The sequence below is a fragment of the Pempheris klunzingeri genome, chromosome 14, assembly GCF_042242105.1.
Source record: "Pempheris klunzingeri isolate RE-2024b chromosome 14, fPemKlu1.hap1, whole genome shotgun sequence".
In the NCBI taxonomy this organism is placed as follows: domain Eukaryota; kingdom Metazoa; phylum Chordata; class Actinopteri; order Acropomatiformes; family Pempheridae; genus Pempheris; species Pempheris klunzingeri.
In genome coordinates this window covers 19104810-19248055 of record NC_092025.1, presented here as the reverse complement: position 1 = coordinate 19248055, position 143246 = coordinate 19104810, and the positions used below count along the sequence as shown (strand labels likewise).

The 143246-nt window shown below is 41.2% G+C and overlaps 9 protein-coding genes across 10 annotated transcripts; 3 read left to right on the top strand and 6 right to left on the bottom strand.

Moving 5' to 3' along the window:
- The first annotated feature begins 36937 nt into the window (after positions 1-36937).
- On the top strand, positions 36938-49379 carry pitx1 (paired-like homeodomain 1). Of its 2 annotated transcripts, XM_070843485.1 has the most exons (4): positions 36938-37035; positions 38083-38137; positions 44441-44643; positions 48465-49379. In XM_070843485.1, exons 2-4 carry the CDS (start codon positions 38092-38094, stop codon positions 49011-49013), a joined length of 798 nt encoding a protein of 265 aa, XP_070699586.1. In that variant the 5' UTR covers positions 36938-37035; positions 38083-38091; the 3' UTR covers positions 49014-49379. The 2 variants fall into 2 exon arrangements, with proteins under 2 accessions (XP_070699586.1, XP_070699585.1); XM_070843484.1 differs by lacking the exons at positions 36938-37035; positions 38083-38137 and adding an exon at positions 42803-43208.
- Positions 49380-63556: 14177 nt separating this feature from the next.
- LOC139213276 (pterin-4-alpha-carbinolamine dehydratase 2-like) lies at positions 63557-77154 on the bottom strand. The gene is made up of 4 exons (XM_070843936.1): positions 76965-77154; positions 75505-75636; positions 65456-65536; positions 63557-63753 (listed from the first exon to the last, which is right to left on the bottom strand). Exons 1-4 carry the CDS (start codon positions 77076-77078, stop codon positions 63658-63660), a joined length of 423 nt encoding a protein of 140 aa, XP_070700037.1. The 5' UTR covers positions 77079-77154; the 3' UTR covers positions 63557-63657.
- A 444-nt stretch (positions 77155-77598) lies between these two features.
- On the bottom strand, positions 77599-82423 carry txndc15 (thioredoxin domain containing 15). The gene is made up of 6 exons (XM_070843720.1): positions 82239-82423; positions 81309-81628; positions 80339-80485; positions 79533-79696; positions 78861-78991; positions 77599-77948 (listed from the first exon to the last, which is right to left on the bottom strand). The coding sequence occupies exons 1-6, from the start codon at positions 82324-82326 to the stop codon at positions 77752-77754; spliced, it is 1047 nt and encodes a 348-aa protein (XP_070699821.1). The 5' UTR covers positions 82327-82423; the 3' UTR covers positions 77599-77751.
- A 936-nt stretch (positions 82424-83359) lies between these two features.
- LOC139212870 (E3 ubiquitin/ISG15 ligase TRIM25-like) lies at positions 83360-85321 on the top strand. The gene has a single exon (XM_070843429.1). It carries the CDS (start codon positions 83361-83363, stop codon positions 84606-84608), a length of 1248 nt encoding a protein of 415 aa, XP_070699530.1. The 5' UTR covers position 83360; the 3' UTR covers positions 84609-85321.
- Positions 85322-89941: 4620 nt separating this feature from the next.
- Positions 89942-92269, bottom strand: c14h5orf24 (chromosome 14 C5orf24 homolog). Its single transcript, XM_070844232.1, has 2 exons — positions 92222-92269; positions 89942-90565 (listed from the first exon to the last, which is right to left on the bottom strand). Exon 2 carries the CDS (start codon positions 90560-90562, stop codon positions 89942-89944), a length of 621 nt encoding a protein of 206 aa, XP_070700333.1. The 5' UTR covers positions 90563-90565; positions 92222-92269.
- Positions 92270-92851: 582 nt separating this feature from the next.
- Positions 92852-104899, bottom strand: ddx46 (DEAD (Asp-Glu-Ala-Asp) box polypeptide 46). Its single transcript, XM_070843358.1, has 23 exons — positions 104796-104899; positions 104372-104542; positions 103757-103879; positions 103542-103629; positions 103290-103458; positions 102913-103145; positions 102698-102808; positions 102363-102528; positions 101918-102038; positions 101566-101741; positions 101107-101228; positions 99842-99920; positions 98658-98740; positions 97970-98134; positions 97591-97753; positions 97040-97233; positions 96749-96886; positions 96394-96543; positions 95980-96207; positions 95429-95647; positions 95061-95205; positions 93540-93613; positions 92852-93338 (listed from the first exon to the last, which is right to left on the bottom strand). Exons 1-23 carry the CDS (start codon positions 104810-104812, stop codon positions 93291-93293), a joined length of 3183 nt encoding a protein of 1060 aa, XP_070699459.1. The 5' UTR covers positions 104813-104899; the 3' UTR covers positions 92852-93290.
- A 3313-nt stretch (positions 104900-108212) lies between these two features.
- Positions 108213-111741, bottom strand: camlg (calcium modulating ligand). The gene is made up of 4 exons (XM_070843950.1): positions 111478-111741; positions 109632-110095; positions 109331-109396; positions 108213-108803 (listed from the first exon to the last, which is right to left on the bottom strand). The coding sequence occupies exons 1-4, from the start codon at positions 111626-111628 to the stop codon at positions 108612-108614; spliced, it is 873 nt and encodes a 290-aa protein (XP_070700051.1). The 5' UTR covers positions 111629-111741; the 3' UTR covers positions 108213-108611.
- Positions 111742-113006: 1265 nt separating this feature from the next.
- Positions 113007-131407, bottom strand: sec24a (SEC24 homolog A, COPII coat complex component). Its single transcript, XM_070843370.1, has 23 exons — positions 131056-131407; positions 127744-128352; positions 125879-126043; positions 124627-124689; positions 123733-123899; positions 122967-123154; positions 122505-122607; positions 121525-121651; positions 120651-120760; positions 120369-120481; positions 119854-119972; positions 119447-119502; positions 118929-119135; positions 118637-118760; positions 117783-117941; positions 117468-117641; positions 117270-117380; positions 115767-115942; positions 115465-115602; positions 115142-115246; positions 114781-114873; positions 114499-114602; positions 113007-114324 (listed from the first exon to the last, which is right to left on the bottom strand). The coding sequence occupies exons 1-23, from the start codon at positions 131114-131116 to the stop codon at positions 114210-114212; spliced, it is 3387 nt and encodes a 1128-aa protein (XP_070699471.1). The 5' UTR covers positions 131117-131407; the 3' UTR covers positions 113007-114209.
- A 547-nt stretch (positions 131408-131954) lies between these two features.
- On the top strand, positions 131955-142476 carry sar1b (secretion associated, Ras related GTPase 1B). The gene is made up of 7 exons (XM_070843741.1): positions 131955-132115; positions 135943-136018; positions 137840-137959; positions 138232-138297; positions 138595-138698; positions 139315-139446; positions 140730-142476. Exons 2-7 carry the CDS (start codon positions 135961-135963, stop codon positions 140844-140846), a joined length of 597 nt encoding a protein of 198 aa, XP_070699842.1. The 5' UTR covers positions 131955-132115; positions 135943-135960; the 3' UTR covers positions 140847-142476.
- The last annotated feature ends 770 nt before the right edge of the window (positions 142477-143246 follow it).

Sequence of the window (143246 nt, the reverse complement as noted above, 5' to 3'; positions counted from 1 at the left end):
TGTAATCTCCTCTCCTGAACCTGTCTGCCTCTGTTTGGTTACACTCGCAAACAAACGGTGCGTAGAGGGAAAAAAAAAAACTCAGGCCCTCGGGAGGGGAAGACAACCCAGACAATGATTGGCAACAGCTTAACAAAGCACCTGTCTGACAAAGATAGATAGACAACACACACGCAAACATGCAAACAAACACCACAACTGTTCTATGTCTCCACAAATGAGGCAGAAAGAGAAAAAGTCTTTAACTCACTGCTGCCCTTCCAAATTGGTGTGTAAAAGGCGAGAAAGCAGCATAAAGGCGTAACGAAATGAATGTGGGAAATTATGCAGAGGCAAACATTGAGCGTTGCTGGAAGAGGAGGAGGAGGAGGAGGAGAAGATGTGGTGACATCAGACTTAAAGCCCAGAGATGGGGCTTGTTAGCAGGAAGCTCTATTAGGTTCGCCTGCTGCCCTCTTCTCCGTTCTCCTTTGTCCTCCTCACCTCTCCCACCAGGCCTAAATTGGCCTCCAGAACTCCACCTGACTCCCCTCCCAGCCTGCAGCGCTCATGTATATGCATCTCAAATCCCCCCTGGACACGGGCAGACAGGCAGACCAGGCGTAGCGCTGGTTCACCTAACAAAAGCAATTTGGTACGATACACCGTTTGGGTCAAGTACCCCGCGTGTTCCCCCTCAATTGTTTTAATCAGGCCAAGGTAGCAGGAAAGAGAGGGCTTGGAGGCACCTAAAGGCACCTTTCCTCCTGGCCATTATCCTCCGGAGGGTGAATTGTGGATGCGGTTGTTAAGAGAGACAGACGTGACAGCCCATCTTGTAGACGAGTCAATTAAAGGAAGCTGGAACTTTTTTAAGGGTGAAAGATGCATATAGACATATATGTTTTGAAGGAAATTACAGGACAAGTTTGATACTAGAAATGGAAAATTGAATGTCACGAGGGAAAAACACTTGTTAAATGGAGACCTCGGCAGATGGTTATTGGAGTGCTCTCAACCAGAGAAACTATCACACTGTGGAGAAAAGTTTTCACCTTTCATCCTTTGTCCCCTTTGAAGAACTATTGTAACTTGAATTCTCACCATTTGCCATTGCATACCATTTTGACTATCATTTGGCAGACTGGCACGTTGACAAACTGTTAACGCGGGTGGCTCCATTTCCCATCAAAGTCATTTCCTGTGGCAAATGTGGCTGAATTTAGTCCCCATGAATTGCAACCACTGCAATATATTCAACAGGTGTGGACCACTGCTGGATTGCGCTTGTGCCTCGGTGAATGCCATACATTTCCTTAACCCTTCAGAGTCTGGGGTAAAACGGCCTTTTTTACTACTTTTCATTTTACCTTTGTGTTTCCCATTAAAACTGCTTAGCTTGCCTTTCTTTGTGTCTTTCTTTTCAGCACAACCTCACCTATGTGATTCTACAAGTATTTATTTATTTTGACATAATATATGGACACACTGTATGTAAAAGTGCAAAAGAAACACAAAATCTGAGTAGGAACTAGTTGGATCTTTGGAGGAGCGGGGGTCTGCGCGGACACCTCCTCTCGTTGTTCGTCTTCACGTGCAGCATCCACTTCATCCTCTCCACTGGAGTCACTTTCTTCCTCAGGATCAGAACTTTCTTCCCCAGATTCAGTATCTTCTAACTCGTAGAAGAGCAGCTGTAGTGCGCGACTTCGGCTCTTCATAAATTTAGTCTTAATAGGCCGATCGACAAAATTCAAACACCTGTGAAAAGTTTGGAGTGTCCGCTTTCCAACAGTCTTTGAATTGAGCACCTGCATGCTTGTGTCACAGCTTTACGTTTTCAAACGTGCGACATGTGACTTTGACGCCGTGTGGCGGTCCTAGACTCTGAAGGGTTAAATTACTCATACATGCCACTTAACAAAAAAACTGGTCCAACAAGTGGTTCTTGCATGAGGCCCAATGATCATGAGTCACCATCAGTGACAAACTGATTATTGATAAATGACAATGCTTTACTGACAAGCAAATTGTTACGATTTAATCAGTTCGTCACAAAAATATACATCATAAAATATCTAAATACAAGCAGATACTCGGTAAAAACATTGTCCATTTGAATAATTTAATAAAAAGATAATCTCAAACAGTACCAGGCTCTAACAAGGTCAGTATACTTGTGTTTAAATTCTCACAACTTATCAGGTTAGATGACAGAGTGGCCAGCAGTGTAAAAGCATGCTTCATTCTTTTAAAAGTGACTGTTGACTTGTTGGCATTGTCCTTTTCAAATGAAGAGGCACAGGCAGCTACTGCAAAACAATGCTGGGGTGAGAAAAGCGATAAAAAAAAAAACTGGGGAAAAAAACGGAAGCATAGTCACCACAACATTTGGTTGAGCTCAAACCACCACCAACACTTAGTTTGTCAAACTGCAAGCTGCAGTTGTAAGATGAATGCCGAAGTGTTAGCGCGAGCGGTGATGTGTATTTCCATCCGATGTGATATGTGTCATTTGCTTGGCTCTTGTCCTGTTTCAGGTCAACAGAGAATAAACAACAGCTGGGGAGACAAAAGAGGAAAAAATGCAGACAGATTCCACTGATCAAAAACAAAAACAAACTATCATGTCCTCAGGCAGCTGTGACCGAGATTCACCTGTAAAAAGACTAAATGTTTTCATATCTGAAAATCTACAAGTCACGATTCGACTTGATGTAAGTTGTTACAGGTTGATGTGTATAAGATCTCTTTGGCCTCCAGCTGCTTTACTCCAAATATTGACTGACAACCTCCATGGGTGTAGATTACAGAACTATATTCTGACAATGACAGTGAGGTTTGACAGCAACAAAATCTGTTCATTCATACCTGACCTCACCTGAGATTTCTGGAGCGCTTCTACACCAGAAGTACAAAAGCCACAAAGGACACTTCATGCTCTCAGAATTAGTAGCCTGTATTAGCGTGATATCTATATACAACTATCATTGTCATATTATCCTTATACTCACAAACAGAGTAGTAAAAAAAAGCCACAAACACAACTCAAATGTATCTCCAGTGTATGTATAGTCAAATTGATCTGAATCCATGTCAGACTAACATTTATCTCTCTTGTCACGAACATTCACACGCGGAAGGCCAAAGCCGATGAAGCTAGAATACGATGTGAGTTCAGTTTTGGGTAGCATACGGATCCAAACAATGATAATCAAAATAATAGGGGAGGAATTATGAGAAAGAAAAATCATCCTTCACTGGAAACTTCAAAAGTCATCATGAAAAGCAGCAAGTCACGACACACACCTGATACACCTATAGCATGGGAAGTCATGCGCTGACCTTTATAACATACCTGCCAGCAGTTGTTGACACGCTACAGTTGTGTAGCTCTGACAGTTTGTATTGACAGACTTATGACTCATAAAGAGGAGAGAAGTGTGAGAGGCATGACGTGAACCATGCACATGCAGCAGAGCAGAACGCAACTCACGGAACTGGCGTGAACCATTTTATATGACAACGTGGGAGGGTTTGTTTGATGCTAATAGACTGTATCAACACTGCACCCATATCTTAGTGTATTGTATTTAAACCAATAGCTCTCTAATCCATCACTTATTTAATTTGTCCATCAGCAGTTTACACCATCAAATTAATCTTACACATTTGGATGGCGTTGTTGGTTTTTTAGATGATCTTGATTTTTCCTCCCACGCCACCATGAGGCTGATGTTTGGGGTTTTCAGTGAAATGTCTCAACAACTTCAAGATGGATTGCCTTGAAATTTGGGACAAACTATTAATGCCCTCCTCGGGGTGAAATGTAATAAACCGGTTGTACCCCTGACCTTTCATCTAGCGCCTTCATTGGGTCAAAATTTGAACCAATGCAAACTATGATGCATTCAGTTCACCTACCTATAAACAGCTTCACAGAGCTGCTAGCAGGCTGTAGACTCTATATGTCTTGTTTTATACTGAAAAGGGAGTGAATCAAACCTTATAAAGACAGTTTGATGTCACCTGGTTTGCTCTGAATCCCACAGTGTTGTGCACAGACGTTATTATCCACTTTTCTCAACAAAAAAAAACCCAGAGTTCACGAGACACAAAAATATGCAGGACATATCATAGAAATAAAGGGGTGGCTGCTTTTTTGAATTGTCAAAATTAAAATTAAAATCAGGTAATCTCAGATAAATGAAACAAAACTTTGGTTAGAAAACAAATTACAAAAAATTCAAAAGATGTACAAATAGGTGAAGCTTGAAAATTGACTCCGCATACTGTCATTGAAGTCTTTTCTTTTTCCTTATGTAGTTAAACACAAACACTGAAAACTGCTCTTGCTTGTGGTTCAGCTGTGTAGTAGCAGCATGGTGTTATGTAAAATAGGAGGATGATATTTGAGAGGGGTTATTACAAGAATCTGTCTGAAGAAGTGCAGATGGCGTCTCTGTGAATAGCTGACAGGCTACTTACTGTCCATGTCACAGGCAGAGAAAAGAGGCAGGTTAAACCTGTAGAGAACCCACAGGGCAGAGCATACATGGAGTATGTGTGTGTGTGTGTGTGCACATTTTGGGAAATAGTTCCCAAAGGAGCATACTGGTACTATTTACAGCTACACACTGTTTAAAGCATATCTTAATATATAAAGTAGGTCTATGTCTGTCCAGGTAGTCATTGCTTTAAGTTTATGCCAGAATGACTTGGTCTTCAAAACATTTGACTTGCATGACAGTCCATACAACTTTGATCAGTGATTAAATAATGTAGTCAGGTGTTTTTTAGTTGTCAAAGTGTCAGTAACGGCAGTTTTGTAATTCAGTGTCACTACATACAAGAAAATAGTTAAATATCCAAGGAGTAGAAATTCCTGGAAAACAAAGCACCTTCAAAGGTGACCTGGGGTTGCAGCTTGAACAGTCCCACCCTCATGCTCCTCCCGTCTAATCACACAACCTCAGTCAGTCCAGCTCGTGTCTTATTGGTTTAAACTTTCAGTATGTTATGTCCCGCCCCAACATTACACCACTCGACTCCCACATTTTTCATTTGTTTTGATTATTTGTGTAATTTACATAGTACATAGGTGGAGCATGGCAGACCTCCGGAGACCGTTGAACTGCACTTCAGCCTCGCAAGCTTCCCACTCCTTCTAAGAAACTTTAATTTCCTGCTATAGAGGCAATCCCTTCGGGCAGCAGCCAGCTGACAGAAGATCATTTACAGTTTTCCTTAATGGCCATGCCATGATGACTCACTCGGGTGTGTTGTTATTTTCGTTGCTTCACAGAAAAATAAGTTCAAAGTCAAATGCTGTGCTTAATGTGTGCACATGCATGTCTTTCCACATTTACATTTGAATGTGTGTATATCCTATATTGAATATGAATGTGCTTATTTGTGCACGCGTAACAGGTCGCTACTATCTGCACAGTGTGATCTTAACTGGTCTTCTCACTTCTTTTCATGTCCTTACAACACTTCTACTCACATGTGCACATTCGTACCAAATGCCTCTCTTTCTTGTGTGTGTTTGTGTGCGTGCTACAGTGACAACAGTGATTGGCAGGTCCCGCTGCAGGGCATTCTGTCATGCTGAGAAAGGAAACACTGACAGTGAGAGAGACAGTGAGGAGGACTGCAGGGAAAACCTGCGTTGTGATAATTACACCATCCTTCACCTCCTCCACTTAACCTTAACAAGATGTAGATCAAAATCATTCCTGTCGCTCTACAGGAAGCATTTTCTGAGAGGTAATGATGGTTAACAGCTAAATTATCACAGGAGCCTGACTAATAGTTTGGAAGGAACACCAGCATTGACCATGATAATGTCTTAAACTGATTTATCTATTTGCTTTATTCTCTACACTGTAAAACATATTTTTATCCATCTTTTATCATGAACTTATGTAGATAATAAACTCATTCATTCAAGTCAGCTTTGACTTATATAAATCATCAAAGTGAGAAAATGTTGTACGCTGGGTCTGTTTAGTAGCTGTTCTGACTGAAAGCTCCAGAGCAGCTACTAAATGGACCTTGTAATTTGTGTTTTCTTCACTGCTGTTTCCAAAAGCTTTTAAGCCATCATGGACAAGAAGTCCTTAAAGTACTCAAAAAAAAAATGAAAAACTGAGCATATGCATTTCTGTAACTATTGCCAAGATCATGCAATATGCTCAAAAGCTCCAGAACTGCCACTAAATGGACTTTGTGGTAAGGTTAATTTCTCTAGTCCTGTTTCCAAGGTCAGGAATGAACCTTAACTTATTCAAATTTAGTTCATTTGTCTCACATTTTTAAGGGTGGCAAGACATTTGAACTAGCTTCAAATGATTCACTGTGGACTGCACAAATTAAAAGTCCACTTATAACTATATGACAGCAGCAAACCATGTAAAACCATCACAGGCATATTTCAACAGTTATATTCAGAGGTTTTGACTTTGAAGCCATTCCAGCATCAATTTCATTCTGAAGCATTTCATAGGTGCACGTCAATCTTAAGTTTTCCCAACTCAGCCAGCACTAATTACTCTCTCCTGACTTGTACGGGCTATCATCGGCCCTCATTACATCCTTGCAGCGTGTAGTTTACCACGTGCAGCTCAGCAAAGGGATAGAGATTCATAAAACATTCAGCAGTGTGCTACATTTACACCTACTTTTCTAATGTAATCATAATGAGGGTGTAAAATATCCCTATGAATCTTTCAGAGTGGAAATTATACAGGCTGCCTATGAGGCAGATTTCTGCTAAAAGGTATTTTTTTAAATGGTGTGGGGCTGGTTCAGTCCTGACTTGTCATGGGTGGGAAACAAGATGGTGGCTGATTGAGGTAAACCACAAGCAAGAGACGTTACAACAATTACAGGTCATAAATCTTTGTAGTCACAGCAGTGGTTGAATCTCTCCATTGCTTAACAGCAGAGCAGATTAATGGGAGGCCTGTACATTTCACAACAGCTTTATTCTGTGTGAATCTATGTTTTCTGACTGGCAGCCAGAAATAGTGGAGATTTATTAGGGATAATTAACCCTGATCTTACACCATGACACTTTATCTAGCGTTCTGTACACTCAGAGAGAAACTAAAATGCTTTGGCTATGTCATACAGCCAATATTTTGTTGCATCAGTTCCTCAGGATTGATTCAGAAAGCTTATTTTAATCTCTCCTTGACTCACCTCTGGGTCTCGGCCCAGAGCTTGAAAAATGCTGCTGTACTGAACTTGTGAATTTACACACCGATAGGACCATTTTTCCAATATTGAATTGCAGCCTCTTCGTAGTCCCCTTCCAAATCTTCTTAGGGCTGGAAAAATCCTTTTGTAAACTTTATTTTTTGTCTCCGTCCTTTCATGCTGGAAGTGGAATTAACAGGTGAAATCAATAGGAAGTAAGGGCTTTCACCTGGATTCAGGGGTCTTTTGATTTCATGAGAACAGCATGTTGTTTTTACGCTCCCTGTGTGGATACAACAAATAAGCATTGTGTGTAGAGGAGGAGAGCTTTTGGGGAAGTGCAGTGTGTGAACAGTGCACTTGTTTTGACTGGTGCCATGAGAGAATTGTTGCTCTGCCACAGAGGCTGTTCATGTGTGTTGATGGAGGCAGGTTAAGAGTGTCAGTGTTGCGTCTCACTGATGGCCCTGCCTTAACTGTTATTACTGCAGCTTTTCAAATGCTCCTCTGACACTTTGACACTCCAATTGTGCCGAGACAAGAGAGGGAAAAAAAAAGGGGGAGTGTGTGTTAGAGTATGTGTCTGTGTGTGTGTGTATTCTGGGTCTATTTCTTTGTATGCGCACGCCTACGTACCTATATGATTGTGTATGTGTGTGTGTGTGTGTAAGACCTGTCCTTGTCAGTGTGACAAGCAGGCGAAATATTTGACTCGAGGCGGTGATGTCACTAAGTGAAGTCTCCATTGTTTTTGTGTTGCTCGGATTTGGCCTCTATTTGAAGGCACTGAACTGGTAGTAAATAGCTTGGGAAGTTATTACTGACCTGACCTGTGTTGTAGTTTTTGGACTGCGAATGAGTTCTGCTAATACAAGCACGAGTCAACAGGATTTTGTTTGTTGTTGCTGTTACTTTGATTAAATTTGTCTTGTCCATTCATTAATGCTGGCAAAGCAAAAGTGACCAGGTGACCCACTTGTCAGGCCCCGCTAGAAGAATCAGAATGACATCAGTGTTGATCTTTAATAAATCCACCCTTGAGTCAACTTATTCTCTATAAGCCTGAAAGTGTGTAACTACATCTGCGGCCTTATGGCTCTAATAGTCATTATACTCCAGACAATAGAAAGCAATGATGTTGGTAGGATGAAAAATGAAGCGACAACTTTGTTGTTCAGATCGCAGTGATGTACTGTAAACATGATGACGTTATGCAAGTAGTGTGGTGACCAGCATAAAAGGCATGGGTGTTACTGTATCAAGATATAGTTTGAGGAAAATGAGTATCCAGTAAAATCAAGTGTGATTTCTTTAAGCATGTTTTAATTAACCACATCATCTCTGAAAGGATTGCTCTTGCGATTTGAGGCAGCACTGCATATGCTCTGACATCAGTGATGGTATTAATCACCTTGTTGCAACCTGTATTTTGAAAAGACATGGGACATGCTGCACGGGTATTTAAGTGCAACACTGGCATCATTATTGTACTTTTAAGTATGTAGATTGTGCAGAACAGAATTATTTTAATGAAACTGCATGACAAAAATGAATCAAGACAATTTTGGCTAAACACTAATTATTCTTTAAACTGTTCAAATCTGGACAAAGAAGCCTAATCACAGCTTAGTTCCCACTGGCAATTGATCTGAAAATCCATCATCTAATTACAAACTAAAAAGCAGCTCAGTGTTGGTACAGTTGCAGTCAGGGAAACAGTGTTAATATATCATCTCAGGGACTTCTAAGGGTGGGCCATATTTAGTGTAATACCCTATCATCAATTCCCTTTGTACTGGCGGATTGTGGAGGCTCACAGGATTACAACAGGTAGTTTCAGTGAGGCACATTTACAGGTGTAAGCTCAGGCTTTTGTCTGCACTCTGTGCGAGTACCCTGAGTGAAGGCTGCTAAGACAGTGAAGCTGTGTGTTCACTGCCGCTGCTGTTTGGGACACACAGCCGGGACCTCGAGATGAGCAGTGAAGAAACCAAAATCTCCCCAGAGGGAGATGGAAGGATTCAACAGGGACACAGACGTAAACTCTCTCTTCCGCAACACACCACGTCTCTGGCCTGTACCAAATTGGCAGAACAGTTTCTTGAAACAAATTCAAAGATGCAGCATCTCCAGGTTTGGGAACAAATCTCAGCATAGGTTCGTAAACAGGGGTTGAATCTCAAGCAGCGGAGAGACCGGATTACATTTGCGCTGCACTAAATCCAGCCAATCCCCACTTTAACCTCCACATCCCCTCCTCTCCTGTATTTGCTTCCATCTCACTCACACGTGCTGACCAGGGTGGCTCCTAACAGACTAATGAGGGCCACTTAGGTGTCGGCATTAGGCTTAGATAGCAGAGTGACAGGGTGAGGACTTACAGTAAGTCCACTGTAAGTCCTTGCTCTCTCGCCGTCTCTCTCTCTCTCGGAGTCTTTCCAACTCTTTCTACTTTTCTTTTTTCTCATTTTTCCAGCTGTTCTACACCCTCTATCCCTTTCTGTCTTGAATTTATTTCTCATGTATTCTTCCTTGAATTCTTTGTTTCTCGTTGTCTTTTTTCCTCTCTCCAACCACGGCTTATAAAGGGCTCATATGGGGTCTGTGTCCAATGACTTCAGTGGCTCCGTCTGAATAATTCAGGTGGGACTTAACCTCACAATACTGTCAAAGCAATGGTATCGCTGTCACACCTGCAACCCCCCCGCCCCCCGGGTTTATTATTCCACAATCATTTTGTCACAACATTTCTGAATTAGTTAAAAGATAGTAGAAAAAGAAAGTTCTTTAGGTTCAGGTCCCAATAATAAAAACTGTTGAATAAGTAGTAATAAGTAAAGCCCCGTGGGAAGAGTGAGTGAGGTAGAGTGATGTACTGTAACTTTAAGTAATTTAACATAAATTCATAATCATCCTGAAAACTAAAAACATGTTCTCATTAACCATTTACTTCAGTAAAACCTCCAATACCACACTGTAAAAAGACTATTATGAGTAAAATTCTTGCTATTTTACTGAAGTAAACACATAGAAGTATCAGTATAATGTACAAAAGTAAATGCAGTCATCATGCCAAATGGCCCCCAGTGTTAATTTAATCGTTGAATCATTATTGCATTAATGAATTGCACACACTGCTGCACCAACATGTAAGCACTACATAGATGGTATTATATAACATTTTGGTTCGTTTTGTGTGTAAAATCTTGATCTGAAAAGTAACTGTGAACAAATGTAGTAGAGCAAAAAAGTACATTTGCCTTTAAAATGTTGGAAGATAGAAGTATAAAATAACAAAATGGAAATACTTAAGTACAAGTACTTCAAAATAGCATTTAAGTACAGTACTTATGTAAATCTATGCAGTAAATGTATTCTCTTGGGATTGCAGAATCTCACTTAGAAATCGTGTCAGACGTTATTGTAGCTGCTTTCCGATATCATTTCGGTTCTAATGTCAGTGGTAGAGCGATTGTTTTAGATCATAACTTCCGTTTTTATTAAGTTTATAACTGTAAAATATCCAAGATGCAGCCCAAGGTTACCAGTTGGCAGTGAATGTTGACATTTCTATTTAATCACATGCAATTTTCTCTTCAGGGGAGAAAAGCAAGATAAGCAAGATCAAGTCATGGCTCTCAAAACCTTGCAGAACACAACATCAAAGGAAAACAAGAAGTCAGAGGGAAAGGTCGAGCTAATGATACAGGTATATAATCGGTTTTAATTATATGTGTGGTGGTGAATAAGTGTCTCACGGCAACCATCTCCTACAGCCTGAAAATTGCCAGTGTTGACACAGGAAGTCAAAGTATAACCTCATCATGAAGTTCAGGTTGGGCGAGCAGGTTTAAGGTTATCGTTCTTTAATGACACATGAATACAGCGTGATTGAAAAGAACCAGATCGCACCAATTTTCTGACAAAGGTAATTTGAGGTGTCATGAGGGACAGAAGACCTCCTAATTTTTCTGAGCCACGAACAAAACAAAGCGGTTATTCACCTGCACACACACAACGTCAACCCTCAAACTTCCAATATGATTAAGCTTTCCCTCTCATTTTATTTTTCTTACCTAACACAGCCTGTCACAAACCGCATGTTGGCTCTTTTGGGGTTTTGACAAGTGCACTCTTACACATGCTATACGTCTCTCCCAGGCATGTGGTTTACACTCATTTAAACCAAATGGCTCAACAGAAATCCTGCAGAATGGGTACAAATTTGCTCTTGCGTCTGGACTTCTGGCCTGTAGATAGAGGAAACACTGTTTTCCCCCCCTCTGGAGAATTTGTTTCATGAAAAATTAAGCTTTCAAATTCACTTCAGGCATGCAGACATATTTCACATGTCACTGTCATCTCAAGTTGTGGGTCATTAATCTTAATACCTGGAGAGCCATTTATCTAACCCACAAACTGTAGCCTGAAAACCATCCACAAGAACCTATATGCAGAGATGGAAGTATTCAAATACTTTACACCAGCAGAAGTACTTAGTAATTAATCAAAGTTATAATACTTGTTATCTTAACTAAAATTACTATCGGCATAATGCACTCAAACTACCTGAAAAACATGTATTCAAAATTCTTACGTTATCATTAACATTAAACCTGAGTTAGTTGATTTTTTGGCTACTTGAGGCGGCACAACAAGCTTTTAACATAGTATCAACATATTATCACGCTAAAAAGCTAATATGGTCAGTGGGTTGTATTTACACATCCAGCAGTTACAGAGCTACCTGTCATTTTCCTTTTAATTCTCTTAATGAGATTTATCTAAAATTGAAACATAAGTATCCCAAGATTGCACTCAAGGACTCTCTCTCTCTTTTTCTCTCACACACTCACTCATATACAAATTGAGCTTTTTCTCGTACAGTTTAACATGCACACAAAACATATAAACACCTTCAAATTGTTTATACGTTTTTCACATTCTGTCTTTGCCTGACATCTGATGATATGCATGTACCAATGGTCAGGCCACAAACACACCATTGAACAAAGAGCAGATTTCTCGTGCCCTCTTCCACCTCTGAGTTGGGGTGGATTTTTCTGATTCTGTCGAGGTTTCGTAGGGTGCAAAGAACAGCTTTGATGTCACCATATATCTTCCTGATCTCTCTGGCTCCACTCTGGCCTCTGCTACCTTCAGGTTTTACTTAAAGCACCACCAAACGTCTAATTTAGGGCCAGGCTTATGGAAATTGGACTTAATATACTGCTTACCCCTTTTCCTTCCCAACACCCCCACACCCCAACCCGAGTGCCTAAACGGCCCCTGTGAGCTGGGGAACGTAACTCACCACTAAAGGCGTTTGGGTGAAACCAGGGCTGAAAAATGCATGTGTGATGTGATGTCTGGCTTCAGAGCAAATTAGGATGCATTTGAAAATGTAAAAATGAAATGATGCCAGGATGTTTCCTGCAGGTTGTGCATTTTCAACACTGCTAAGATCTTTCTGACCCCTTATTTAGCTTTTAAAACACTACATCTACTGTACATTTAAAACATGTAACACATTTTAACAAATAATTATTAATAATTAGCTGGTGTAATTAACGTAGTTTTAAGGAGACATGAGGAGATCACTCCTCGTTTATAACTTCTCCCACAGTCCACCTGATACTGGTTACAATTGATAAGTAATGAATGCTTGATAACATAATTTAGCAGTTTCAATAATGTATAATAAAATGTCCTGATGAGTTTCAAACATTTTAATCCCATCCGAATGATTTGCACAGATGTATAAACAGTTACTAAATGTTTGATACGACACTGTGAACACACAGACTGTCACACTGACAGATGCAGTTGTCAGTATTGGTGATCTGCCTGTCCGTCTCATTTGACTGTTATCAGCCAGTTATGCATCAGATGAGTCTACTGCACCTAACAGTTGGGCAGATGGTCCATATCATCGATTACCATCAACACTCCCAAAACAATATATACTCTGCTGGAAAGTACCAGCGACAGATGTACTGGATTTTCCTTGTCGTAGTAACATCTTTAGCGTTGTGAAATGGCTGTATTTTGATTAGATTTCGGAACCTAACTATGGTTAGGTTTAGGAAAAGATACAGTTCTACCATACATGTCATCACTTAAGTTACATTACATATGTGATGTAAGGTACATTAAAAGTTACGCTAAATATGTGACATTTTTCCTAAACCTAAGCACCAAAAAAAAAAATTAACTCAACCCTGACAGAACACAAACAGTGGTCTCCTGGGTGAAAGTCCTCTGTTCGACCCATACAACAACCAATGCAGATTATCATGCTCTTTTTACTACATCGCCTGACATCATCTTTTGGTGATAACAGCCCCCAGAAATGACTAATAGGTTTAGTTAGCCCCTATGAGTCAATCTCATTATTGAAGACAAATGTGAGCTAATAAAGTATTATTTAAGCCTCCCTTAGAATAAAAATCTATTGAAAGACACTTAAAACTTGCTTGAATGCGAACAGTCTGCATTTGTCTATTCAAAGTTACATAGTTGTTATGAGGTAATGCCATGCAGACTTTTAAAATCATTCTGCACTACCATAATACAAGAAAATGATATGCCCCCCCCCCCTTTCCTGGAGGCCCACTGCCCTGCATGCTTTATATGTTTCCCTCCTTGCCTGCTCCGCACTTCATCAGCAAATGATCAGCTCATCATCCTTTGCAGAAGCCTGCAAATGGCCCATTCATTTGAATCAGGTGTGTTGAAGCAGGGAAACACCATAATACGTAATATTCCCTGTAACAGATTGCACCACTCAAAGCCAGTGACTCTCTGGCACACCAGGAAAAAATAAATCCAAAAACCTTAAGCTGTATGGTATGCGTTTGAAAATAGTCTTAAATAGAAATGTATAGGTTATATAAGGTTGTAGATGAAATCCTAAAACAGGGTGTGGTCCTTTACATAAAATACAGATGATCTTCAGACATCAGAGCTCAAATTTGTGTGTTTAAATGTTGCCATCAGTCAACTAATTCCTCAAACACATCATATTTTATCTCCTGCGTTAAGAGTGTGGGTCTGGGACTGATAGTTCACCAGTCTTTACAGACAGAGAAAGCATCTGATTCTGAAATGGAAAGGAAGAAAGGAAACTGAGCTTTAGTAAGTGTACTCCACATACCTCTGTACAGTTCATTTCTGCATTAAATTACAATTTGTGGTTCACCATGGAGCTATAAAAACCCTATTTTAATTGATTCTGTTTCCTTTGTGTATGTCTATTCTGCGCCACACCACAGCCCGGTTACATGCAGAGGGCAATCTTTTGTACAACCAATGCACGCAAATGCTTTGCATTAAATCACCTTAACAAAACATGTGCACGAGGCCAACGGTCTCTCTCATCCTCTGTCTGCATTTGAATAAAAATTCACCTTGACACTGAAAGAAAGAGCAAAAATAAAAAAAAAAGAGAAGCCCTGAAATGTAAGCTCGCCAGTTCTTGATATCCCCGCCAATTTATTCCGCCTGTCTGTCAGCACTACCATCCATCTGTAACATGAAGACAATGATGAAGCTGTCTCTCATTTGGCAGCTGTGGCCTCTTGTCAGGAGCCAGCCAACTCCTTTGCATGCAATGCGGACGTCCCAGCCTACCTTGCAACAGGCCAGTCTTCATATTAAGCAGGTAGAGCTGGTTGGAGACGATCAGTAATGAAGGCGTAAAGCTAGTTGTAGCGGTAGGAAGGGGAGAGGTGAGCATGAATTATTCCAACTGTGCCTCTGAACAGTGTTGACATCTGCATATGACAATGCAATCAGACGAGCTCTGAGCAGCTGCCAAGACAGGCAGGTAGCAATGCAAGAATGCAGATCTGAAAAATGCCACCGACAGTACCAAGACAAAGCAACAACAAAAAAACAGAGGTGACACATCCTGTGCACTGAAAAAAAAAAAACTAAGGGTTTGGAAAGCAGACAAAAGAGCAGCAGGTTATTAAAACTAATGATGAATACACCCACGGAAGAAACACCTAAATCTCTGAGAACAATAACCACATCCGCATGTGCTTAAGTCAATTAGACAGCACCGGTAATATTTTTTCAGGTGACATCTACCAGTAAAAAGTGTGAACTATTGTTGATCTATATATTAAGAGGTTTGTTACCTCTGCACCACCCTGTTTCAACATTTATCTACTGAAGCCCCTTGTTTTTTTATTATTCTGTGCAGATATTTGATTATACAAATCTATTTTGTTATTCATATCAATAAAACCACAATTGAGAGCTGATGATCACTGAGCAGCTGGGCACACAGGCTTTGTTCAAGGGCACCTTCGCACTGTTTACAAAGGGAGGAGAGAGATTTACACTTTCCCTTCTCCTGTAACAATTTTCCCAGTCAGGATGAGGAGTCACACCCAGCCTCCGGTCACAACTGCACTTCTCAAACCTTCTGGTTCTCCAATTGGCCCGTTGAAATAGCGCAAACATACTGGAGTAACACCTCGTCTCAGCTGCCCGACTGAGGCTTGTCCCAGATATTTGTGGATGTACAACCAACTCTCTGGCGCTTAAAGGGGGCAGCGGTGATGGATGGAGTCCGAGCAACTGACAAAACTGAGGAAGACACTTTCTGGTGTAATTGTGGAGACACTTTCATCAATCAGAGGAGGTGTCTGACTGGATGATGGAAGAGGATACCAGAAGGGATAACTGGACTCTCCTCCACAAACTCCACTAGAGCTGAAGCACTCTCTAGCGTGTAGCTTGGATGAAACAGACACTCAGACATGCACACAAACAAATATACAAGTAAATGTCATGCACACATACACACTGGGATACTTAGACACATATAAATCTTGTGCATTACCATCATAATCTTCTCGACTGAAGAGGGAACCTTCAAAATCTACTTCTACCTTCTTGTACTTCTACTACTGTACACTACAAAACCAGTCTGAGAGCTGAACTTACGAACAAAGATTTGTTGGAAACGGAGTAGGTATTTAAGATCCATTTTAGGGTGGTAGTGTGTGTTTGGTTAGAAGTGGAAATGGTGCCAGAGTAACCTTGGCTTAAGGGTTAAAGAGCAGCCAACAAAATGGTGCCTCATTTTGGTTGTTTGGTTGTTGTTTTGCCCATTTCTGAGACAGACAGACAGACAGACCAGTCTGTTGGTCTTGAGCTAGAAAGGCATTTTTGATTTTAGGCTGATTTTCACGGTTTGAGGACGTGAACACAATTGGTGAAAGGTCCTCTCCTATTTCAACATGACAGTGTCCCCATGACGTGGATGTATTAAGCGAACTGGATACTGTGTTTCACGATGACGCCCCTGTCATTCCAGTGTGTAGAGGGCACATACACTGAAAGGTGTCTGGCACACACATAAATGTTGTTGAAATCATTGATCACTGGTATGGCTTGTTCAGACAAATGTTAGTGGACTTAACTGCTCAAATTTTGATATTGGGCGAATAAATATATCTGTCACGTTAAAGCCATTTCTTATGTAATTATGTATGGGAATTTATTTTTTGAGATTGGATTGTATTTTTTTGAAACAAAGAAGGTAGATATTATGCACATCCAACCTCAGCTGGGTACAGATGCAGGATAAAAAATGTATACTAAGAAAAAGCAGAGGTCATCAGTGTGCATCCTCTGCACACTGATGCAGCTCCATAAATACATCCATCATACTAAACAATTGATAATACCCATCAAACTGTGCATAATCTGTTCACATATGTTTAAATATATGCCTGTCGAAATGATACATCATTACAGTTTTCTGCAGATTCAGATGTGGTCACCGTGCCAAAATCACTGAAATGTCTATTAAAAATGGTTTCCCCATTTTGGTTAAGGAACAACTTGACTGGCCTGTACAAAGTCCTGACCTCAAACTCATTCAGCACCTTTGGGAAGAACTGGAGCACCAACTGAGAGTCAGGCGTCATCATCCAATACCAGTGCCCGACCTCACTAATGCAGTCGTAATTGAATAAGACCAAAAAGTCCCTGGAGCCAGGTTCAAAAAATCTTCAGGAAGACTCCCCAGAAGAGTGATGGCAGTTATAGCAGGATACTAATATACATGTATTTCGAACGAGATGTCCAGCGATCATGAGTGTGAAGCTTGAGTGTCCACATACTTATAATCATATATGTGTAGGTAGAAAGTTATAGATGAAAAGGCAGAGCTGAAACACAAACTGAAAGAGACGGACTAGGTTGATTTATTGACAGCAATGTGGAGAAGTGATGTATCTGGGCATCGAGGGAACATTCCTCCCCGAACAGACGTGATGGGGAGACAGAGAGTGAAACAGAGATGTGGCAAAGAGCAGAATAAAAAAGGAAAAAGAGAGAGAGTCAGGCAGGAAAACCAGAGCAAATGTTTCAAAGTAAAACAATGAATGGAGGGACAACCTGCAAGACTATAATGAGAGAAAACTGAAATTGATGATAGATTAGATAAAGGGCCAAGAAAACAGAGAGAAAAGTGACAAAAAGGAAGAGAAAAAGGAGTAAAAAGTTGGGTGCAGAGAGCGATGACTGAGGAAAGAGAGATAGGATTAGGGAGGGAAAGAGGGAGACGGGCAGGAGAAGTTGCAAAAGCAAAAGAAAGAAGAGACATAAGGAGAAAAAGATCACAAGGGAGACAGAAGTGAGACAAAATAGGACTGACACAGATAGACGAGGGAGGGGGAGATAAAGAAAGAGGGAGTGGGGAGGAGAAAAAAGGAGAAAACAGCTTTTCTAAGCCAGCCAGGAGGAGAGTGCCAGCTGTGTTTATCTGACCTTTGACTTCAAGGCCACTCCAATCTCTACAAGACCTCAGTCTGACAAGCAGACACACAAACACACACACGCACACACACACTCCTGTACCTCGCCACAGCACAGCTGCAAACAGTGGATTACTGAAGCACTACTCTACCTGATTAAAACAGAGCAGAGGTTAGACCCACTGACCAGGCAGGAAACACAGACATGCGCTTGAGTGGAGAACACACCTGAAGGAAAACTAAACTGTCCCAGTAACAGTACAGGCCAGCAGTCTGCTTTTTAATCTAGTCATTCACACTTTGATTTACGGAGAAGAGTAGAGACATTAGTAGGTCCATAGTTTACCCACATGAACACAGTGATGGCGTCAGTATTTTCTTGGATAAGTTGGGGGACTCAGAAGAGACAGGTTTTTAAAAGGAATGGTCAAAAATTAGTGCCGCAGAGATCAAGATTTCTTAACGTTAAGTCCCCAATGATCCTACATTTCCCACAGCGCAACCAATATCATCTTTGTGTTAAACCTGCTAAACCTCCCTGTCAGACTCAAGCGTCGCTCTCCAATTTGTAACGCAGGCTTTCATGACATCAGGATTATTTTCTCAGACTTGACAGAGATCCTGCGGAGCCACGAAAGACATCTAACAACAGTTTCCCTTCACAGACTGAAAAGTATTAATCAGGTTGAGTAAACTAACTAACTTCTATGTGGAATAATCACTTGAGTGCTCCTTTAATGTTTGTGTAAAATGGTGTAACAGGCTTGTTTACATCAGTACAGTTTGTAAAAGAGCTGTAAGATTTCAGGAACCATAGGCTATAGGGTTAAATCTTAAATGATGTGCTCAGCTAAATTATTGGGCCTTTAATTAGATAATGGATTAAAGTAAGGATTAAGCATGTTAAAAGGCATTCAGTTTCATTATCTTAATATTTTGTACATCTTCCCAAAGAAACAAACAAGTGTGAAGTGGAGGAAAACCAAAGAAGGGGAAGTTTTTCGGCTTTTTGTGCCAGAGGAGGAGAGCTGCTCCCTAATCCTGCAGCCCTGGCCTCTGGCAATCAGCTCCTTTCGCAGGTCATACACACACAAACACACACTTACACACACACTTACACACAATGTGTAAGCCAGATCAAAGCCTGACAGCCTCCACAGACCCCCACTACAGCCTGAAATATGTCTCTGGGCCTCCATGCCTCACTTCTTTTTCTCATATTCCCCATTTCTCTTCATCTTTCGATTTCTTCCTCATTTCTTGCCCTCTCATCCTTTATATCCTCTGTCCCCAGATCTCAATTTAGTTCTCTCCCCTCCTTTCGTCCTCTCTCAGCTCTGGATCTCTTTCTCTGCCCCTGTGAAATATGTCCAGCTGGATTTATCTTCTTCCTCCTCAGCACCGTGCTCACCAACCCAAGAGAGAGAGGGAGAAGCAGCTGGTTTTACACAACAAGAGGAAGGGATGGATGGATGACTGGATGGACGGGGGGATTGGGGGTTAAGGAGGTGGATGGGAAAAGAGATATAGGGAGTGAGAGATAGAGAAATATGGGAGAAGGTGACAGGGGAAGAGTGGGAGATGGAGGGAGACAATGGACGTAGTAGGGAAAAGTAGAGCAAGACCTAACAGAAGAGATGCATTATTGTGGGATATCTTGAAGATAGAGTTCAACCCAGTGACCTACTGTAAGATCATGTTCATATTGGATGAATCCACGTACATCCAATCCTAACATTCAGAGCCAATCCAGGATGTGCCCTTTACTGTAGATAGTGAAGCAGGTAATAAGAGCGTGGAGGGCAGGATGGTGCAACCTGCAATTTATTTTTGCTATTTCATTAACAATAATTTTGCTGTAGCTGTCATATGCAGATACATTCAAAAACATTAAAAATAGGACGTTGTTGTTGCTGGACATAATCTGGCATTTTGCAGAATTGTCCAATATTGACAATTTAATTATGTTTCCTCCAAATTTTATCTGCTGTTAGCAACAGCATTAGCAACTATTAGTAGTTTCTAACAGTAATGTCTGGAGCCGTGGTGCATATCAAATGGCACAATTTCATGTTTATATTAGCATCTGTTTAGCTAATGTATTTTCAATGTACCTGTTTCCAAGCCTCACAGAAAATTACATATTTTATCAGATTGTCTCTGATTTGAGCTTCCAAAAGACCCCGAGTGAAACTGGAAATATGCGTTAAAACTCCTAATGGACAGACAGTAAAACACACACAGAGCAAAAGAATAGAAAATAAACGACTAATGAAATACAGAACAGTGTTAAAAAGCTCCGTGCTCCTTGTCAGGCAGCAGAACAAACTGTTTAGACTAAGCAGAGGACAAACTACATTGTTAGCATTGCCAACAACAACTATCAGACCTGACAAGAAAGGAGCACCTCCTCTCATCAAGATAAAATCCACCAAAAAAGAGATACCGCAGCATCGCCCACGCAGCCCTGAATGAAAGACGAAGCAGAAATCTTTGGGATCACCACATTAAACTCACCCTCACTCACCACACATGGGAACACTGACTAAACATTTGGAGTCTACAGGCATTTTTCACATCGTTTAATCACACCTATACTTAACATATTAATTTGGCATTTGAGGATTAGTTTGGTAAATTACAGTGGCGACTGTTGCTTTCTATGATAGATGGAGTGCTTTGGGTTTTAGCACACCCGTTCTAGGAATGAGTCACAGCATTATATGTCTCAGACTGAGACAAACAGAGATTACAGGGCTTACCTGCTGCCACACAGGTAGACACTCTGTCAAACACACATGCATGACACACAAGGACACACACAGCAGCAGTAGCAGACAGCAGCTAAAGCTTTAAGATACACACAATTGAACACGAACACCAAAAGGCATGAAAATGGATCCAGTGCTGTTGCAATCAGTTTAAACTAATTCTGGTCAGTAAAACAGCAGAATTGCAGTCACCAGTTTTTTTTTTTTTTAAGGTGTTGTTTGAGTTTCCTTCGGCCTGTTAAAAGAAGGTTTGTATCACTTCCAAGGATGCATTAGTGAAAAATGTAGCTTTGTCTTTTACGGTAATGAAAATAATTTTGCAACTGTACGGTTTTCCAAGCATGGGCAGATTAAACAAGAGGTGTTTATTTCAAAATGTTAATTTCTAAGCCACTGGATTCTGTTGAACTGTTTCGAGGACGTTGTTACATTCAGTATAGACAAACCAACGTACCCTTAGTGGACACACTTTGTTTTAATGTTAAGGGTCACACGTGTTAGACATTGTGTGGCATTCCTGCCCAACAGCTTTATTGTGGTAGAAGCACATTTGATTCATTCTCTTCATTGTTAAGTAAGTTAATTCTTTATTTGAAAGCAGTACTGCGTCCCAGAGTTTGTCTTGTTGAACAGGTGGGGTCACCCTGCCTTACCGACGTGACTTTTATTAGTCTGGGCTTAAAAGGAGAGTTTTTGTGTCCTGAAATGATCACACTGTTGTTTCAGAGCCTTTCCTGCCTTGAGGACAATAAAGACCTGAAGGAAACAATTGGCATGAAAATGGTCAAAGTTAAGACACTGATGATAAAATTTTTTTTTTAAAAAAACATTGTGGGGAGCTGTAACTGTACATTACATTAAATCAAATTAAGGTTAGGTTTAATTAAATTGTTTTACTTATTATTAAATTACATCTATTTTAATTAAACTGTCATCATGCTTCCATATAACGAAACACTTTGTCATTACAGGATAGTGCAACCTGAAATAATTAAAGTACAGCATAAAACTTTTAGGGTGGATGTTCCTGAAGTTCTGTCATCCTTCTAGTGTGTGTTAAACTGTTGTATTTATGTACTGTATATTTAATAATTCCAATATATCCACTATACTTTTCTCTGTTTGTGTCCTATTTATTATATCATGTGTTAACTGTAGTCAGAGCAAAAACATTATATGATTTAATCAATAATAAATAAATATCCGAAATTTTGATGTTTTTAAAATGTGAAGATGAATTTCAGACTTTTTTCAAGACCACCTGTAATCTGTTACATAAAATGTAAATAAAAGCTTTGGAAATGGTAAATATATATGTACGTGCATTGAGATTCGTTTTCCAGTTGACTTTACCGTCAGACTGTTATGTCCATTATGTTTGCATGACACTGTATACTGTTGGCAACGGTAAGTCAATGGGAAGACTCCATAATAAATGTGCTTGTTTGAATGACAGTCCTCAAATTACAACACACACATACCCGAACATATATAGACTGACACAGAAACACACACGCCCATAGACACATACACACACACACCTCACTCCCTAAACAATTCTACAGCAGTCTACTGCGTACATTGTCTGCTCCCGAAAACGAATTAGTCACACATGTTTGCATTTGTACACAAACCCACCCAGAAACAAACACAACACGGTCAGGGTCATACACGCATGTGCAAACACACACACACACACGCATGTGTATATGAACACTATAGACACACATTTAAACACACACACAAGACAAACATGGCAACATGAGCGCACTCCTCTGCAACATGAACACACACACACACACACTTCACTGGTGGTCCTGCTTGGAGAAGGGCTAAAGCTCAGTCTCTTTTGTCTCTCATGGGAGGCCCAGACAAAAGCTACAACCTGACAGGTAAACAAGCCGTCATGTTTGGGCAGACCTACCTGAGAAAAGGCTCTCACCCTTCTCAGCCTCACCCGACACACCCTCCTCCCACCTTTCTCCCACCGTCACCGGCTCCAGTCTGTGGCTTTTCTTGGCCTTCCTGCCGGCGTCTCTCCCCCAGTCTTTACCCTCATTCAGCACTCAACTTGGCTTCGCAGACCTGAACAGAAGTGAGCTGGGGTGCAGATTAGCAGCCTGACAGGTGATACAACCAACCATGTGTCAGCCATGTTGGCAGTTTATAGCTCCAAGGCAACAACACATTGTATTTATGAACAGGCAACATAATTCCACAGATGTGATTAAATATGTGCTATTTCTGAGTTTAATGCAGAAATCTGCTCACTGATAATTATTACTTGCTTAAGGTATTAGCTGGCTAGAATGAAAGCTAAAGGTCTTGTATGTCTGATTTGCACACTAGTTATTCTACAGCTACGATGTGTTAGAAGTGTTAAGTATGTATATTTACTCGAGCACTGCGCTGTAGTGTAAATTTGAGGTTTTTGTACCTTGATTTTTTGCAACTTTGTTCTTCATTTCCACCACACGTCAGAGGGAAATCTTATGCCTTTCATTCCACGGCATTCATTTGACACCTGCAGGAGTTACCTTACAGATTAAAGGGATACTTTCAATTTGCATTGTGTCATTACAATCTGGGTTGTATATGCAAATGAACAATGTTTCACTTTCCTCCATGCTGCCTGCAGCCAGAGCTCTCCGCTCGTCATCCAGCTCGCTGTCTGTGGCATTTACTGGATCTAGGGTGATTATTCAACTGAATAACTGACTTAACAGTAAAATAACAGTAATCGTTTTATTGTTAAGTCAGTTATTCAGCTGAACAACACCCTTAGAGCCAGTATGAGCTGGAAGATGTGTGGGGAGCTCTCAATACCACAAAGGCAAGTTAAACATCGTTTATTTACATATATTACCCAAATACATATAAAGCTGTATCCCTTTATGATTTCACATGAAAACAAATCGACTAGAATAAGACTATAAACTGCATTATTAATGATTTAACCAGTAATTCCGACTTACCACTTGTTTCAAAAAGAAAAGGAATGTGAATCTACCTGAATATCCCAAAGACTCACCTGTAATGTCAAATTAATAACTGAAACTTCAGCTAAATCACAATTTGTTTTTGATCTTTTAAACAATAATTGCTCCGTTAGTGATCAGGTGTCCTCACGATGATTTCTACAAGATTAATGATGCAATGGCTGTAATGTGTACTCACCACAGTAGGGCAAAGAAATTCACTCCAACAGGTTGCGTGATATAAAACAGCCAATGAAGACATGTTTCACAAGACAAACAAAGAGAAAAAGATCTGACCAGGCTTGTACAGTTAGCCTAGTGCCTGACATAATACAAAGTGACCTGACATTTAATTGCGGTTGGTAATAGATGCTAATAAATGTCATAAATGATTAAATGGTCCCTTTAAATATCAGAGTATATTTGTTATATCTAAGGCTTTAATGCACCATAATGTACCTCCAGACCACAGGGTATAGTATTTAAATACTATTCAAAGGTTTTTCTCTCCAAAAATAACATTTCTACTGCAATGCTGAAGATGTGATGGTGTTTTTTTTACCAACAGCTTTAGTCCAAAAATAGCAGCATCACATTTCCATATTGGTCAAATCTTCATTATTTTTGTTACAATGGGTTTCAAGATTCTTGGGAAGCACTGAATGTTTGTCAGTTTTGACATTAAAACTGAAATATATCATCCTAACTAACAAATACTGGTCAAACCCAAATTAGAGCATCAGGCCAATGACATTTGGTTTGATATGTGTATAACTCTCGCAGCTATCTAAGTGCACAGAGATGCACACACATATACACACATGCACACACACACACTGGAGCTGCAAATCCTTGCCAACTTCAGGCTTTCCAAACAATTCAAAACATTTGGGAATAAAGTCCTGCAGCGTAAGACAAGAGTCTAACAAAAGCCACCCACACCTGCTTTATCACTGGAGTGCATTTCTAGCGATTCCCTCCAACTAAACATTGGGAACCAGTTTGTTCATTCTGCACAACAGATGTCAGATGGTGGAGGATCACGACCACAGGGACAGCGAGGGGGGAGGGAAAAGAGCAAAACATAAAAAAAAGAAACAAATGAGGTGTGGAAAGAAAAAGGAAACTCAAGAAGAGAAACTGGTGAAAGTTTTAGTTCAAACTTTAGTGACCTTTTTATTTATAGTGATATTGTTTACTGGATTTTTATGTGTATGATAGAGCTTTGAGGCCCTTTTATTTGGGCATGTTTAGGCAATTTATTTAAAACTTGTGTATTACAAAGAGACACATTCTCTCTCTTACAAATTAAAAGGTTAATTCATAAGCAGTAAAACATCCCTGCTAAATTACTGCTACAACTTCACTAGTTCATGGTGTCCAGTATTGTTGGCTCCTCTACTTGTGCTTCTCTTATGCTACTTTTTCACATTTACAATCATACTGTCATAACAAATCCTGCAAACTGAACATCAAAATATGTCATTTGTCAATTATTTTAAAGCATGACCACAATACTTCCATAACCTTAACCACATGTTTGCTATTGTAACCATGCCAACAAAGGTCCCCTAATCTTAACAAAGCAGTAAAAGCCTGTAAATTTCCCTGTCATAGGACTAATAAAGGAATATCTTAGGAATAACTTATCTTAACCCCATCCCAAAGCTTGATCTTCCACTGAACCCAACCAAATTATTTTCATGCCTTAATGTAACCAAACTTTAACCATGTATTATGTTGCTCTACAGTAGAGCGCATGGATAACCAACATACTGTATTTTGTCACTATCTGATTGCCTGTTGAATTGTAGTGTGGGAGCAGGTCAGATAAGTGCTGTGGAGCCAAACCATCACTATTAGTCTCTTTTAAAGACTATTAGTCAAATTTTGAAGTTGACCCTGTATTGCACCAGCAGCCAATGAAGTGATTTCAGTATTTAAGTATGCTTACCTTGCATGCACGTCTTTTTATTACTTTTCTGAGATTTTCAGCTCTACAGTGCTTGGACAGTGATTGTGTTTTATGATGATCAGTGAGAGGTCACGGGCCACCCTTCTTACTGAAAATTACAACATCAGATAAGACTGACAGAGGAGGAGCAGTGAAGACAGTGGAGTTGAGAGTTGGACGCCGTGTTACATGTGCGTGTGCTGCTGTGGGAAAACACTCTTTCCTGACTGAAGATAACCAGAGTCCCAGCAGTTCATCCTCCTCCTCCTCCTCCCCAACTCCTCTTTAACCTGTCCCACTCTGCCAGGCTACTGTGTGTGTATATACCTGTGTTAAGCCATACCTGTACACAGCATGGGAAAGAATGAAGAGGAGAAAATACAGAGGAGGGGGAAACAAGTTGCTCCATCCAGCTGTAACAGCTAAAAGTTACTGGAGCTTCCTATAAACAACGTTTGGGTTTAAGAGCAAATCTTAGCCAAAGCTTGTGTGTGTTTTAAAATAAGATCTTCGTGCCAAAATCAACATATTTCTGATATCTTATTGTGTATCAACACTCATTTAAAAATCTGAAAACAGCAGCATCCAGTGTGCGCAAGAAATGTTGATGGTAACAGAAACTACTGTAACAGAAAGCATCATTTTCATTTTGACATCTTTTTATTGGGACAAAAATAAGCATCTGGGGAAAACGCAGTCATAGATCAAACCTTTGTGTTGACTAGTTTGTAAATCATAGTTGTTATCAGGATAGCCTGAAATCTTTGATTTTATCCCTACTCTCACATAAGGATGCAGTGCATTTAATCAAAACACTTTTCAAAGAGAGATGCCTAACTGATATCCCTTTTACAGAGCAGAGGCTCAGTATTTACGAGATTTTGATTGATGAACTTGAAAGAAAGGAGTAATATATCTCCACAAGTATGTTGCTGCTTTAAAAAGGAGTCTTCAGAAGAAGCTCCAGGCCTCTGTGCACTTTTATTGGCCTTGCTAATGACAGAGTGTTTGTGCGATTTTTTTTTATCAGAAGCCAGAATGTGAGAAGGAGCTAAAGTGCTTCTTGCTAAAGACTCTCATGTACAGCTTTAGAGGAGCAGATACCATTTTATCTGGCAATCAAGATAAAACTGCCAGGGTGAGTTCACTGCTCCAGCCTTTCCCACTCTCCATTCCCATACCTGGATCATGTGGAATTCCCAGAGAAGGGCAGTAAATTGTCCAGCGGGGCGACGTTGTCCTCTCCCTCCTGAATACCTTTCACTCTGAGAAAAAGAGACAAGAAAGGAGGCATGTTGAGTTTCACCGAAATGTCCTTTTTGAAAAACACATACATCACTTTTTTTTAAAGGGAGGACAAGAGTCTGAGGTGCAGCATGCATGTGTGTGTGTGTGCATGTAAATATGTGCTTGAATGTGTTTAGTCCATGACTTTCTCAGGTCCAACAACTTTCCACATGAAGTGAATAGCGAGCGCGGTGCTTTGTGAGAAATGAAATATATGGTTGACCTTTTGTTGATGGACAAACACGACTGAGGTTCCTGAACAAATATGTAGAGGAGGCTCGTTCAACCTGTGGTTTCCCTTGATCAATATATGATTCTTACTTGACGCAGAGAGAAACCTCGCCAAGAACATGTCACTTCTGTTGGCTAACGTGCAGGATGCAGTTTTGAAGAATTAACCTCTCAGAACGGAATGAAATCCACAGGTGGTTTTATAAAGCAATGCTGTGGTCAATTCAGGGCGTGTTGTCAGCTCTCTGAAAGCTGAAGTGTAAGTCAATGCACCATATGCATCCATTATTGGATGTGAGACCCACATTGAGTCAATAAAAGTCTGTAAGTTTAACCAGAAAGTGTTTCAGGTTTTTCCATCTTCATAACTCAAGTAATAATGCAGCAAACCTGTAAAAACTGAGACTTCTAACAGGAGGCACATTTTGTCTATTAATCAAAACAGCAACAATCCTCTCTTTCAAGCCCCCCACCCCCACGGTTAAAGAAATAGTTCAGTATTTTTGGAAATATGCATATTCACTGTGATGACAAGACTCCATGAAGTCACAGCACCCAGTCAAGAAATAGTCCAGCTCATTACATTATTTACCTGGTGGTAAATAAGGTGTCAATGGTGTCACATTTTCACAGTTTTGATTAAGCACATTGCACAATTTACAATAATGTGGCTATAAGCACATATACTTCAACTTTGCCCACTAGCTGGCAAAGTCCTCTGCAACACTGTGTGGTGGGGTGGTTGATTCATTCACTGAGCAAAGAGTTTCTCTCCGTCTCACAGTTTGTAAATTTCACCTCAGCTTCACCTCATTTTCACAAGCTTGATGTGACCACAGGACCACAGACTGACAATACACTGGAGAGATTATATATCCCATCTGGCCTGGAAACACCTCAGGATCCCCCAGGAGGAGCAGTAGGACGTGGCAGGGGAGAAGAACACCTGAGTTAACACACTTATCCTCTTGTCACTGCAACTAAACTCAAATAAGTAGCCGGAAATAGAAGGATGGACAGAAACACAATGGTTCGCCATTAATTGTAACACAGTGTTGATAGTGCAAATGATGTCCTACAAGTGCTTTTCTTTCTGTCGACCTCAGTCAACAACTAGTTCTTCCTATTTTGAAACATCTGACGGGATTTCGCTCTGTCACTTTGTGGTGTGACTTTAGAGGAAGTAAAGGGTAGCATGGAGCAGTAGAGGCAGGCCAATCAAAATGTTCCTGGTGTCTGCACACCTTGAATAACTTTTTTTTCCTCTCTTTTGAAAAGGTAGATCACACTTACTCACTATACCTGCAGAGCCACCACAGGTACCTGTGGAACAGGTACCACAATAATCCAGCTCTGAAGCATAAATCAGCATAAAGCGCGTGGTCAGCATGAAGCCTCGCCACTGAACGCCCTCAAAAACTGCAGTGATACATTCATGTGTGTGAGCACATGTGCTTTGAGGACATACAGCTGTACGAGCGTGTGAGTATGTGTGTGAGTTCATGCACATGTACATGGGAGTGTGTTTATAACTGTTTACACTCTCCGGGTTCAATCCTTTGCTCGGCCTGGTTCCACTGAGCAGGCAGGTACACTGACAGGCAGGGAGGCCGTGGCAGCTTCTTAATCATGTCTCCCTCCTTTTTGTTTCTCTTTTGACAGTCCTTCTCTCTTGTGTGACGGCCCACATCGCCGCCCCGGCCTGCTTACCTTTTCAAGGCTCCTGAAGCGAGACTACTAATGCACTTGCTGCTCTCCGTGCTGCTTCGCCGCCTCACCCTGAGCTCCAAACTCCCGTGACAGCGCAGGACACTCACTTTGTCTCCCGTGTTTGTCCAAAAATTGTTTCAATATGTATTTTTGGGAACGGTAATGTTTGCATAATAAATCTTTGTGTCAGGGGAATACAAAGAGAGCTATAGGTCGAAACCTGGGCGGGTCGGATTGGACACTCTCTCTCCCTCTCTCTCTCCCTTTTCCTCATTTACTCTTTACTCTACTTTCCATTCTCTCTCTCTGCCAGGTTGTTTTTCCATCCTGCTGTCAGTAGGTTTATATACACATGTATCAGACCACTGCAGAGACTGGAGCTGCCTTCCTCTGAGTAACCTTTAGCAGTTCTCATGCCCTAAGTTTACTGCCTTCACATGCCCACTTAGAGCAAGGTGCTGAGAGTCTACCGAGATGTACAACATGCTACAGAGAGCATCATCACGCTATTAACACTTTGTTGTCAAACACATTTCTGACGTGATCCAAGGCCTGTCAATCAATGCATCAATAAAAATTCAATAACCAAGCTATACGCTGAGTAAGCTTCAGGCTCTCGGCCCTCACGCCAAGAACAACTTATCCAGAAATCACTCCTCCTGTACAACTTGATTATATTTAAACTGATCTCTTATTATGGGAACGCTTTACAAAAGGCCAAAAGGATTTTTACAGACACTCTGAGCAGCCCTGGTTAAGCTGAGCCGAGTAACAAAGAGGGGAGGGGAAGTAATGCACCTCAAATAATGGAAAATTGGACATGCTCCCTTCTCTTAGTCCAAAAATGAGGAAGTGGAGCAGCAACAACTGACACAGGCCAGAAAACAGAGAGCAAGATCCTCACTGACAGTGATGTTGAAAAGGTCACTATGACCTCTGGCACCAATGTAAACATAACTTATTCGAGATAAGCTTAAATGCTAACTTGAACTTTTTTGGAGAACAATTATCATCACATAGGTTTATTTGATGCTACTTACGTGAAACTTTGAAACACTTTAACAAGAATCCATAGACGTGAGGTCAAAGTCTCCCCAATATGAAAAAGTCGACATCAAGAGGCATCTGTTCAAAAGGAATTACCAACAAATCCTCTAATACAAATGACAATAGTTAAATTGTAATTGCCTTCCAAAACTGATCTGGTGCCCCTTCTGGCAGGATGATAGTAGTTTGTTGATGCCTTCCAAATCTGTTACAAATGACCATTACAATATCTACTCTACAGTTAAGGTTTAGTTTCAGCAATTTAAACGACTTGATTGGCAGTCTAGTGGAGAGTTAGATGAGAAGATTGATTGACCACTGTGGCCATTAAAGTAAAGCCAGCAGCCAGTTATTTTAGCTTAGCTCAGAGAATACAAACTGGAGCAAACAGCTAGCTCTATCCAAAGCTAACAAAATCCACCTGTTGCACATCAAAAGCTCACCAATTCACATATTGTGTGTAATTTATTTAATCCCCCCCAAAAATCTCAGAAAATCCCCCAAAAATGTAAGTGCTAAAACCCACAATTCTCCATTTTGCAGGGGTTCAGGCACAAAACTAGTTTTCACTCAAAGAAGCAGTTTCCTTGAATCTCAGCTGGCTGCTTGGCAACTGCTCTGCAACAGTCCGAATTGTCATTATTACACTTTGGGTTTCCCACAAGTTTAACAAACAAAACATAACGTGTTAATTAGTCCGCTTTAGCTGGTTAGCAGAATTTGTAACCTTTGGACATAAGACAGTAATTTCCCCGTTCCCCTTTTCCAGTTTCCAGTCTTTAGGCTAAGCTAAACTATCTGACTGATGGCAGCAGCCTTATATTTAACAGACAGACATGAGTAGTATTGACAGTGACTAAATGATAGCAATGTCATGCTACTTCCACCTTTTGCTCATCATATACAACAGTTATTACTTGAAAAGAAAATTTAAAATGCAATTAGTTGCACGTAGACCTCGGGGAAGGTGTATTATATGGTATTAATCTGTCAAAAAATAATCAATAGTTCAGGTAAGGTGAATAAAATGCATCTATTCCACTTCTTGTATTGCTTAAACCGCCCAAATATGAAGCAACCTCCTTGAGCCCCTTTGCTGCAAACCAAACAGTCGACATTCTCTTGTAATCAGAGCAGCCCAATGACCGTGTGGTTTTTATTGTCCCTCGCCGGTGACAGAGGCAGACAGAGGGGAAGAAGGGGGCGGACAGTTTTCCTCGATGAGCCAGACGCTGGATTGAAAGCCGGGAAGCAGGGGAGGAGAGAGTATAGTGATCTTAGTGGGACAGCGCAGGGCAACACTATCCCAAACACAGCAGAGTGCTATAAGCCTCCTCCATAAATCTCTGAGCTCGCCGAGCCACAGCCAAGCTTGTTCAGTGCTGTGTGCCGCTCCAGAGGCCAGAATCCAGATGTTGGAGAGAGACAGTAAATAAAACAATTTATCAAAACTGATGAAAAAAAAAAAAGAGAGCAAGGGAACTTTTTTTAAAGAGTTAGTTTTGTGCAACTGATATTGGAAATCTGTTTTAAGTGATTATCAATGAGTTTGTGTGGGGTAAACAGCACCAACCACACACGCTTCATGTCTGATACGAACTCCTTCAGCGCGTGAAATCGGTACTTTGATCCCATTTGGGACAGCACAGATATAATAGCACCATGAGCTCCATGTAGCTCAAGGTGTTTCAGAATACAAAACAGGCCCATTGCTCTAGATTAGTTTTTATCATTTATAGATGCAGGTGGATTGGAGGGATAAACAGATATGGAAACCTCATTGTGGAATAAATATCCACAGCTTAAAATCTTACTGTGCTTAGCATAGTGATGCTTTATTGTTTAAGACTCTGCCTCTGGACATGAACTCCTGCTGGCTGGGGACTAAATCCTGGAGGACCTGCGGTATTTGTATTCTGTGTCCCTGCTGCCGTTGTGCCTTTCTAAGACTCCAGGTGTCTTAATCAACCAAACATGACAAACGGAGCAGACTAGTCAGATTCCAACAAAACATTTTAGGTTTTAGATTTTGCTGTGCCACAGAGGAAGCAGACTATTGGGGGATATACAGCTACTGTAGGAACATGAAATAAACATATACACTTGTCTTAGTCTTAACATCCTCTCAATAGATTCACTTAATCTGCCCAAATTAACGTCCAGTGTCAGGTTTGATCGGATAAAGGATCACAGGAAGCGGATGGCTGATTCATAGAAATGCTGGTATGCTCTCTGCTTTGGTCCAACCTGATGTCAGACACACAGGGTTCATAAATACTAGAGCACTGTGTGCAGTTTGAAGAGGTCACACGACAGGATTTCAAGGATTTCTGGGTATTGAGGTTCACAGTTTTCAAACAGTTACCTGTTGCTGCCATGTGGAGCCGCCACCGTGCACAATCTGCACAACAGCCTTGTGCAGCTTTGGTTTTCACTTCCAGATACAGTATTAAATTCTTGTGCAAGAAAAGCTTAATTTTTCCTGTGGAGGATTCCCCACAAAAAACAGGAAAAGAGTAAATCACTACTTAGATTTTATTTGTTCTTGCATTCAGCTTATATTAGCCAGATAACTAGTGGCTAAACTACAAACTACATGTGATTTTTGTCACATGTTGTGATATGTTAAGTCTTGAATATAAGTGGATCCTTTATTTCTCTTGAACACTGTTTTTCTCATCAATTCTGTCAATTGTTAGTATCATTTCATTGACATTTGCCCCCAAGTTCACCTTCATATAATTTGGTATCTGTGGGAATTTAGTTTCTCCACTACAATTTCACATAAAGTCTAAAACTCAGGTTTGATAAATGGAGCCAGTGATGGCTCTGCAGTGTTGAATGGAGACGAATAAAAAATAATGAGAATCTATCATCTAGCAATGAAATTTTTTTGGATCAGAGGACCTCAACTCCAACCCAGGATGTGCTGAATGTCCACACCAGCAGTCAATAAGTGAGTCAAGTGATGATTGACTTTGGAAGATCATTTTAGGAATAGATACCTTTAATGCTCAGTTTGGGAGTGTTCAGCCTCCAAAATCAGCATCCAAGGACAAGAGGAAGAGCTTCTTGTGAGATGTTAAAATCGGCATTGAAAGATGACGACATGATATTTATTACCATTTATTCATTATTTTTAGACAAAGCTCTGTTCAAGTGTGGTGCTACAGCAGCCATATTTGGTGGTCAGCCATTCAAATGATCAACCAAAAGGAAATATCACTTTTAGCCAGCGTAACGTTGACGCTCAGATGAAAAACTGGAAGCTGGATGTCCGCTTCTCATCAGCACTAAGCCAAAGAGGCCCGCTGAGTTTGGCTAAAGTGGAAAAAAGGGATGATGCCTCGTCTTGAAATGATGATCTATGCACCAGACCTGTTTACGTTGGTAATCTCCGAGCTCTGCGCAATCAAAACATCACTAATTTCACTGCCGATTGGAAACTGTGACATCTGTGTTTTCAACACACTTCAAGGGGGACTGCTTCAAAGAAGGAAAAAAAGGAAACTGGGAAGCATCCATTCCTCATAATACACCCAGTGATGAGAGGGTGACTTCATCCTCATCTGCTCACATGTTTTGAAGTAGATAAATATCCATAGTAGTGGAAACTTTATGCAGTAAATATCATGGATTGTCTGTCTACCAGACTGCTGTTTGTCTGTCTGAGCGCCTGTCCAGGCTGCCTGGCTGGTTGGGTGTTTGGCTTGTTGACATGCAGGCGGACTCTCCGGCTCTGCTCAGAGTTAGAAAAATGGCTGGGACGTCACAAAAGGCTTTCCATTCTGTCAAACTGCCCAGCGTCAAGCTCTCAAACCCCCTCTGATTGATTCTACAGAGTCTGGATGACAAAGTTGAAAAGCACTTCTCTGCTCCTCGCTCAGCGGAAACAGACCTTAACATACTAATGCCACCAGATCTGCTTTATTACGATTGTCCAGGATGGGGAGCTCGCTGGGAGACGCTGGTTGAAGAGCAAGTCCTCTTTTCTGTGGGTTAGACCACATGAAAACATCCAATTCAGAAACACACACACATACTGCTGCTACGAGGTGTGCATGAAGCTTGGAGGTTGAGTGTGTCAGCGTGTGTGTGTTTAATGTAGACTTATCCTGAACACACACATTTACACATCCAGCCTCCTCCAAGCACCTCTCCTGACGGGGTGTGTGAGCTTGTTTTCCACCTTTCCAGCGTGTATCAGCCATTCTGTTATTCAGGAATAACTATTTACGCTGCGGGGGTGACCATCAGACAGGTCCTGGCCACAGACACACACCTCCTCCCCCTTCACACACACTCCGAACGGGCTAAATAATCCCTTCACCTATTTGCACAGGGGAGATGAGGCCACGGCCTCACCTTCAGGGCACTACTTAACTCCTCGAGTCACTCGTTGAGTAATCACAGCATTCTCCTACCTGCCTTCCTACTGCCTAATTATAGTGTGTGTGTGTGTGTGTGTAAGACTCATTATTTAGCAATGCAGGCCTCACAGGTAGACGATTACGCAGGCTGCTGTTGTCGATTCTTACTATTTTGTGGAGCAGGGGTCAGTATTGAGGCCTAATGGGAGGAACAGGAACACACTTGTATTGTGGTTCCAACCAAGCAGGATTACATGCACGTTGGACGCATGAGGTGCATATTTTGTGTTTCAGCAATGGACTCATTTTAAATAATTTGGTCAAATTCAACTGTTTTCCACTGGTGTTTTATAGCTCATTACTGTCTTTTGGTATAATTTAGGTAAATTAATATCAATTTTAACTTTATTTCACACAAAAATCAAGCAAGTGTTGCTCCTGACAAAGTTTAAGCACCTGGCACGAAAAACAAAAGGTGACCAAAACTGGATCCAAACTGTCTGGATTTTTCTGCACCGATTCAGGCCTTATTGTTACATCACTGTGTCTCACCTGTATGTGAAGTACAAATATTGACATGTCCATTTTGACAAAGAGGTAACCTGGTGTGCCCCTGGAAAAAAAAAGAAAAAAAAGGGAAAAACGGCTGACTTGAGGATAGGTGAGAGCCCTCGGCATCTTCGAGAGGCACCTTGGGAAGGAGGTCTGTCCGCGTCCTGGAGGGAGGCCCGGAGCTCCCCTTTAATCCCTCCAGGATCCCTCTCTCAGAGCCGGGCTTTGCTTCGTGCGCAGCTCTTGGCCGAGTTAAAAAGGAAAGTGTAAGGGTGGGACAAATTTCACACTTTCTCCCATGTCTCAGGCCAAAAGAAGGAGCTTGTAAACCAAGTATGTGGAGCTTGGAAATATTCTTCGCCACACAGACTCTGTGGTGGTTCAGCGGTGGGGCTGCTGTGCGTGGGCTGCACATCTCGGCTGTGGACGTTTAAAATCCAGCCCCAAAGTGTTTTGTCTCCTTTCAGAGATCAACTCTGCAGCAAAGGATGTTAATAAGGACGCAACATGGAAACGAAAACACTTGTGACATTTCAGATGTTGTAAATTAAGTTCTTCTTGGTTTTATTTATGACAAGTCTTGATCAGTGATCCAGCCCGTCCGCTGCTCACAGTCCAAATCTACTTTAATCTCGGTCTCGGCTACTTGTGGCCTACTGGTTTACTTTAACTTTTCGTGCCTTTTTGTGCATTAATGCAACCTTCCTGCAGCGTTTCAGATCTGACCCCAATCATCAGTTTATTTGCTTTAGATAAAAGGTTTATTTAAAGGATTTTGTCTCGGCGTTTTCGTTGTTTTGGGTCTGCGTTTCCGTCTGTGCCGCTGCGCTGCAGCAGCTCAGAGACACACAAAGGCCTCAATGTTCCCATCTGAGCATCTTCACAAAACTATGACGATCGTTTTATCGAAAAGAAAAAATGAAATGAAAAAAAAATGGAATTCAGTCCGATTTCCCGCATTTAAGCCACAGGACAAATAAAACATTGGAACAATCAAAATGTTTTTATTAACGTGAACCCCACAGCAGAACAAATCATCTCCTAAATCTGCGTGCAAATATTAGGACATGAACAATTAACAGCATAAATAATCGTCCGGGAACAAATGAGTTTTAGACTGTATCGTTCAGACGGCTTATTGTTGGCCCAGTCATTTTATTATCTAGAGGACAAACAGGATTAGTGCCCGCAGACTTGACTGTCTGCTGTAAATTAGGCCATTAATGGAAATGAGCTGCTGCCACTTCTCAGTTAAATATTGTGATTTTTCAATCGTGTGTGAAAAACAAAAGCAATATGTTAAATTTAAAAAAAAGAAAAGACAAGAAAGGAAAAAAGAAAAAGCAACAGAACCTGGTAGCCCGTGCAATTTAGTTTAAAACTATCATGAATAAATAAATAAATAATAGAAAATGTCAGACTTGTTTTATTCCTCTGTAGCATATGACTGAAAACAAACTATTAATTTTCAAGCCTCCTCGCAGTTCTACCGATCACTGCACAAACTGTACCAAATGATATCACAACACTTTTACGTCTCAGTTTTTCACGCAGAAAATGTTTTTCTTCACAGCCGCTGTCACATACAAATAAAAGAGGGAAACATGAGCAGGTTTGCGCGAGTGAAAATATTCATAAACTGAAATAATAATTTATTTGATTTATCATCATAATTTCTAAGTATTATTATACTTTGATTTCTTTCTTTTTATTATACTTTGAAGATCAGAAAGAGAGACTCAGGGTACGTTTTGGGGATGGAGATGAGGGTGACGCCACGCGAGGATGATAAAGTTGTGGAAATCGACGATGATTAAAAAAAATGGTGACGATGGAGAGGAACATGGCACTGTGATGAAGAGGAGCTTGAAGGAGCAGAAGGATAAAGATGATGACAACGGGGGATGGAGGGGGGGGGGGGGGGGGTGATGGTGTCCACGGCTGAGGTGTGGGGGGGGGTGCGGTGAAGTGACGTCACCACGAGGCGTGCTGGAGATCGCTGGCGAAGAAAACCAAGGCAGCGCCGCAGAGGTGCAACCAAAGCGCTGAATACCGCGGACGCAGCGTTTACGCGCAGCCGACGCATAAAGTGGATTTACTGAACACGTGCATGGGGAAACTCTGAGGCTTTATTCCTTTTTTTTTCTGTCGTCTGCCCCTGCTGGGACCCAACTGGTGAGTAAAACACACACACACACGCGCGCCTCGTCTGTCAGGTGGCTGAATTTTAGCTCAGGGACTCTGTCAGAGGTTTGGCTTGCATCCCGCTTGTGGCCGTTTTACGCTTCAGATGTTGCAAATATCACATGAGTCACACGTGAGTCCCTGTTAAGCGTGATGGAGAAAATTAAATGTTGACAAGTGCAGATTCCACTGAGCAGAGATGTGCTGTGGGACAGTTGGGGTCAGAGAGGCTGCAGTGGATGGAGCTTTAAGCACAGCGACGGTTTCTGAAGTTTAACAGCAGCAGAGTCTGTAGAAAATGTCGTTAGTTGGCAGCTAGAATTGAGTCAGTGCTATTCAGAGTGTGTGAGCATCATTGTCAGGACAGATCAAGCCTACAGCCTACTGTGATATACCCAGTATACTCCAGAGAAATTCTGCATTAATCTCTGACTGACGCCTTAAATGAAGCAAGTGAGTTTAAAGTGCAGGCGGCTGCACCACCGAAGCGTGAAGGGACAGAAGGGAGCTGAGGGAAGATTTACTGAGGACATGAAGCAGCAAAGGGATTCCTGTAGATAAGAGGGGCTGTGTGTGTGTGTGTGTGTGATCATGACATATGTTAACTGTGCCATGTTGGCTCAGGGGTGTAACTGAGGGCCCAAAATGTGAAAATCAGCGTGGAAACGTTTCATATTAAAATAGAGTGACAGTTTAAATGCGTGACGGTATTGGTGACAAGTTTAGGTTTGCTGCTTAGTAAAAGTTATTTTTATAGTTTTGTTGTAGCTGCATTGCCTCGGATTTTTCTTCATATTTTATTGAGAATTCAGAGAGGGACTCAAGAATAATTCAACATGAATAAGACGTTTACAGGATTATTGGTCGCTGGTTTTGAACAAACTTTAATTTATTGTCGAGGACCAACTTTTATTTATTGTGTACGAGCAGAAATCATAGATTATAATTCTAACACTACTCGGTTAAAATGAGGGTAAATATGTATTTGATGTGCAGGAAAAGTTTCCTCTGATACAACTTTCTTGTTTTGTTTTTCAGGCAACTGGAATGGAACTGAATCTGTCGAAGAATGGGGTGTCCTGTGGAGACCCAGGTAGGACTTGGTTACATCACATCGCCTTTGAGAAATGTACAGTTTGATGTTGTTTGTTGTTTGTTTTTTTTAAAAAAAATCAAACTAGAAACTATCATGCAAATGCTAAAATGATGCTGTACTGAAGTGCGGACCCACTGTGGAGGGAGAGTCGGAGCTTGTTATTGCCAGAACATGTTACTGTTAAATCTCACCGCACACCGGCCGTGTGTGTTCACGGGCATCTGCTATTAAGCTTTTCGACCAAACATGTTTGCAATGTGATGAATTAAATCGCGGGGCATTTACGACACGCTGATGTGGGGAAGTATCAGATAATGAGATGCAAATGGGAGCCTGCGGAAATCAGCTGAGCGCAGACTGACACATCTTCAACAAAGGTGTCGAGTTTTACTTCCACAGTGATCTGTTTTATTTGGTGTGTCTGGTTCCTGATGATAATAGTTTCCTGGTGCGTTGTTTTGCATTGGATAAAGAAAAAAAGGGGGAGAATATCAGCGAGCCATAAAATAGCTCCATTAAGGAGGACATTTTTTTTCGAAAAGCAGTTTACCTGTAATATTTACTCATAACCAAATAAGAGTTTTCTGTGAACATGGATTTAACCAGACCAAAAAAAAAAAAAAGAGTAAAATGGAGACATGAGAACTTTGGAGAATATATGGGATTTTTTAAAACACATTTTGGCCGGAGAGTAGTTGTGTACAAGGAACATGATCATTTGTTATAATAAAGCAGCTTCTACTTAAAAAGGTCAGATGCTTTAGCAGCACGGCATAAAGTGAAAACATAATTATCACCAAGACAAACTGGCTGAAAGAGGTTCGGACTGCTGAAAAGGTGGTTTGTATTTGTACTTGGAGGGAAATTCGGGCTAAACGCACTCATTAAAGTTCTAGTGGAGTCCATGTGGCTAGACATGAATCAGACTCCTTCTAAAAACCAATAAAAAATGCATACATGTCAATTAAGAAACGCATTTTTGTGTGTGTGACAAATATGGATTTTTTTTTAGGACTAATTCGAATTTTTCAACTCAAGTGATCAAACTTTTTATTTTTCCCAAATAACCACAGTGCACTGCTGCTGGGATGAGTCAACAAAGTGTACAGTGTGTGTGTGTGTAAGTCGAACTGGCTTACAGTCAACGAGGGAGTCATTTGTGGAAAAATCCCCCCCAAAAAAAAAAAAAATTGACGTTTTCTGGCAGCTTTTGGATGTTTTATTGCTGAGCCTCTCTCTGTGATGGTTGTTTTGTTTACACCTGCATCCCCTCTGTCAGGTTCTTTGTTGGTTGTCAGGCTGCAGGTCAAACAGGCCTTGGACCAAGCAGGGAAACCATCACCAAGGAAATAATCAGCTCTGTTCTTCTCCAGTTACCCACCGTGTCCGGTTACATCTCCACTGCTGCTCTGCCTTTGAATGCGCTCGCAAGCTTTAATTTTCTGTGTGCTTTGTTATTTTGGCCCCGTGGTTAGCCTCACTTTGTCGGGTTGCTTTACAGTCCAGAGAAAGAAATACACAACGGCAGTATTTTTTTTTTATGTGTGCTTCGTGTGTGATTAACGGCGCTCACAGAGTTTGTTTTCACTTCTTGGAGGAAAAATATGAGTGTTTGCATTGCCACTGGCCTTTAACCTGTCCTGCCGGATGGAAAGGCTTTTTAAGTCATCTATCACACGCAAGTGCCCTCCAGAGCATGAGGAGGAGCAGGGCGCAGGCGGGGATGTAGGCAGAGGAGGCTGGGTATTTAGATTACCCCCATCTATCTATCAGCCTGTAATATCTGCTGGAGGACAGGGGAAGGTAGAATCACGGGAACTCCTCCATGGAAAGTCTCCATGTGCTGTAAATCCTATAATATTCCACTGGGGACTTCAGGGGTCAGAGGGTTTATTGTGATTCTTATCTACTGTTGTGCTGCTGGAATATTTATATAATATCGGGGAAGGGCATTTTAAGGATACAACTCTACCACTGCTCTTAAAAATATCACCGTATAACGAACCCCCACTTCACACAAACCCAACTCACAAGCACCTATTTTTGAATTTGCCGACCTGCATAGTAAATACCACTTCCTGGCACAAAGGGATAACCAGGTACTAGGTCTAATGATTACATGATTAGGCTTTTTAAAAAACACAGGGTTGGTTATTTCAATTTCTAGATTCTCGGATTTCATAAGTAAATTGAGTTGATACGGCGGATAGAAACACACTGCAGGTCCCTGTGAGCCCCCACTCTCTTTGGAACACACTCTGTGCAGAGAGGCTGAACAAATAGATGGAAAAAGGCAAGTGAGTGATTGTTGAGAGCTTCCACAATTGTCTTTTGAAAGGGGCCTTCGGGGGAGTTTTCCGGTCGGACGGGGATCTCATGTCAGAAGTCACTGTCATACAAAGGCCCAAAATGCTTGAGACTGGCGCCGGTGACAGTCCGCGTCCCAGACGGGGAGGCCTGAGCCGGTGCGCATTTACCTGCCACATGTAGGCTGCAGGCCGAGCGGCAGCAGCGCGGCAGGTCAGCTACTCTCATATTTGCTTCAGAGACCTGAAAATAAACTGATGGTAATCAGGGAAATATGTAAACTGACTAAATGTACTTGGCTTTTGGTCTGGGAGCCAAACAGAATGTGGCCTGATTGGCCATGTAGTCACTCAAAGCTGATTTTCCTCAAAAGAGTTCGTCTGTCTTTGGGTTTGGACAGTTTGACTTGTTTGACAGTTTGTCCGGCAGAAATGTTCTTAATTAAAAAAAAAAAAACATTTCAATGGAAACAAGTTTCTGTGTGTTGGCAAATATTTCTCCTTATTTGAGTTTAAGAAATGCGATTTAAATACTGCGTAAGTCTACTACAGTAAACGATTCAGAGCTGAAACTCTGCAGTAGGTTTGCAAATGCGCAATCACACAAAGCAGATTAGGACGGAAAAGGTCTCTTGTGCGTACAAACTGAAGGCCTGAAACTTTGGTGCGTCCGAAGAGAGTCTAATTATTAAAACAGTAAAATACAAACAAAGTGACTGTTCTCATTGGTGGAGAAATCCCGTCCCTGCTTAAACCTTAAAGTATAACACTCAGGCCTCACCTGGCGCCATAAGGACCTCTTACTAATTGAAAGAAAGAGGTTGACCTCCGTGTTCTGTGACCAGCAGGCGCCGCTGCGTTTTCTAACAGAGAAAAAAAAAAGTTTGTAAAAATCGTGCCATTTCTACTGCAAATGTTTCAGTCCAGTGCGGCAGGCTGAGATCAGCAAGTCGACATCTGGACGCAGCTCAGCTGTTCTCCACACAGGCGCATGAATGTTCAGAGGGCCACAGTGCACTTAAACTATCAGTGTCAGCAGTGTGCATGTCAGGGATAATCTGACCCGAAGCGCACAGAAATGAAAACATCTGATTTGAAGTTTTGGTTTTTCAAATTCACTTACAGCCCTTTTCCACCTTTATCTAAACTGCACCACAGATCTTGGTTGGGTTTTGGAATCCTAATTGCCTGGATATTTTCAGTGGAGAAAAACAGATGCAACGCTGCCTGTTCAGGGACGACTGCAACTGGCCACCACTGGCTGCTGTTTGTGCGTCAGCGCCAACAAAACTGACTGAAAGGCAAATCCGTCACGGTCAGTTGCCCAAATCAGGTTATCTTTGAATCATATCATAGTAGCGGAGCGTCAGTCGTGATTGGAGCTGTGCTGAGAGGTTGGGATCCGGCAGTGTGGTCTGATCATTGAGTTTTAATTTGTATTTGATAGGTTTGGTCATAAACCGGTGGCTGTTTGGGGGAAATGTCAGTATTATTCATTTACCTGTTGGGTAGAAGACAGCCTGGTGTTGGCCCTGCAGGCCAGCTGCAGCGTCTGTGCAGGCATTAGTCCTGATTGTTTATTTGTGGTGAAACAATGAGCCGATACAGCGACACATGTCAGTTTGAAGTGCGCGTCATTCAGACACACAATCTTCATATCAACGCGCACCTTTTCACACCGAGGAAAAACTAACAGGGCAGGCCCGTGATAGATGGCAAATGTTTATTCAGCTCAGTACATATCTGAGATACACATTATGTGGAGTGTGTGTGTGTGTGTGTGTGTGTGTGTGTGTGTGTGTGTGTGTGTGTGTGTGTGTGTGTGTGTAAACGCACCCAGCTGCGTTGCGCTGGACAAATTTCAAACATGCCTGCACGAATAAAAGGCACATTTTACTCCTAAAGAGCAAAGCCTTGATTTGCGCGCTCCCGACAAGCGAGAAAGAGGCAAATAAACGCTGCAAAAAGTGTCTACGTTAAGCATGCGGTCTAAAACTGAGCTCTGGGAGTCTATCAACGAGTAAACTCACAAATTCAATAAGTGCGAATCGGCCGTTTTGGTCAGATTCGGCTGCTCTGTGATCTCACCCCACCGGAACCTTATTGAAGACATTTGCTCATTTGTACTCGGCAAAACCACCAAACGTCTAATTAATTATTTGCACTTTTTTTTTTTTTCATTTGTTGTAGCTTGACATCAGCGTAAGTATCTTGTTTGGGTGGATATTTTCTTGCAGCGGGCAGGCTCAGTGGGTGGGACTCGCTCGTTTTGGGGAGGTTAAACGCAGCAGATGGGTGGGTCTCTTGTGTGGGTTGGAGAGCCGGAGCTTCCTCTCGCTCACAGCGGCCAGAAGCTTTTCCCTGCAGCGGAGAGAAGGAGAGCGCACTGGGCCGTCACCGCTGTAGAGGAGGAAAAGAGGGTCGTGACTTTTCTTTTTTTCTCTCTCTCGTGGAGGAACAAAACTCTGGTGGAAATTCTCCTTGTGTGCTTCATCCTCTCATGTCGCGGTGTGTGTCTGGCAGCGGGTGGATTTTTTAGCTGCTGAGGAAGTCTTTGTGCACTCCAAGATTCACCCCCCGTTTCCTCTTTGTACGCATCCTTCTCTTCAAAGGTGGGATGAATTTGGACAGAATCGCAGAGGCTGTGAGAGCACCGCCGCCCCGCGACGTGGCCCCCGCGTTTCATTTACCCAGAACGTCAAACAGCAGTCGGGAAACTTTAGAGAACTCGAGCAGCGAGTCTTCAGACACAGAGTTGGCAGGTACACAGTCAGAGTGCTTTTAGCAACTCGATTCCTTCTTCTGAGTGCAATAACAGTTTATTTTACGTCTCATTTAGCACGTTTACGGTGGGCTGTCAAAGAGGCATCCCTCCACTTTAAAGGTGTCTGCCTTTTAGTTAACCTTTCTGCCCTAGTGTTTGCTTATTCTCACTGCAATGGAGATTTATGTCCTTGTGTTACGATGCAGCATGCACATGGATAACTTTAATCAAACACCGCTTGCATTACATGCCAGTTCAGTCGATTTCTGCCGCCTCCCCCAGTTAAATGCACATAAATGCGACAGAATAGTCTAATTTTGGTGCAGTTACACCCCGTTTTGTGTTTATTGCGCTGGCTGATCCAAACGCTTGGCAGGATCCAGAGATCTGTCAGGGAAAAATGTGCAGAACAGCCTGGCCTGCTGTCAGTAAATGCATTAAAACAAACTATAAATATTGGGCCCATCCACCAATCTAAACTGAAAGCCAGAAGGTCTGTATTAACAATTCTTGGAGAGGGGCTTTGTTCTTAAACATTTTTAGAGAAAAAAAACGTGTCTCTTTCTTCTCTTAAGTCCACATAAGGAAGAAATAACAAATATCAGTCAGTGTCATTTATTTCTCATTTCCTTTTTTGAAATTATTCTTTGGGCTTAAATCAAACATTATGGAGTGGCTTAAGTCTTTTTTTTTTATTTTTGGCAAACATTCAAGAGCTTTTCCCGTTTTGTGATTAACCTTTGCACGTGTTGACCTTTCAGTTTAATGAGGCAATCTTGTTAGGACACGAATACAAGATAGCAGTTGAGAGATAAGAGTGGGCAAACCTCGTCGTAAAGAAAGTAATATGGATCTATCAACGTAAACCGAGGCAGAAGCTAGTGTGTTTGAAAGAATCGAGACAAAACTCCCAGACATGTTTGTAAATATTTGGCTTTAATCTGTCACTTCTCTTTTGAGGCTTATTTTTTATGAAAAACTTTGTATATAATTTCTCTGGAGTTGTGGCTTTGCTTATTTCATATTGACGGGCCTTTTCTGGCCTAGTTGACCTTAAGCTTTAGTTTTTTTTTTTTGCACGTTGGTGCACCTAATTTCAGTCTAAAATGCTGAACTGTTAATGTGCAAATACTAACTTTTTAAATGCAAAAAAGGTTCTTCTTTGCATGCCATCCAAAGTACCCTATTGCTGTACCTGAGTGGTATTTAACTCCGACTTATGATCCACAGAAAAAGAGAGGAGCGCTGAACACAGGAGCGATGACGGGAACGCGGACGATCCCAAGAAGAAGAAGCAGCGGCGACAGCGGACTCACTTCACCAGCCAGCAGTTGCAGGAGCTGGAAGCCACTTTCCAGAGGAACCGCTACCCGGACATGAGCACCAGGGAGGAAATCGCCGTATGGACCAACCTGACCGAGGCCAGAGTCCGGGTAAGAGGCCAGGCCGCCGGCTGTGCGTAAAGTGTGCGTAATGCGTGCGTAAAAACGATTTGACAAATAAATTAGAGCATTCTTGGGTGGTTCTTTTGGCTGAGATAAATGAATAATGTCAACATACATGAACCAAATAAATAAATGAGACGTTCAGCAAAATACCCAGAAATAAGCAAATAAAAATTCTAACATTTCAAAATTAATTGCAAAAAACTTTCAAGTCAGCGGCTTCATATCTTGGTCACATTGTGTCTGATGCGTGCGCTGAATTAATAGTTTCTCGTTCCTGCTAACATCTTGACGCAAAATCCACTGATTTCTCTAATCTCATTTTAATTACACGCTGTGGAAAAATCTCTTCCTCTGAGGACCCGCTTTACCAGCATTTTTCTTATTTATAACATCACCCAGTGTTATATTATATGTGGCATTGAGGTCTATACAATGTCGATTTTTCCCTGAATCACTTTGTCCTGTTACTGTCTTCTTACTGGATGAAAGAGTGACAATCCAGTCTGAACAAGTACATTACTGCAGTGACTTTAAAACAATCCAGGAACAAAATGTGTGACATAATTCAGAGACACGCAACTGGGGGATTTTCAAAACTCCAGCATTAACAGACGTTAAGTTGCAGTCATCCCTGACTGTCAGCCTCGGTGTATCCAAAAAGTAAGTCCTCCATTATTAAAACACGTGCGTAATTCTCAACAACCGGAGCGAAGTTCTGACACAAGCAGGACGAAAACTGCACGTTTTACAACACGTTAATGTTGAAAGTTTAGCAGAAAGCCAAGCTGTCTTTGACCATATGGCTCTGTTGGAAATGACGGAGCCAATGGGGAGGATTTGTCATTTGATGACATCACCACCAGTCTGGACCCTTATTTGTCCCCGTAAAGGAGCCCCTTCATGCAGCCAATATTACCTGGAGCTCTGCACTGTGAACAGAATAGGCTTTATTCTCTTTACACTAAGGTGAAAGTGCATTTTGAATGGCATCTCTCCAAAAAAAAAAAAAAAAGTATGCTGCTATTACCGCTGTTTTCCGGTGCTGCTTTTACGCGTTCTGTTTTGAAAGACTAGTTAAATTAGAAATGCAAATTTACACATTTAAAAAAAATACAATGGTAGAACGAATTTACAAAAGTTTGAGTGTTGCAGGAAAGGCATGTTATATTTATTCAGGGTGGATGTTTAAACATGCAGGTAGTAGCATAGTTCAACACATTTGAACTATATCTGATTAACCAACGTAAACTATAAGAGATTTGAATTCTTCTAATAAGACAACCTTTAAAGTAGAAAATAGCTGACAATAAGTTTTCTTATGACTGGCATTTTTTAGTCAGCCAGAGTAAACACTACAGTTTTTTCACAGGTATTCATGCTGGCTGCGCTTTTCTCTGAAGATGTGGATGTAAAAATCGTGCGTTAAACACAGAACAATTGCAGTTGGTTTTCATTTACAGCAACTGGCGCCTGGCGGCGCGTCCTTGCAAAATCCACCGTCTCGGATTGCATAAATATGCATACAGCTATTTAAAGAGCAGGAGGCAAACGTAAAAAGTCTCAGAACAAGTTATAGAGTGCTGGATGTTCATTTCTGGGGCCAAGAGGGTGATTTAGTAACAGTGCAGCCTTTTATTTTGGCGGAATAAAAAGAAAACATTGGGAGGAGCGACGACACAGCGCATGACTGAATATTTCAGTATCCGAGCGTTTGATAACATGTTTTGACATTTTTAAGTGTTTGGACTTGACCTTTCAGGCTCATCGGTGTTTAATCGAGCTTGACAGATAATAGATTGAAACTGAAGATATTTGTGGGCTCAGCTATTTTGAGTATTGCGGGGTTTTGCTTGTTAACGTGACATTTAAACCCATGGTACTACTGCCTTTTTTTGTGGTTGCTCGGTAGGAAACTCACATGAGCAGAGGCGGTGCAGCGAGACGCAGCCTGTCCGTTTCCTCCGCTACTCTGTCAAATCGCTCATGTCTTTGTGGACAATTTGTCCGCAGCACCCTGCTCTCTGCGCCACTATTAATAGCCTCCACGTCCCGTCTGGCCATACAGTTTGTAAACTGTTTCTACTGCGAATTAAAAATGACTTGCAGAGTGCCGACTAACGGATATTTTGTCAGGTTTCGATAGTGCGTGAGGATTTCCAGAGGCACGTTTTCTGATTCATTTACACTCCGTTTGATTCATGCTGTAAACTTGCTTTTATTTGGGGCAGTTTAACCTACATCCTCATATATATGCACACACACGTAGGCGTCAATTCAACCCGCACGCAGCACAGAAATACGTGTATTTTCATTGCTAAACACAAGGTAATAAGATTTTAAATAAATGCTATGGCTGAATATTTATTTCCCACACATCTTTGGCTCTGGCTTAAGTCCAAACATATTTGTCCGATTTCTACTATTTTATATTTGAATTATGTACTTTATTAAACAACATTCTTTTATTGGCTTACATTTTCTATCCCTGTGTATTTTTATTTTTTTTTTTAATTCGGTCATAATATGAATTACATTTTAAGTTTTTATATAGTCAAAATCTTTAAAATTTTAGGAATTTTTATTTGTGACAGCTGTGGACAAAAATGGGTTATTTAACCATGTTTCTGTCCTTCCACACTCACCAGAGCTGCTTCAACACTTCCTGCGTAAATAACTGAACTCAGAATACATGTGGTTTCTAAAAAACAAGGCTTTAGTAAATAGCCACTTTTTAAACAAACAAAGCAACAGTTTGGATTTAAGATGCTGTCGCTGGTCGCCTTCCAGATTTTGTGATTTTGAGCAAATTAAAAGGGAAATTTCACCGGGTTAATTCGACGTTTATGTCTGTACAGTACAGGACTCTGCAGCTGCTCCTTAAACCTAAATTTGGGTTCTGGTGCAGCGAAGCGGACTGATTGTGAGGATTTAAGCTGGAAAAGACAATTAGGGCGTTTGGTCAGTTTGATGTGCTCACTGGGGAAAAAGAAATGAGCCAAACAGCTCTAATAGAAATCCCCCAGTCAAGACTTGGGCACTAAAAACAGATTTTTATGACCGTGTATAAATGTATAGAGTCGACCAAGAGATGAATAAGCATGTGGGTGTGTTTTTCTCAAATCATAACTGAAAATACAGTCTAGGCCTTTTTCTGTGTTTACAGACTGCTGCACAGAAATCTTTAGGTTTGAGGACATTAAGACAGATGTATTAAAGGTCTCTAAATGTCAGACTGCAGCTTTAGTGCCTCTAAAATATTTAACAAAGAACTTACAAGATGCACGTTAATTGAAACAAATACCATTAATTAAGAGTTTCTTTTTTAAAAATATCCCCCACATTGTATTTGTGCGCGTTTTCTGTGGCTTAAACAACAGACCACCCTGCAGGCGCGCCAAAAATCGGTTTGATACCCTCTGCACTAAAAGTGCGTGGATTTATTTCCACTTTATTTCATTTTATAGGGACGGTGCAATTTAACAAAGTTCCAGTACAAAGCTTGGCACTGATGGGATGCACAAAGAGTTTATAGCTATAAAAAATATATATACACAGATGTCTGTAAATGACAATTTCATATTATTCCAGCAGTACCAACTACAATTTATGTCATTTAAAGAAAAACGTGCACAGCGTCATTATTGATAGAAAGTTGGATTTGGACGCAGCTCGTCTGTTTGAGATTTGATGCTGTGAGACAAAAAGGAACCCAAATAAAATCCTCGTGGTGACATCTGTGCTCCACTACTGTTGGTGCCCACAGTGCTAACCGTGTGTGTGTGTGTGTGTGTGTGTGTGTCCGCCAGGTGTGGTTCAAAAACCGCCGGGCTAAGTGGAGGAAGCGCGAGAGGAACCAGCAGATGGACCTGTGCAAGAACAGCTACCTGCCGCAGTTCAGCGGCCTCATGCAGCCTTACGACGACATGTACCCGGCGTACACCTACAACAACTGGACCAACAAGGGCCTCACCCCGGCGCCGCTGTCTACCAAGAACTTCACCTTCTTCAACTCCATGAGCCCCCTCACCTCACAGTCCATGTTCTCGGCGCCCAACTCCATCTCCTCCATGACCATGGCCTCCGGGATGGGCCACTCCGCCGTGCCGGGCATGCCCACGCCGGGCCTGAACAACATCAGCAACCTGAACGGGATCGGCACGTCCGGGATCAACTCGGCCATGTCGTCGTCCGCGTGTCCGTATGGGCCTCCCGGCTCTCCGTACAGCGTTTACCGGGACACTTGTAACTCCAGCCTGGCCACCCTCAGACTCAAATCCAAGCAGCACCCAACTTTTGGATACAGCGGCCTGCAGAGCCCCGGGTCGAGCCTGAACGCCTGTCAGTACAACAGCTGACGGGACTAAAGCGGGTCTGAATTTTACAAACCTATAAATAAATATATATGTGATAAACGGACACGGTGTCAGAGCTTGTAGGCTACCTGCGGATGGGAAAAAAAAAAAAATCAAAGACAACTAAACTGGATTAGTTGCAATCATTTTTCAAAAAAAAAAAAAAAAAGAAAAAATGGATTATGCGGGTTATATGTGTTTACCAATGAACTTGCACAGCAATTGAAATGTCCAGGTTTTTTGGATTTTTTTTTTTTTTTTAAATGAAGACGTGTTACATTGCTGCATTGTATATATATAAATGTAAATATATACAGGCCTAACATATGAAAACAGACGATGGGATTTCTCTTTTTTTTTTGGTTTTGCTTGCTTGCTTTTAAAGACTGCCTGAGTGGGGGAGGGGAGGGGGGGGGTTCTCGACCAAAAGACTGATTTGCAAGAAAAAAAAATAAAGTGTCGAGCATATCATGAATCCAGACTCAAAAAAATAATAATAATCTAGCCTATATTGTACATATTTTATACTGCTTCTGTGTGCTTTATTTCCTGTCTATGCAGGGTGCCACCGGCCCGTTTGACTCCATGACGCCTCCCGTTCAGTGACTTTACTTTGAAATGTTTTTCCATTTTTGTTTGCTGAAATAGAAAAAAAAAAAAAAACCCGCATGTTTAACTTGAGTGCAACGTGTTTTGTACGATAATGTAAGACTTTGCAGAAGTTCATTAGCCTAAACTGTATACAAAAAGGTGATTCAAAGTCCTCATGTGTTTATGGTAACATGTTTGTTTGAATAAACTCCAGGAAACGAGAGGTTTATTTCAAGTATGTTGTAGAGGAGTCTTTGTTTAACGAGACCAGCCGCAGTGGTCTGATTTTTCCCCAAATAGGCGCAAAATGAATAACTTGGCTGAATATCGGCAGCCTATTGATCCACTCCTTTCTAGAAGGATTATCTCAGGAATTTAAGATTTTTAGGGATTAAAAGGGACAAGCCAGTAGTTATCAGGGCTTCAGCCATATTCCCTTTTTTCTTTTCTTAATTTTGAAGTTTATCCCTACATTATTGCCTTTCCCCCTTTATTGCGCATCAAATTACACTTTCTGTGGAGGGAAATAAATCCACCGGAGTTTACACGCATCTTGCAAACATCCAGACCCTAATATCTAGATTTCAAGGAATTAATAGGGTCATTGTCTAAAGCCTTTGGTAATATAATGGGTATTGTTATTCAGGGGTGAAAATCACCACATTTCACCCCTCACTGCAGAAAATAGTCCCGCATGCGCCTGTGGTGTCTTTTACTATATAACATACATGTCTGAATAGATTGATGATTATTTTTACTTGATCTTTGCTCTCGTCACACTATAATAAACACATAAGATTATATTTGGAGTCGCTCAGGATGAGGTTTGGCAGGCGCCCACACCTTTCTAAAGGACCTTTAAGGAACAGACTGTACTGAGCCTCGGATGATTATATCCAAATTGCATATTTGACACTAATTACAGGATGAAAGAAGCAGGTCATGAGTTCATAAGACATTTCTTTTGAGCTTTGAGTGTCTCAAAAGTGTCTCAAACCCCTCGAAAACTGTTTTAGTTTGGCGACAGCCCCGCGCACGGTTTATCCAAGTGCTATCAAAATGAACTGGATCAATACCATATCTTGTTTCCTGACACCTGCAGAAATCCCCATATCTATATTACTCTGTCAGACTGATATTAGCGCGCAGCACACATGTAGCGGTCATTATTGTGTGCTTTAACTGATAGCGAGGGGAGGATGCTGGGATTAGAGGCAAAGGTTTAATAAACCATCAAATGCAAAACAGGCTTGTCATGACTAATAAAATAGAACATGATTTATTATACTGATTTAGACACAACAAATCAAACTCTCTAATGTAAACAAGCTGCTGTTTTAACTTTTTTTTTTATTTTACTGAAATTCTTGAATGGTGACATATGACATATTGCTCCAATAGTTTTACAGCCCACATTATTCCAGAGTTTATAATTCCTTAGTTACGTTTTTCCATTTTACTTTTAAGGCGAGATAACTATTTATAGTGCACCATTCAATTCAAAGTGCTTTACAGGGACATAAAACACAACAAAACAAGACACAGAAACATTAAAATTGCATGTAAAAGATAATAAAAGCACAGGAATATAAATGGTTAAAGCTGCATTCTACATGAATAGTCCTCTATTCTGCCCATTATTCTTCTATATAGGCTACTTAAAAGCTGAGTTTGTGGACTTCCTTATAGTACAGTAAATATTTTATCATAACCTGAAGTGCCTCTGTGACACTCAAAAGTGTATTTAATTTGACCTTATGGTGGGTTTTGGTACTTATTCTCCTGTAGCAGCTTTAATATTCTAACTATCAAAAGTGAGTGAGTTGACCTGAAGGTGAATTGTTAAATGTATTTTCTGTAGTGGCTGTATAATATTGTAACATGTCAAAAAGACACTAAAATGTGTTTCCTTGATCTTATAGTGGCTTTTTGGTAATTGCCCAGTTCCCCTATCCCATTCAAGTAATATATCCTAACTTAATTTGTAGTGTGTCTGTACTCAAAAGCCAGTTAATGTTGATCTTACATGCCTGTTTGGAAAAGTTCCTATTAGTCAATAATTCCTGTATTATTTCACCATATCATTTTGTGTGTTTGAAACTCACAACTGAGGTTATATTGACCCCTGGATGCTGTTTTGGTGAATCTATCTCCTATAGTGGCTCTATGTGTGTGTGTGGCACTCAAAAGTGACTTTTCTTGACCTCAGGGTTGCTGTTTATGGCAGCTATCCTCCAAAAGGTCTATACTATTTTATCTTGACACGTCGTGTGTGTGTTTGATTACAAAAAGTTTACAAAATGTGAGTTTCTTAAACTCCTACAGTGGTTCTAATATATCTTTTAGATCATCTAAAATAGTGTTTGACATCCACGTTAGTTTCTTGACATTTGGATGCTTTGTTAGTGAAGGTTGCTCCTATTATGGCTCTATAACATTCCTCTAATATTTCACCTGAACAGGTAGAGAGCTGTGAAACCTAAGCAGAGTTGAGGCGCACTTGGTGACTGGATCACACACATTCTACTTTCCTTTAGACAAACTGTTTCTCTCTCCAACTGTGTCACAGGTTTGCTGAAGCTCTCTTGTCGTTGAGGTTCACCATTCATAACAAGTCACAACAGTAACATCAGCAGCGCGCGTGGGTTCAAATTCTTTCCTTGGGCGCGCCCGCGTGCACGCAGGGGCAGAGCGTTTACTCAGGGCGGGCATGCGCACTGCTTGTAATTGCACCTATCCGCTTTGATTTGGAAATGTTTGACGAGAGGAAAAAAGCGTACCCGAGGCCCATAGCGATTGGTAACAAAAACAAAGCACGCACGCGGTCATAAATGTTACCCATAATTCTTGTTTCTAGTTATAAATAAGGCCGCGCGGCATCGTGAACGCGCCTGAACCTGGAGGGCAAAGTTCAACACGCCGCTTTATAGCCGGTAAATATTTGAACTAGTGTCTCTTTGGTAAGGAAGTCCCCACTTCCCTTTAATCATTAGATATACTCAGAAGGAATAGAATAGAATAGAAGACTTGTGCCCATGTGCTGTGTTGGTAAGTGTGTTAACCCCTAATTGTTGTGAGTAATTTAAGGAAAAGAATGCCAAACATTCACTTGCTCCTGCTTCTCAAATTCGGCTTTTCTGAATTTAGAAATCATGATGGATTATTTTAATGGTTTTCTAACACTCAGCTGATCAATAACTGATAATTGACAGATTAATCATGAATGAAAATAACCGATTGTGGCTCTCTCTCAACTGAAGCTCACAGCATCAAAAGGAGGGACAGCAGCCAAACTACACTTCACATATTAACTTCAATCACTGCTAATTAACTGCAATGTAAAAATCCAGACAACATGGAGAAGAAATTATTTAGGACTTTAAAATGTCATCACAGACCTGATGAGTTGTATAACTCAAGAACTCAACAGCACTCATGTCGATTCATTTTGTACGTTTAGCTTGGCTTCCTCAGAGGCACCTTTAGACTTAAACTGGGCACAACAGTGTCCCGAGTCAAGTCTGAATTATCATCTGGACAAAGCAGGTGCAAGTAATTTGATCGGAACCTGATTAGCTGCAAGTCTGTTTAAGAATTTGCACCACTGAGTATCAAGTAAAGCAGGTGTTGCCTTATCATGATGTGGCTGCATCATTCGTCTGGTGCCTTGTCATCAAAATTCTGTCTTGAAACTTTAATCAAAAACAACTAATACAATATATTAATCAAATCACAGCAATTCAACAGACTAAAGCTGCCATGAGAGGTCAACAGGGGCCCAGCAGCATATTTTTACCCCTTGGGCCCCCTGAGAGGTAAACACGGCCATGCCTGAGGTTATACTGTGGGAAACGGAGTAAAGAAACCAAAGATCAGAGTCAAATTTGCTGCCTCGTGCCTTCTTTAGGGTGGCACTTTGATGAAATATGTAATTGTGGTTAATTGCCAAGTGCTTGGCAGATACCATCTAGGAATAATCAAAAGGCAGAAACCTGTACGCAAAGCTATTATTTAAGTGTCACCACACTTTGGTGACTGATATGTGAACAGTCTCTACAACCCCGCCCATCTGGTGTGGCCTACCCTAATTAACAAAACAAGCTCTGCTAAACCTAGGCCTTCCGTCAGCTATGAGCACAAAGCTGCCCAGCTTCTGTTGGTTTTCAGCTGCTTCTCCTGCCGCCGTGTCCCTGCAGCAGCTCATCTGATCCCGAAACCTGCACTGCAGCTGCTGCATCCCGTAAACACACCAAGTCCCTGTTTAGATCCAAACCTGCAGTTTGTACAGAAGCACGAGCTGAACTCTATAATATAACAATACTGACCCTGTAATCAAACAATAGCAGCAGGGGTCTATTAGGCCCTGGCAGCACCAGCAGCAGCCTTCATCTCTCTTAATGAGACAGACATTTATCTCTCTGGGTGGAAAGCAGCGTCTGCACCAAAAAAAGCTACTTTACATTACTGCTGACCATTGTCTACAACATATAGGTTTTTCAGTCTTCTCGCAAGCCATTAGTTTGCATTCATTTCCATAACTATCACAATCCGATTACAAAAACCTGAAACGTGCGTGAGATGGATAATCTGTTAGTGATTAGTGATAGTGTCTGCTTTTAATATTCAATAAGGTATTGTGTTGTAATGCACCGCAGATATTCCAATTAAACCAATAACAGCACACACTCAATGATAGGACTTTTTTTTTTTTTTTTATAGACCCATTTCAAGGGAGTCCCTGCAGATCGATTTTGATACCATTCAAAACCATACAAAAGTAATGCCTGCTTGGAGGAAAAATGCATTCAGTGACAGTGACGTAAAATGTTAACGATTTGAATCAAATGTTGTTTAACGTGCTGGATGGTCTTTAACAGCTACACAATGCAACGCGGAGGTTTTTCAGATCTGAGAATAAAACACCTTAAAAAAAAAAAAACAGCCACCACCAACAGGTAAAATGCTGAACTGCTCTTCACATTTGATTGCTTTTGGATTACTGTTGCCATGAAACTCACAAACATCACAAACAGTGACTCAAGATATTGCATGTTTTGCTTTTGCTTATTTGCAGTTTCCAAGCATCTGACTTGATCATAAAATGTCCAAAAGTATGTGGACACGTCTCTCCATTCGTTTTCTCTGGGGCAGTAACTTATTTTGGGCTAAGCCAGATAATTCCAAAGGGCGTTTCACAGTGAACGTAGCCTGGGGCTAACAGCTTGCATTAGTCCCTGAAAACTGACTAAACACGGGGCCAAAGGGTTCCAGTATGAAATGGGGCTAAGGTAAACAACGGAATTTATGTCATGATTTGTTGTCCAGTCACTTGACTTTTCATCATCACATCATAATGCACATGCTTGTTTACATTGTAAACATAGGTTGCAACTACTAACGTTACTAACTGGAAGCGGCAACACTCAAATAGTTTGCTTAAACAATAACAAAATGTCTGGAAAAGTAAAAAAAAAAAAAAACAAACAGCAAAGCAGAGCAAGAGTAATGACATCGTGCATCTCTCTAAAATGTGAACATTACATTTTTAACCCAGGGCCAGAGTGACTCATATAGACTTGGGTTTAGGTTAACCCTGGGTTTAACAATGCGTGTGTGAAAAAGGGCTCAGAATATGCAGTGTGAGAAGTACACAGTTGTAGAAATCTTTATGCTACAGCACACAACATATGGAAGGAGACTTTTCCCCATTTCAACAGGACAATACCCAGCTGCACAAAGCCTGGTGTAAAAAGGGGTTAAGAAGCCATCACCTGAATAGCTTAACTCGTATAAACCCATATGCACACAAGGGACGCATTGCAATGAAGAGATACCATTTTCTTTACCACACTATTCTGGCTGAGTAACATTAACAATAAAATCATCTGTTTGAGCATCATAAGCAAATATGGTCTTATATTATCACTTAGTTGTACTTAGTTGCTAAAAAAAGATGTTGATTCAACAGTCGTCTTGCAAAGCTTATATATACACATGCAACGTTTTGAAAATATCTCTTAAATAAATAAAATATCACTCCAAATGCTGCAACAGAGGATTCATTTTACCTGTCTAGCTGCAGCAACTGAACATCCCATTTCCACCTTGATGAATTTCAGCAGACCAGGCGTCATGTCTTCCATCACTCTGAGTGGCGTGCACAGGATCCACACCAGTTGGACATTCTCAGTCAACCTCAAATCTTGTACTCCATCCTGTGAACACAGATAAATTTTTATCTTTGAGAGCTGACTGCTTTGATTCCCGTATTTGTAACCTCTGGTCTCAAGTCACAGCTAGGTGAATGTGACCATACACTGAAGTGACTGCAGCACTGAAATAGTTTTCCGTCTTGTATGCAATAATCACACCAAGCTCCATTTAAATATTTGGCCATTTCACAGTGGCCAAGTTTACTGGAAGACACATCCCCTGTAGCACAAGACTTCAAGCAGTCATCAATTTAAAAAGGAGCCATTTTGTCAATTCGGCATTGATCCAATCCACAAACCAGTTCTCATTTCCATGGCATCTCCACTTTTAGTTGAAGTATGTTATGATGCACTTAGACGAGAGAACGGACCACATAAGGGCTAATTAGTCCACATTGCACGTGAAGGCAAAACAGCCTCACCCTCACAACCCTTAAATGTTGAGATCATTTTCCACAACCTTCTTGATGACAGTACAGTGTTTCAGCATCGCTATCACTTGATATCACATGATGGGCACTAGTTGTGCAGGTATCAACCTTGCTGAGGTGAGCATTTTGCTACAATAGCACACTTGACACAAAAAGAAAAAAAACACATGATATACAACAACACATACTACTTTCAAACTGGTACGCTATCAAGTACTTTCAGTTTTATTTTGGTACATTTCTGTGATGATTTAAGCAATTGTCTCTAAAACATTTCTAGGTTGTGGGTTGAGAAAACCTGTGATTGTTTTACTGTAGAGGGGTGATATGGAGACTCTCCTCCATTTCATGGTGATGAATTGAATGCTATGTGTGTATTAATGTTTGGATTCATGAGTCTGCAGTTCATGGCAGCCATGGAAGTTAAGGCTTCACAAAGTAGTAAAAAAGAAGTAGGCCGGTAGCACAACCAGATAGTAATCTGAGTGCTGCTAGCATACTTGCAATTTCAACTTACCTCTCTTGCTAATCCTCTTCCTGGTCTACGGGCAAAAGGATCAGTGAGGGAGCCGGTGTCTATTTATACTTCCTGGTTCTACCATGTTTGAGGAACAGGTGAGGGTAATTTATGTGTGTTTTTGATTAAACATATTTTTCTGAAGCTAATGATTACACATTTGTTTGGCATTGTAAATTATTGGTAATTTGTGAGCAAAGCTGTATATATTGTAAATATCTATGTTGCCAAAATGTGGACTGTGTATGTGTGTTTATGGTGAGCTCCCCTGCTATTGGTCTAGTCCAATTAGTTACTGGAGGGTATATAAGGGGTGGTTGACACTCCAGCCCAGCGGGTGGTGGTAATGCACCAATACGCTGGTTTACAAACTGTCAATACGATCCAAAGAAGAAAATATAAATTTATGTTGGAATTAGCATTAAAAGTAGGTACACCCTGTAATCAGTAAGAGTCAATGGGCTTAGACAGGGTAGGGAGGTCAGTTGAGGGAAGGACTAACACATCATTGGTTTTGGTCGTTTTATGTAACTTATTGACAATACTAGAATATAAAAGTATGATAAGATGTGATGCTTTTAGGTGTCGTTTGTGTTGGACCTGCCATGGTGAGTTGAATATTCCTCAACTGAACTACAGTCAAATGAGGCACATGTTAACATAAAAAACAAAATTATTATGTGGATTTAATTCCTAAAGCACAAACATAAAATCTTTAAAAAGCAGGCTGGGTGAAGAGGCTCACAGAAATAATTTGTATAATTTTGACTGTTTCCAACAAAAAGTCCTTGAGCAAGACACTAACGCTGCTCACAATCCTGGAGAGGAGCATCATCCAAATTTCTCTGTATTTGACTTTAGTCAGCTTAAAGTCAAAATGATGATTCTGACATCATTTGCTATAATAAACCAGTGTTTATGCTGTACTGCAAAGAGTTTACTTTGATTTATGGAGCTGAAGATTTATCATAAAATACTGGATCACACAGTCAGAAGAGCATTTGGCTAATAACTGCATGCTGTTGCAAGCCAAAGTACAACAGCATGAATTACTATAATTACATGTGCACTGAGAAAATGATGTAATTACCACCAACTCTGTCTCAGTACCGCAGTAATTCTGACAAAGCGGACACATGACAGTCATTTTAGGATTAGTGATCGTGCTGAGTCGAACTGTAGTGACTTCACAGCCAAGTTTTTTTTTATGTGTGTGTCTGTGTTTAAGGCACTAAGAGAGATGTGGGTGGCTAAGTAAAGAATGAAACCCACTGCATGAAGGATCTGGTTCAACATACATTTATTTTGAAAGAAGCCAATTATATGACCTCTTAACTCATCAGAACTCCTCAGCAGCAGTTGTGTGCACAGTCAGGGTACTTTCATAGGGAGGGATATAAAAAAAATAAAAAAATCCTTAGCTTAGCCGTTGCTGTCTTTGAAACACCCACTTAGAGACACAGGGAATTCTGGGAGATGTAGGAAATCGGTAGATAAAACGCAACTGGGCATGAGAGAAAGTGGCTATGCTAAAAAGTATTACAACCTTATGGAAAACACATGTATATCAAATACTGAAAATACAGTGCATGTGTTCAAAAGAAGCAGTGGACGGATGAACGTTACATCCGTATGTGTTTTTGATGTCAGTCAAAACCATCAGTATTAATATGCTGTTATGATAACCTCTACTGGGAAGGGTTTCAACAAGAGTTTGGAACCTGACTGCTGGGACTTGCTCTCATTCAACCACAAGAGAATTAGTTAGCTCGGCGGCTGATGTTGGAAGGTGAGGCCTGGCTCATTCCAGTTCATCCCAAAGGTGTTGGGTCGGGCTGAGGTCAGGGCCCTGTGCAGGCCAGTCAACTTCTTCCACACCAAACTGAGAAAAAACATTTCTTTATGGACCTGGCTTTGTGCACAGGGACATGGCCATGTTTAAAACCGAAAAGGGCCTTCCCCAAACTGTTGCCGCAAAGCTGGAAGCACAGCACTTTATGGGTAGTAAACCATAAAGGAAAATCACTTCATTTTACTTAAAGTTCCAGTAGATTACACATTGTTGCTTTCCAGTCAAATACACATACATCCAAATGTGGTGATTTTACTTCTTTTTTTTGATAAACTGGATAATTCTACCTCTTATGTTGCATGAATTATTTAAAATCCCAATGGACTATCTTAAAAATGCTTTGTCACAAAGCTAATAATAGAGGTTTTTCTATCCCCTGAAAAGTTGACACTTGTAATGGATGTCTGTATTAAGGAGCCTCTCTGCTGATGATATTTTACTTCACTCTGGAATCAGCATGACAACCATTACTGTGATCCCTCGTATCCCAGAGAAAATGTGTTTTCCTTTTCACAAAAAAGGGCTCTTGATAACTTGTCTTTTAAATGGAAGAAGACAGCGTGAAACTGCCATTTATCAGTCAAACAGACAACAATATGTTTCTGTTCACACAGATGAAAACAGCCAGCAATCGTCCAGTAACTACTGCTGCACCACATGTACAAATGGGGTGCATTTGATCAAAAAACAAATGCCATACAAATGTCTCACCAAATATAAAGCTCCTGGTTGCTTTTTGGCATCAAGCACACACTGTGATTACTATCAGCACTGTGTCTGCAGCGAATCCCACAACAGACGAGCCCACATGCTAAACACTGGCCTGTGAACTCCCCCTGGAGACTCCAAAAGCAGACTTAAGTCAAGATTGACTTTCTCTGACCTTGTTATCTTTATTTGGCAGCATCAGATTGCAACTACCGGTTGGCCAACCCATCTTCATATGGCCAAGGAGTGAAACCGTGATTCACACACTAGAGGAGGAGAAATATGGGCTGCTATCACGCACAGCAGCTACTTGGAAAAAGCCCAGAAAGCCTCTCTCCTGTTAGTGGTTTCTTCACTCACTCACTGATGAAACCCCCACTCCATCTCTCTCTTTCCCCTTCTGTCGCTCTCAGGGGAACCAGACATTTATACTGCGGAGAATTATTATTTTTCCATCTCAGGGTCTGCACAAAAAAAGGAAAAAAGGCATCCCCCACCTGGGCCGTCTCACTCATCTATTCTCGAGTCTGTTCCTTTCCACTCTTCTCTCTGCAATCTCTTACCCCCCCCCCAGCTGCCCCCAGCTGCCCCCCCCCCCCACACACACACACACACACATACACACTTTCTCTGACTCTTCTCTCTTCCTCATTCCTTCCCCTGCCTGTCTGTCTCCCTCTGGTTCTCGTGGGTGTGAGTGTGAGTGTGAGTGTGTGTGGAAGCTGGACTGCTGGCGGTGCAGAATTAGTAGGTGGAGCTGAAAACGGATTAAGGAGCCAGAATCCAGGGAGTTCACTAATGGGAAGGCTGGCTTGGCTGCCTGCTGCTTCTGTCCATCAGCTGAGGCCAATTATCTGAAGGGGCCACATCTGGCCTGGTCTGGCCCGGCCTGGCCTTGTAGGACTGTCTGATCGCTTAAAAGTCCGCCTCCTGCTCCTCCTCCTCAGAGGACACATGATGGTGGCCCAGCACTAAGAGAGGCTGAAAAAATTAGCCAATTAATTTATTAGTTGGGTGACAGAAATGAATCAACCACACAACCACTCTGATGATCATTTAATTCATGTATCAAGGAATATTTCCAAACACTCACTAGTTCCAGCTTCTCAGATGTGAGGATTTGATCGGTTTTAGATTGAGACAAGGAGGAAAGACAAGGAATCTGAAGAGCCTTGGTCTCTGCCAAACTATGGTGGGCATTCTTTTAGTAATTCCTCACGTCTTGCAAAATAAACAATAAATCTGAAACAAAATTGTATATTATACATATAGAAATGAAAGCTGGAAATGAAAAGTCAGTCAGACTCTTAACTGCTAAATCATTTATTAAAGCTGCATTTGATGAGATCTTTACATATATAAAACACCCGACTTCTCACTTGAAGATTTAGTAAATTCAATTGTTCTGCCTCAATAAAAGTCTCGAGGCATGCATCACATAGCATAATTTCTGATAATTCTATTTTTTTGTTATGTTTTTTGGTCTTACGGGAATATTTTGACATTTTGGGAAATACCCATATCTGCTTTCTACCAAGGGGTCATATGAGAAGATTGAGAACATAAGACTACAGCCAGCAGCCAAGTTCAAGATGAGCTGTTATCAGTTCCACCAAAGACAGATTTCCCCTCTAATCACATCAACATCACTCTTAATGTTTTTTCTTCATTCCTGCCCTATTAGTCACCTTATGACCCCTCAGATGTATCTGGCGATGGATTGGAAACCAATGGAATAAACTACCTAACTGCGTCAGTTAAATCCAGCTCCATTTTGACCAGTTAATAAACTGGCCAAAGGAGGAGATAGAGGAAACTGATATCAAGAGAAGGAAGCTCCTCACAATGCATGGAGGGATTCATCCCAAGTCCAGCACCCTGAGACTGTACACTAAGCAGAGCGAGGGAGGCTGAGGACTGGTGAGCGTGAGAGCCACTGTCCAGGACGAAACAGCCAAGATCCAGAAATACATCAGGTGCCCCCACGAAGATGAGCTGCCAAATGAAAACCTCAGGCAGTAGAAACCTGATAATGCAGAAGAGGAGGATGACGCTTCCAGGAGGGACAAGCCCCTACACGGCATGTACCACAAACAGATAGAGGAGTTGGCTGGTATCAAGAAATCCTACTAGTGACTGGAAAGGGCTGGGTTAAAAGATAGCACAGAGGCACTCCGGGTGCAGGCTCCAGGAGCAGGCTGTGCAGAGATGCTCCTGAAACAATCCAACACATAATAGCAGGGTGTAAGATGCAGGCAGGAACAGCGTACAGGAGACGCCATAACTGTGGCCAGCATAGCATCTGCCTTGAGTATGGGCTGGAAGTCCCAAGGTCACAATGCAACATTGGGAAGAAGGAACACCAGAAGCTCCAAAACTACCAGGGGCTGAAAGAGGAGCTAGAAAAGATGTGGGTAGTGAAGGCAACAGTGGTGCCAGTGGTGACAGGAGCACTGGAGGCCGTGACCCACAAACTGAGAGGGTGGTCCCAGCAGATTCCAGGTACAACATCTGAGGTCTCTGTCCAGAATCATCGCTCAAACTCTACCTCTGGTAGAGGACCCTGAGCTTGAGGAAGACACACCACCATCCCCAAGGGGAGATAGCGAGAAGGGGAATTTTTTTATATATCCTTGTCATTTTTTACTTTTATTTAAGCAGGCCTAGATACTCCTGGCCGTTAGCGCAGTGGATAATTGCGCATGCCATTGGCCTGGGGAACCCGGGTTCAACTCCCTCCCAGTCCCGGCTACCAAAAATGCGCGAGGGTTGCGTCAGGAAGGGCAGCCGGTGTAAAAAACTAACGCCAAAATCTACAAGCGGATCATCTGCTGTGGCGACCCTGGAAGGGAGCAGCCAGAAAACGGACAACATTTAAGCAGGCCTAGATCAGATGCACTAGTTTTCTAATTCTGGTCAGGACTTGACTTTACAGATGACTGAACAGAGGGTTAAGTGCTCCCAAATCATTTTTGTAATATGATATACAGTATATCTAACTTTGAGCATGTGCTTTAGCCTCACTGACATGTGTGGGCCTGGACGGCCTTGACTGTAAAAAGGCAAAACTATATGAAAAGCTGACAAATTATTTAATCTAATGTAAATGCAATTGTCTATCGTCCATGAGGTTCATGTTACCATGTTAGTCAAAGCCTAAACATTATGGGAAATGGAACTTAAGCAGGAACATCCATCTGAAAAAAAACATACTACGCACCAGCTTTTCAACTTGACCTGCCTAAATGAGAGGTCATTTGAAAAGCAGAGAACACACTCACCCAACCAAGTATATAGTCAAAAAGTGAGCTTAAGAAGTGTTGGAAGGCAGATTTTCTAACCCTTGGACAGAGCCAGGCCAGCTGTTTGCCCCCACATCCAGTCTTTGTGCTCTGCTAAGCTAACTGGCTGCTGGTTGTAGTTTCATGTTTACCATATGGACACTAGAGTGGTGTCAATCTTCTCAGCCAAAACTCTGCGGAGTTGTCCCAGAGTTGTTCGACTGTGCAAATGCAGCTTCCCTCTTTCGTTCTTTCAGCTACTTTTTTGAAAAAATTGCCGTGCAGAAAACCATATCGTCATGTCCCATGTTGTAAGTGCAAGATGCTACAATCGAAATGAGGCCTAATTCAGATTATCCAAATGGAATATACTGACATGCTGACGACTTGAACATAGTCCTACTGATTTGGCTTTTATTACACTTCTTTCTCTTCGCTGAGCTTCTCCTGATGGTGTTCCAGTCAGGAAAACACAGCAGACCAATCTGACTCGTCCCTTACCAAACCGTAAATCAACTAAATGCCCTTCCTACTGACTTTGACCCTCATTTTGCTCCAGTCTCCAGAGCCAAAATGAGAACATGTGGTCTGGTGGAGGACTGACAAAGCATCCTCTGGATCATTGGCAAGTACAGGACAGAGTGCTGCAGAGCAATTACACTCTTTTGTGTGTGAAAATAAATCCTGCTGAAAATAAGAAACCCACACAGCCACACACACAATGAACTCAAATCTGCCAGAATCCGTCAGTGGTGGAATCCTGAACCTAAATCACAGAGCTGTTTTCTTCAAAAACTGAGAAATCTTATTTCATTAAAGAGTCAGTGCAGGGCTACATATAATAAATACATTACAAGGACAACACTGTTTTACAAAATCAAAGTTTTATTCTTACAAGTCTTATCAAAATGGAATATTTTTCTCTGTCAATTTTATCTGAAACAAACCCAGATATCTATGGATCAACTGGAGACAGAAAATCTATTTTCTCTGGGACTAAAAGAGCAGAGTTTAGACTGAAAGCAAGCAAAATAAACTGATTAAAGACAAAAACATTACATTGAAAGTGCAATTTTGTCAATAAACTTGGCCATTTTGATGTCCCGTTTTGACAGTCCCCCACAGTCATGTGTAGTCAGTGTAATCTGGACCTGTGAGGACACAAACACATTATTTGCAATATTCAATGCATATTATTTATTTCACATCACATTTAGACAGCAAAGAAGCATATCTGGTCAAAATCATTACATTTAAAAGGTGAACCGCATGTGAATCAATATAGGAGAAGAAGATTATGCTGAAGAAGTTTTTTTTTTGGACGTCACTTGTAACTTCTGACTACAGTTGCTGTTCACCAAAAAGATACAAACTTTTCAGAGTCACTACAGGAGCTCAGTATTACGGGGGGGTTGGGTGTTGGAGGTATTTTTTGACCACTAACAGTTTATCTCCAGCGTCTCCAGGTATGGTGCGGGTTGCCAGTTTAAGCCGGCGAACACAGGTTATGGTTTGGCCTCTGTGTGACTTCACTGCGATGACAAGACTTGAGGAAACTGCTTGCAGGCACTATGTCCGGCTGTTGTTGCCAAAAAATAGTTAGTTTCTGTTTATTGAGCTTTAGAGCTGTTGGGTTTTTAACTTTGGACAGAAAGTTTGTCAGATTATTTATTGTCAAATGTAGACAGCAAAGAAAGATATCGGATATAGGTAAAAAAAGAGGTGAAGCTGATTATAATGAAGAAGTGGTTTCTAGGTACTTTTCTGTATTCTTTTTTGCCAAAAAGTGGTTTTGACACACTGCTCCCCATAAAGCCATAAATTGTTGTTATTAGGTCTCTGTTTAGTGAGCTTTAGATTACTTTTTGTAAACTATGCACAGACATTTTTGGAAGGAAAGAGATATTTTCCTGTTGTTTGGGAGGAACTGTGTTAAATTCAGGGAACATCCAACTCTACGTCCAGCAGGATGCATTCAAGTGTACTTGAACTTCATATTCTGGGCTCCACCCACTGAGGTTTGACTCAGCCAATGAGGTTACTCCCTGGCGTGCTGCTCTGGGCAGGAAAAACTTTTTGCAACTCACAATTTATCATAGCGAGCCAAAAAAACAGAATAGAGCATGAACGAATATTAACAGAATATTACCAGTAGCTCAGTATACATCATCTATTTGTCGAAGCTGAACCTCAGTTAGAGTGGGATTTATGTGTAAGTGTCTGGTGGAAAGTGCTGTGGGGGCCCAGAGACCTGTAGCACCATTCTACAGCCACTTTAATAAAGAGTGGATTAGGAGCAGCATTCCTGTCAGAGCGGCCCTGGTCTGCCACACAGTAACTCAGTGGCTACAGCTTAATGCCGAGAGATTTTCAGGGACTGGGTTTGTCATATCAACCACTACTTTATTTCTGAGGCAGAGAAAGTGAGAGTGTGCGTGAGCGTTGGGGCTGTGGGGGTTTCGTGGAGGGGAGCTGGAGATATTTGCAGAGCTTTTCACAAGAAAAACGATGGGATTACAGTGTGAAGCTACTGCGTTTTTTTTGTCATTCTAACTAGCGGAGTGTGTTTCAGGCTTTCAGTGGAGAGCACTCCAGAACCAGCGAGGATTGTTTGACATGAAAAAATCTGACTTTATCCAGGGTTGATTGATCTCGGTGTCTCTGCAATTTGTTATAAACCAACCGTGGCCTTGTAAATATGGCACTAACTCAAACACATAGCCATGATAACAGTGTTTGATTCTACAAGCCGCGATTTCTGTAATGGATACGGAACAAATGCTGCACTGAAAGTGACTCCTCAATCACTATTACAAATTGTGATTTGGGCCATAATGTAGAGAAAGTTATTACCTTATTATAAACATTGAACCATTCTGGGTGATGGTTCATCTTCTCTGCCTGCAGAGCCACCCGTGACATGAAGCCAAAAGCCTGTTTGGAAAGAAAAAAAATCAACGTCAATCAAAACCAATTCAGGAAGTGAATTTCTCTAGAAAAACTACACAGCTATTACAATAAAAAAAAGTTTCTTAATGTAATTCTTTGTGTCACTTTTTGGCATAAATGGGTTGGTAAAAACAAAAAAAAAACTTTTATATAATAGTTTAGACAAAAACTAGATGTTATAACCCCCCATAAAGGTAGGATTTATTATAGGGATGTTGCTTTAGGTTGCATTACTTTGGGCCCTAATATACTGGCAACATGTTGCCTGCAAACTATTCTTCATTTTTTCACATTTCATACACTTTAATATTGTAGAGTAGAAAAAAAAGAACATTTTTTAGCTATACTGCAAAATCTTGTAGCACAAAAACATCCATCTCTAAACCTGACCTGACCCTATTTGGCATTTTTATCTATCTTTATGGGTTGATTCATTACAGTGTGAGCAGGCTGTGAGATTATGTCAAACATAATCAGTTTATACTGCAGCTGCCACTTAAGCATGCCAGCAGGAAGAGTAATAGTTGTGGACAAGTACATTAATGAACACTGAATATTTCAATCGGAGAAATCGTTCAATTTAAAGAATAATTGCACTTGTGTCAATGCTGGGCGGTAAGAGGGAAAGGAGAGACGAGTTGCTCAGCTCCAGAGCGTATATAGTTCATATGTATCATCACATTTAAAAAAATGACTCCAGATTTTTTTTTTTATCAAAACAGCTGCCGATTAATCCTCTGGATCAATTATTGAAGATGTAAGGAGAAAAAAAAAGTGAAACATGTAGCAGCACACACATAAAGCCAAAGGAGCAATGCTGCCATCCGAGGCACAGAGAGGCAGAGGCCTGTAGAAACCCCTTATGAAGGCATGTATGTGCATACTTCCACACCCACAGCAGACAGCGTGCAGGCACACACTCAGAAACATGCACACTCTTCATATTTCAAGTTGGGCATGTGGCTCTCTCCAATCACAGGCCATCCAGGGAGTGATTACGGTTATTCTAATTATCTACAAAGAGGAGAGTGAAATCCCTCGTCATGCTCACTGTGAGGAGAGGAAAAAAAAAAAAATCAGGTAGACCTATTTCAGAGCAATTTCCCACTGCAATCTCAATTAAGCCTCTAAATACTTCCTCCCTGCCTAATTAAATCAACTGAAACGCCATTGTTTACAGGCCATGGCTGCGGCCCCATCCACCACCTGACATGACGAAACAGAATTACTCTCGCAGAAGAAATTGCGTTAAGCCTTTTTAGTGCGTTGTTACCAATTTCTGAGACGTCCTGTTCATTCCCCGTGCAGCGCGACGGGTGTAACACGATCGGCAGCTTGATCAAATTGGTTATCAAGGAAACCGTCTCCTGATCAATTTAAGTAATTGGCATATTCCTGCAACTTGACCCCACTGGCACCAATTTGGAGAGCGAGGCGGTCTGCTTTTTCTCAGTTCTCATTGGCTCTAATGGAGATGGTTAAGCAGCCTGTCATGTCAGGTGTTGTCCAAACATGTCCACTCTCTCTGAGGGCCGAGCTCCGGCTAATCTGCTGAGGAACATTGAGTGACAGCTAAAAGGATTCTGTGTGAACACTTAAGGGTTCCTGCACATTGTCCCATTTCAAAACACCATGTTCCTTAAAAAAAAAAAAAACTCACTTTCCAGCCTGGACTCTGTTATGGAACAAAAACACATCCCTTGGCATTTCAAGGCAGTCCTCATTGGCCAAACATATATGTTGGCTGATAAGTAACAACTGTAAATCTGACTGAAACAAACTGTTTTCAGGCTCCTGGCCTTGATCGGCATGCATGAATAATGGATATACTTCCCTCTTTAATGCAGGGAGGATACTTTTTAACACTAAATGTCGGCCAAGTGGGTCACACCATTTCACAGCTACATTATCACAATAACCCCCATGATATTACAACAGGTCTGCAACTGCAAACATCTGCAGTCACATCTGTATGATAACATTTCCACAGATTTCCAGACTTGGCAGAGGAAGGAACCTGCAGTCTTGACCAATAATCGGTCACTTCAATTCAGTTTTAATTCATGAAGTATATTTTTCTTCCAAAGCAAGCTCATGGCGTGATGAAATTGATGATTAAGAACAAATGCTGTATTAGTATCCATATAAGTGTGTTTTTTTTTTGCGCTTTGAATCAATAGAATTGACAGTGAAGCAACCCCAACCAGAGCTTACACTCATTATCCAAACTTCAAAGTGCTGTACAATATGCCACACTGCTTTTACTGAAAAATTACATGTCCCCATTTGGACCTCATTGATGTGCATAGGAACCACATAGCAAAATGGATGGAGGAAAGCGGAATGTGAAACAGAAGATGACAAGTTCAGCCTATATGCAACATGAACCCTCTTCACGTCCCAGGAAAAGTGGGGAGAGAAAAAGCAAGTAAAAGCGGTAATCTCTCACTACAAATGAATGGGGTCAAATGTCCAAAAAATCCTGAAATCCTGAAAAGGCCTGAAAAGTCATGCCCTACATCGGCCTTCTTCTCTCTCGGGTGGTGGTCCCTCGGGGGCAGTAAGGAGAGTAGCAGGACACAATACTGAAGAAGTGGCAGTCCTGTGCTTGTCTGTCACCTGCAGGTCAACTCAACGCTCTCCACTTGGGCAAAACAAGAAAATAAAACCAACCCTCAACTCCCAGCTGAGGTCTTAAGTCAACAGAGGTCAAGGACTCTCCCTCTCAAAGTGCTTTGTTTACCCCATTTGTATTGTGCGGGCCACACTTCTCGAGCCGACAGGTCAGCCAGCCAGTCGGCTATCCGCCCATTCAGCCAGCCAGCCAGCCGTTCTCTCCAACTGGCCAAACAAGCTGTAGCTGTCAGAGTCAGATAATTTGACATGACATTACACAGGCCCCCATCTCAAATAATCAGAAACACCCGACGGCAGACCCCCGCTATGCCCCTTTCCCCATGTACTCGCTTTTGAGGAGCCGATTGGGTGCTATTACGGCATGATTGTCATACAACACTGGATGAGACAATTTGACGTGGAGCGGAGTGGTGTTCTCTGTCTCATTGCGGCCGTGGGCTGGAATACAGGACTCAGTTTCAAACACATGTGTCTGTTATTTACAGATCGGTTTTCCACCGCCGCGCGGTCCAGGGGCTTAGAAACGCCTGCTCTGTCTTGCCAGGACTAAGTGCATGCAGATTGTGCCTACCCTTACTAGTCTCTGACAGACACACACATGTACACTGATGCATGTACGAATGCACATATGCAAACCTCCTCAGCATACACACAAGTATGTGCCGACACACACATGAAGACAAGCCGCTCTCCTCCATTACACACCACCATGACTACCCGATGATTACCCTGCGAGCCCCATCATCACCCGCGTCAGCGTCAGTCCCCTGGAAAACCTTTGCTCGTCCGCAGTGAAAGGCAAGAACGCTGTGAATTGCACGGTGGTGGTGATGATGATGATGATGATGACGACCACACCTCTTATGTCTCATTTCAGCTCTTCACAAGCTTCCAGCTGGCTGGACAAGGCTGCCTGCTAAGTTGACATGTAACTTAAAGCAAAACATTGAATAATTATGAAGCAAAGGTGCCAAGCCCTGGAATTCTTTCATGTAGTGGAGAGAGCTCTGCTGGGCATGTCTAACATCTCACATTAACGCGCTTAAAGCTGAGAAACGCATAGAAAAACTTCAATTTGATACTCTGACAAAAGGTGATGCCGGCTGCGAACACCCATTAAGTGACTAATATCCTGTGTAACAAATGTTCATGCAGGTCGACTCCTGTCTATGTAAAGAGTATCATGTAATGCTCAATGATGGCGTTAAGGCCATATTATGCAAACCCCCTCATTAACTGCAGGGTTACCAGCAAGGGCTTAAAAAGACATTGGGCTCGTCAAAAGACGGCAGACGTCAGGGCCATCTTATCTTACCCAAGGACTGATAGCCAGATTATCTAACCACCTCCGCTTGGGCGCCACACCTCACGGTTTCCCCTGAGCCATTTTCACAAGATGAGATGAATGCGCGACGCCTCCAGTTCCCAGGGAAAGTTCCATTTTGGAGCAGAGGTGGGAACTGAACACCGCTGAGCCGATTAACCAGCCTCTCACGCTGAGTAAGGGATACGGTGTGAGCGCTTGTGTAGGGTGATTATGTATACATGGGAGTGTCAATACTAGGGTTTAGATATGGAGATTTAAAGGCTGATGGACTTATTTTTGAAAGTACCTTAAACATTTTAGACAATTTTGCACATTCTCATGCCAGAAAATGACCACTTTTCTGTGTTTCCAGAACTGTATTTTTGTCAGAGTGGAAGAGCTGCTGAGACAGTTTATTTACAAACCATAACTGTCCACTGACAAAATTCTTTGAGGGTTAGCGGCTCTTTAAAAACAAGTTCACCCACCGCATCCATTCCATATTAAGAAACTCTGGGACACACCGGGAACCAAATGTACATATTTAATTAAATGAATTACGGCTAATTATTTCCAATACTGGCAAATGTATCCATTCATTTATGAATTAGTAATGGAACCGTATTTAAAAGTATTCATAAAAAAAATACAAATAAAGCCATGCTGCAACCAACAAATGCAAATAATTTTTACTTGATAACTGATTAATGTGATAAATGTGAACAACAGTGCAAAGAAAACACAGATGAATTATTAATTTGGTATATTGTTTGTATGTCAGAGGAGAACTTCATAGGTTGGGAGCACAACGAGCTGATATCAAGACCGTGGCATAATCATTCATCAGTGTAATCCCTTGTGCATGCATACTGTGAGAGACGGGGTTATGTGTGTGTGTGTGTGTGTGTGTGTGTGAAGCAGGAGGGGGATGGCTCAGAGTTTGGTTTACCCAGGGGCTCAGTTTTAGTTGTAGGACAACTTATTCAACACGAGCAGAGCAAGGCCCGCAACGAGAGGCAGAGGCTTGAAGGAGATTTGGTGGAGAGGGAGCCCCTGACTGAATATAAAAAGGGGGGATCAGCCTCAGAGAGCGGAGCGGAGGGAGCGGAGGGAGCTGTCGGGAACACAGCGGCGCTCTCCTCAGTCTCAAAATTGGAACTTAAGTCCAGAAGCCGTGTGGACGCTGCAGCTTTTTCCTGTGCTTGTAATGCGGTTTTAGTCTGTGGTGAACCTCAACTTTGGTGTGTTGTTTGTCTCAACTTTGTGTCATATTCTTTTACGTTTTTGTTGCATTCTTTTTTTGGACAAATATGACTGTAAATGCTGTGAATTGTAAAAGTATCACTTGCTGTTTCATTTATTTATTTCAGAAAGCATTTTGACACAGAAAAGCTTCCTAATAGGACCTCAAATCAGCTTCTAAAGCAGCTCTGTGGAGTTTTACTGCATCAGTCTGTGACATTTATGAGCTCATTTTGAGGCTGGATGTGGCCAACTAACTCACTTCCCGCTCCATGAATTATTTGGATGCCTGACTGCTGACCCTTTCAAACTGATCTGTTGATATACATCTTTGCATCTTATGTATGGACATGTACAGAAGTCACTGGCAGGTCAGGTGAACATTATGCAGCAATATAGCCCCCACTAGGAAGATACCACTGAGTGAGTGATCCAAATATTTACTAAGGATGTAGTCTATTGTATCATATTGGTTAATACAGCAACGTATCCTGTGAGTCCTTACACCCCCTCCACTCCAAATACCTCTAATGAATGCTGATTTGACTTGAAGTCACCATTGCTCATTACTAACGCTTTGGTAGCCATTATAACTGCATAGTAGCTGTAGCTGCTGCACATTTAAACTCAACCATTCGGCTGATGATTCGCTCTGTTATTCCTAAATTAGCACCCTAGATAAAGCTAAAGCTATAGTTTTATTATCTGCAGGATAATGTTATTTAATTGGTCAATTAATCAATAATTTAGTCTTCAAAATGTCGAGATTTCCCATAATCCAAAGTGATTGTTGAATAACACTCAAATATTCAAAGCCTGCACTCCACACACAGACATTTACCTGACTAAACACTTCTCTCTTAAGTAAGGAGGGGCTTGTTCACTTCGCAGGAGAGACTCGAGACAATAACCAGCCATGTATTCCATCCTAAATGCAGCTTGTGAGTGATTTTTTTTCTCATCACTGCAAGACTGAATATTTGTGGGGAAAGATGGATGCCATCGTTGTCAACTTCAGCTAACACAACACAACAGTTGAGCATGCACAGCTCACCCCCCCTACACACACACACACACACACACTAACTGCATCTTATGGTTACCCTTTTCACTTTTCACCCATTTCAGTGTCGCATGAATGTTTCCACTTCATCCACTGAAATGTGAAGCAGATGGTCAGCTGTAAACATACATAACATAAAGCTTGATGCGTAAACAATATCAGTGACCGCAACTTAAAAACAAGCACAATTCTAACCAAAATGTACAATATTAAAGACACACACACAAACAGATATTTCCACATATGATTGCAGGGATTCTCACTGACCAAAGCGACTCCAGAAGGAGGATTTTACCCCTCAAACCTGATTAAATATCACCGGACTTAATGAGGAAAATAACTCTCATACTACTGCCATTCACAACGCACAGTTTACCCGCATGCCGCAGATAAATTCCTGAGCTGCTCACAACAGCATCATAACACTTTCCACTTGCTGTAATCAAACAAAAATAAACTTGGAGAAGCAAATCCAGCTGTCATCCTCTTTTTTTTTTAAGTTAATTTGCATGAGTGGCTCTGTGCCTCATGTATTCAGCTCCACTCCAACAAACTGCCACTGTGGACACACAGTCATTGACACACCTCTACCGCCCCCTACAGACAACAAGAGGAAGCGTTTCAACTCACAGGGAGGGGATTTGTTATTCTCATTATAAACTCTCGGGGATCTGATTTCCTCAAGCCCATCACTCGGAGATAAGTGGCGAATGGAGATCGGCCAGCATGTCGCTCCTCATCTTCATTCCTCTCTTTAAGAACCCCTTTAAGAACAGCCATGAAAAACTAGAGCTGGAGTTTTTGTGAAAATGCATCAGAGAAGTGGGGAGGGTTGGCTGAGAGAGAATAAAAGAGTGAAAGAAAGAAAGAAAGACAGAGAGAGTTGCCAGCATGTGAAATTGGAACAACATGAGCTCCTTCGACCAATAACATGGGGCACAGAGTGGGAATGAGAGACAGACAAAGACAGAGAGACAGAGACGGGAAAGGAGGGTGGCAACGAGTGCTGCACATCTACCAGAAAGAATGATGGGGTTGTTAGTGGTTTGTGAACCAGATGAAACATTTTAACCAATTTGATTGTTTGTGAAAGAAATCATTCTGATCGAAACCCCAATTGCTGCCAACTGGCTGCCTGGCGTGTCTCAGCGTAATGCATCCTGACGCGTCGGGGTAAGAGGAGAGGCTTTAGAGCCGGGAGGAGCAGATGGGGGAGGTCAGCGCCCGCCCCTCGACTTCAAACACGGGGAAGTGTAAAAACAGACTATTTTAGGGGCTAAAACAACTAACGACAGGATTAGAGGAAGTCCGCTAAGTGGCCTTGAGATGTTGCAGTTTACTTCGCCAAATGCTGAGGCAAAGCAGCAGACTGGCGACCAAACACTGTGCCAAAACACATTTACATATACATTTTAGTGTTTCTTTTACCTCCAGAGGTAACAGAGCTGGTGTTAGCTGGCATGTAGGTCAATGTAAGTGTGATGTTGTTGAGACAGTCCATTTTTTTCTATCTGACCTACAGTGATGTGATAAACCGCACCTGTCTGGTACAACAAGCACATTAAATGTTAGATCATATAACACTCCAATGTACTCCGAAAAGAAATCCTTTTCACAATAAAAACACAGTACAAATACACGTCATGTGTGATATGTTCATTTACTAGCTTTTTTTTCTGGGGCTTTCAGTCACATCCCATGGCTTTAACTACAGGCCAAATGTGAAGGGACCAAATTAGGGTCACAATAATGGGACAGATGACCATAGAATACAGCTGAAAGCACCAGAAAAAGCTAGTAAGTGGATCTTGAGCTTAGAATATTCACCAGAAATACAATTTATACTGCATTTCCATGATTTGACAAGCTTTGGTGAATTTTACGCAAGTGCAGAATGTCGTAAAAAGAGACCAACTAAACACACACTGTGTCAGTTCTACTTTACTGCTATTTTACTCCTGTTTGTATCTGTTTTCACTTTTTCTGTTTTAAACAATCCACGTGCAGCGTCCTTGGGTGGCTTAGAAAGCGCTTCGAGCTAATTATTGTGTTAATAACAATATGCAAAGGATGCACACAGATATTATGTCAAAAGCTCTGATATGAACCCACAACTTGCTGAGAACTGACCAACACGTGTTTGTAGGATAAAGCAACAAAAGCTGTAGAGTTTCAAAATTTGGCACTGAATGCTTGTTTAGCTTCAGCGTCTGGTTTAGTTAGCCTCTGATCAAATATTTCCTGATATGAATCATAACTTTGTTTGGTTTGGACTGTATTTTATTTGGGAAAAGTTGTTGCTCAGCTGCTCATTTTGAGACAACGTTAAACACTGAAGTACTGAGGAGTCGGGCATGTTTCGCAAACATGAAAAAGCAGAGATGAGTTTCATGTCGTTGTCTGAGGAAAGAGAGTAATTCAGTTGAATTAAAACAGATTGGTAATGAAAAGACTATGAGAACACAATTTTACTAAGTCAGATTATTTAGTCAGTGAAGGGACACAAAGAATAAATCTGTCTTTCATGTATATTATTTACCACATATAGATAAATCATCAAAATCACTTTGGTATTATCAACCTAACATCACATGACTTTATGTCCTCTTTCACTTCCTCCATTTTCCAGCATGCACTGCTGCATCAGAGCCCCACTGATGGCTTCTATCATAAACCGCCTTTTAATAGTCAGCAGTACTTTTCTTTGCATATAGGAAGAAAAAAAAAACTCACAGACCAATTGAAACCATTGAAAGCAGAGAGGAACCTGCGCCCTGCTCCACCTGCAACCAATCAGCGTATAAACACGGATGAATTTGTGTGTTTCCGATGGTTAGCGAGACGGCCGTGAGTCTGGGGTCTGCACCCTGATCCCCATCAAACAAACCTCCAGCAAGCGAACAACAGCCCCCCGAAGACCACAGATTTCTACAAAAACTAAAAAAAAAAGGTTCATCCCAGACTCTACCAGATGTCTGGAATGAAAAAACTAAAAAGACAGAGGCAGATGTCAACTGCCTGTGTCTGTATTTGTGTGTGTGTGTGTGTGTGTTTCAATAATTTGAGGAGCAAAATTATTTTACTGAAACTTTTAGCTACGTGTTTGTATAACAGGAAACAGGAAATCATACTGACTTGACTGTTCCTGATCATTCAGTACAGACCTGACAGTGTTGATTTTACAGCAGAAACGATTAGTCGATTCATCGATCAACAGAATGAATCAGCAGCTATTTTGAAAATCAAATCATTGAATGATTTATTTTTCAAGCAGAAATGCCAAAAAGCATTTGGTTCCAGTTCCTTAAATGTGAGGATTTGCTGTTTTAAATCATTGTAAGTTGAATGTCTTTGGGTTTTAGACGGCTGATGTTACCTTGAGCGTTTGGAAACTGAGATAGACATTTTATTGACCAACCAAATAACAAAGTAATTCAGAAAATACTCAATAATGAAACAAATCATTATTTGTGGCACTAATTGATTTAACGGTCAGTCTTTTCTAAATTTAATCTTAGCCTTAAACCTGACTCTGAACCCGAAACTAAAGCAAAACAAGTGCTAAAATTTTACACTTTTACTAATTTTACAAAAATCTTCTAACATCATAAAGCGACACACACACACACACACACACACACACACACACACACACACACACACACACACACACACACACACACACACACACACACACACACACACCTGATTAAAGGTTTTAAAGTGAAGCTCTTTGAAGATGGCATCGCGGTTGTCCACCTCCACCCAGCCTGTGGCCCTGAGCTCCATCACCATCTGATCCCGGTCGGTAGAGGAGAGCCAGTGGGAGTCTGACGACTGGAGACAAACACACACAAAGCTCAAAATGCGTATATCATCTTTTTGTTGTTTTTGTCCCCATTATACATCAGAAAGAGACATTATTCTGTGTTTATTCTCTTTTCTCAGTCTGCTGTGCTGAGCTGTATAAGGCGCACTAAATATGAACACACTGTTGTTTTTGTGGAAATAATCTTTGTTTAATATCACATCTCTACAAATGACATTTTAACTGACAAATCAAATCAGAATCAACTTTATTTGGCCAAGTTTGTACAAGCAAACAAGGAATTTGACTCAGGTGAAACTTGTCTCTCTATATACAGTAAAAAAGTAAGAAATAAACTACAACAATAAGAATAAGAACAGGAACAATATACGTACTCATAACAACAAATTATATCATATATTATAGGGGTTTTTTTTGGAAGGGGTGGATTCTTCTAACACAGCCTGCAAGCTCAGTTCAAGCGTGCTGATTCAGCCTTTTCCTTCCACTGTGGAAGAACAGACTTTAAGTAAAGTTTGAGATCCGCTTCATTACAAATTCAGGTGTCACTTTCAGTGCTGCGTCCGCACGGTGGCAGCACAGCACCAATAATGAGTACTAAAGGTGTCCTAAACAGTAACCAAACTGGCAGTGGCCACACAGACATTAAAGTTATATGCATGTTACTGTGATATTCATATTTACCTGTATAATTACTGAGCGGGAATTCTCCATTATGCATTCAAAAATCACACCAAACTTCATTATTAATCCTGCATTGATTTAATATTTGTAAAACTCACACTCACAGTAATAAAAATAGAACAATTTTCTGACTTTTTACAACTCAATGTTCAATTCGGCAGCTTAATAATGCACACATTCAAACTCAATCTCGAAATCTTTAACTTTATAGCATCGCAAATGCTCACAGAATTGAAGTCCCAAATAACGAAATACACAAGGAGAGAAGAGGGCACGGGTGAACTCTTAAAGTCGAAATTTCAAGCTAATATTGTCTGGAGGCTTATATACAACAAAGTCTTTACGCCGAATTATAGCATTGCTCTGAAGAAATCCAAGGGTATATTCATATTCTGCTTCATACATAGGTCAATCTACAGTAATGCGTGTAGACATTAAATTCAGAGTATTTTGAATTGAGTTTGGCGTCCGTGCTTTTCATGCTACGCAGGGGAGATATCGCCGCTTGCCATTTCGCAGCCAACAAGTTTGTGCAGTTCTCGTGTGTCCCATGAGATTACACTGACATGCACATAACCCCAGCCTCGCATGGAGTGGATAAGATGCTTATGAATGCTAATGCTAAAACACCGACTGTCACTGCAGCACTCACCATTTTAGACGACTCGTTCCTGGAGAGCGGCGGCGGCAGCAGACTGCCCAGCCTCAGCAGGCGGCGGCAGGGCCATGAGCTGCTCGGCCTCAGGCTAAACATTAACCCTGACATAACCGGCGATTCGTCGGCTGTCCTCCTCCTCAACAACCACCTCTTCTGCTCCGTGCCTGTCCTCTCTCACTCTACCAGAGCTGTTCAGTTCAGTGCCTGAATAAAATCCCATATTTCCCACAGGAGTCTGGCTTGTGCCAAAATGACACCACCAGGTCTTGGTCAAACCAGCCCATCCTCTCAGTGATCATGACTAAATTAATACAAAATCATTTATTCTTAAAGGTGCATATTACTGCATATATCATACCGAAGACAACCTCTGATTATGTGTTTATATGAAATGACTTGTTTGAAGTGCACCATTCATGTAGGTTTAAAAAGGTGGGTAAACACTCCGCTGCAGCTTGTGCTTTATGCGAGCTGCCTCCTCCCTCACTTCAGAAACCTTTAAGTTACTGTTTTGTACTTTGAACCTCAGGATTATGGCTGCAAGGGGATATCTGACACAAAGACCTGAAAAAGAAACACACGCCTCTAGCCTTATATAGCCAAAAGTCCTGAAATGTTAACAGCAACAAAACATTACTTTCTTTATTATAAATCACCACAGCTCACATTAATTTATTCAGTTCATCAAACACTTGAAGCAAATTATCAATTGTTAATTCCATCAACAAACGAAATGAAATAATTGTTTACATCCAATGACTTTCAGCCTGTGTGCCATTTTTCAGTCCTGATGCTCGTGCTCCTGTCCCGGTATGAGCCATCGGATGCTGTCAGTGCGAAGGATGGCGTACGTGGTGAAGCCCGTGATGAAGAGGACGGAGAAGACCAGCAGCCAGTCGATGCTCCTCACTGGGACGCTGGGGAGGGGGCCCAGACGGTCCGCATCCATCACGCTCCTGTCCGGGCTGACTTCAAACCCTGAGACACATAAACAGTTTATCAGAGAGCACATTAGGCCTGGTGAGCAGTGTTGGAATCCACTGAAACCTAAGATCAGATCAGTTCAGATATTCCTTTATTAGTCATGACAGGGAAATTTACAACGTCACAGCAGACAGGAGGAGATATAAGAAAAAATACGTACAGTTTAGACAGAGGAAGTGTAAAAATAGAAACAATAAACATAGGGGGAATATAAAAAAAGATGGGGGAGATTTTAAAGCCTCAGGGGTCAGATATTCAGATGTTGCAGTGAAATGGTGGTATCGCTTAAGTCAATGTCGGCAAACATAAAAAATTAAATGGAGACGTGGTATTCAGTGTTGTGCATGAACGTGCTAAAAGAGCGCGTTCATGTGAAGGTTTGAGCTGAAGTGATCTGTTTTTTACGGCACGCTGGTGTCGCTGATTCACTGTGGCAGCACAGAGGCTGCTCCTGAAGCCAGTCCATATGGAATGGAAACACAATTTTATATTTTGATGTAAATTGTGCCCACCAGGTCTGAAAAAAAACCCTCTGAGCAAACGCAACAAATTTTAGTTGAGGCATATGAACAGTCTTGGGAAAAATCTGCCACAACAAGAAATCAGTAACAAAGGGTGTGAACAGCCGCAGAGTTCCTCCACCCAAGTCAAACTATCAGCATTTTGTAAAGGACCAGTTAACTTAATTTCCCAACAATCAGACAGATTTGTAGTTGATTACATTATGGAAGATCTGCAGCCTTAAGCAAGAAAAAAAAGGAGGAAATTAAAGTGAACTAGTGTATTTAAGTGTTAGTGTAACCCTTGTGAACTGAACCTTGACCAAGATCTTGTTAAGTGTGAACCTGCACAACGCTGCTGGTGAAACTATATGATCATTTCAGACTGTTTCTGCTTGATTTGTACCTGTCTGGTTAGCAATGAAGGAGGTGAGCATCTCCAGCGTTCTGTCGGTGTGGTTGAAGCGAGCCATGGGTTTAGCCCCCTGGAACAGAAGGATGTTGGGCACTGCCACGGTCCCAAACCTCGTGGAGAGGCTGGTGAAATATGGAGACAGACGAGACAAGGAAAAGAGAAATGACGATTCAGTTAGAGACTTGCTGATGTGGCCCGATATACAAATCATGCTCATTTTTGGCTGAGACTCTTTCAGGCTTTGTTTTGAGGCTGGTTCGTAGTGATGATGTTGTTCTACATTATACTCAAGAGTGTCTCTAATGTTTTTCACATGCATTTGCATACATGAGGGCAAACATTGCTTCATTTCAGGGGCTCACAAGCAAGAAGGTTGGAAACGACTAATCTAAGGGTACAAAAAGTTTCTGATTAGAATAAGGTTGTTTTAAGTATCGTTGTTTTTCCTCACATGCACACATGCATACTTTCAACTTAACACTGGAGGACCTTGTTGATGGATCCCTAATCTAATTAGCTAGTTTATTAGTTGCATGCTGATGTTATCCGAGCCACAGGCCACAAAGGGTAGTAAAAATCAGAAATCCCTTAATCCCACTTTAATGTCGGCTTTCACACAGGCAGGGATGATACATATTTATACCAGAAAACATGACCATTCACCTGCTGTGCTGCGAGGCATCCAGTGCCAGGAAGTGCATGCTGGGAAAGACCCGGGGCAGGGCGTTGAAGTGAGGCGCCAGGTTGGCTGAGAACTGGCACCAGGCGGTGAAGAAGAGCACCACAGAGCACTCTGTGCTGTTAGCATTCAGGAACTCCATCAGGTCCTGAGAGGAATGAGGAAGCACACAGACTGAGGGATGATACATCTCCTCTGCAAGTTTATTAGAGGAATTAAAAACAGACTGAAGATCCTCTGTGGGGATTATCAGCACAGTCACATCAAATCAGTGGCCTAGGCTTAAAATTCTGCTGATATGATACAGTATTATCTATTAAGTATTACACTAAATTGACCACGATGCAGGTGAGTGCACCCTCAGTTGTGATGGGCTCTGGCCAAAAATCCCAACGTGACCCTTCAGGGGATCCGTAGTTAATAATATGTGTTTATACTAAATGTAAAAACAGCATGTAATTCAAATGAAGCCTCTACTTTGAATAATTTACAGGTGATAGTGTTTATCATAAGAACCAAACTGAACACTAAAAGCTAAGGCAGTAAAGAGCAGTGCTCATTGTACAAACACTGATAGGAGGTGGCCGTCAGTGGCACACTGTGCTTTTTGTTACACCAGGTCTATTTTTACTTGGGTTTGGATGCAATGTACAACTGGATATTTTGATGATTAGGAAAATGTAAGAAATGTGTTAAGCACAACACATAACACACAACAGTGGACATAAATGAAAGAAATTCAGGAAATAGCATTAAGATATTAACCGACTGAGTCTGACGGGATGAATACCTGTGAAGCGTTGAGGACCTGCACAGAGAAACTGTCCATTCCTGTGATGTTCCTCTTATCACAGTTCACCTTGTAAGTCTTGGCGGTCTCTGTGGCGTTCTGCTCCTCTGTTGGCGTCATGTCTGCATGCACGATGTCAAGAGTGACCTGGAAGTAAACATCCAAAGAGAAGTCAAGTTCTGCTCTGCTGCTACTAGCATTTATTTTAACTGATCTTAGCTGAACCGTGCCTCTAGAAAATCAGACTTCAAAATATAAAAATCTATGTTCACAACTAACATATGTTCATTATTTATTAATGTACCAATTATTGTTTCAACTCATTCATTAGTAGTTAGGTTTGTAATGTTTGAAATGCTTTTTTTGCTTCACAATAACAATAATAATTAAATGATTAATCGATCAGTCAATAATCAATGTTGTTTTCCGTCGATCAACTGATCAATTAATTGTTTCAGCTCTAAACCCAGACAGAGCTTAAAGCAAGCGATTTAGCATGATTTTAGCTTCTGACAGTTTTTCTTTTTGCGGCAGGTTAACCGATTTAAGTGATTATCAGAGGATGTCGAGAGGTTTAGAACGAAGAATTAAAAAAATATAAAGAAGTAAAAATCATGAAAACAAAAACAGCAATGATATTTCATTTATACAATTAATATTGCAGAGTGGAGACACATGCTTTTCCTATCCTGAAATCACCTTTTAACCCAAAATGAAAAGCCTAAAGGCCCCTTGAACTCACAATTACAGCAACTGATCTCAGTCACTTGCATATAACTGGACTATGTATTTACCAAATATTTGCCAATTCACAATCATCTCATGATTTTTCTTTTATCAGTCTGTCCAGTTTGTTATCTGCTTGTCTTTTACCAAGGTTTCCCTGGAAGCAGGTGTTCATACCGTACCCTACCCCAGGCTGCAATTTACAACAAGTCCGATTTGTGCTATAGTGTTTCTAACGAATGACCTGCTGTGATGATTCGGTGCTCTTCTCCTCCAGTGACGCTCCTTTAGCAGACAGACCATGTGAACCGCACTGAGCACTGTTCTCATCACAGGGCGGGGAGAAGCCTGACTGGAAGTCTTTCACATTTTTGGGGAAGAGAGACTCAATGTCAGATGGGTCAATGGGGGTTTCAGTCCCCATCACAGCATCTGCGATCTCAGCAGTCTTGAACTGCCTCCTTGGCAGAGTCTCCAGGTCCTCTGACTCCACAAACTTGGGGCTGTTCTCTGAGTCGGACACTGCATTCCCCGGCAGTATGAGCTCCAGGGACTCATCATTCTCTAGAAAAAAGTAAATTATAGACCTTTTTTTATATATAAAACATATAAATAGATAGATAGATAGATAACTCAGTGCATAAGACATTTCTGTCACTGCTGTTATTGCTGTTATTGTTTCCCTTTTGATAATGTAAGGCCTTTGTAAGGCCTTTTGATATAATCCAGATGCCACTTGATAAGGCACACAGGCACAACCAGCCAAAGCTAATGTCTAATACATCCTACCTTCATGATGGTTATAGTGTTGAGTTTTTGTAGCCCAATAAAATTTCCTTGACTAACTTATTACCCTTCCTTATAAATATTTAGTAGCTTAATTCATGTCATGTGCCGTGATTGCATCACTAGGTTTTCAACTAAAATCCCACAACCTATCGTATCTAACTTTAGTATATAACTATATAACGCTAATGTGTTTCTAAACATTTGATTTGCAGCGTAACGTTACATCTGTACTCATTTACAGTAACGGACACATTGAAACAGCTAGCTCTTAACATTATATTATATATGTTAATAACAAGTTAATCTGATAACCAGTTAGATAGCTGTGATAACAGCAGTGCTTTGCTAGCACTGTTTAGCTAATTAGCTGCTGTCAGTCTCTTACCTTGTGCGGACACAGACGAAAACCTCATAACATCATGATAATACAACATTAACAATAAAAGATACGAGATACGAAATTTGTTTAACATATTTCTTTCAAATTTAGCTGACAACAAATATGAACGGTTATCATGACATGTTGATGTGCGAGGAGATGCTGCTCAGCTCATGGGAGAGTTAAATGTTCCGAGCTGCGGCGGAAGAAAATAAATGTTACACCTCTGAGTTCTTCTTCCGGGCAACAAGCTGACTTCCGGAGTGACCAGAAGGAGACACATACCTCATGTTGCAGTTGAATTTTCAGAAATTATACGACTGTGAAGCTCTCTATACGTAGAATAATAACTTCAAATATCTTTGTCATGTCTTTACCAGACTTTATTTACTGACAAGAGTTAGAAAAATAGATGAGAGTAGTTTTAAAACATTCCATTGAAACAGTAATTTGAAAAATAAGAAGAACAAGAAGAATATAATTTTTAGGAAACATCTATGAAAGGACAATGTTCAAAACCTTACAAATAAATACATAACTAACTTTTAATTATTTTAACAGGAAACCTCTGTTCACAAAATGTTTTTCCATATTTTGGTAACTAACACAAAGGGGGCTTGATGAAGACGATTTAATAACCACTTTATGATGCAACAACGTGTCCCTGGTAAAACGTTAGCATAAACTCTGCTGCTCATCTAATCAAAACAGACAAATATCTACAAAGAAGCTGTGAAGAACTTTGAGCTGAATTTTGTGTAAAATGTCCTAGAAGTAATAGGTATTCCATCTTTATTCTAAACTAGGCTATATCTGAGGGCTAAAGACACACTGCAGCACACAAACAACTCCTCTTCCTGCAATGAAGCACAACTTTGTAACCCCTCCCAAGCTGTATGTACTGGCTAAACCCATCCCACTCCAACAAAGTCAGATCAGACATTTGCCGTCCCCTCCCCTTTATCAGATCCGCCAGTGTAAAGCTGTGGAAACATCATGTGATGAAGTACAAGAGCTGAACAGCCAATGCACAGCAGATGTGTGGACACACCTCAAGGAAATGAGCACAGCGTTTATCTGGAAACAGAAAGTGAAATTTACTGACATTCACTGTCGACTAGAGCAGAAATGGCGCAGCAGATTATTCAGCTGGATCGAGAAAAACTGAGCTGTTCAATCTGTCTGGATCTTCTAAAGGACCCGGTGACTATTCCCTGTGGGCACAGCTACTGCATGAACTGTATTAAAGACTGCTGGGATAAGGAGAAGGAGAAGGAAACACACAGCTGCCCTCAGTGCAGGCAGAGCTTCACACCAAGGCCTGTGCTGGTGAAAAACACCATATTAGCAGAGTTAGTGGAGGAACTCAAGAAAGCAGGACTTCAAGCTGCTTCACCTGATCGCTCCTATGCAGGACCACAAGACGTTTCCTGTGATTTCTGCACCGGGATGAAGCTGAAAGCCTTCAAGTCCTGTCTAGCGTGTATGGCCTCTTACTGTGAGCAGCACCTCCAGCCTCACTACAATGTAGCTCCGTTAAAGAAACACAAGCTGGTTGAAGCTACTCCAATGCTTCAGGAGAACATCTGCTCTCGCCATGACGAGGTGATGAAGATTTTCTGCCGCACCGATCAGCAGTGCATCTGCTATCTCTGCTCCATGGATGACCATAAACACCACGACACAGTCTCTGCTGCAGCAGAAAGGGCTGAGAGGCAGACAGAGCTCGGGCTGAGTCGGCAGAAAATCCAACAGAGGGTCCAAGACCGAGAAAAAGGTGTCAAAGAGCTTCAGCGGAGGGTGGAGGCTGTCAATGTCTCTGCTGATGAAGCTGTGAGGGACAGTGAGAAGATCTTCACTGAATTGATCCGTCTCATTGAGAAAAGAAGCTCTGAGGTGAAGCAGCAGATCAGATCAAAGCAAAAGAGAGAAGTGAGTCGAGCTACAGAGCTTGAAGAGGAGCTGCAGAAGGAGATCACTGAGCTGCGGAGGAAAGACACCGAGCTGGAGAAGCTCTCATACACAGACGATCACCTCCATTTCCTAAACAGCTACCCCGCGCTTTCATGTTTGGACAGTTCTAAAGACTCACCCAACATTGATATCTGTCCTCTGCATTATTTTGAGCATGTGACAGCAGCTGTGTCAGAAGCCAGTGATAAACTGCAGGCTGTTCTGAGTGAAGAGTGGATGAAGATCGTAGTGGCAGTGACTGAGGTGGATATTTTACCACCTCAAGTAAAGCCCACAATCAGAGCTCAATTACCGAAATGTTTATATGAAATTACACCGGGACTGCCAGAGAGACATTTGTCTTTGAAAGACAGGCAAAGAAAAATTATGAAGAGAAACAAATTTGTGTTTGAGTTCCAGTAGACTGGAGTTTAAAGAGTGATTCATCTGTGGTGCTGTACAGTTTATGTTGAGGTGTTTCAGCACTGCAGAGATCAAACATAGTCGGTGAGATCGTGATGTTTGTTTCTTGGATTTTACATTGTTTTGATTCTATTACAGCAAGTCAGGGAACTTCTGATAGGGATTAAACCACAGCTTGTTTCTTTGTTATATTGATTGATTTGATTCTGTCATGATTCTGTCTGATTTTGTTTATGTCAGGCTACTGTGCATGGAAATATTATGATAATATATATTATAATATATATGCAAAATGTAAAATCAGTTTTTGTGCTATTTGAAATTGAATTTGGTTATTACATAAATGTGAATACTCATGTTGAAAAGTACAAAATGGATGAAACTGTCTGTAAAAATGTACACATCTATCTGGATTTCACTTTTTGAGCATCTGCAAAAAATGGCGAAAAAATGAATATAAGATGAAGGTGTTAAAGAGGTTATTTTAGTTGCATCATATTTTCATGAACATAATTTGTATAATCTAATGTCTGTGTTTTAGTATTGTAAATGCTGCATACTGTGCTACTGCTGCAAAACATTTAGGTAAAACTGGTGCAATATAACCAAAAATATTTTGCAAATCAGAGACTGCCTTGAAGTGTCTTTACATGTAACAATTTTGAGGAACCGTCTATGAAACTTTAACATTGAAAATCTTACAAATAAATAAACAGTTGACTTCATTGATCATTTTAACAGACGACCTCTATACTTTTCAAGAACCATCACTGGCAAAACGCTCTCTATTCTTTATTTTATTCGCAGTGCATTTGCAGTCAGTTTTCAAGATATTTTGGTAACAGTGAAAGTAAAAGTGTGTGAAATGTCAGCTCATCTGCAAGAAGAAAACGTTTCGAGACAATATTTCAGCAGATTGTGTTACTTTCAGATTTATTACACAACTTTTGAACATTCCACAACAATCATGCAGGAATAAAATGGGAATAATACAAAGCTTTACAGGCTTCGCCAATCACACTTTAGGAATAACTGCGCGTCACATCTTCTCAAAAAAGTGAGGTAATTTTTTTTAAATCATCATCTACAGACTGAGTGATGATTTAACATTGAAGATGGTGAGAGAACAAAAGTCACTTAGAAAGCAATAATGAAAGAAGGAAATATGACATAATTCCTGTGCCTTGTGTCAGCACTGATTTAACTTGAAATATTACAGCTAAAATGACAGGAATGTCAATAAATTAACTGGGCTATTGAGTCTCTTTCCGGAAATCCTTCTATAATCATTGTTCATCCCTTATACCATGTGTCAGCGCCTTCCATCAAGTCAACAAAATTCTGGAGAGAAATTATTCTTTAGAGACATAACTTGTTCCACTTTGTTGATACATCTAACAAAGTATTTTAGATGTGAACTCAAAGCCACACAGTGAAACTGATACAGACGGGCCTTCAGGGTGCTCTGAGGTTACACCTAACATGCCGGCAAACACACCAGTCACTACGCTGTTATCATTTCAAGGTCTTTTAGTGCAGAAAGCAAAATATCTGAGTTAATCCAACACAAAATTGTTTTGATGCTCATATGGAGAAGTCCCGTTTATATTCCTACCTAAACCTGAGCCGCGTCAAACTCTTGAGACATCTCTAACATTTCCTGCTGTCAAAATGTCACCTGTTAAAAAGCCAGCACGTTTTCCCCATCAGGCTCCACCTCACCACATGCACTTGAAGCTTAAAGAAACACAAACGTCAGAGTGTGAGACAGCCAGGCATCGTGTCAACCATAAACTCAACACAAAAAATAAATATCAAATATCAAACGTGGCTACAGAAGAATTATATATAAAAAGAGCACTGCTTTCAAAGTAGAATAACAGATGATATAAATAGGGTGACATGTAAAGAACTAAGTTCACGTCGTCGATGTAGCAATTTACAAAGCATTCAAGAAACTGACATTTTAATCGCTTTCAGATGCGACCGTTTCAAGGTTTTTCACTAATCCAAACAATCATACTATCTTTTATGGGATAGTGGTCTCCAGGTGCTTTTTCATTTACATTTTACACAGTAACTTTCGTGCTAAGATTAGTTTGTGAGATTTTGGAATAGTAATAGTAATAAAACCAAATAGCATAAATGCTTACAGTTCGAAAAACATCATATTCTTTGGTAAAGGAGGATGAGGAGGATGTTTGCATGTGACATTTCAGTGACCTCTGTTAACACCATACACATCAACAAAACAAGCGACAGAGGGCCTTGTACACAAGTATAAAAATACAACCATAATAAAAAGTGATAGTATCAAAGTTTTCACAGTACAATACATACAACAGATTATTGCACCAAATTTAACACTTTTAACTTTTGCCATGAGAGAGCAAGAAGCAAGCTTCTTCACTCTAAGGATTCGTATATGAATAAAACCAAAACCTGAATGTTTTGGGCAAGTTGCGAGATTCAAATTTCAAATACCAAAAACTTAAATACAAGCAGTGAAATAGTTATTTTTGTATAAAAATCATATCTTACTGTATGCGATCTACTGTATTTATGGTGCATTAAGCAAGTTGAGTAATCACAAATGTTAAACTAATGAAACTACTGCATCTTTGACTTCAGTCTTAAGCCTGTTTGCACTATTTGACATCAGCATTTCATGAGAACACCAGCCGCTCCAACAGTCAATTCAAGCGTCCAACAGGGCTCTATGGCGATGAACCCCAAACAACACAATAAATAGCAACACAAAAAACTCAAAACCTGACAGACTGATGAGCCGAACCATTACTTTACGATGTAGAAATCAAAACATCAATTCATGATTCTTGAATTCTTACATCTTAGTGTGGTTGTTGTAAATGAATGAGACCATGAGTGAGGTGATCTGTCCGGCCTGTGTCGGTGGCTGTAAATGCTCCATACGGCTCTACAAATATGTGACCATTAGTTGTTCCTTTCTCTTCAGATTTATTTAAGGTGGTGGATGTTATAGAGAGGGATTTTTCTCTGCTTCCTTCAGTTTCTGGTGGTTTGCTATGGAGGAACAGCGCCACCTGTCTGCAGATTTCCCACCAAGCATCACAGGGACGCTCAGTGTTGAAACACCGAGGCGAGCGGTGGCAGACAGCCTTTCTCAGTGATGACCATTAAAATGTAAAGTACAGCAAGTCTCTTAAGTAATTTTCTGTGCGCTGAGCAAGAACGTCAGTAAGATATACAAGTCTTTTGTTGGGTAAATGTCTGTCACACAAATATCACAAAAAATAAAAGTGTTCTTTTATGCAGTTACAATGCAAACTGCTGTATCAATCATAGTCAGTGCATTCAGCAACACATTTGTGTTACAGAAAAATATATATTTGTACTTGAATTTTGCTTGTTAGCTAAGTTTGCATCCTTGTTTACGCCAAATAATGTGGCTTTAATGGATAACATAAAATAAGTAGTAATTCTTTGGGTGACAGACTTTTCCTCCAATGTGACAAAAAAAATGTTACAAGGTTTCCCGCTTAAAGTAAACCACTGTACTCTCTCTCTCTCTATATGTGTGTGTTTGTGTACGTATATGTATTGATACAGTCACAGCACTGACCTACACTGACCTAAACATTGGATTTGGAGTTGGACAAACAAAAATAAGAAATTTTGGCCAGATTTGATAGTTAACCACAAAGTCATCTTCTAAGAAATAATTAAAGTATTCATTTGATAAACAAAACAAAAACAATGTATGCGCAATGAGAATAAAAAAACTGTCAAAAGTTGGAATTGAATGCTCGGTTAGATCTCTAGATGTTCTTTGTTCAGACATTTCTCGATTTAAATCAAAATATTGCTTAAGACTGGAGTTTATTCATGCGAGTTCTTCAGCTGCTCTGTGGTGAGACAAAGCATTAAACATTAATGCTTTCGAGACATTCGGGGTATTTTATAAAACAGAAAAGAGTGGGTTTGCAGAAAAAATAAAATGTCAAATGTATAATTTTGGTATCTGTAGCAGAACTCATATGTCAATATTAAAAGTTTTTAATCCAGCAACAGGCAAACTGGAGAAATGAGAGTGAGACCACCAGTGAGTAGGAAGTTATGAACTCTAGTGGCCGAGATAAACTACCTCAAAGTTTACAGAACAAAGAAACTCTGTTCTTCCAAACATTTTCCCACACACAACTTTTCTGTGGTGATTATGGAACAAATGAGGCAATCACGATCCACATTAACCCTTTTTAGCAGGTTATAAGAAAAGCAGAAGGTGAACTGAACCGCTGGCAATGTTGATGCATTTTTTTTAGTTTTATGCTTTTAGTTAAAAAAAAAAAAAAACTTCAGACTTGGATAACAGTGTTATTTCTCACAATATTCTGGTAGATGACTCAGTTGCTTCGATGACATTTGCATGCAAATAATACATAGACATTTTGCGAGGTGACATTTAGAGCGTGAACAGTGAGACATTATGAGCAGGAGCTATGTTGCATTTTAGTGTTAATTCTGGTTTTCACTTTGGGGGTGCTGTTAGCTGGAGGATTATTTCTAAATCTATCTTTGAAGTGCCACTGAAAAAGGCACTTGACCCCCAACTGTTTCTCTGAATCTTCCCAAAGAGTCTGAATCCAGAGTGAGATGCCCCCCATTTTACAAAGGTGACACATACAAGGTGCAAACACACACCTTGCTGTTGCAAAGACAACGTAGCTGCTTGTCCCTCTCTTTCCTCCTTTCTTGCTTCACGTGTTTATTTAAAGAGCAAGAACAAGTGCAAATATCCGACGAAATTAACCAATATTAAAATTAAATCTGTAGTGCGAAGAACATATAAAGTAAAACTTTGTTTGTGTTGTAAAGCAGCCAAGCAGATTTCACACAATTGTGGCAAACAATCTTCCTCCTAAACTCCTTTATTTACAGTATTAAAATATTTTTAAATGAATCTTTTTCCGGTGATTCAATGGTGTTAAACTGCTACATAAAGCACAATGAAAAAAAAGCTTGTCATGACCTACCACTACGGTTGTTGGTAACATAAACGCCCCGTGCTCAGAAAACACCTGTTATTATTTTTTTCCAAGAAAACATACAGCAATATGTAGTGAAACCTTCCACACACTATAGATCTCCAGCAGTAGCACTGAAAAACTGACAGTATAATATCAGGTGGCAGGCACACAGATGACACCAACACGAATAATAGAAAATCTCCTCCTCTCAGCCTCACAGCACACCGGGAAAGATTACAATCACCCCCAGCGTCTGGCAGGAAAGCTGTACACATGCGTCTCTTATTCAACTGATGGAGGGTGAGTAGAAACGGAGTAGAGCTTTTACTCATTAGATGTCTTCTCTTTGCAGGAAGGTTCACAGAGGATTTCCTTGTGTGGTAGCGGGTAGGGGAAAGCTGCTCCGCTGCAGGTGCTACCATAAGCCAGTTTGTTGAGGCGAGAGAGGCCCTTGATGCTGCCAGGAGGCCGTCCCGGGCTGACCTTGTACCCCGCCGCTCTGGTTGTACCCAGAGGCCTTCCCGGGCTCGTTTTGAACCCAGCAGCTCTCGTGGTGCCAAGGGGTCGCCCTGTGCTGGTTCTGTATCCGGCTAGCTTGGTGGTTCCCAAAGGCCTCCCGCGTCTGCCTGTCTTCCCAACAGCCTTATTCTTCTTCTTGCCGTCATCCGCCGCTTGATCGGAGCTTTTAATGCTGGATAATTTTCCAGGTGAGCGGAGGTCACCTGCAAGCACTTCTTGTCTCTGGCACACCATGGGCTTGTGGCTCTGGGTGGGTAAGACCATGGGAGCCAGCGTCATCTGGAGGGACGGAGGGGGAGGAGGGTAGAACTTGTTGGACTGGGAGGTGCAAAGTTCAAAGTGGGACGCAGGATGGTGGCCGTCCTCTGCTAGGCATGACGGCCTGCTATTCATGCAGAAGTCACTGTTTGTCACCTGGCGCATCATCTTCTGCTGGGGGTCAGAAATAAGGTGCAACTGTGTTAATATGTTAATATAAAGAGTCAGTGCTGTCGTCTGGGTAGCACAATGCCAATGCCAACAAATGGACTAGCACTGAAGACACATGAACTGCAAAACATCTTCAATTCTGCAATAAAATCTGAATATGTCAATACAGAAGAAAAGCTGAATACATTTAGTACATAACACCCTCATATCCAACAAAAAGCCTTGCATGTGAAATCCCAAACAGTTCTCAAAGAAAAACTTCACAAGCATTCCCCAGACGTGTGTTTTCCACACTAACTAGTCTCCATCCTTTAAATTTCCTGGTTTAAAAAGCTTTGTAAGCCTTGTCCAAATATGTTTTTAAGTTCTTCTTCTTTCCTCTTCACCTCTTTGTGGTGCACCAGTGCCCTCGTTGCTGCCCCCTTTGTTTGGATGGCTGAAAAATACCTACTTAGGTTACTAAGAACCTGCTAAACTCTGAACTTAGATCTACGCTAAACTTTAAAATCAAACTCCAGACACTCACATCACCTGTTAAATTGTGACCGAAAAACCAACTTTACATTTTCCCGACAACCAGCGCTTGTCAGTAAAAGGTTCTTTTCTGAGTGGGGTTTTGTAATTGGCCACTCGTTGTAGGTTTTGGCGTCAGTCAAAACTATTTTGAATCTAATTGTTTTGTTCTGTCACGATGTCCCAATTCTTGCCTGTATGTTGAATCTAAGTTGGCGCTCAGTTTGTTGTGTTGTGCCGGCTTTCCTGAGCCTGGGTACGGCTGCTGGTTCATTATGGCTGCTGGTTCGTTCACTCACAGGCTATAAATAAAAATAACAAAGAGGTCAGAGGTCAAAGACTTCAAATGGCCTTGTTTTCACTTGGCCAAGAACACATGTTTTAGATTTTGGATAAACCACCCTAGTTATGAATACAACTGCTGTATTAATATGATGTAAGTTGGGGTAATGACTATGGAGACGATCCTTCCAAAAGGCCTACGTTAAAGACCCTGAGAGCAAGCATAAGCCTTATGTGAGTGGTGCTAAAGTGCCTTTGGGCCAGATGCTGGTCTGCAGCTGACCCTGATCCCTGACCTCCCTCGTGTGGAGGAAAGCACTACTTTCTCCTTCAATCCTGGTATCACACACACAATCAGCTAGCAACTGGTTAGTTAAAATCCTGGCTCTTTAATTGTAAGCAAACTAAGATGAGGCTGTAAGTACTTGCAGGCAAAAGGGGGACAGACTGCTGCTGGTGATGCTGCTGCTGCTGAGGTTTCTGCAGAGGACACTGGATGTAAGGAGGTGTGTTCTTTACTATCACATACACCTCGCTGTCTGTAGTAATACTCATTCACAAAAAAAAAAAAAAAAAAAATGCACATGGATTCTGCATCTTTACATGCAGACAACAAAACCTCCTGCTCTCTGTGTCACTTCGCCCTTTAACTACAACACAAGCGGCTCAATTGAGGCTCGTTTTGGCCCGACAGAAAAAGGGGGTTTAGCGTTCAAATCTTAAAGAAAGAGAGAGAGAGAGAGGAGGGGGGGAGGGAGGGAGGGAGTGCGCAGATATCCGATTTGACAGCTTCCATCTGAGCCACATCGTTAATCTAAACGCACCCTCCTGCCACCAGCATTAGCAGAAAGGTTACCGTACCTCGATTGTTCGCAGATCTCGGAGCAGAAAGGGTTAAGGAGAAAAATGATCTTTCATCCCCTCAAAGCGTGAGTCGGTCCATTTTCCCCAAATATTTTCGCACCGCAGGACAATCGGCCAGCTGGAGGATAATCACCACATCGGACTGTTTCTCCGTGAACGTGGACGAGACGCGATTTGCTTCCAGCTAGACGGATTTTTTTTTTTTTACCTCCCAGCTCCAGAGGTTTGGATAAGAAACGCAGCCATTTTCCATTAAAAATTAATAAGACGGGAGCGCAGTCTGAGCATGCGCAGAGCACCAACCAGAGGATGTGAAGAGGCTTTTTTCCTCTCCCCTCCTTCCACTCCTGAACCACTGACACCCAAACGCTGTTTGTACTGTAACATCCAGAAAACTGTTTATCTGCTCTCAGCAAAGTGCAAAAAAAAACCTGCTTCATTTTTCTTGAAGTTATAGTCCTGAAATCTCAGCCATAATAATGCAGCTTCTCTGCTGTGCTCAGCAAACAGCACTTCACACTACTGATGAATAATATACACATGCAGGGGTGTTGAATAATTAAAACAGCCAGGGTACACAGCATCTCATGCCAGATTTGTTAATGTAAAACAGCCGGACAAATCATGTTCATTTCCTTAGTAACACATTGTTTTATTGTGAGGAAAATTAAAAACATCTTTCATCTGAGGACCGCTCCATAAAGACTCATTGGTATGCTGGTACATACAACGGGGTGAAATAAAACAAACAAAATAACATTAAAGAATGTCTTATATTTGAAGACACGTTACAGATAGCTCATTGTACAACTGTGATGGTTTACTGACACTGGAAGTCAAAACAGCATCAGACATTTTGGTATTTATGGTGCGCAGGTATAAAATTCACTGGAAACTCAAGAGGAACTTCAGGAGAAAACGGAGAAATAAACTAAACTTTAGTAACTGAAAGGAACATTATTAAAAATATAGACTAAAATATTGTTCAACCACTTTGATGAAACTGCAGAGACGACAGGAGACTGTTGAGAGATGGAAACTCCAGCAGCGAGCCTCGGTTCCTCCTCTATAACACTTTGTACCGGCCTTTGCTTGTCGGCTGGTAGGAATTTTGCTGGAAAGGGGAAAAAAAAAAAAAAGGACAATGAGCAACATCTTCCATAGATATTTGTTGAATGGCAAACCTGCTGTGTTTAATATTTTGCTGCTCTAAAAGTCTAGTGCCAGACAGAATCTGAGACCGGCTCCAATTTAGCCTGATATCAGCAGGACATCCAGTACTAGTTATCCATTTCAGGAGGCAGAAGTTACTTACTAATCTGATGAGCTCTTCCTTGATAAGCCGTGTGATCTCTGTTTTGGCTTTCTGCACGGCCAATTCATTAGCACCTAGAAAACAAACACAGCATTAATATAAAGTATATCAATTCCTATCAATTACAAGAAAGCAGGAAACTCCATTAGAAGTAAATTCAGAGCCTCATTTAGAAAACAGTGTGGGGGATTCAGTGTACATGCAAAAACAGTTTGCACCGAATAATGGTGAGATTCATACAACTGAACACACACACACACACACACACACACACACACACACACACACACACACACACACACACACACACACACACACACACACACACACACACACACACACACACACACACACACACACACACACACACACACACACACACACGGCCCTCTAACCGACCACATTCATTCCGACAACCTGTGTTAACCCCCCCCCCCGCCCTCCAGATATTGTTTGAAAATGGAAGTTACTGTGCACTTGGCCTACACTATGATTCGGACTATAGATGAGGATATAGTGTGCTCCGTCCGCCTGACAGCACAGTCAAGTTCACTGCAGGGACTTTACTCACAAGAACTACATGAAAACTAAAATCTTACTTGGTGATACACAGTATGGACAGTATTAGAAGACATAATCAAAAACTACCGACTCTCTGATCTGCGATTGTTTAATGCTGTTTGATGTTATCTTTGATTTCTACCACTCATGATAATTCCATCAATAAGCATCAGTAACTTGGTCGAGGTGAAAAGGACTCTCTTCACGCTATATTAACGCATGATATCAGAGAAAGGCAAGCCACACTTTGCTGAATCCTGACACATCCTGGCATCATCCAGCATTACAGCAGCTGCAGTGCGCTCCACATACTGGCCATGAGTGTCAGCACCACACAGTCAGGCCTGTTCCTCTGGGAATGTGATGGAGGGACAGCGCTGATGGTGGACTCTTAAAAAGCAGCTAAAAACCCATCTGTTCAGACAGGTATTTAGGTAGCATGTGGTATTTTATGCTTTAACTTGTGTGACTCTCTTCTTGCACATTTAATATTTGTTTTTAGTTTCTATTTGATTCTAACTGATTGTTTTATTGTGAAAGGTGCTTTATAGATTAACTTTGTCTGCTTGTTGAAATACTGAGCAGAATTTGATGTGAGATTTGAGTTGGTTCATATCTTTTACAATTGAAGGATGTTTATGGAATAGTTATGGCTCACTAGCACAAGCATGAGTAACACCTCTGGTTTGAATGTTTACGATAAAGTAGATCTACAAATAACATGTGAAAGGAAGTGAAATGAAACGTGTGAGATCATTTCTACAATCTGGCTTCAATTCACCACCTCACCATCTGCATCACGAGTTTCCCGCCTCCAAAATGTACGTGCGTACGAAACAGTTATAAATGAGACCACTGAGAACGTTAAAAAGGATGCTGAAGAAAAACTGGGAGTTGCATTTTTAAAGTGTAAACACTCGTGAAGAATGAACACTGAAAACGAATTTCCCTGACACATACTTTCAATAGCCAGGTAGATCTTGCGCTCTCCCTCCTTGGGCTCTTTGCCTGGAGGGAAGTAGGTTCCTCTGATGGTGATGGCGGCTTCAGAATATTCACCGATCCTCTGCAGAGCTTCTTTAGAGGTCACCTTCCACCTGGCCGTCTGGGGGAAAGCAGAATGAGGAACATCTTATAAGCCTTTTTTGCTAGATTCCTTTATTTACTAGCGCTAGAGTTTCCATCAAAGAAGGAAACAGTAGGATGACATCAGTTTCTCAGAATAAAAAAAAAAAAAAGTGTGGCGTAGGAAAAACCCAAACGACAAAGATAAAAATAAAACAGGAATTTGCTAAATATGTTGGCACAGCCCTGCATTGTGTGCTGACCTGAGGGAAGTCGTTGATCTCCAGCTCCTCTTCGTATCTCTTGATGGTCTCAGCCTGCTCGGCCGCCTGCCGCTCTTCCTCCAGCTTCTCCACGGGGGTGTAGTTCAGCTTGGCATTGATCTTCTCCGCCAGTTGCTCCGCGATGGTCTTGGCTGAGACTGACGGTGTCATGATGGTGCCGCCCCTCAGGATGGCATTTGTGGCTTGCTGCATCACGTCCTGTGCACGAAGAGAAAAAAAGTCTGACTTCATTAGATTCACGAGAGGAAACGCATCAAAAACTGACCACAGAAGAAGAATTTTTCTTTTCAAATGACATGAAAGGCAGAAAATTACCAAAGAACAGAGGCAGTACGTGGAGAAATACATTTGATGATTACATGGACCAACAACAATACAAATTTATAATAACAAAAAAGTCTGGAAGAAACAATGACACACAACAGGAAGTACAGTATGTGATGATGTACAGATGTCATATTGCAGGATGCAAATTCTCTAAAATATTTTCAATGATCAATACATCAACATATTCAATGGCTTTGACGTACCTGAGCCTCGGCGCCCAGGTTCTTCTGAGCATTGATCTTGAGTGCCAACCTCTTGGCCATCTCCAGTTTCTGGATGTTTCCAGCAGATGTGGGTCCGAGGCCTGGCAGCCCTCCGGGGACAGCTGCTGTGGTGGCAGCTGCTCCTGCAGGACCGGTGGCGGCTCCGGGAGCAGACAGATCCTTCACCCTCTTCTTGGAGTTGAACATACTCTCGATTTGCTCCTCAATCTGTGGGAGGGGAACAGTAGGGGGGGGGGTGATTAAAACGGATTGGATCAGCGACTTGATTAATTAATAGGATTTTGTAATTGTAATTGGGAGGACAGCACACCTTACAAACAGAATACCAATATCAGAAAGCAAATTAATCTTTAATATGATGCTGCGAAACAGCAAAATTCAAACGTCACTCACATCCAGGGCTCCATCCTCATCATCAGAGTCCTGCAGTCCAAGAGCAGCTTTCTGCAACTTCTTTCTCTCATTGGCCAAGGCATGTTCGGTCTCGTCAAACTTGAAGCCTTTTCCTGAGAAGCCGCTGCTGCTCTTGATGGTCTTACCCTCCTACAAGATAGAAGGAGGGAAGCGAGAAAGAGAAAGAGGGAAATAAGGAAAGAAATTCAGGTTTAATTCTCACGTAGACCGTTTTAAAAGAAGTACAAGAGAAAGAACAAGAGAAACCACTACATGACGTCTAGTGCAGCTTAACATTGAATGCAGCTTTGATGCACGCACTCTTAAATCTCTTTCAGATCTCCCTTCATCTTACCGCTTTCTGTTGGTCTTTGAAGGAGGCCCAAAGCTGCTCCAGTTCAGGTGGGACAGGGGAGCCGGACAGCTCCAAGGCTTTGATAATATCACCAGCATAGCGAACCTGGTCCTCTGTGATGAAGGTGTAGGCGTAGCCCTGGAAGAGGGAACAAGATGTAGAGATGTGTAAAGATATAAGCTTCGACAGGATATTAAAATTATGTACAGAGAAATTACCGGCCAGTTTCAAACATTAAAAATATGCTCCAAAAAAAAAAAAAAAACAGAATTTCAATTTTAAGAAACTGACCTTGTTGCCTGCTCGGCCCGTGCGTCCGGCCCTGTGGACGTAGTCCTCGTAGTGATTGGGACAGTTGTAGTTGACGACAAGGATCAGCTGCTTGACGTCCAGGCCTCTGGCTGCCACAGAGGTGGCCACCATCAGACGACACGCTCCATTCTTAAAGTCATTGATGATGCTGTCTCTGTCGTACTGGTCAATTCCTAAGAGGATGACGAGAAAGGAATATATGAAAGACTAAATAGTAGATGCATCCATGGCAGAAAGCAGTCATCAGATGCTCTTTAGAATGGCTTATTTCATGTTCATTTACAGGTATTGTAAGTTTTAATTCAGACATTCACACTTGAGAAACACTATGTGGCTGACAGTGAACTAGATATTACAATCTATGTAGTTTACATAGCTTTAATATCACAATATGAGTTGCACATGTTTCTTCCGAGTAAAGGAGGCTGCTCATAATATCCAAGTATTCTTAATGATTTGTTCTGATCCCCATTAGCTTCTGATTGGTATCACTAAGTTGTAACCAGTGCCTCCCAAAAGTGGCCCCTTACCTCCGTGCAGTGACATGCAGGGGTACGAGGCTTTCATCAGGTCTTTTAGCAGTGTGTCTGCATGCTCCTGTTTGTCCACAAAAATGATCACCGAGCCCTTCTCCTGATAGTGACCCAGAATCTCCAGCAGCTTCAGGAACTTCTTGTCCTCTTCAATCACCAGCTACAGAAACAAAAAGGAGAGAGGGAGGCTGTGAGAGATGGCTGGTGTGAACTGGACACGGCTATCAACATGAAATTGAATAAAAGGGCAATCTAGCACCAACTTAAGGAGAATACTGGTAAACTAGTATAAGAGGCCGTCTAGTTACTGGAAAGAAACTGAATGAGCACTTTAAAAGAATCCATGTCAGTGAGAGTTAAAAGGTTGATGACTCACCACATGCTGCTCCACATCAGAGCAGACAACACTGCGTCCTCCCACCTGGACCTCAATGGGCTTGGCCAGGATCCTACGAGCCAGCGCCTCCATGGCTCTGGGGAAGGTGGCTGAAAACATGACCGTCTGTCGGTCTGGGCGCACGTTGTCCACAATGCGCATCACCTGGTAGAGGAACCAGACGACGAGGAGATTAGTGAATTTTGTCTACTCAGTCTCATTTCTGAGCTTCTTGTTTTTCATGTTATGTTTATCTCTTTAGTTCTTACAGAGTCAATTCTTTTGAAGCATTTTTAAGGTACCTTAAACAGACTGTTGAAGCCTTCATCATCACACCCAAATTGTTACTATTACTGCGATTGTGAAAAACATAGAACTCCTTTGTAGCCACAGCGATCGTTTTATTTGTCACGTTAATTATTTTACCAGATGTTCATATTCACTTTGATTGTATGTTTTGATTACGATTATTTAATGTTTGCTTGAGTTTACAAAACTGATTACATGGAGGGAAAACCAATTATGTTGACAATCAAACTATTTTAAAGGAATATGTTCAAATTCAAGCCTTTTCCAAACCTTGAAAACATAAAATCAACCTTTTTAGACATTAAACAAACCCTGTAACAGAAGAAGCTGGCATAGAACAAACCGTGTATGCAAACGTATAAATCTGGGTGACACCCACCTGTGGCTCGAAGCCCATGTCAAACATCCTGTCTGCCTCATCCAGCACCACATAAGTAACTCTTCGCAGGTTGGTGACTCGACCTACACACCAAAGGAGAGGAGCATGAGGAAAACCGTTAACTTCGCGAAAAGCCAGTCCTCATAAGCATCCTGCCTTCTTGAAAAACAGTGAACTAATCTACCAAACACAGGACCTTTTCCAGAGTGACACTACTTGACATTACAACAAAACAAAGCAACCTAACCTCAGCACATTCTTCTCAGAACTAGTTTCAAGTGGCCAGAGTTTTATTGTATCTATATTTTAACAAATTTATTTTGGTTGTCTCTGGTCTTGCGTACCATCTCAGGGACATGAGGGACCTGTAAAAGTCAGAAAACAGCCTCAAGATACAATACAAGAGATGGAGCCCCATCAAGCATTATCTGACCAAGCGCCTTTTCACCTACAAGGGAAACATATTACAGATTACCTCGCATGTGTGGAAACAACAAGAACCCCTTCTATTACAACAACTGCTCAGAAAAGATTTACTCATACACAATAAAACAAGTGTTAGCAAATACAACAGTATGTTTCTAAGCACATATTCAGTATGTCTTCACATTGTTAAGCAAATGCTTTGTGCTGTTCAGGGCTCTACAGTGATAGTGACTGACAGAAGCCACATGGGCTACAAATTAAAAATAATTAGGAAGACAGATGAGATATATGAAAATAACTTTGGGGTTTGATAAAAAGGCACACGTGCATTTTGATATTCAGTTTATGACAAAATCTATATTAAAACCACACTGTAGAACCCTGGTTGAGCAGTCACGCTACTCTCATTTAACATAAACAATTTACAGACTCTGATACACCAGTGTTAGAGTACACTCATGAAACGTTTTCATCGTCTCCGTCTTGGAGTTTGAGGAACCACAGAGGCAGCACCAGGTCCACCTACCTGTATTTGCCCCGATCTTCAGGAAACACATCACTGTCTTGCAGATATGACTGATCACACAGGTGGTCAAATAATGTCAAGAGTTTAGTAGGTGGTACGGACTTGGTTCATTATGTATTTTATCATAATGTAACATTTATTCCATGCAAGGTAATTAACAAAAAGGCTCACAAGGCATCAAGACATCCTATCAGAATAAAAAAAGTGAGAGGGTCACTGTGTGTGAACTCACCGCTATTGGCCCCCAACATGTCAATCATTCTTCCTGGTGTGCACACAATGATCTCAGCTCCTCTCTTCAGCTCAGCAATCTGGAAGCCAACAACAACAAACGGCAGTTTTAATAATTCAGTATTAAATGTGTTCAAGGTTTCAAAATGACCAGAAATAGCAGTGCTTACTCATTTTACGGGCATTGTTACCATGTTAGGGCTGCAAACAATTACTAGATTCTTCAGATTTTTTTTTAATTGATTATTTGTTCCATCTAAAAGAGTACTTTTTACATTGTCTGATGCCTGACAGTTACAAAGTTAATAAAAAGGGTTAAAAAAATCATCAGTGCAAAAGAACCAGATGTATCATAAATTTAAATTTAAATTAAATCCATTCTTCTTGCTTGTCAGAACACTTTGGTTTTTGTAAACAATTAAACAAACAAAATGCAGTGTGAGGAGCTGGTAGGTGGATCTTGTGACCTTCAGACAGAGCCAGGTCAGCTGTTTTCCCCATTTTTAGTCCTTGTGCTACTGCTAAGTCAGCCATCTACTGATGGCAGCTTCATCTTTATTGAATGGAAGTTAGAGTGGTATCGGTATTCTCATTTCACTCTCGGAAGGAAAATGAATAAGGTAATTGGACCGTACACTTTACTCTCAGATCACAGCCAAATGAGATGAGATTTAGAAAAGATAACAGCCTCTCTGCCTTTTCTGCCTAGAGTAGAGTTGCTCTGTAACACTGTCAATGAAACTATAACAAATAGCAAAGGTCCATAAAACATGCACGCCTCTACAGTGACATCACATCACATCACACACACATTAGTTTTCATCGAACTGATTATCTGTGGGTTGGGTTCTTCACCTTACTGTGAAATGTTTGGTTTTTGGATTCTCTGGCAGTGTTAACTAGATTAATAGAGCATAAAGAGCATTCATTGACACAAAAAATGTCCCAAAAGAAAGTGTTTGTCTGCAAGAAAAATATGAAACAGGAAAAGAAGAATAATGTCTGAAAGCAACAGTCTGAGAAAGAGGTCTTCAGACCTCTGTAACAGGGCAGGAGGAGTTGGGTCCAGCTGTGTGTGATGAATCACTTGCATGCATAATGTTCTACTAAGGCCGTCTGGTTAGATCATTTATCAAGCACTGTCCTGCACTGCGCAGTATTTCCCTCTACTTTGCTGTTTGCTGTGTTAGATGGACTTTGACTGTAAAATCACATCACATGTAAGCCAGTTGGAGCCCCTTTAACGAACAAGCAACATGTGTTTACCTGCTCGCTGATGCCCGTGCCTCCATAAACACACACCACCCTGAGTCCCAGCGGTTTAGAGAACTTCTTACACTCCTTGGTGATCTGCAGAGCCAACTCTCTGGTGGGAGTCATGATTACAGCTGTGGCAAAGGGAGGAAAACGGGATGAGAATAGGAACACATTTTTGCAAAGAATATTAATTCAGGTAAAACTGACTTCAATGACTCTAATGATGGCAGATAAAGTAGATTAGAAATGCTGTGGAAACCCAACAGTCAGTCGGTTACTACAGCAAAGTGAAAATGGCTCCTTTGACCTACATTTGGGTACTGAACCAAATTTTTAAAAAGCATCGGAGTAAGAAATCACAACTCCACTTCTTACTTTCTCTCTATTAATTACAATACAATCCACAGACATGGGAAACATTTCTCTAAATTTGGTGCCCAAAGGAAATAAAAATGACCTATTCCTTACAGATTGGTCCCTCAGACTCCTCCAGGGGCCTCTGATCCATGATGTGCCGGAACATGGGCAGCAGGAAGGCTATGGTTTTCCCACTGCCGGTCTTAGCAATGCCAATGAGGTCTCGGCCCGACATGATGGCGGGGATGGCCTGGGCTTGGATGGGGGTGGGCTTCTCGTAGCTGTGTCTGGGTACATTAAGGAGGGAGAAATTGATGTTTACAAATGCGAGCTGCTCTCTGCACCAAATCAGAGCTTAAGCCATTTACACACAAACTGATGTCCCATCTTTTCATGAAACTGATTATCTTCTTTTTCTGTTGCCTTGTCCATCACACCAGCTGTCACCATCAGTCTGACTCACTTCTTCATAGCGCTGAGGATCTTCATAGACACCCCACACTGCACCCAGGTCTTGATGGGCTTGGGGCAGCCCTTCCCTTTGACGGTAATGCCCTCCAGTTCCAGCCTGTGCGCATTCACGTCTGTATTGATTAAAACCAGCAAAAAGCCAGAGAGATATTAGATGGTTAGTTAAGGTTTACAAAGAAAGATATTCTGAAAAACTACAAGGCAGTGACTGACGTTTCTCAAATTACATGGATGTACTAAAAACTTACAGGAAATGTTGCACCTTTGACCAGTTTATGTTTATTCATCAATATAACTTCACTCAAACCCAGCAATGCTCAATATGACTATTTAATGTACAGGGGTAGGGGACATGTGGCAGTTTTCACATTAAAAATCTAATTTGTGGGAGCCAAACATAACTGAAATCTCAATCCCACGTGTTTGGTTTTACTGACCTTCTGGAGTCATCCTGGCAAGCTCTGGGACCTCCACATAGAAGTTCTTGCGGTACGACTCGTACTGGATCTTTCCATGATCGACGGGCTCCAGGATCTTCCTCTGTTTAGTCTGGAAGCCCGTCAGAGCCGTCTGCAGATCCACCTCCTCCTCCTCTGATGAGTACTGTCAAATGCATTTGTTACATTTGGATACTCAGCAGTGTGTTCCATCAGGAGAAACTTGATTAAATAGTTTAATAGCTTTTAGGCTCAATAGAGTGAAAATCTCTACCTGTATTTAATTCATGAAAAATTAATGTGTGACCTCAATTAATGAAGGTTTAAACACTCACTTCCATAGCATCCTGGTCATTCTCCATCAGCTCGCCCTTCTTCTTGTGAGTGTGAGGCCCCTTCTTTGTTTTAACAACGGTCACCACTTTGGTTACGGTCATTGCTCCTTTCTGTTGAAGATGTCAGAACACATAAGTATGATCTGGCAAAACGGAGGAAGAAACCATCAACAAAAACAGCACCTAGTCCGACACGAGCAGACGCTCACACTCACCTTATCGTTTCCTTTCACGCCTCCCATGTTGAACTTCTTCACCTCCTGTTTCACCTCCTCCATGTAGGCGTCCAGAGGATCCACGTCGTCCTCCTCGGGCTGCTGCTCCATGGGAGTCTCCTTCTCCTCCTCCTCTTTCTTCTCCTCCTTTAACTCCTCTTTCCTCTCTCCCTTCGCTTCCCCATCTTCGTCATCGTCGCCCTCCATTGGAGCCGAGACCTCCTCATCATCGTCTGAAATGAAGAGTCAATTATTAGGCTCTGCGGGGCTCCAGCTAAGCTCTGATGGCTGATAAAAGGATATTAGTCAATCATAGTGACACCCCAGGCAGATTTTAATTAAAGTGTTGCTGGTTATTTTCTGAAGCGCTTCCTCACCATCATCATCCTCCAGACTCCACTTCTTGCCCTGCTTCATCTCTTCCAGTTCTTTCTTGATCTCTCCGATGTTTTCAATGGCCTTCTTCCTCTGCTCCTCCCTCCACTTCTCCACACGCTCCTTCCTCTTCCTCATCTCTTCCTCCAGCTTGTTCTGGTCAAAGTCTTGCTGCAAGGATATGAATGAAAGATCAGAAATATTTCCACGGCACCTACCATGTGGAGACCTTTTAGAGGTTAGCAAGAACTTACATCCTCAACCCTTTCATCCTCTTTCTCCTCTTTAATCTTTTTCTTCTCAGATAAAGGATCAACGCTGTCTTTCTCGTTACTCCTTGACCTGCAGGGGAAAAAAAAAAACAATGCAAAGAATAAGAAAAACAGCAGCAGTTTTTGAAAAGTACTGAGAGCATTGAACACACTCCACCATTAAGATTCATTAGTTTTTGTTTTTTTTAAAGCCTCACTTTTCATCTGGTCTCCTGCTCTTGCTGGGGCTACCAGATCGTGACCTCCGGGCTCGGCTCCTGCTGCCTGACCTCCTCCTGTCTCGGCTTCTGGACCTCCTCCTGTCTCTGCTCCTGGAGCGCCTGGACAGCAAAAAGACAGACATGTGACATGAAAACACAAAAGACAAGAGGGAGATAATACTGATCCGTTTCACCTAACGGGACATGTTCACAGCTGGTCAATTACGTTAGTTCGAGTGAGCTAAAATGATCTTTACTGGAATGAACATTAAAGTAAAACCTCATGATGGCACCTATAGATGAATAAACGCCATGATCTAGTTTTCATGGTTGAGCAGCAAAATGACTCTTTCCCATGTCTCTTCTTCAATCTTATGATGTTTTTACACAACTCTGAAAACCTGTATGACCATGACTGAATTAAAATCTGGGGGGTTGAGCTAAAGAAGTTTTACTGCTACAAAACACGTGGTCTGACATCTCAACTCAACTGAAAAGGGACCAAAAAGACAAAGACAGATTCTGAATCTACTGGCAGCTACTTTAAGCAGCTGGAGTCTTTTTCTCGGGCACTAATGTTGTTGTCAACATACAGCGATGTGTAACACCCACCGGGCTCGTTTTCTGTCCCTGGACCTCGACCTGCGACGGTCTCGGCTCCGTGACCGCTCCCTCCTGCCTCGATCCCGGTCGCGGTCGTCTTTCTTGGAGCGTTTGTCCGGGGAGCGACTCTTTGATCGGCTACCTGACCGTCCCCGCGACGCGGAGTGTTTCCTGTAGTGTCTGCGGGCCAAACGTCACATTAATCATGTTAACTTTAGATGGAAAACTACGTTCATAAAGACATTTTAATTCATTTCCCCACCGATTTATGACACTAACGGTTGGCTGATGTGCATTAACATCGGTGTGTCGTAGCTAGCATGCTAATCGAAATTAGCCACCGAAATTTAAAACAGCTACAGTTTAGCAGAGACGAGAGTTCAAAGGGTGATTTAAAAAAAACATAAGATTTGACCTGCTAACTCTGACATACCTCGACTCACGTCCCATGGTTATTTCCGAAGATAAGCCGTGTAGCAAACAAGTCAAACTACTTCACGGATCGTCGTTACACTCTGAGATGTTTGTGTCGCCGAAGCTGTACGTCAGAAAACTGCGACAGTGAATCCACAAAGTCGTAGGGCGCCACCACGTGGTGGGAGGTCTGCAGGGCGCCTGTAAAAATACACTGAAGCCTGTTCAGTACTGTAACTTAGTTATTAGTATGTCACTTTAATACTTGTGCACTTTCTGTATATAGAAATATTTGCATTCTTTCTATGTTCTTAATATTTTTACTACAAATAAGAAGGAAATGTTTACAATGTTACATTTACTTGGAGATAGTAATGACTGAGATTCCATAAATGACTCTCACCATGTGGTTGATTGGGTTTAGATTTTTTTTTAATTATCGTTTTACTTTATTTATGATAAATGTCATGTTCTTGCTTCAGGGCTTCATCTAACAATTATTTTTGTTACCAATTAATTTGCCAAATGTTAAACGTTATTAAAATTAGAAAACAGTGAAAATCAAATGTCTTGATTTGACAAATACCCTAAATAACCAAAAGCAAGAGAGGTAGCACGTTTTCACATTTGAAAACCTGGAACAATTAAATCTTAGGAATTTTTAAAAAATGATTATTCGATTAGCAAAGTAGTCGCTGATTATTTTTCTGTCAGTCGACCAATCAATGAATCAGCTAATCTGTGCACTCCTATCTTGCTTTTAACAGCTTTTATTAAGATATCATTTGTAAACTGTTTGCTTTTATCAGCTCTAAATCTCATTAATCCCTCAATTAAAAAAAGAAAAGAATAAATTAACGGTACTAATAAAAATGATTACAGTAAAACTGTCTTCCTCTAAACATGGCTAATGGTTGAATATTTATCATGACATTAATAAGAATTACAGAATATTTTTCCAATTTCAATGTATATTTTCATGCATAAAAAATGTAAGCAAAATTATACAACATATTATATTTCATTTTCCCGCATCTCATCAGACAAAATCATATGAAACAATGACATTGAATTATCTACACCCTCTTCAAACTGGGATAACTTTGATAATAAATTGATTAAGCTGCAATACTATAGCAAAATGATTCATTGTGTTGGCAGCCCTTGTGGATAGTAGTGGAAGTAGTAATAAACCCTCCTTAAGGCTTTAAAATAGATAGAATAAAAAGTGAGAGTCAAACGACCATGTCACACAAGTAGTATTTATTTGGTATGAATTGTAGGGTTATTCATTCCTGTTTATGTTTTTAAGCAGAGAATGTTTACATCATGTCAACATTAATTTGTTACTGAAGTTCAAATACGTGAGATACTGTAAGAGCCATTAAAAACAGTTACTCTGTAAACATTATCAAAAACAATCAAGTAGGTCAGACAAGTCGTAGGATAAATCACACCAATTCATTTACATGAAAAAAAATAATATATATTCACACTAATAAATTAGTTTGGATGAAATTCAAAGTATGGAGAGAGGACATGACAGCACAGGAGCAGAGAGTATATAGAAAGTACATATGAACAAAGCAAAGCAGGACACATCACCAGAACTACTCAACACAAATAAGCATACAAACTCCCACTGCCTCACATTAATGTGCAGCGACAGGGTTTTCCAGTAAAATCTAAAACATTCCCATCAGCCACACATTTCATCGCGTACACGATCTGTATCGAGTTAACTGCGTTCTTAAGCTCACAGCCGTGCAAAATAATACACCCCAGGTTCAAGGACTAAATGGGTCCTCTGACTTCACAACACAAAACGAAGGAAGTAAATTAGTTCATAACATAGGTGGACCCCCGTGAAGACCGGATATGACAGATCGTAACGGAAAAAACACACCTTAAAGAGCCGCCTGTGAGGAAATCTGTCACAGCGTTAACACACGTGATTCTCACCTGCCAATTAAAAGGAGAGTTCAAGGTGTCAAGACACCCGTTAAAATCACGATCAGCGATAAAAAGGTTAGTTTTTCAGTTGATGGATGAAAGCGTCTCTTGCTCATGCAAGACAACGAAGCTGCGAATGTCCTGAAATGTTCTTAAAAAGTCCGACGATCTATTTAAATCTCTAACAAACCACAGGGAGGTCAACTGTTCCTCACGATTCATCCAACAAGCTTTGCAGACAAACCATTTTTTTCATTTTACATGAATGTATGTTTTCCAGATGAGTTTTGTCCTCTCTAGCCTTCTGTACATCCTTCACCTTAAGATATCAAGACTGTCATCAAAGCACTTGATGTCAGTTTTTTTTTAGTAGCGAGCACACAGAGCTTTTTCTCCTACGATTAGTGTTTAAATGAAGGCGAACAGCTGTGCTGACCCCAAATTTACTCCTTGTTCTTGACAAATGAGAAAGAAAGTGTGACAGCGTAGTTCTCTTTTTCTAGCGAGCTGATGTATGTATGGCAGAGAAGAGCAGAGGGCCATGTGTTAAAAAAAAAAAAAAAAAAGTCAGATCTCCGGGATTAATCACAGAAGAAGAATTATTCCAAAGAATTTAAGTCAGAATCCTGAGAATAACGTCCGAAATCAGAAGGTCTGAATCTCGAAACTAATCCCAGAGCACAGGTTTGTCAAATGCTCCTAAAAACTCTTTGTAATGACACTTTTGTTTAAAGGAAATGTTTTGCTGGACCTCCATGATGGTTACAATTGGACACACAAATGCAAAGCCTCAAGGTTTTTACCACTAGGTTTGGTTTGAAAGCAGAGTGAGACTGTGATGGACCATCTTAGAATGTGCCATCCTTCACAGTTTATGCGCTTTGGAGATTATTGGGATTTTGAGGGACTCGGGGCGATAATTCAATATTATTAGTGTCTATCACATGTCTGTAAATCAGACAATGACAATATCTCGGTATATTGTGTTGCCTTTTCTCTTATTTAAAGCAAATACAAGTTGATTTAAGAAGCGCTAAAAATGCCCTTAATTTGCCTGTTAAGCCCAGAATAACATGGTCGCTAATGTTATAAACAGATATTACTGTGTCAGTGTTCATGTCTCTTCTTTAATCTGTGCTACTGCTGCACTACCTTTTAACCTACTTTGGTTTAACGGCTCACCTCGCTCCAGTGATGTACAAGTGTACTCCAGGATGTGCGAGTACATCGTGACATCGCTGTGGGGTGTGGTTACACGAAGCATCAACTTACTCTAAAGTTTTCTCATCGTCAAGAGTTTTTCTGATCTAATAGTGGATGAGAGTTCGTTGCATTGAACAGCAGTTTGATTAATATGTGTGATTAATATTATCCACCAACATCAGAATTTTCAGGTCTAAGATGTGACGTCAGTTTCTAAATATCGCCCAGCCCTTGAGGAGCTCCAGTCTTTCCCGCTCAGGTTAAATTAATCTGTGGCAGACTGAACCGTACTGCTGTCCACTCTTGAATATGACATTTACCATTTTCTGCGTTAGACCTGACAAACAAATATCACTCAGTACATTCTTCACACAAACAAGCGTATACTGTCCATCTGTCTCTCGGGTTCAGTCCAGAGAAACAAAGACTTGTAACAAACTCCGGACTCTCTGGTCACATGTGGCTTAGCCTTATTGGAATCCTGAAGCGCTGAATAAATGAGCAGCCGCCCAGCTGACGCGTGACCCCGATCACAAAGGCAGCGAATATTCGTTTCCCCGACTGTCACCGACGAATCCACGTCGGCCGATGTAAATGGCCGAGCCTTGTTGCTATGGGAGACAGAGGGAGGGGACAACAAGAAGGGGGAGGTCGGGGTTGCTGAGACGCTCCTGGTCCATCAGGGAGTCTCTGAACCAACGAACAGCAGGATCTCGTGCGAGATGATGAAGGTGAAGAAGTAAACGCAGAGGTCGGCAAAGACGTCGCCCATCCTCCTGTAGGTGTCCATGGAGCGGTTGATGACCTCAGCGGGGATGCCGGACAGCAACAGGGCAGCGGTCAGCACAGTGGTCTGGGCCTTCTTCTCCACCTGCAGCAATAGGAGTTCTTTTTCACTATTTTTCTTTCCTTTTTAAAGGTAATCAACCAATTGTTTAATCAATAAAATCCCACAAAAATGTCGCACAAATGATAGATAGTAAAAATTCAAACATTCTAAAAGCCAGAACCAGATAAATAAAACAAATTTTCCTTGACGAAAGATTTAAATTGTTAGTTTGATTTTTGGTTTAGCTTAACATATACTGGGAGCATCTTCATATTTAGGGCGCAGACACGGGAGTGGTTTCAATCATCTTATCAGACTCTCAGCAACAAAGCAAATAAACACTATTTCACTATTCGCCCTTTGGGATTATTGTGGCGATATACTTTTCATAAAAAAATAGCAAATTATCAATACAAATTAGCTTCACGTGGATTATTACAATAGTATTTCTGGGAAATCATAGTTAAAACATAAGAATCTGAATCCAAATCACACCGTCTGCATGCATGCTGACTTTGAAGAAGCATAACAATGGGAAAGGGGTCAAAAAAGATCCAGTGCAAACTAACCTTTGGAAAGTATTTGGACAATCCCATGTAGGCCAGTTCGAGGGTCAGAAATGGAGCAAATATTGACTAGAGAGAAAAAAAACATGAGACACATTTAGTTTCTGATCTGTAGGTTGATATCAGACGTCAGCAGAGTGCATGGGACATATTCTCACAAAATGAAATCAAAAAAACATGCGATATGTAAATGACTAAACTCTGCAGTCTCTGTCTGTACTGTGTGTTAGTTTGAGTAAATGCTCAGAGATAAAATACGATCAGAAGTGAAAAGATGACGGGTGTCTTCAGCGAGCAGACTCACCAGATACTTGCAGACAAACACCCTGACAAAAACAGCGAGGAGGATGCTGCCGATGAGCCTGAAGACTCTGAAGGGATCAAACTCCTCTGAGTCAGCCCCTCCGTCCTGGGCCGGCTTCTCATTGGCCAGCTGACCCCGCAGCTTCATGGCATCGTCAAAGCGGGACAGGTACTTCTGGAGGCCTCGACGCGGGGAGCCGCTGACGTCGTCCGACGCCCGCTCCCCCCTCGGTCTCGGCCGGACCCCTCCGATGTCGTCTTCCAGAGAGCCGCCATGAGGCTCGCTGCAGCCTAGCAGGGGCGAGCCCCTCCTCTCTGGGGTGGCGCTGTGGGAGCGGCTGCCGAGCCCCGAAGCCTCTGGCAGGAAGGGAGACGGTCTCGGCGAGGATGAAGATGACGACCACGGCTCCGTCCTGTCGAGATCGAGGTGGAAGCGGGGTTCTGTGGGACGCCGGGACGCTCCAGCTGAGGGTGGAAGACAACATCAAGTCTATGAAGCGTTTAACTTATTCATTAAATGATCTACTCCTAATCTCTCAAATGTGACAATGTGCTTCTTTCCTCTGTTTCATATCGTTGCAAATGTAATATCTTTATGTTTCGAACTGTTGGGAAGATCAAATAAGAAATATGAAGATGTCACCTTAGGATTTTATAGATAATCAATCATAGAAGCATTTGGCAGATTAATGGCTGCAACCCTACTTTCGGCTTCAGTGTGTTTTTACTTCAGAACAAAGTGAGCACTGGGCTGCAGTCCAGGTGTTACATGAAGCTCCTTTCAGACTAAGAACCATGAGGACTCAAGATGCTTGATTAGAATTGATTAGAATCAGTTCTAATCACACTCCCTCCCTCTGCAGCTGTATGAAAAACACCTCTGCACACCCCAACAGTCCGACTCCGCTGAGAAAGATATCATTTCGCCTTAACGCTCCGTTATTGCTTATTATTTAGTTACTTCAGGCTTTGCAGCAACCAGCTCATGAGGGTTCATGCTGTGTGCTTCTGTCTCTGTTTTCTGTTTTCTTCTCTCTGTCCTCTTTTCATTCATTCTTGGTCCACCTTTCCTCCATCTCTCCTGGCTGCACTCTACACACTTCAGATGTTTTAGATCTGGATCTTCATCCCCCCAGAGATTTGTGTGTCTCCCTCTCCCTCTCTCTCTCTCTCTCTCTCTCTCTCTCTCTCTCTCTCTCCCTCCTCCCTCTCCCTCCCTCCCTCTCTCTCTCTCCCTCCCTCCCCTCCCTCTCTCTCTCTCTCTCTCTCTCTCTCTCCCTCCTCCCTCTCTCTCTCTCTCTCTCCCTCCCCTCCCTCCTCTCTCTCCCTCCCCTCCCTCCCTCCCTCTCTCTCTCCCTCCCTCTCTCTCCCCCTCCCTCCCTCCCTCTCCCCCTCCCTCCCTCCATCTATCTCTCTACCTCCCTCCCTCTCTTTCTCTCTCTACCTCCCTCCCTCTCACTCCCTCTCAGTGTTTTTGTGTCGTCCTTCCTCCTATCAGGATAAGTGATGCGTTTGAGCTTGTTTGTGTCACAAATATTAGTTATATATCCAAACATCACAATTTGTCCCAGGAGGCTTTACAGTCTGTGCAGTGTTCTGTCCTCACACTCTCCATTCGGATAAGAAAACCTCCCCAAAAACAAAAGGGACAAAATGGAAGAAGCATCAGAGGAGGACTACACATGCTACAGACATAGTCAGTGCAGAACATGCCAACAAAACCACAGTACATACAAATTATCATGAAACATATGTGCATAACATAGATCCAAAAGGACTAATAATAAGGCTAATAATTTGGTCATCCTGATTGTCCATGTAGTGGTTTTATTCTCTATACAGCATACCGTTGTTTTCTGACTCATTTTTGGCGAAGCCCACGATTCTGTGCATCCTGTCCTCTGAATTGAGGAGCAGCTTTCTCCTCCGGATCTCTGCTCTCCTCTGCGCCGCAGACAGACTGGCCGCCTTCTCCTCGTTGGCCTCCCCGGACTCCATGTTGAAATAAATGAAATAAACTACGAGGCAAATTCACAAATAACATGCGATTTGACAGTCGACAACACAAAAGCCCCTGCTCACTGAATTAGACGGTAAACATGACCGAGCGTTGTCTGGCGAGGACGCACAGTGATGACGTCGCGGCCACGATGACGAGGTGGTTTAGGGGTTTTTAAAGCCCTCAACGCTGACTGGCAGGAAACAAGCCCTCTTAACGTGTTTGACGGGATCTGCCTGAGTAGTTATGTACTTCTAGTGCATCTGCAAACACAAGAGAATTAAAAAAACAAACTCTAAATCAGCAAGGATTAATGGGCCTTAGGCTTGGAGCCAGCACTAGAAACATCTATTTTCACTTTATCTAGAGATAGTTTTCTTATGTAATGAATTATTCCTATTTATAATGTCAGAAAATAGCTAAAATTTCCAGCAGTTTCCTTCAGTCCATGCTGATGTCTTCAGAGGTCTTGTTTTGTTCGACCATAAGCTCAAAACCCAAACACATTCAGTTTACTGATGGAGGAAAACCAGAAACTATAGAGGCAAAAAATATGCATGGTTGATCCCGTTTGATTTGATTTTTCTGTGGTTTACACATATGATCATAGAAAATAACTTTGCACATCCAGAAAGTTGCAGCAGATGTCTCTCTATTTACATTTGATACCTTCATACCTTTTTTGCTTTTAAAATTGACTTAAACAATTAGGTGATCACCAAAATGATTGATTAATTTTCAGTTGATTGACCAATCAGTTAGTGTGTGCACCTCATGCCTCACCTCACCTCACCTCACCTCACACAATCCAGTAACTCCAGTATATTTTTCTTGAACAAGCTCAGTCAGACTTGTTTAATTCTTGTATTGAAATGAATCAAAGCTTCTTCTGTCAGGAAAATGAGGAGCTGACAACCTGCACACCTTTACTAACGTCTTTTTAGCCCAAGTAGGGTCCTAACTTGGTTATTGTTTAGGTAATCCGTACGTTTTCTCTCTTGACGGGTGAGGTCACAGGTCCTTGGTGTTCAGATCGAGGTCGAGTTGCAAGCCTGACTCATGACTCGAGTCTAAACCATGTGACTCGAGTCCAGACCTCTGTAGTTTCCTCTGTACACACACAGGCTATTTTTATTTTCATCAGTTCTTTATGAAAGACAGTTTTTTTGTGCATGAAGATCAAAACATATTTGTAAGTTTCTAAATACATGTTTGCTTTTATAATACATAGATTACAAGCTTATGAAATCAGACCAAAAAAAACCTTCAATTCATGCCTAGTCAAGAAAAAAATTGACTATCTTGGTCCATACTCTGTTTTGTAGTCTTCCTTTTCACTGAATAAACACTGTTCACCCACCAAAACACAAAACTACATTTAAAAAGTCCCAAACATTTTATTTTCTTAGCATCATTTCACCATGTTTATACTAAAATCAGCATTTCTTCACCTTTATATAACGCAGTCTTTTCAATATACAAGTATCAATAAGCATGATTAAAAGATCACAATGGCTTTGTTATGTCTGTGTTAAAGAATTTCCCATATCCTATTATATTAAAATATTTCATATATAGAGTCTGTATTTGAACAGAGGTTTAATAATAAAAAGTGAGTTCCCATACAAGGCAATTATAGATTTTAATCAGATTGGGAGTCTCATAAATTATTAGATTATCCGAAAAAAAAAAAAAAAAAAAAAAAAAGAAACAAACAGAACAGCAATGTCATCAGAGGTGTTCTGAATGTCCAGAGACAGAAAAGGTGACAGAGTTTCTGAAGGACAGATCAAACCAATGAAAACAACTTTCCACTGCCAAGTCCACACATTCAAGGCAGCGATGACGGCAAAGGTCGATCCACCTTCCAACAGCTTTAACATTTTACAACAGAGTCTACGGATTTGTTCGAACACACAATTATAATGACTGAGAAATAAAAAGCACACGTTCTGTCCTTCGGGTACGATATTAGAGTGTTGTTAGAGTTCAGGTGCTCCTTATTCGAATACTCCTGGTGACACCCAATAACAGTCTTTGAGCGCAAACATACTACACATCCTCACAGACAGTCTTGAGCATACATACGAACATACATACGTTTGCCTTGTAGTAAAACGCAGACACCTGTGCTTTTTGAACAAAAACACGTCACATATCCGTTTGCCTGGACTGTATCTGAACGATAGCTCAGTAAGATAGCATTGTTCTATGAGAATAAACACTGATTCATTCATTCATTCATTCATTGACATTGGATTTCTCGTTTTTTCTCCTTCCAACGCACTGCTTCAGCTGGGTAAAAAAGTGCCAAATAAGCATCAGAATCCATTCTTTGTCGTTCTCCGTCCTCGCAACTGTCACATAATTTTATTTGAGTGATGCTGCACGTCAGTTCAGCTCAGAAGCTTTTCCTCAGAGAGATGGTGCACCGCAGCTGGAGATGGCGCAAGAGGCAAATCCTCGAGTCTGCCTCCCGTTGCTTTCACGCATACACACAATATACAAACATACGCACACGCTCACACGCACACACTGATACACTTCAGTGTTTCTTCGCCTCTGCAGTCCCACTGAAGACTATTTGGAGATTTGCTGTTGGAGGTGAAGCAGGAACTCGTAGTACGACAGGGCCGACTCTGTTCGGTCCTCAATCATGCTCTGCATAAAGGTGGCTTTCAGCTGGCTCTCGTCCCTGAGAGTCAAACGATAAAGAGCGAGAAAAAAAAGTCAGCTGTAGTTTGCGAAAGAGCTCTTTCATTTTAAAGCGCTGGCAGAGGGAATTCAAGAGTTTTGTTTTATCATGGAAACCCCACACTCTTGCTATTTGATTCTTTACTTTCTTATACAGGATGTTGATGTTGCCCACCTGATGATACGCAGGGAGGGGAAGAACGGCCTCTGATCCCTCAACCAGCCAATGAAAGCTCTGGTTCTTTGTGACTCGGCAGTGTCCAGCTCTGGGAGCACATACTGTGAGAGGAGAGCGAGCGACAGTCAAGTTTTTATCATTGGAGTGGAGAAGTGAAACTGTAGCTGTACTGTGTGTAGGTTAACAGATGAGTCATTTGTTGGAGGCAAAGTGGAGGATTGAACAATGAACACAAACAGTGTTTCATAAGTGTGGCTGCTGCAACATGAGGTTTCCTACCAGGTTATCAGGCACGGCAGCGTAGTTGGGAACTCCCAGGACTTGTGTGAGGAAGTTGGGGTTGCAATTCCGTCCAATCCACAAATACATCACCTTTTGGAACACAATAAGGTAAATATTAAACGTAAAAGTATTATAGTATGAGAGCTACGAGAGCAGTGTGAGCACACCATTACTGGGTGCTTGAAATGTAAAAAGATTAAAACCGAAGCTTGTACGAATTCCACACTAGTTAACTGTGCCCCTTCATAAATGTGGGGCTGTCGCAATAATTGCAAAACCATGTCAAATCCTTAAGTGAGACAAAATACAGCAGCTCTGTATTTTTGTTGTTGTGAGTGTTAATAGCATGGCTTTGTACCGTTCCAGCATCCATGAGGAAAGCTGCCTCCCTGCTGAGCTTCTCCACTGTCAGCTGCAGCAGTCTGGGCTGAGGGATGGTTCGCTCATTTATGTTCAAAGCTCCCTGAGGGTGCAAGAAACAAAAACAAACAAAAAAAAAAAGAGAAGATTACTCAGCAACATGGAGACACTTCAAATAAATGTGGAAAATATTGGAATGACTGTTCAGGTTCACCCACACCTAGACTGAATTTAGAGTTTTAGCTGTTAAGGACTAAAAAAACAGTCCTTAAGCAAAACAGCTTATTTCCACATATTAGTGTGAAATTTCATCTTCCTCACCTCATCGGTCAGATCATCCACACGGTACAGAGCAGGGTGGATCATCAGCATGGCGTAGGCCAGCGGCTGGTACTTAAGCTGATACATGGCATATACCCGGTCATCCAGCCTGGTGCTGGTCCCCGTCCTGAAGGATTTCTGCAGGGTGCACACACACAAACATGCGAAAAGGGATTTGTAAAGGCTTAGCTGTCACAGGATCCTGGGAGTAAAGCGTGTTATTCAATTGCCACAAAGTTTTAATTTTAGTGGCTTGTGTTAAATCAATGAGTAAATTAACCAACTCTGCAATAAAAGCCAACCTGTTTGAGCAAGGCGAGGATGTAGAGGGGGAAGAGTCTGAGGCAGGCTGGGGCCAGCAGGCCGGGCTGCTGGATGGTCAACACAGACTGCCGGTACGACATCAGCGAGTCAATGACAGCGTTGGTCATCGCATCTCTGGCATCACTCAGGCTGGCCGTCACTGAGCGGTCCACAGCTGGAGAGAGAGGGACGCATCGACAGTTGTCAGGAGGAGTCACAATCTCAACAATTTAAAACGCTGTGTGTAGGACTTTAGCATTTCTGACTAACCCCAGTGAGAGTAACATTAATGACAGAAACACACAGACCTCATCAATGTTCAACCATTTGTCCAATTATTCTGGAAACAACTCTCAGAATTTGAGAGAAGCTATAATTACGTACAAATTGTATGTATAATGGCTCTAGGTGAGAAAAACACAGACAAGGAAGACACAACATTTCAATGGTGTCTCTACAGGAAGGGAGACTCATGAACTGTTAACACTGCCTAGTATATAAAATCTATGAGGGTGTAGCAGGGACTGAAAATCAGTGATGGTGTAAATGGTTGGACTCTGTATGCATCCCATCCCATATAAGGACCAAAAAAAGTTTGTTGTTATCAATCTGGTGGGATTGCAGGTTTGAAAATTAACTTGATCAAGTTTATTATTAACCTCGAACTTTGAACAAATGTAATTTATGGTAATTTATCTGTACATTATAGCTTTTTTTTTTTTAATTTCAATGTAACTTTGCAATGAGCAGTTAAAAACAGCTGTGGGCTTTCAGTAGAAGTAAGGCTCAAATGACAGTGGCAGAGCCACTCTGTGCCAGATTTTGAAGAAAGCACAATATCAGCGTCTGGTCTCTGAGTGACTGTGAGATGAGCCAGGACAGATCAGACTGCTCAGATGGTTGCTAGGTAACCACAGCTGCGCCACTCATCTCCATCTGTCAGTGGTAATATCGGCAAAGTGCATGAAAAGCCTGCAATGATTTAATCTGTAGCCAATGAAAAGACTGTTTACTGCAACAATGAAGAATCATTTCAGAGTGATCCTTTAAACAAATCCAAGTTTGCCCATAAGTCTTTACACTTACTCAACTCCCACTGAAACACACACACATCAAACTGATGCCTCTGTTTTGGAGGAAAATATGCACTTTGAAAACATTCGTTATATGATGTAATTACGTATCCAGAAAAGTATCACTGGCAGTATCACATCAAATTGTAAAACAATACTGAGGGTAATTACATTAGATGCTATTGCAGGTATGCCCTAAAAGCAAATCGTATGACATGACCTTCTTATATATGAATTGCACAACCCCAGTGTCAGTGCTCATCTAAGACAGTCATTAGACATGCTTCCTTTAAGACAAGGAGTAGATTTAATTTTAAGAATTTGTAACTTGGTAATCAATATTTTGTAGAAATATCATGAGACACAATTTATTATTTCAGAGTATTTTTTTATGCATCGCCAAAAGGTGTTATAAAGTGTGCTACGTACCCATGCAAGCCAGCAGACCAGACATGGCTTGAACATCAGCACCAGCGAAGATGTCAGACAGAGAATTGACCACAGGGAGACACAAGGTGTGCACACGGATCCTCCTCTCTCCTGTGAGAGAAAACACAGATTAATAATTCTTCCTAAGTTTCAAAGTGACTTTGAAAAAAAAAACAACCTTGCCGTGTATGTGCGTACCTTTGCTGGACGTATAAAGCAGTGCGGCCTGGAAAGAGACGACTTGCATATCATCCAGGTTTTCCTCGATAGACATCTGAACTGCAAAGCCAGCGTCTGGGTTCACGTTGGGAAGGGACAACAGATCTGTGGAGCGCACAAAGAAGTTTCCGTGGAACGTGTGGATGGACAGCCCTGCAAAGAGACAGACACACAAAATCAATCAAACTGGACCAAACTATAGATGTATATTTACATAAAACATATTTTTTAAAGTGCTTTTCAACACTGATGTTTTCAAAAAACTGGTAATGTATATTAAGGTCAATGTTCGACCTTTGGTGCAGCGTATCCTCATGACGGCCTCGAAGCCGACCTTCCTTGTTAAGTATCTCTTCAGATCCTTCTGGAAACACTCCACCTGAGCGGGGTTGTGCTGGTGGTGGTAGGAGGGATAGTAGTAAACGCTCCCTGCCGAGTATCTGGATATGCAGCCTGGGAGAGAGAGAGCGAGGGGGCACACAAGGAGATACTGATTGTCTTGTTTTTCACATGAGTAAGATAGATTCATACCCAATTACCACTTTCCCCGCCTGTGCTTGCAACTGGTGCCAAAAAGCTGGATATAAAAATCTGATTTTAGCAACTACTGATGACATGTAAATGTGTCGTGTTTTCCACTTATTCTACTGACTGATTACCCGTGTTTTTTTAGCACTCAGTGTTTTGAAACCCAGAAATAAAATGATTTGGAGCAACATGTTCCACCACTAGATTTAACAAGCTTTTCTTTCCTTAGAAGGTTTTTTTTGGTTTATTTGGAAAAATAAGTCCTGTGTTTGCCATAAGCCTAAAATAAAGATAATAAAAACAAATCCTAATATTGTCTCACAATAGTATCATTGTACTATTATTTTTCCCTGTTGTTTAATAGTGCCGCTGGAATTAATCCTTAAACCCACTTCTGGTTCCCTCATCTTGAAGTCAATGGATTTTTGAATTGTTTTTGGTGAGATAAGGCCTGTGGTTATCACAGCCTTAAACATATTTTCATGTCTTGTTCTAAGAAATAAAATGTGCCAATAGTTTTTTTTCAAATTGTGTGGCTTAGTGGTGGTGTAGTTGGTTTATATCCTCCCTCCCTCTTTTCTTCTATGTGCCCTCTCACATCCATTCAGTGTAGAACTTACCAAGTGATGCCAGGTCGCAGTACTGAGAGCTGAGCAAGAACAGGTCAACCGCCACCTGCAGGCCGGAGCAGTCCAGAGCCAGCTTCTTGTAGAAGTCTGTCGCTGGGGATAAGTGCTGGATGTCCTGAAGGAAAACACCGAAGGTGGTACTATGAGCTCAAAATGATAATTTAGAGCACTATAATGTTCATTGTCAACATTTGTATTTCTATTTATGAAAATATTTAACGCCTGGTGTACACTAAACAGCTCCTCAGACCTTCATTCTGATGTCCAACCTCAGAGATCTTACCTTGGCAGATGCCCGTTGGTTGGGGTCCTCTCTGGACTGGAGTGCCCCCACACCAAGGTTAGGCAGCTGGGTCTGAAAGACAGACATGCGCCCCCCAGTGGGCGACAGCAGCTTGAAGGCCGCTTGCAGAGCTGAACCCAGGGCAGACTGGGTCTCCATGGTCTTTTCAAATAAATTAGGCAGGCTCTTCAGCAGATCCTGCACAAGCTGAAAAACAAATACAGGCAGTGAGTCTTATTTTTCTGACCCATTATTGATCCCTGAGGGAAAACATTTATTTCTCATTTCATCCTTCTTCCATATGAAAGGAGGTCAGAGCCCCAGAATGACTTGAGTTTCTCTCACTCTGCAGTGTGGCAGGTTTAAATAAACAGTAGTTATTAATATTAATTCCTACATAGTGTAAAGAAATAAAAAAACACAAGACTAACACAAAGCCTAGAATTTATAAATGTGACAAAATAACGAAATGCAGTTAATCATGTAACTCTGGTTCACAGCTTTAATCATGGTCTTACCTCTTTGCATTCATTGAGGTTTACTAGAAGGCTGTCTGGTGTTGGTAAAAAGATATCTGTAGAGCACAAAATGTTATTCTTCAAACAAATATAACAGTCATACACACAGTGATATAATAGTGACGAGGCTCATTTTAACAGTGCATTTACTATGAAATTCATTTCATTTAAGTAACATAAACTCAGAGCCATTGCTTGTGGTGTTAATTGGCCTGTGGCTTATGGTGTAGTTAATTTACCTAAAGCTCAAGTCCACCAAAACATAGCTTTCATGTTTACTGACCTCTAGATAGCTTATACATTTATTATTAGGTCTGATTAACTGCTGTAAGCTTGCAGCTGGTGTCCAGTTGCTGTAGCGCGGAGGAGAGCACCCAGAGTGACTTTTGCGGTCAGCCGTGTCTCACCTTCGATGTCAGACACGATGAGCATCTGAGGCTGGGAAAGTCCCTCCTGTAGGTTGTAGAAGTGGATGGTGCTGTCAAAGGTGATGAAGCCAACCTTTGTCCGCGAGTCTCCAGGAAGCCTAGGATGCAGGCACACACACACACAATGAAATAAAGCTAGCCATTTCAGCATTGCAGTATGAAGTTAAGCTACTTCTGTTGAATTAGATTACTTCACATTATGACAACAACAAAACTATTTGCCCGTATTTTGCCCATTTTGCCAGTTCCTTGCAGAATAAAGATGACTGCTGAATGTGCAAAAAGTGTATTTACAAATGATGAAATAACTTCATTAACAATCTTGAGTATGTTGGTTTATCTAAACACGAAATGCTGAACATTTAAACTGAATTTCTGTATTGTCCCTCTCTACAGTTGGAGGCAGTGCGGGAATTTACATTAAAAAAAAAAAAAAAAAGGCCCTTCTGTCTGCTCAACCTCTCCTATAAAAGGAAATTGAATGTTGTACATACGCATTGATGTTGTCCAGCAATGACTGGCAGAACACTTTCAGGTAGCCCGTCTCCACTGCATTGTGGGATACGTCAAGAACGAAGAGGTAAACAGCAGGCTGTGGTGGCCTCAGCTGGGTAAATCAGGAAACATTTGTCAATAAAGACTCACTGTCACAAAAGGAAACACCATCACATTAATACTCACATGGAAGATTAGCTGCTTATTTGTAATAAACAGAGAACGCAGGTAACTGATCAGATCCTAAATGGGACCACTGTAATTAAGCAGTTGAAACCTACCATGTATTCTGAAGGAGCAATAAATTCGATGGTGGCGTTCTGGACCTCGGGCCTTTTGTGTGGCTCTCCGTACGATCTGCTGACTGGGTTGTACATAAATTCCTCTGGAACTAGACACAGAGACACAAAGTCTAGTGAACTTACAGGATTATATAGTGCGCTATGTATTTTGTGTGTAATTCAATTTTCAGCATGAAAAAAAGCAAAGAGGAGTAAAGAGCAAAGAGTTGTAGTAACATTGTATCTTGTCATTACTGATGTTTAATTACTATTAAGACCACAGTTATGAAGGTGAGAATACGTATTGGGGTTGTGGGGAGTAGGTGTATGCAAGATATTAAATTAATTTATAAATGTCATCGGCTCTTAATGCATTCCTTTCTGTGTTGTATTATATATAGTCATCATATGATCATTTTAAAAAAGTGGATTTCTTCTTGCTTTTTCCTTAATCTAAACATATAAGATGCTCTGTGCATCTTCACTTGCAGCTTCTAGTCCTCCTAGAATAATTTAAACACAAATTTCTCCTGTTACACTGATCCCGTCTACCCTGAAACCCAAGTGTCGGGTTCACCGTGTCTGGTGTTCATGCAGCTAAAAAGAAAAAGAAAAAAATACCATCTTACCAAAGTAACTTCTGGCTATCAAAAGCCAACATCAATATTTTATGTGAATGTTGCTTAAAAGGCATAGTAGCTTCACATTATATTATTTAGGTCATCAAAATTAGCTTGAAATTTGCCTTGAAATTCAAAAGCTACTTAATGGAAATACTGTACGTTTTGTTGCTAAGCTGTATTATTTTGGACCACCTCCAATGTTCTCCCTCTTTCAGATGGTCACATCTTATCACTCCTCCTGCATTTCTTACCATCATTGACCCGATAGCACAAGTTGCACTTCCACCTCCTCTGGTCCAGGAAAGAGACGAAGGGGTTGATGTAGGTTCTGCAGGACCGACACCTGACGATGGTGCTGGATGTCACCACAGGAAGTTGCTGCAAGGAACACAAAATAAACCACAGAATAAAACCAGCCCTTTGTGTGATAAATGCCTTCAGGCAAACTAATTTTCTGGGTTGCAGTTTGTTGTAACAGGCTTTTCAATAAAGACTTTGTTGCTGTCCAAGTTGTGCAACATCTCTGTTGTCTGTGTCCTCAGTAAAAATTGGAAAAACAAGAATCTGCTCAGACGGATTTTGCCCATAGGTGTATTCAGCCAAATCCTTTTCTGAACAAAAGCATCTTATTGGATATGAGTCTGTAGATGATTTTGAAACTTATTGCTAAGAATTTCTCCTGGCATTACCGTCCTTCACATTAATACAATTAACAAATATAGATTGGCACACCCCTTTGCGCTGCCTAATACTTCTAACAGTGAAGCAGCAGTGCACTTTCACATCAAAAAAGGGCTCTGGATTGCTTTGCTTAAAAGGTATTACTCACTGTCCATCAAGGGAAGAGAGGCGGATTATTAGTAACTTTTCAATATTATTTTGAATTTGAATTTATTTGAATTTATTTTATTATTATTTTCATATTGATTTGAGTCACTGAAGTTCCTGTTAAAAGTTATTCAAAATGTTTACGTACGAAAAAGAAACCAGGGGAATCAGGCTGAGGAGTCAAGGATGCAAAATAGTGCTATGAGGTTTCCTTTTATCCCTTTACACTGATGCCACAGATACACTTTTCCCCTCTGATGTCTCAACATGTAAAAACTAGTAAGGAGCTCGATTAGGTTTAAATTAGATTCTTATAGAGAGCCGACAATAACAAGGTTATTTAAGTTCATGTAAATGTACTGCCTGGTGTGTGTGCACATCAAATATTGAACTGAGGTGTTACCGAGAGGTCTTTGAAGGGGTGGAGCAGCAGGCCCAGCGGCATCTTGGCTTTATTGAGCAGAGACTGGGTCTGAGGGATGCTGGTTAGCGTACAACGAAAAACCCTAGAGAGAGACACACAAACACATTAGTTCACAGTACTTAAACTGCATGAAGAGATCCTGTTGTACCCAGTATTCACGTGTCCCAGGACAGTACAGCTGACCCAGTTAAGTAAAATAATTAATTTGTAAGTGATTATTTGGGGGGTTCATCTTCATTCAGTTTACTCTATAATGTAGTGTAAAATGCAAAAATTCCTACTTAATGTGCATTTACTTTACGGAAAATTACATAGTATATGTTGTGAAAAAGTGAAAGTGTAATCACTCAAGATCACAGTATCATCTGTTTTAAAGGATCATAACTTAATTAGAAAACAAGTTTAGACACATGCTGTCAATAGAAGTCCACCATGGCTTACTCTGGGTTGCAGTTTATTTTCTGCAAGTCTTGTGGGAGGCAGGGTGTCGGGATGGGCAACGAGGTTGGTGGCAGCAGGTTCCTCTCCTGCAGCAGGTTGACCACTCTGAGGGCCTCTGGGGTGCTGGACTGGAGGCTCATGGCTGCAAGGGACGGGCTCAGCTGGGCTGGCCCTGGGCCACCAAGTGGCTGAAGGAAGGGAAGAGCAAGTTATTCAGCTGATCTATTTATCAAAAACCTCTGAGAGCCAAATGATTTGCAGTGGATGGCCACCCATGCCTTGATCGCAGGTTTAGATAGCTGCTGATAAGGATTTAATATTTTCTCCAGAATTTTTATCTGGTCAAGCGCAGTCAAGGTGCAAACAAAGTCTCTTAAGTCACAGATGAGACAGATTTCCGTGTGTTATGTAACAGGCAATCACGCCAATACATCAGCAAACCAATGTCAACCTGGTCCCCAAAAAAAAGTGATTTGCTGGCATAAACTTTTTGTTTGCTTTGTTAGTAAAAGCTTTTTAGTTCTGATAACAAAACAAATACAATATTATGCAGATTCTGTGTTAAATCAAACAAACTGCTCCACGTTTTGTCAACTTTGCTCCTAGAAATGCACAGAAGATATTTCTGAATCATGGCCGAAGATTTCCATATAGGTTGGTCAGACGGGAATGGCAGAGCACGCCGTTCCACAACCATTAAAAATGAGCGGTATATGCAGAATGCTAACAGTACTCAGTCAGTCCGTGGTTTTGACTCCACTCTCACCTGCTGGTATGGCTGAGGTGCTTGAGTGTAAGGCTGCGTGGCGGCCTGCATCGCAGGGTGCATGGGGGAGGTGGTGTTGTGGGGAGCTGAGGTGTTCTGGTACCCAGGGGGGAGGGAGGGGTAGTGGCCCAGGTGCCGACCAGGCGGTCCAGGTTGGGGCAGGCCAGCTGTGGAAGAGAAGGCAACAGAAATGAGTAACTGACTAACAGGGATTACTGATAAATTGAATTAAATTATACAGCTGGCCTGATTCCATGTGTTTATTTTCTGCAGACAAAGCCAATGAAAAGACCAAACCCAACAATACATTTAGGCGAAGTGGTTTTTAGCTAACATTACTGAAACATTAGTAAATGGTGTGTTTGTTGGAGACTATTTTCACCTGTATATCAATACACATTTGGTGGCTGACGACTATTACAGCAGCACAGGGGTGTACATGGGATTGATTCAAAATAAACAATAGCAGTGTTCATGGTAAGGAGGGAATGTGTCACCTGTGTGTAACGGTGTGGCCATTAATGGGCTTTTGGACAAAAATTGGAGGTCTATAGCTTAGAGGTATAAGCTAAAACAAATAAAAGACCTGTAATTGGTAGCAGCATACCAGAACAACAACCATTGATGGGTTTTGTGGGAGCTTAACTCCTGTGAGATTGTGTATTTAGTCATTAGTACAGTAAAATCAATGCAGCATGTCATATTTTGTAAATTATTTTATAAATAATTTAGAAAAGGTTGTGACACAACGTGCAAGCAAATTAAAGACTTTTTTTAAGAAATGCTTTGTCTCCTCCAAAGTGTGTGGCTGCTATAAAACTCTACTTGGTAAACCTAGACTGTACATCTGGTTGGTGTGAAAAGAATTCAATATGTGGCAGAAAATAGCCTTACCCATTTTGTTGTCAACATGATTGTAGCTGTTTGGTGCTTGTGGGCCATTGCCAGCCACAGTTCCTGTTTCAAAGCAAACACAGATGTGGTGTGAATAATTTTAGTCACACTTTTTGCCATTTCTATCCCAGTGCGCTAACCACAGGCAATGGATATGGAGTCTACAGGAGAAGATGCATTCAACATGGACAAAAAAGGAGCACAGAAGAAAAAACAAACAATGATGATGCAGATGATGAGAATTTATGTATGGTGAATATTTGAGGTAAGGCAAGAGATACGTTGAGAAGCAACCAAACTACGAACAGGATATATTCCCAGGGATGCACTTATACTAAAAAAATACGGGGCTAAAGCAGCACTAACACCCAGCTACATACACACATGTTATAAAGATCAAAGCAGAGCAACTTCACCAATTTTCTTATTTTCTGCATTGCTTTCTAAAAATAACAGGTTGAATGTCGGTATCAGCCGATTCCCTAGAGCTTCGTATTTGGTGTAAATGTAAGGGATGAAAACAATAACTAGTGCATCTCTAGATCCTATGAACAGCACAGAAAGGACAGGATGGAAACCACAGCACTGACACAACAACTAACAACTACTGACAGATTTGGCCACACCTGGACATTCAATATCCCCCTCCTGGCAGTTGGGCTCAGTGGGGGGCAGAGTGCTGTTAACAGCGCTCCCACACTGAGCTGGCATGTAGGGGAAGGAGGGGAGGGAGGGAAACAACGGAAGGTGTGAGAAAAAAAAATGGCTGGCTTATAAAAGATCATACAATTACAGACCCAAAGTAATACATCAATCAATCAATCAATCAATGACGGTGTTCTGATTTTATGATCACACAGAACCACAAGGTATTTGTATTTAAAATGTCCCATTAACAAACCACTATACTTGCCTAACTTTTGAGGAAAATGTTTCCATTTCCACAAGCCTGTTAACCGAGTTAAAATATACCACTTTGGTCTGAAATACTAACTCTACTTCAGAGACTGGTCATGTTGTCCAATGGAAAACCACAAAATGAATTATTGAGCTCATACCAGGTGCCTTTAAAGACCACTTCTAATAAACGAGTTGAATATATATAGAAAGTGATGCAGCAAATATAAAGAAAGTTGGATGTGGCAGTCATTAGTATTGTTGCCATTATAGGTTGCCATGCCCGAGAGCAAAGCACAAAAATGAAATGTGCCAAGATTATTTAAAAAAAACAAAAAAAACCCCTCAAATTTACCATCTGCCTTGGGGGGAGGAGGTGTGGCATTGGCCATTGGGGGTCCAGTGGGAGGTGGCGTTGGTTTCATGGTTGGTGGTGGACCTGTAGGTGGGGGGCCATAGGGAGCTCTGCTTGGCTGGTATGCGTGAGGAGCCATGGGGTTCATTGGTGGAGGTGCAGTGCCTGGTGAAAAACATCAATAGCAGTGATTATTATTGTGAATGAGGGGAAAAAGCAGCAAATCTTCACATTTCAAAAGTTGGAACCAGCAACTTTTTCACATTTTTTTAATAAGTAACTTCAATGAGTCACAAAGTTGTTGATGAATCATTTTTCAATCAACTTTTTGTGAGATGATGACACATGCTCAGCACACTGCAATGAACTGCATCATCAATTGCATAATCTAAGCACAGATAAAACTTATCACGAAGTTGTGTTGCCAAATATCATGTAGAAGAGACATGAGGCATCACTGATGTGTAACATTATAAGCTCTCACTGGAGGTGACAACAGCTGGTGTCACTACTGACCCACAGTCAGTCAGCTAACTGGTCAGATTGAATATTCTCATGGAGTTGTATTTAACTGCCCTATGAAACGTTCAGCAGCATAACAGAGCCAAAACTCTTCAACAGATTATTAGCAGTAGCTGGTTAAGAAATGCAATACTTAAGACTTCCTTGTGACACGTGATATTTCAAAGCAAGAAAGCAGTCAACAGAGTACACATTTCCACAAACACCTGATCATTTCTCCTGTTAGCAGCTACTTTCACTGTCACCATTGTACTGGGAAGATGTGCCCTGATGGTGCTGCTGGGGGAAAGGTCACTAAAATCAAGTGGATTCTTCTTCTTTAGAGTGTGAAGGTGAACAGTAATTTTCAAGCCAATCTGATCATAAGTTTGTGAGAAATGCTACAAACAGACAGGCTGAAGCAATCATGTGACCTCTGCTTCTAAGCAGAAGTACTGTCTTAAAAATGGTTAATTAACAAAATCATTCCAGACCCTGTGGCCACAGATTACACAACCAACTTCGATCGCGCTCATATCACTTCCTGCAGAGAAAATGTTAATGACTAGTTGACATATAAAGTTACTGAGATTCTCTCTGGTGATCTTTTGTTTTGACACTGTGAGCTAAATACTTCTCAGTGGAGACAACTCTCAAACTCTCTCAGCCAGAAATTTAAACTACTCCATGAATCTCTTAAAATGTTACAAATGCTTAGTTTGTGTGCGCAATCATTTTAGCAATATAACCTGCCCCAAAAACTGAAATTAAACTATAGCTTTGTCCTAAAAGCCACGTCATGTTCCTACGCAAGAATCACATTGGATACAATAAATTTCTCATTTGAACTTTGTACCAATCCAGAGTAAATGAGTCTCTGTGCCTGGGATAAAGCCAGAGGCAGCAGCCAGCCAATGTAGGAATGTGTTCAGTGTACGAGCAGAGGGCAATGTTCAGCTCCAACATATCAATATTCTAGATATCCGTATCTGCAACACATGTCAGTGAAAGAAGATGGTGACAGGAGAAAAAAAAACAAGACACAATAATCGTGCTATTAAAAAGTTATTGGAAGATTACAGTGGTGGATATTTAAAAGAAATAGTGAGTTTTTCCAGTGATTAACTGATGGGGAGCCTAGAATTAATTGGCTAGAGTTCACAGACATTGAAACCTGAAAGGGTGATTCATCTTTTTATTGAATTGCTCCAGGGAGTGCCTGCATCATTAGTATTTCATTTGCTAAATCTGGGAATTGCTGCTTTTTCTTCACATAACTATTTAACCCTTCATTTGAAAATAAAATTGTTTTGTATATCTGGATGGTACAGTCGGGACTTCACAGAAGTCTTTTGGTTTCCTACCTGGTTGGGTGTATCCGTGCAGAGAGGAGGGAGTCATCCCTGGGCGTGGGGGCTGGGTGGCACTATGGGACACATGGGCTGGTGGAGCAGAGCTGTAATCTGCCGATGACGGTGGCGGCACGGTCGAGGTTGCAGCAGGGTTCACATGGTTAGCCATAGGGCCATGGGGAAGTGTGCTTGTGGAAGTGGGTGGCCCCATTGGTGGGGGAGCTGTGTTGTACTGCCATGCTGGAGCCATGGGCTGCATCTGCTGGGGGTTTGAGTAGTAGCTACTGGAAGATACAGCAGGAGGGGGAGGTGTGGCCTGTGCGGGTGGCAGCCTTGGACCAGGGCTGGGGCTGGCAGACTGAGGAGGGGTATGGGATGGAGGACCTCCCATTGGAGGCCTGGTCAACAACGGCTGGCCTAGAGGGGCTGGGTAGGAGGTGGGTGGTGGGCCAGGCTGATAGGAGCTGACTGGGGGAACGGGCTGGTATGGCCCAGAGGGGTAGAGTCCAGGGCCAGGGGGTGCGGGAGCTTTGGCCTGCATTGGATTGTAGGTTGGTTGGTGAGTCATGCCATAGCTGACCCCTGGCAGCTGCTGCAGGGAAACTGGATTCTGTGACGGACCTGGAGACGAGGGGAAACGCAGGCATGTTAGAGAGTCTACAGGTCTATGTTAATATGTTTTTACACATTTTTCACATTTTCAGATGCCAGAATTTGCAAAAGGATTGAAGTTCTATGGGTTATGGACTTGTCATGCTTGACCACAGCCATTATGAAACTTTTCTATATGGTTTTCTTGCATGTGAAAGCTCAGAGGCCAAGCCATTAACTCCACAGACAGATGAAGTCAACAATTTCACAGATTCCATGTCTGAAAAGGGCTTTTGTTTGTGGTTCAAGTGTCATTTAATTAACGCAAATCCTTGGGTTTAAATCTGAAGCACGGTTCAAAATGGTATATGAAAAACAGATGGCACAGTGCTGGGAGTGACGTCATGAAGGGGAAACCAATCAGATCTACTAAATGACCAATGAAGTGACAGCTCAGGGTCTAATCTCTTTACCTGGATTTAATTCACCATGATCTGTCCTCAGTGACAGTGAGTGAAGGGCTCTTAGACAAGTCTGACTTTACATGATTAAGTCGTAGTTAAACACCACATACTGTCCTCTTTTTGAAATAGCAGATAATGCAAACTCTTGCCAACAGCAAAAACAACAGATCTATTGTTATCTACTAGTCAGTAGAAAAAGTAACAAAGAAGTGGGTCAGAGTGGCAATGTGTTACTGAAATAACAATCAAATAAGAAACAGGTAACAGTACTTGAACTGTAGCGTCAGTGTACCGTTGTTTGCACCATAAATGATTACATAATGCAAACAGATTCACTTCTATCCACTTAGTCCTGCAATACGCTACTAGAAGCACAGCTAAGTCAGCGGAGTGAGAAGGGATTAGAAAACAACTCTTCTCAATGAGCAGAGATAGATGAAGGCACATAATCCACCTCAAATCTTTGTACTTCCTGAGAGCTGGGAAATTCTAAGAACTAAAGCTCCTACTTGGTCACAGCTCTTGTCCGATCAAACAGAAACCGGTATGGAATCAGATCTCTAAGCCAATGACAAAAACACATAAGTAAAACAAGCATAACACAAATCATTACTACTGTAGTCATATTTCATAATACTGATTGTGGGATTGCTGAGAAATCTAACCCCAACCCTAAAGCTGATCATTGCTGTTCAAATAGTAGAGATTAAGGTTAGAGAAATAATGTAATTATTACCACAGCTTGTCATAATTTCAATCCTGTACTGCCAGTTAAGCTGTTTTGTTAAATGCTTATCAAAAATGACTTCAGGTTCTAGCAGAGCATTGCAGATTGATCTTTGCCCAATTGGCCTCCACGAGATCAAGTGAATGTTTGCTAATATGCAAGTAAATATAAAAAAATATATAAAAGTCAATCAAGTTTGAACTTTTGTAAAGTTTGCAGCAGGTAAGTTCATTACAGTTACCTTCAGTCTTTATACAAGAGGCTTCTGGGCATACAATGTTGTTATAGTACGCACATCTCATTAACTAGATATGACATGTATAAATATTTTGATGTGGCACTACATAAAGGATGTAAACACTAATCAATTTCTCTTGATTGATTACAAAGATACTTAGTACCTTTTGAATTGATCAATCTCATTGCAGATGTCCCATGATAAGAATTATTTTACAAGCATTGTTCTGAAGACTCATTGTATCCAGCTTTACACTTTCATGGTTAGTTTCTATCGTCAGTGACACATTGTCTGCAGATTGATAAGAATCAAAAAAACAAAGGTGGATTAACCTCATTTTGTGACGTTTCTGATTCAAGACAGATAGGAATAAGACAAAAGGGGAACATAATGATCAGTTAGACAGTGTTCAGATACATCGTTACCTACAAAAAAACACAGGAACATTATAAACTCAAGCTGCGCTTGCTTCATCTGCACAGTACAAGACAGCTCCTTTGATACAAGAAGAGAGCAAAGGCTACAAAACAATCACACTTGTATCATCTGTCATGAGAATCCGATAGAAATGAGCGACTAATCTGAAACTGAAGGAGGTAATTGGCTGAGCCTGGAGAAAAGTCTGCAGTGGCATATCTGGATCATCCCCAATGTGCCACATGTACAGTAAAACGTAGGATGCAAACGTGCCCGAGATATTTAGCAAAATAAAAATCATAATTGCACAACAGTGCCATGACTAATAGACCTGGAGATTTGATCATTCACTGGCAATGAAACTAAGGGAAAGGCAAGTCAAAGCACGTTAGTATGACAGTGGGAGCTCTGGCTGACCGAGTGGCTTGACAGGAGAATAACAAGCGCTAAATTGACAGTGTGATCATATCATCACTGTTATGTTTAAGCGGAGAGGATGCCACAACACAATACCTATCTTAAAAGTTACGATACCTGTTGACCCTTCAATTTGTCAACCTGTTGGTTTGCCGAGGAGGCATAACACTGGTTACGTTCAGTTAGCAAGCCAGCTATGGTTACCGTAACGCTGGCAGCTATTATTGCCATGTTAAATCAGTACGTTAAGTTAGCACAGGTCAGGATTAATCGGTGTGGCTGTATCTGACAGCTCGCTCTAGCTTGGCTGCCTTAAGTTACAGCGTTACTTAGCAAGCCTGTTAGCTAATAGCCCACAGAGACATGATCCAATAGCTGCTGCTGCTAATGTTAGCTTGTCACTGGCGAGTTTGCTAATGCTAGCTACTTTGCCATGAACTAACTTTACTAACATTTGAAGAGTTACTCACCATTAGCGTATGCTTGTCCTGTCCCTGTCCCATTCTGAGAGTTAAACCCCGCCGTTGACATCTTGAAATAGACACCAGGATCTAAATTAGAGGTTTTGCTTGGTTGGCGAATAGGCTAGCTGCGTCTTTAGCTAGCTAACTAGCTCGCAGTCGCGGGGTAACGTTTAAACCTGTGGCTCTGTTGATGCGGCGTTTAGTCAAAGCGGCGTCCACGGCGATGAACTAATGTCTTTAAAAAAGTTAATTAGCCGACTTGTTGGCGAATCACAGGGCCATGGCTATTGCCGAAACCCCGTTCAACTACCTAAGGGTTAGTAACGACAGGCCTTGTCGGAGTAATCGTGTGAGACACTTCTCCTCTTTCACCGGAAGTTGGGATCACCCAACAGGGTCGACGTAAAAATCGTGGGGCATGCGCAGTATGTACACGTGGCATTTCCTCTGGTGCTCTGGATTTTCTAGTGTACTGGAAACAAGAGCAGAGTACAATCTCCAAAATTCACGTTCATTAACTGTGTTTTTAAAAGCATGTGCTCGTTTAGTCGATTTGTACCGGTACAATATCCCGTAAACTGTGCATATATATTTTAAACGATCACAGGAGGACTTGCCATAAAGAGAAAAGGTGATACTGACGCGCCTAACACGACTTGACGTGACTAACAATTTATATAATCTAGCAAACTGGGAGCAATCGTTTTGTTGTTTTGTTCAATATACCAATCATTCACAGTTACCATAATAAAATATTAAACGAAAAAAAAACCAGATGAAATACATGTGTGTAGATTGTAAAAATAAGCAGAGCAGCAGAGCCTCGGTTTATTTCAGTTCCCCTGCCGGAAAGATGATTGTGAAACATAAACAGGAAGCGGCTGGGCAGAGTTTTGGGGGAGTTGTTGGACAGCCATTGCAGTGTCGTGGCTCAGTAACAAAACACGAAAAAGGAGAGGAAGACCTGGCACTTCGCAGGCTCTCTTTTTTTTTCTACAGGGAGACCAACTTACATGAGTAAAAGACGAGCACACTCTGTATAAAATACTCTACATCTAAATAAGGGGTAAGTTTTCTAAACATTTTTCTCAACAATGTTCAGAAAAGAGCGTTCGGCATCTCGGCTAGCTAAAGATCCCGGCTCCTAACGGTGCTACGTTAGCATTGCTAACACCCAGTTGGCTAACTCGCTTGTTACCAAAGATCCTCGAGCTGAATCTAATCTGAAATTGTTCGGCTTATATTTATTTTAACACACATATGTATAAGTATAAGGAAATTACTCGCACTATTACAAGTCCCTGGAGTTATTAGTATATCGGTGGAGTGTTTCTCCAGCTAACTGCTGACTAGCTAACGTAGCCTGTAACCCTCATCGGTGCAACGTCGCCTGTTAGAGAATATGACACGTAGCTAACTAGTGGCCTCCTGCTAGCCAGCCTACTAGCCGGCCTCACCCAAGCATAAATAATGAACACTTAACGAATACGCGTAACTATGATATGACTTGTTGTTCTGCTGATATTTGGGCTCTTTTAAAAGAGTTATTTTGCCAACGGGGAGCCCGTCGGAGACCGATCATCCATGTAACGTTAGCCGTTGAGGTAAAGGTTGGCTAACTTCGCTGATAGCTGGGCTTGTTTGACAGCCGAGTCAAACCACATCCAATATTTTTGACTGTGTTACGGATTCACAATTTTCCCCTGACATCTGTGTTGCTGACATTTTACAGCAGATACGACTTAATAGAGAGCACATCTACAGGAAAAATAAGTCCTGATAGTACTGTTCTTCATTTGTGAACTGAAAACACATTTCTTGAAATGCCACTGACATATTTGCATAAGTAACCTATTTTCAAGTCTTCATCATAAACTGAGTATGAGGAACCATTTCCAGCTTGTCACACACATTGAGGAATTTGTCTATAGGTTGTATAAGAAAAAATGGTGAACTGTCAAAATGTGCAGCATGGCGATTTTTGAGTAAGTACACAACCATTCGCTCATATATAGCCTTGTGCTGAAAGTGTGAACTTGAAATAATGATTATTTTTAACTCGTTTGATAGACTGACTTTATAACAGAAGTCTCACTACGTTTAGATCTGAGGGTACTCCTAGTCAAATCCTCCTGCGTACCTTCAAATGACTTTTTTTTTATTGGACAACACACCAATCACACTGTATTATCGCCGCTGCTTTATGTGGTTGATCATGCTTCTTGAGCCCTTTTCATGGTTAAATGCTGTCAACAACCCCAGATCCCATGAAAAAAGTCTGCTGCATTCAGTCAACCCTTTTCATTGACACAAACTTTTTTTATTTGCTGAATTTTTTTTTTTTTTTTTTAAAGGTCACAGGTTAACATTGATCTTATATGACCCCATATTTATCCGTGCTTGTTGTCTGTTACTACGAAACGGTTTCACATTCACAGCTGCATCATGCCACACGTGGGAGCATCAGTCAGTAATGCCAACCCACAGTGTCGTCGCAGCCAGTGAGGACAGGCGTAGGACCATAAAGGAGTGTAGCGGCAGCTGACGTGTAGTTCAGCTGTATTTGCCTTGAACTTTGGCTACCTTATACTTTAGCCGTGGAGTTCTGTGCATGTTATGTAACTAGGGCAAGAGGTCGGCACCAGATTACCTTGTTCTGATGCTTCTGTCACAGAGAAAAGGCTAGGAAATTAGATGAGATTGAGAGTTTGTGCGTGTGTGTGTATAATGTAGAAAACAACATGGTTTCATGGGGAAAAAAACTTTATTGTAACTAAAAGCTTTTCCTTTGGTTTTAGAGAGAGGAAGTTTGGTTTTTTTTTCAGCCACCGTTTCTCAGATTTATATGACCATGAAACTTGCTGAAACACTTAAAAACATTTTGATTAACGGGAAAAATAATCTAGTGTGAACTAGAATAACAAATGAACAACACAAGTAAGCAACAAGCTGTTGTATGTAGTCAGTCAGGGAGCTGTTGATTTGACTTCACACAGTTACAGCAGGTCCTTTCTCTGATCCATTTTGTTTTGATTGAAATACAATCTGGCTAGTTTATCCTAAGAGGCTAAGACTAGGCTTCCTTCCCAAGGCCCTTGCAGATGGGTTGTGCTGAACGAAACACTCATATTGCCTGTTGAAGAGCTGTCAGATGGTATGTGATCAGTGCTCTGAATCTCCTGTCCTGCTGTCTAAAGACTCCTACTTGAACATGGTTATCATTGGCTGTATAAAGCCAGTCATTGTTCTTATCACCAGTTGCCTTACGTCTATGTGATAGGTCGAGGCAGGCTGCATAGAGCTGACTGCTATCACTTTTGTGAGGTTTGTGGTGAGGGGTTCTGATTGGTTCCAATTGATCTTACTGTCTGTGCCCTGATGTTTGATACTGTTTGATAATTGTGTGTCTTTGTCTCTTGGTGTTTTCAGGTACATTCCTCTGTAGGCTCTAGGCATGTAAAATGTGAATATTAAAGGATAGCTCCATTATTTTTCAACCTGGGCCCTATTTCTACATATTTTGGGTTTGAAAATGACTGGTAGGTGCAAAAAAGGTTGGTGTCTCAGCCAGCAACCACGAATAGGCAACAGTGGGTGAAATGTAATCCTTCAGGGCAGCCTCTCCTACTAAATTATGTCCAATAAAAGTGCTTGTGTTTGCCATGATTGTCTTAGATTGTTATTTAAATTGTCTGACAACATTATGGAAAGGTTCCCCACAGAGAAAGACCTGTAAGATCCTTTTTGATTAACCAGGAGCAGCCATTATATTGTTTGGGTTAAAGCCACAAGACCCCAATGACAAAAACAGCAATTTTACCTTACGAACCAGTTGCTAGTCTGGTTGCTGTGACTTTGGTGTTTTAATACATTACAATACATTATTAGACCCAAACGTAATGTATAAAACACTGAAGTCATACAATAACGCAAGCAAACGAACGAGGCAATGGGTTGCTGCCTTAATCAGTTAGTTTGTTTCTGTTATTGTATGACTTTGGCGTTGTAAAAAGTTAGTTTGAATCTGAACTAATGTGTTAAAACACCAAATTCGCAACTAGATGAGCAACTCGCCTGCAAAATTACTGTTTTTGTCAATGGAGTCTGGTGGCTTTGAACTAAGCAATATAACAGCTGTTCTGTTGTTGGTTAATCTCACTGGTCTATTTCTGTCAGGAGGCTTTATGCAATGTTGTCAGACACTTCAAATAACAATCTGAGCCTGTCGGTGACAAAAACAAGCAATTGTAGAGGTCTTAATTTGACTGGTGTGGTTACATTACAACTATTGTAGCCCGTTCACGGCTGCTGGCTGAGGCGATCTTTCCAAAATGTTTTGTACCTACCAAAATCCCCCAAATCTATAAAAAATTTGCCATTGCAAGAAAAAAAGTACAGTAATCTTTACCTCTGGATATCTTTTAGTGAATAACAATATAATAACAGCATTTAGACACTACTGTTGTGTGTTAGAAATAAAGTAATCTGAACAAATGTGTCAGTATGCCATTGTTTTTCAGATACTGATGAATTACTTTAAGGATTCAAGGAACTTTATTTGTTATACCAACATACGTTTACATATGGGGTGGCACGAAATTACGCTCTCAGGTCCTGGTTTAAGCCACAATAAATATATAGAATACAATGTAAAAAATAGAGGTAGTATATAAAATTGAAGCACTAAGAGAAGAAGAGCAACCGTGAGGTTCCACCGAGATTATAAATAATGGTAAATATTTCGATGACTTGTACCAGGATCTTCTGATGTCCAGTCTTGCTTCAGTTTTGCTTACTCACTATATGATAATGATGGACGTTACAACCAAAATAAAATGTCTTCTCCTTCTCCTTCTATGCGTGCATTAATGTATTCTCATCTCTGTTTTTCAGGATTCAACAGATCCGGATATGTCATTCATATTTGAGTGGATTTATAGCGGTTTCAATAGCGTACTACAGTTTTTAGGTGAGTATTTGTATTCAGATGCACTAACTTATAGTAAGACAGTGTTGAACACTTTAAAAGAATACACTTTTGACTGCTTTAGTACTTTAAGTTAGCTATATAAATCAAAATGGTGTTGCCACAGTGTGAACCACAAAGCTTTTATTAAAATGTTATAGAATATGGTGACCAGAGTTGGTGGGAGGAAAGTCTGATTAATGTTTTCAGTGATAACAAGAACAACTTTAATTGTTAAGACCACTGGTCTGTCTTGCACCTCAGTCCCAAAGTGTGAGAAGTGGCTAAGCGTTTTGTCCACAACAGCAGGCTTTGTTTCTACAACTGTATCCCGGTTTGCAGTAGAAGGTGATGGGGGAAAAAAGCTGAGTTTCTCATAGTGTGTTAGTTTACAATGTGTCCCCTCCAACTCAGATCTGAAACACAAACACCCTGACAGCTCAGCAGGCACCACTCCTTAACTGCTAATCCACACACCAGAGGATTTGAAACATGAAACATTTTCAGCTGAAGCCCTTATCAGGCACTAGTGTATTTCATAATCAAAGACATCACAAGTCTCTTTCACGCTGAGCAGTTTCTAATGTCGTCTGTGTAGTAAGAAATTAATAAATCACTATCTTCACCTGCCACCCTTCCTTTAAATGCTTGTGTAGTTCAAAAACAAAACTGGTTGGAGCACAAACCCATAAGCCAGCTTGTGTTAGAGTCCCATTGGGGCCACACATGCTACTTATGTTCCTGTAAAGTGGCTCAGCTAAAAGCATCCACCAAATGGAATATGTTATGTAAGCATGTGCTGATCGGTGATCAGATCAACTACCAGTAGATTTTTTTCCCCTGGTGATGTTGTGTTTCTCTCTTAGAAACACGACATAATTTTTGACCACTTTTTTTAAAAATGTATTTGTGATCAATGTCTCCATCTGAAATCTGGCTGAAAGTCTTTCACCGTGTACCAGCTGCTGTTGTCCTTAAAGTGGGCTGTTCTAGTTTCTGTGTTAGAGGCGCTCCTGTGAAGCAGTCATTCCTGTTCTCCCTGCCAGACAGGTAGCACAGTGCTGTTGTGAGTAATGGTGATGTCTAGTAGAGCTGACTCAGTTAGAAATCCACTGGGTATCACTACGCTGACTCAGAAAGGGATAACCACAAAGCCTTGTGATCTTTGTCAGGAGAGTGGAAGAAGGAGTCACTTGAGTTGCTCCTTTTCTCCTGTATTCAGTTTGTCAGTTCAATCAGATGGATGACCGACTAAAAGACTAAAATCATGACGGTTTTCCTTTAGAAGCAGAAAACACTTTTTATTTTATTAGTATTTAAACTTAAAGTCATTTTGATTGTGAATATTTGTGTATATACCTGAATGCCACTCCTCCATAGAATTACAGATCAACTTCTACATAATTTTTCCAGCTTCACACAATAGAGAATGCAAGAGCATAGTTTGGCAAAGGTTTCTTTAGTTTGTTCATTCATTTAACGTTCATAATGTAGTAAAGTAAAGATTAAAGAATGCTAAAAATCAGTAGGTGGAGCATAGCCACCTGTGCATTCTTTTTCATGGTGCATCAGAGAAGGTGTTTTATAGATTTAGATATCCAGTTCATGCCTGAGAACAAGTCTGAGCCTGGTGATGCTTTTTTTCCCCTTCAAACCCAAGTTCTTAAGTCATGACACTACTGAACTGATCACCTGAGTTCACATGTGGTGATGTTTTCTCATTTGTGACATTTCCAATGACATTGAATGTTATGATGCAGCTCATCTAAAAACGATTCGTCGTGTCCAGGTTTGCCTTCTGAATTGCTTCTGGCTTTGTTTCAGGACTGTACAAGAAATCCGGCAAGTTAGTATTTCTTGGCCTGGACAATGCTGGCAAAACGACGCTACTGCACATGCTCAAAGATGACAGATTGGGACAACATGTGCCAACTTTACATCCAAGTGAGTTGACGCTACTTAACTCACACACATGCACATCCACACATGCTCACTCACTTATGTGTTGAAGGACGCATATGCAAACAAATTCATTTATCTTTGCCAAACACAAACCAACCACTGTTGAATGGGTATGACCTGTATGCTCTATAAATGTGTTTAAAATTTTGATACATGCTGCATTTATGTAAATGGGCTAAGCTATAGTGTGTCAGCAACTTCTGTGCAGCCTGGCTTTTCAGATTTGTTCATGGTCATTTAACTTCTTGTTCCAGCCTCAGAAGAGCTGACGATTGCTGGCATGACTTTCACCACCTTCGACCTTGGAGGCCATGCACAAGGTATGTGTGTTGTGTGTATACTAATGTTTCTGGCTTTCATTGGTCATAGTTAATGTTAATGTAACCCCGATACCACTTTTACAGTCCCAGACCTCTCTCCAAGCACAAAGTGTGGAGAGAGGTTGGGCTTTTAAAGACTACTTATTCACTGCGAATATGACCTGGAAATAAAAAGAGACCATATGATATATCTCCACATATATAGACATTGCAGTGTCAGTGAATTCAAATGTGTTTTACCTAAGCAGGTAGACTGGACTGTAAGTCCCTCATGTTTGTTTGCGTGTTGGTTCACAGCCCGCCGAGTGTGGAAAAACTACCTCCCTGCCATCAATGGCATTGTCTTCCTTGTGGACTGTGCAGACTTAACCAGATTGGCTGAATCAAAAACAGAACTTGATGTAAGTACCTGTTGCCTGCTTGGTAACAGTCACACAGAAGAGCAGTGTTTTTGACAGCATTTAGAACTAGTAAACCACATTCTTGTTTTTTGCAGCACCAGCAATGTTGAGATAGTTGTAGGTTTGTTTTTGTAAGTATTTACAGTGAAATGTCAAATTGTTGTCTGTTCCACTTTCTGGAAAGTCTGAAAGACATGCTCCCCCACTCAGATTCGTTATTGTAAATACATAAAACAGTGTTTTAAATCAGTATTTTTTTAACTGTGCAAAAATTGCACTCATAACTAATGTGCACACAACACAGGTGGTGTAAGAAATACTTTGATTAAAGCAAGCGATTTGAAACCAGACGTCCTGAAGGTGCTCCGAAGTTGAGAAAGGATTTTATTTTTCCACAGTCAACTTCCATCACCAATCCTCTCGCAGCAGCTTATGAAATATAACATCCTGTTTCATGACATTTGAATGAGCGGACACATCATTGTCCGACTCCATCCCTGCTAATGAAAAAAGCTTGCTATGCAATTCCTAGTGGTATCTAAGGTTAGATTTCTTATTTATCACCTTTAAGAGTAAAAATGAACACCACATAGTAATACTTCGTCCACCCTCCCAGGCATTAATGACAGACGAGACTATCGGAAACGTGCCTATCCTGATCCTGGGCAACAAGATCGACAGACCAGAGGCCATCAGCGAGGAGAAGCTGAGGGAAATGTTTGGATTGTATGGACAGACGACAGGCAAGGTAAGTAGACACGGCACTTCTCTGCCAGGACAGAACATTCTGCTCTTTTTATGGACATTTGATCGTAAGAACTATAAGTCAGTCAAGCAGGGTCTGAAATTAGCACCTGCCAAATGCGGATAACTTGTTGGCAGTGACAGGTAAAACCATCAGGCCATCTGCCACTTTGGTGGACAGAGAAAATGCCCATCAGAGACATGCTTAGTAAGGTTATCGCATGATTGGATAGAGCTACACATTTGAAGCCAAGTCGCTCACAACTGCTAGGTAACAGCAACGACATTGGCTATAGGACTTGATTCGTTTTGATTGACCGAGTCTCAGGTCATTTCTACATTGTTCTCTACATTGTTTTTCACTGTTTGACGTTTGACTGGCTCTCTTTTAGTCATGACATGTTGTTGCGCCCTCTTCCTGGCACAATGGTTTGGTGCCACCTGCTGTTTATCTCGATGAACCAACTCCTGATAATTATTTAACTGTAATGGATGGAAGCGAGCATTAATTTGAATTTTCTTTTGCTGATTTTTCTTGAAATCTGGTTAAAAAAATTGTGATTCATTTGGATGGAAACTTGGCGTTGGCTTAACCACATATTAAGAAACCTGTAGAATGAGATGGAGTGGAAAAAAATAGACACCTATTGTACGTACCGTAAAAAGTCGATATACCCATCGCCCCATGACATGATGTCTGTCTCTCTGAGTCAAAGGAACAAGGGTAATTTGTAGCCTATCATGTCATGACAACAACTTCCAACTTCTACGATGAATTTACCATGTATGTAATGTGTTTTTCTGAAATACGTAACCATGAAGGACAACATTCTTTAACATTAAATAATGCTTAGACGATCGAAAGGAGCCTGTGAGACATTATTATCTCTGCAGTTGATGTGAAATAAAAATATAATAAAAATGAGCTTAACCTTTAAAACCTGTATCAAACATCAAGTTTAAGTTTGCTAGGTTAAGTATGGTCTTGCGGGAGATCCCTTCTTTACCTGTTTGCCAAGTGAAAAGAGGAATTTAACACTATTTCACACATTTACACAGAAATACATTTGAACCCAGAGCTCACTTTTGATCAACTTGCAAACTACATCTCCAAACTCACCATGCCACAGGAGTTGATTTCTGCTTATACGTCTTTATAACAAAGGTCCAGATTGGAGTGACATTGCAGGTTTTAAATCTTTTGTTTAGATGGCAGAATTCCTCTATTTTCTTTGGAAAAAGAAGGTGGATTTAGTGTGACTTTTCCCCCCACTGCTTTTCTCTCAGGGCAACATTCCCATGAAGGAGCTGAACACAAGACCACTGGAGGTGTTCATGTGCAGTGTGTTGAAGAGGCAGGGCTACGGCGAGGGCTTCCGCTGGCTCTCCCAGTACATCGACTAAAGCAGCCAAGTCCCGTAACACACCGACACCACCACCACCACCACCACCATCATCAGAGGGGGGAGGGGGGGGGGGCGCTTAACCCAACCACTCAAGACGCCCACCGCTGCCACCAGTACCATCATACTCAGCCCCATGTTTGGTTAAACAAGTCTGCCTCCACCTTCAGAGAAACCAGTACAACTTGATCCCAATAGACTTTTATTGGTCGAACAATTGGTTCCACAATTACAGAATTCATACATGTGCGCGCACACACTCGTTTCCATCTGTCTTTTTCTAAGAGAGTAACATAGCATTGGTTCCACAGCAAAGGGTGTTCAAATTCAAATGGATGAGTCTTTTCTATATTGTGTCTGTCGTTTGCTGCCCTCTGCCCCTCCCTTCCTGCCATCTGTTGAGTGTGATGATAGATGCATTATAACTGTAAATCTGTATATGATTCCATTGGTATATCAACCACCCCTGATGCCTCTTACCCCTCTTCAACTCATTTTGAGCAATGAGAGAGAGCAACATAGTTGTATACATTACTGTACACTTTTTTAACAGTAAAGACATTCATTCCACATCGTATTTAATCAACACGTTTTGGTTTGTCCTGTTTTGTTTTGGTTTTTTTTCTTTTTACATTTCAGTAAACGAAATGTGTGGCCACATATACAGGCCTCATTATAGGCGCACGGCTGTTTCACCCATTATTTAAAATGGACCAGTGCATTTATTTTGGCGAATAAGAAATTAGATCCATGTCTTAAAGTTACTTGGAAGTTTAAAATCGTTTGTTCCAGACTTCTATCTTGTGGGCACAGTAGCGCTGAATGGATCCAAGTAGTCTATGGGTTCACCTTTTTAAAATGAAGCATGGGGTGGTAGTATAGCGGACGGGAGATTTTTCTTTTTTTTTTTTTTTTTTTTTTTAAAGAAAATAATACTGGCTATAACTCCGGCGAGGTTTGATGAAATCTTGTAGATAGCGCAATGGTCAGTTGATGAAAAGAAAACTATTTAAATAAATAAAACTTTGGGATAAATAGCTTAATAATAACATGCAGTAAGCGGTGAAGGGAGGGATAAACAGGTGGTTGTAACATCTAGTAATCATCAATGTTAGAAGTCCATCCTACAGATGTATTTTCCAGCGTAGACCTTTTGACAGGGTGAATCTAGTGACCAAGCTTAGATAACGGAGGACACAGTCCCACTGCGGGAGCAGGTAGATAGTGTCTAAGACACCTCTAAGAAAGGGACCATATATATATATGAAATGTACATGAACATCGTACATGGATTTTGTATTTATAAGTGGTATCCTTTGATCTATGTGCATTATCAGAAACTATTATGCATGCCTTGTTCTTTTGATTTTTAATGACCATTATTCCAAACAGGAGGGAAAAAGATGCCAAAATTTACAATGAGAGCTGATTGTCATGTTTTTTTTTGTTTTTGTTTTTTTAACCCAGAACAATGGAATTGCGCTTAATACACATTTATTTCTGTCCCTGTCCTTTGTGTCTCTTTCATTCCCTCATGACTACGTGATGAGCTGTTCCAACAAGGGTGGGACTCGCTGTTGTTTGCATCATAAAAAATGTAATAAATGTTTTCAATGAATAACAGGCTTTAACATCGTTCCACTATGCAGACTGATTTTGTTTGTTGTCACTTTTTCTTGGTGAGATCAGCTTTGGAAGAAGTATTCAGTTCCTTTATTGAAGTTATTTAAGACAGTATTAGTTTGTACATACTAATGTGTAAGTGCATAAGCATCATTTAATTGTTGCAGCTGGCCAAGATGGCGCTAGTTCGAACTACTTTACACACGGTTGGATAGTTAAGTGCGGTGGTTTCCTGCCTTAAAATCAGGGTTTTGTTGTGAGATACTGGAGGGTTTGACTTCATTAGGCTTCTAACGGTTATTGAAGTTAAACCACTTGAAGTTTGGTTGGGAACCAGAGATCTGACACATAACAAACAGGCCCCACAAGCCAAAAATCATAGACAGAAATGGTTTGATCTTTAATAATACATTGTTTTTTGAATGATTATTATGCATTCATGTAAAATCTTCATCTGAAAAGTAACAAGAGCTGCCACATTAATGCCCTGCAGTAAACAATACCCCACAATCGTACCCTTTATAGTACCCAAGTATAATACTGTAGAATTTAACACCTACAGCTTGTATGTGGAGCAGGATTACATGGCAACAGCTAACTGTGGAGGTTACATAAACAGCATATTGGCATTGTACATTTAGGTACAGTGCAAGTACTGCACTGCTATCAGGCCACTGGGTGGTGCACAGCACATTACATGGGAAATTTATCTTCATCCTTTAAATGGATGACAGTAAATCATACTTAGTATTAATGACAAACAAAGGAATTCTTTAGA

What these genes read in the sequence shown, in the direction of transcription:
- LOC139213276 (XM_070843936.1), bottom strand. Translation starts at nt 77,078, where the DNA reads ATGTCAGGGTTAATGTTTAGCCTGAGGCCGAGCAGCTCATGGCCCTGC. An exon ending in GGAACGAGTCGTCTAAAATG is followed by an intron (nt 75,637 to 76,964) that starts GTGAGTGCTGCA and finishes GTTTGTCTCCAG; the next exon opens with TCGTCAGACTCCCACTGGCT. An exon ending in GGTTCAATGTTTATAATAAG is followed by an intron (nt 63,754 to 65,455) that starts GTAATAACTTTC and finishes GTGTCCTCACAG; the next exon opens with GTCCAGATTACACTGACTAC.
- ddx46 (XM_070843358.1), bottom strand. An exon ending in TGCCAGGATGACTCCAGAAG is followed by an intron (nt 102,039 to 102,362) that starts GTCAGTAAAACC and finishes TAATCAATACAG; the next exon opens with ACGTGAATGCGCACAGGCTG. An exon ending in AGATCAACGACTTCCCTCAG is followed by an intron (nt 95,206 to 95,428) that starts GTCAGCACACAA and finishes GCTTTCCCCCAG; the next exon opens with ACGGCCAGGTGGAAGGTGAC.
- c14h5orf24 (XM_070844232.1), bottom strand. Translation starts at nt 90,562, where the DNA reads ATGATGCGCCAGGTGACAAACAGTGACTTCTGCATGAATAGCAGGCCG.
- LOC139212870 (XM_070843429.1), top strand. Translation starts at nt 83,361, where the DNA reads ATGGCGCAGCAGATTATTCAGCTGGATCGAGAAAAACTGAGCTGTTCA.
- camlg (XM_070843950.1), bottom strand. Translation starts at nt 111,628, where the DNA reads ATGGAGTCCGGGGAGGCCAACGAGGAGAAGGCGGCCAGTCTGTCTGCG. An exon ending in AAATGAGTCAGAAAACAACG is followed by an intron (nt 110,096 to 111,477) that starts GTATGCTGTATA and finishes TTCCACCCTCAG; the next exon opens with CTGGAGCGTCCCGGCGTCCC. An exon ending in TGTTTGTCTGCAAGTATCTG is followed by an intron (nt 109,397 to 109,631) that starts GTGAGTCTGCTC and finishes TTTTCTCTCTAG; the next exon opens with TCAATATTTGCTCCATTTCT.
- pitx1 (XM_070843484.1), top strand. Translation starts at nt 43,064, where the DNA reads ATGAATTTGGACAGAATCGCAGAGGCTGTGAGAGCACCGCCGCCCCGC. An exon ending in TTCAGACACAGAGTTGGCAG is followed by an intron (nt 43,209 to 44,440) that starts GTACACAGTCAG and finishes TATGATCCACAG; the next exon opens with AAAAAGAGAGGAGCGCTGAA. An exon ending in TGACCGAGGCCAGAGTCCGG is followed by an intron (nt 44,644 to 48,464) that starts GTAAGAGGCCAG and finishes TGTGTCCGCCAG; the next exon opens with GTGTGGTTCAAAAACCGCCG.
- sec24a (XM_070843370.1), bottom strand. Translation starts at nt 131,116, where the DNA reads ATGTCAACGGCGGGGTTTAACTCTCAGAATGGGACAGGGACAGGACAA. An exon ending in GAGGATACGCTGCACCAAAG is followed by an intron (nt 117,642 to 117,782) that starts GTCGAACATTGA and finishes GTCTCTTTGCAG; the next exon opens with GGCTGTCCATCCACACGTTC. An exon ending in GCTTTATACGTCCAGCAAAG is followed by an intron (nt 117,381 to 117,467) that starts GTACGCACATAC and finishes TTTCTCTCACAG; the next exon opens with GAGAGAGGAGGATCCGTGTG.
- sar1b (XM_070843741.1), top strand. Translation starts at nt 135,961, where the DNA reads ATGTCATTCATATTTGAGTGGATTTATAGCGGTTTCAATAGCGTACTA. An exon ending in CCTTGGAGGCCATGCACAAG is followed by an intron (nt 138,298 to 138,594) that starts GTATGTGTGTTG and finishes GTTGGTTCACAG; the next exon opens with CCCGCCGAGTGTGGAAAAAC. An exon ending in AATCAAAAACAGAACTTGAT is followed by an intron (nt 138,699 to 139,314) that starts GTAAGTACCTGT and finishes CCACCCTCCCAG; the next exon opens with GCATTAATGACAGACGAGAC.
- txndc15 (XM_070843720.1), bottom strand. Translation starts at nt 82,326, where the DNA reads ATGTTAAACAAATTTCGTATCTCGTATCTTTTATTGTTAATGTTGTAT. An exon ending in TTCGTCTGTGTCCGCACAAG is followed by an intron (nt 81,629 to 82,238) that starts GTAAGAGACTGA and finishes ACTTTTTTCTAG; the next exon opens with AGAATGATGAGTCCCTGGAG. An exon ending in CTTCATTGCTAACCAGACAG is followed by an intron (nt 77,949 to 78,860) that starts GTACAAATCAAG and finishes TATGTGTCTCAG; the next exon opens with GGTTTGAAGTCAGCCCGGAC.